The sequence below is a fragment of the Motacilla alba genome, chromosome 3 (assembly GCF_015832195.1).
Source record: "Motacilla alba alba isolate MOTALB_02 chromosome 3, Motacilla_alba_V1.0_pri, whole genome shotgun sequence".
NCBI classification, from domain to species: domain Eukaryota; kingdom Metazoa; phylum Chordata; class Aves; order Passeriformes; family Motacillidae; genus Motacilla; species Motacilla alba.
The window spans coordinates 36,214,836-36,335,121 of record NC_052018.1 but is presented as its reverse complement, the minus strand read 5'-3'; the positions used below and the strand labels follow the sequence as shown (position 1 = coordinate 36,335,121).

Sequence of the window (120,286 nt, the reverse complement as noted above, 5' to 3'; positions counted from 1 at the left end):
CAGTACTGTCCCTGTCAGTCACGCTTGCACAGGGAAATCAAAGCAGCATCTACCAGCTGTGACAGTATTCATTGTATGAGCAAGGAGCTCTTTTCCCCTTCCCTCCCTCATGGCCCCATCTCCCTATTTCATGTACAAATAAAGGTAAGACATACTCTTTACACTGACATCTGGATAAATTAGTTAATGTTTGCAGTGGGAGTATAGGTTAGCGCTCTCCCTGCTTCCCTGGTGAGAGTCTGCTGAGCTTCTGCAGAGATCTGTAGGGTTGAGGTTGGAGGTTGATTGAGACATTTACAAAACAGTTTTCCCTCAGTCAGGGCTCATTTTAATCTGGTTTATTTCAATCCAGAGTCAGCAATGGGGGGGAGCATGTGAGCATGAACCTTTCCAAAAGTCTGAAAATACAGAAGACTGAACTTGATGAGGGAACAGTAATAATACTTTCTTTGGGTGTTACAAAGAAACCTAAAGTAAAATTTAAGTGCAAACCATTTCCACTTAGCATTGGATGTAAAAACAATAGGCATTTTTCAATCAAATTATAGTCAAATCTACTCCCATTATAGGAATTTAGTTCATCAGAAATACTGTTCATCTCTCCTTTCTCCTTCCTCCACCCTCAGTATCTTTGTGTCTATTTGACTAGCAGAAAGCATACTAATTGGGTTCAGGAGCATTCATCTATGATACTTTGAGAAAATTAAGTTTTGATTAACTCTTCTACTCAGAACTTTCTCTAATGTGGGGAGACGATAACATTATCATATGAAATAGATCTGTATAAATGCCAAGTACGTAACACTGGAGGAACAGTATTTTGTTATTAAAACATACTTCAAAAGTTTCTGAACTAATTTAATCATCAATGCATGGGAAACTTTAATCCAAATAGTAAAAAAAATCCGTTTAAAAAGGTAAGATGATTCAACAGAAAAAGCTTGGAAGAAGAGTACAAATTTCCACAGATTGCTGTGGGTGCAGAAGGGAATGCTGAGTGTTTCTGTGGCCAGGAAATCAGTGCATTGAAGTGGGAGCAACTGGAGACCAGGCAACAATACACCTGGAGGACACCATACAGATGCTACAAGTTTTGTGGAGGAAGGGGCATGAAAGGCAACCAGGACTGATCGTACCTCATGTTTGGAAGAGGAAGGGAACACGTAGAGTAAAAGTGAGATGGCACTAGGAGTAGGGAACTTCAGTAGAAAGATGAGAGCAGAGCAGACATCATACTGAGAAAAGAGGCATTTACACAGGAAAAGTTGCTGAGCGGGGGAAGCAGAACAAGAGAAGGAGCAAGGGCTGGTGTGAGGGGTGAGGAGCTACCCTGGAGCCATGAGACTCAGGTGCACTGCTGAGAGAGAGGCCTGGCAGCAGTGAGGGAGGACCAAGAGCCAGCATGTTCATGATGAGGCCCTAAAAAGGCAGAGTTACAGTCAGGACATTTTTCTTCTAACAGCTATGCCATTCCTGAGCTCCAAAAGCTTGGGGTTACAGTTACATCCTTGGGCATGAGCACGTTCCCAGATCACTGGGAGTAGCAGAGTGAGTGTGAGACACATCTCTGCATCAGAGCACAGGAGCATGGAGACACTTTTGAGCCCTTTTTAGGTAAATCCATGTTCTATAAACCCATGTGCAGAGGCAATAGAGCTCCTTGTGACAGATTTTACTGTTGCAGCAGCTGGGTATGGCCTTGGCCTTCCTGCTGCCTGCCCTGGCTGCATGGCAAGGGCAGATTGGACTCTCAAGTTGGGGCATGTGGGGCCAGCGCATTACATGCTCCACTTTCCTCTTACCTCATATCCTGCCAATAGGAATACACACATTTTACCTGTGTATGTATTAATTTCAGATGAAGAACTGAGCAGACTCCAGGACTAGAGAGGTAAAAGGATAAATACCAGGCAGCTGTCTTTGCCAAATACTGTTCCGGTGAACTCCAGATTATGAAGCTTCATAAATGGGCCACAAACATGGCTATGTAGTATTTCTGATGAAGTAGACCAAGAGAAAAACAAGTCTGCTGAGAGGCCTGGCATTGCAGGAACAAGGGAACACATTCAGACTGGCACAGAAGGAGTGCAAAACCAGAAACATGTCTCTTTCCAGGGTAAACAAAAGCTCTGACTTATAATAAGGTAAGATAAGAATAGAAAAACAATCTTAGTTTGAATTCCTCCTGTCAGTTTGCTTGGTAGTCAGTCCTGTTTCATTGTATATTTTAGTACATATAATCTCCTTTGGTTCAGTTGATAGACTATTGTATGCAAGATCTTTTTAATGAAGAATTCTGGTTTGACAACATGGAGGTTTGAGACCCATGAAATAACTGCTTGGAAAGCACTAAGGAGCAAAACAAGTCTCTTTCCTCCATCAGGCAGTGAAAAAGATCTCTGAAAGGTTTTCTGGTCTTTAGGCTGTGGTCTTCCAGAATAATTTACTTTCTCCTACCATGGCAGTTTGTTCTTTTAACAGAAAAGATTTAGTATGTTACTCTTTGGCTGAGAAATCAATTGCATGAAATCGATGATAATTCTGCTGCCAGGTAATACTTATCCATGTGAGTCAGTGACTTGCTACTATTCTGCAAAAATAATCTACAGCAGGTAAATGCTGTAGTTTGAAGCAGCCATGGTTGGCTTTGTGCATTTCACCATTTGCTGCTTTCATCAAATCTGTGTGTTTTATCCCTGAAGCTAAGAGGAGCCTGTGCCAGCTGATGTAACCAGCAGCTGGCCTTTTGCTTCCTCTTACAAGCGTCAGGCAGAAAAACACAAACTCTTTTGGTTCTGGTGTCACAGCCAAGTCATTTTTCAAAAGTGCACGTAGCTAAATGAGGATGGTGACTTCCTGTTGCTGTGTCTGCTGCCCCCATTAGAAGTGGTGCTGGGCTCTCCCTCCATGTGGGATGAGCTTCCTGGTGCAGCCCCCCAGGCACAGCGGGAGCAGTGTGACTGCATTAGGGAAAAGGCTGCTGTTGCACCCTCCTTTCCAGCCCAATCTCCTCCAGCATTTGTAGCTGTAAAAGTACAAATTGGCTTTTTCCATTATGACCTTACAAGAGCGTTGCCCCATGGAGGTGAGCCAAGACATTTGGACACTGACAGGTTTGTGTGTGTTTCCCCACTGCACAGCTTTGGACCGCGTGGCTTGGTAATGCTCCTCAGTCCCCTGGACTGGGGCTGGATGCTTTAGAGGAGAAAGGCACAGGTGTCTGAAGGAGGTGCAAAATACCCCTCTTCCTTTCCCTCAAGGGCACCATTTTATCATCAAGGAAGGCAAGTTGATCCCAGGGGAACAGGGGAGTCTGTTTAGCTCCAGTGAGAGGTGAAGTGCATGGCTGGGTCATCCTGACTGGTGGAAATGGGCTGACAGTCTATCGGTAGCAGGCATGCAGGGACACAGGTCTGAAGCAAAGGGAGGTCACTTTCAGCTACAGTTTTGTAGTTACCAACTCCTGTGACTCTTCTGTCTTCAATTTACAGAAGCCACAGAGCCCTTGACACAGAGTAGCTGAGCAAGCGCTAAGGCCTTGTGGCTTGCGTATAATAACTGTTGTCCTTTTGAAATCTGTTTGTGTCACTGAGGCTTCTTGATGCTTCACAGAAAATTAGAGACATGCTCATTAAGATTTGGTCATGCTGGCCCAGAGCTGTGAAGGAACAGGGAGTGATCATGGGGCTTGCAGAAATGGAATGAGAACAGCAGCCTGTGACACTGGGACTCCTCACCCTACTGATGGAGAAAAGAGTTGAGCTTATGTACCTGTGTCTCTGTGGAGCACTGTGCAGCAGATACCAAATGCCTGCAACATCTGCTAATGATAGCTTCAAGGAGGAAAAAGATCAGCTTTCACTGATTATGAAATTCAAAATTTACTGCATTATGTAGCAGCTCCTGTTCAATCCATAGGCAAAATATTTTCTGAGTTTGTGGAGATTTGACAAAAATACCTATCCCACAAAGCCAGTTGTGAGCACAGAATGTTTCTGCTTTCACATACAGCTTCAGGAGGGAAAACAGAACAATTCCTGTACAGGCAGCTGGGTTATGAAAACTGACAGAGCATTGCCTGTGTGAAGAGAGTTTAAATGATGCACCAGGGACTGGTTAGTGTGTAATATGCAAATGCAAATCTATCCGTGAGGCATTACAACTACAAAATGTCTCACAATTATGCTCTTTTCTCGAGAAGTAATTTCTTACCACTGGTTCCTCCCCCCTCACAGCAGCAGGGCTTCATTTCCCGAGTGAACTGGTTCTAGTCCTTTATCCCCTCTCCACTGTGCTAAAGCAAATGGACTGACAGCTGAAGGGTTGTCACCTCTTGTGATGTACCTTAGAATCATAAAACTATTAAAGTGGGTTTTTTTAGGACCTCTCAGACCACCAAGTCCAGGTTTGTTGTGCTACAAAAAGCATGTGAGGATTCTTTGCTTGCTAGATGCTGGCCAGCTAGTCTGTGGGGTAAATGGTGATCAGCAATGGCAATGCAATGTCCAGATTATCCACACACACCATGTGCTCTTCAGTACAACAGTCAGCAGGCAGAATTCAGGAAGTCTTTTCTGCACTTTTCATAAACTGAATTTTTTCATCTTTGTTAGATGAGCCTTGAAAATAGCTTGCAGTACTCCGTGCAAATTGCTTCAGCCCAGAGACTGGAAGCGCTAAGACTCTTGTTTTCAAGTTCCTGGATAGATTCTAAATGGCAATGGAACTCAATTCACATTTAAAGAGTGCCTGTTGTTCATTAAAATAAATGGTATCAGAGTGTCACACCACCTCCCTTGTGCCCAGCTGCAGGTATTTTAGTGACAGAATTCATTGTGACATTCAGGCGGGTGATCAGCGCCACGATCCCGGCTAAAGGTGACCTACACCACAAGCTTGCATGTATTGTTCCAGGCCATGGGATGCCAGCTAAGCCATTTTGTATCACAAACCAGAAATTTTGTTTAGCAGATAAAATGGCAGGTTTTGTTTAGACTTTACTCCATGAAACACAGGTGATAATCTTGACAGAAAGTTACAGCACAGCAAAAAACTGGGTAAGCAACAACCAAAGTAACTTTCAGGTAGATGTGGTCCTCATGAAACCACAGGGGAGAGTGGGGTATTGTTTTTTCTTTTGTGGAGCAGAATGTCAGCATCAACCATGCCAAATGGAACACCAAGCCTAAACTTACAGATGCAGACCCCAGTTTGTGCCACCACAATTGTGGTGACAAGTCACACTATTCCAAGGGCTCACAAGGGTCAGGCAGCCACGTGTGTGTGCCCTTCCCCAGGGATACACATGCCCAAGGCTCAGCCTTGTGCTCTTTTTGATGGCAATGTGGAATTTTCTTTCAGTCCTTTACAGAGACACATTCATTGTGCTGGTGTTGAGTAAGGTGCAGAAAGATGGGACCAGCTGAAATGTAGGCAGATAATGGCTTTTGATACCTCCCTTTCAGGAGAAATATTTACAAATTACATGGGACAAGCACCTATCTGAAATGGCACTCAGTGAGCTCTCACATTCACATTTTGTAATTAAGGCATTTCTGCTGAAGTGTGAGATAAAAGCGACTCACTTCATTCTTGTTTGTGCTACCAGCCATGTTGGTGTCTCAAGTATCTGTTCACACACAGGTGATGATATTCCCCCTGATGCTGTTTAAAGACTCCAAGATATTTTCATGAAGTCGTGGAATAGCTGAGATTGGAAGACACCTCCTGAGACTGTCTAGTCCAACCTCTTCTGAGGATTGCATTTGTAATTTTTAAATTGCATATTAAAAATGAAAAAATGTCAGAAGAGGAACATTAAAGAGTTCTGTTTCTCATTAAAACAGGACAGCTAATGTACATACAATATGTTCAGTGGCAGCAATTAACTAGTCAACAAATCATCATCCAATATACCACAGTTACTTTCTAACATGTGAACAGCTGTTGTGCAGTGTCTCATGTGCACATACAGCACATATAGATTAAATCTGAAAGATAGCATCTATAGAAGCCCATTGTCAACGTCCATTGCACCGCAAAGTTCTACAAGCAGGTGGTCTTTTAGAGGTTTTTAATTGGAGTCACAAATGCATTCATTTGCAATAATGCTTAAAATAACATTCTGTGTTTCTGGAGTACCCTCCCTTCTGGGGTCACAAAGGTATTCACTGACATTGGATTATGCTCCTGCAAGGTGGTTCTTGTCCTGTTTTGCAAATGGGGATAAAAAGTCAGAGAAGTTGCTATTTGGAATGCTATTTCCATGGCAAAACCTACAGCTCTCTCTGCTGAGCCATGGTCCTGTGACAGAGTACAAGATTACCCTCCATGACAGCCCAAAATATTTTCCTGCATTTTCCCAGGGAGGCAAGGTCTGAAGTACCCACAAGTGCGTAAAACCTGGAGTAACCAGAAGATGATTTTTCAATAAAATATCTCCAATCTCGGCCTTATATTTAAAACAGTGTAATTTCCCACACAGGAACCCAGTCTCATTCCTTCATGTCTGTGATGCCTAAACCATTGCCACATCTGATGTTCCCTGAATGGCAACTCAAAGCTTTTGGTGGCTCGCAAAGTCTGCCAGTTTCTGTTTAGTCTGCTCAGTATTGAGGAAAAATCGATTGCTCCAGGTGTAGCAAGCTATCTAAAATCAAAACACAGTGATGCGAAGGCAAGACCTTCTGTAGCCATGTTTTGGACTAGGGCTTCAATGTCCTGAAGGAGGGAAGACTGTTACAACCAAGGTGGCTGTGATGGCTCCTGTTGAAGGGAAGATCAATCTAAGTTCAGGATGAGGTATCCAGGCAGGATCAGAGGCAGCTCCCAGACATTCTGTTGAGCTGGTCTAGCTTTTCTTGGTTCCTCCTCTATTCCTCTGGATAAAGAAGAATTCAGCTTTATGACATCCATGTGACTGGATATGGGGGTAGCGTTTTCTATTGCTGTAACTTCCTCAACACACAGGGCTCTGTTCCAAAATGCTGGTGGGCAGAAAGAATGATGTGTACACTGAGATCCAGGGAATAAGAATACTTGTTATAGCTAGGGCTGCATACCAACTTGTCATAATAAATGTTTGCCAAGACCATTGTTAATTCCCTAAACTTTCTGAAAATGAAAGAGAATATCAGCCCCAGCAAAATGTGATTGAAGTTAACTGCTTTGATGTTTCTTTGAGAAATTTTTGGGTAATTTCTCAGCCATGTCTATGCATACTGCAAAGTTAAATATTTGTTTCAGCTTCACTGAGTCGCAAATTTCTCTGATACCTCGGTTATAGATTTCATGGCACAGTTTTGTCACTCATTAAAAACAGGGCATAATTATGCTCCCTTTTGACATATTCCATGGGTCTGGCTTTGCCTCCATTTGCAAGTGAATCCTATTTATATGCTGTTTTCTGATTTACTTGAGCAGCTAATAATTCAAAGAGCATTTCTATATCTTTCCAAGAAAAAAATAATAGGAAAAAGGGGGTCCTGCTGTCAAGAGATTTTGAGGCAGTAGCTTTCTTTATTGCAGAAGGTTTTTTACTTGGCACTCTGTGCTGTAAATAGAACTGATAATAAGTCACGCCTGTGAAGTGGATTAAGTTTTGTTATAATAGAAAACAATGTCAGAAAGTTACAGGAGTAAGTCCTAAACTGACTGGAGAGATGAACACACCATTTCCTCCCCCTGTTCTCCCATGCAAGTGTTGCATGTGAGAAGAGGCTGTTTTGAAGTCCCTGAACCCTCTTGTGAAGCCTTTGATTTGCTGAATTTCTCATTGTTCTTCCTTTTGATTTGATAACCACATAAGAGGTTAAACTAGGACATTTGGTTGCCTCTGTGTAGCAGCCTGCATTTCAAAGGTAGATGGAAATAGACATTAGAAGGTGTTACTGTACCCGAGCTGTATCTTAATCAGCTTCATAAGTGGTTTTTCTCTCAAAGTCATCACAGAGAAAAGGAGATTTTATTGTTCTAGACATGAGTGTTCGTTAGGGCTGAGAGGGAAATGGTAAGACCCACAGCTCCCTTTGTAAGTTGCTCTGCCAACCTCTAGTAAGACATCTAACACCTCCTCTGCTGTGACAGAGCTGTCACTGGACAGAGGGGATTTGAATAGTGACTTGCCAGCCATTGTGCCTTAGAGACTGAGCTGGATAGATTTTTCACAAATGAGCAACTTCATAAGGAGTTTGATAGAAATTTTTTCCCCTAGTCTGTGTAATATCCTCCTTTGTAGCTTCCTGTGATTAAGAGAGGGTTTGGATGGAATCAAAACCCTTTTCTGAATCCATGTGGTCTCCAATGAAATGATTCAGTTAGTCTCTTCAGTCTCAACTGACTTGACTTTTCCAGAAAGTACAAGTCATCTCACTTCAGCTCCCCTCTGTGGGACTTCAGCTATCCAGAACCTGCAGAAAACTCATCTGGATCACTGTTTGTGTATCCACAGAGTCTTTACAACTTTTTCACATTGGCAGAAGATAGTGCTGTGTTGTTAAAATAATCTTTCCTTGTTGTCTTGCCACGGGATTCACTTTCTGGAAATGACATTGTTGGCAATGGGATGGTGGAACTTTGGAAAAGTCATTAACACAGCCTGCCCTTCCTGAAAAAGTATCCCTTTGCAAGCCATCTGCTCAGCCTGGAAAAGCTTTGTTCTGCTCGTAGGTCATCTGAGGATTTGAAAGGAAAGAACACAATCAAAATCATGCAGGCACATCACTTCATGCCAGGCTAACAACCAGCCTAGACCTGCCATCAAAGGTGCAGGAGCAGAGTCAAACTCAGAGCTCATGTAGGATGGCAATAAAGTCTGCTGCACAAGCAAACTTTGTCAGGAGCACCAATTGTCAGGTCAGTTCACAGGGAAGCACCAGTTGCTCAGAGGGGAAGAGCCAGCCCCTGTAACAGGCAGGTACAACAGACATAGGAAGCAGAGAAAAGTGGTTTTGGTATCATAAGATATGAAAGTTGGATTTGATACTGGAATTAAAAACAATTGTTGCAGCTGTGCCTTCGCCAATAAAAGATCATTTCTCTACAGATCTTCAGTGATGCAGCTCAGGAAGGTGATGTTGAGTGTGCAGGAAGCTGGGAGCACAGGCACCGGTGCTGTTCAGGAATACTGAGGGCTCAGCCCTCAATGGGGCTCATTTATCCTCTGGCACAGAAAGGTGGCACTCCTCATTAGCTGGGTCATTGCTGCTTGACCTTGTCCTGTTCTGAGAGTAGTGCAAAGTATTCCAACACTTTATTGTCTGCTTTTTGATCAGTGAAGAACTTTTTCCCACCTTGACTGGTATTTGAACTTAGCTTGTGCTGCTGGTTAGTAATTCCAGACATTTCAGAAAGAAATACTTAGCCGTAGACATATGTCACAGTCTGAAATTAAAGCTCAATTTAGTTTAATTGTCCTTGATTTTATCAAGCATTCAAAATGACTGACTGATTTCACATGCAGAAAATAAATAGAGAGAGCAGCACAGAAACATCTTTCTCTTTATGGTAGTGATTTTATAGAGTTTTCTGTATAAAATCCAAAACATCTTTTGGATTTTCTGACCTTTCAAAAGATCTTTTGTTTGTTCTGAACCTGATTAAATCTCTTCAATAAAGGCTACTTTGGTAGTGTAAGAGGCCAACATAATTTGTGCAAAAGCATGGAATAGTTTCTTAGCATGGTATGAACACGTCTTGGGGTGATGATAGTTTTTGTATTAGTTTGCTAATATTTCAATGTTCCCTGGACAGGCAGGTGATGCAGAGACCTGTGCAGCTCAGACAGGATTAATGGATCCAGCTCAGCCATTAATCTTGGCCTTTGAGTGAAAGTGACATCCTCCCACTTTCTCTAAAATCATGTGGCCACTTCAGACTGTTCTGGAAAGATTTTCCAGAGATAACCTGAATTCTGCAGTGTTATTCTGTTCACAGAAATTCTGCTGCTGCTGTTGTTGCTGCAGAACCCAAGAGTGAGGGGGATGAGAAAGCAAGAAGCTGGAGGAGGTAGTTGCAAGAACTGTTTTGGATTTTTGTTCTTTTATTAGTTTCTGATCTTGTGTCCAGGAGCCCCCATGGTGGCCTGGGACCCACTGACAGAAGCCATGCAGTGAAGATCTCTCAGTCTGCTCTGAGAAGGGAAGGAGGTAAAAACCAGTGGTGGATTGAAACGACATCACCTTCCACCACACTGTGTCAAGAGCAATGAGCACGTACACCCTGACTTGCAGCAATGGAGGGGGAGATGGCAGGTCCTGCTTCATGTACCAAGGCAAGTACTGAGCAGGCAGCAGGGAGTCTGTATTGTTTGGATGGATGTGGCTCCCTGCTGGAGTCTTCAGCCTCTTGGGTGCTCTGAAGCTGTCTGTAATATCAGTGGGAGGCCTATGTCCTACAGGAACCCAATTTACACACTCTAAATACTCCCTGGGCCAGACACCATCCTTTTGTTGCATCAGTGGCTGAGGTTTTTTAGCTGATTATGGCTCCAAGGCTACTAGAACCTTTTCAGCTTGCCCGGGGATCTTTAGGTCTTCTATCCTCCTTGTGTCCTAGCCCAGTCTCAGGCTCATTTGTGGGGTGTCTGACTGTCCCAGCTGTCCCAGCTGAGCCCTGCAGATAGGATGGGCATGCAGAGGGTGTCGTGCTTTCCAGAACTACCTGGCTCACTGCAATCTTTCAGAGCCGAGTCTGCTGCACAGCCCTTGCTGCATAACAGACTCGGCTCTTGCTCCAGTAGGACCTGAGGACTCTGGGAACAAGCAGAGGGAAGAAGCAGGCTCGTGGTACCCAAGCACTTCATGCAGCCCTGTTCTGGATGCTGTCCCTGCCCCGGGCTGCCCAGACTGAGGAGGGAGCAGGGCGCTCAGCATCCACGGCGGCAGCAGGCTGCCATCTGGGAGCCCTCCTTCTGCAGGGCCTCCTGGTCAGTTGGCCGAGTCTGGGCCATTACGTAATGGCAGTCGTGTCCAAGGGGACAGATGGCAGCTCTGCCAGCCGGGCAGCTCCTCTGACCCGCACGCTGCTCCGCCAGGGCTGGGGAAAAGGGCCAGGGGACGCGGCGCTTCCCCCCGCAGGCTGTCAATGGCAATGGCATTTGCTCGGGATCAACTGAGCTCCTTTACAGAGCCCAGAAAGTATTTTATTAGCTAGCTCTGGATAAGCTTTCTCTCCCAAATAGTTCCAGACAGGATGCTTTTTCACTTACTAAAGATCTGAGGATCGTGTCCTCCATTGTTGGAAACTGTCCTACTTCCTTTCATTCCTGAGGAGCTGTAACAGACTATACCAGTGGAGGATGTGTTTCCTTAGTTTCTTCTTAATGGTAGGAAGGAGGTGAAATTTTCTTGCTAGGAATTGATACCTTTTTTTTTTTTTTTTGATTCTTTTGTGTAAAGAGAAGGAAATAATGTAACACAAAATTTTTTAAAAGTTTGTAGTACATAAATTACCTCTTTTACCTTTCTTGTTTTTTATAGCTTTGACATAAGACATATGATTCAATTTGGATTAAAACAGAAATGAGCTCGTTTTGCTCCTACACATTTCTTTAAAAGCCTGCACATTCTGCTTTTGATATTTTCCTACCAGATCATTTCTGAAGGGAATACAGCTGCCTCTGGCTTTTAAAAAGTTTAGCTGCTGTTTTTGAAAACTTCAGAATTAATCTAATCCATTTTATGTGCACATATGTGTGTGTGCATGCATGGAAGTTTGTGTATGAAAAGCTAACATATACCAGTATATCTGTTTGGAGGTTTGTTGCCTTTTGTTTTGTTTTGGTGGGGTTTTTTGTGGTTTTGTGTTTGGTATTTTTTGTGTCTTCTTTTTAAATTTTGTGCACTATTTTCAGTCTCTTTTGTTTGAAACTTCTGGAAAACATTACAAAAAGGAAGTCTGTTAAAATTTCTTGCAGTCAGACCATCAATGAGTATAAGAGGCAGTGATCACAATTCTTTCCATACTGATGCATTTATTTAGATTTGTTCATAGACCAGAAATACCCCCTGGTACCCTTTGTTGTATGTCTTGCTTTGGATATCTCTAATTCCATTTGGGGGAAAAACAAAAAAGCAGCCAAACTGAATCCCCAACTCAAGCAAAGAGCAGCCATGCAGAATTCAGTGACAGGCCAGCCCAGTGAAATTCACCTTGTAGCTCATCCTTTAGCCATTCCCACCTTCCCTCTCTCCTTTGTCTCTCCAGTGATGTCCCATGCCAGATGAAGGGACAACCAGCCCTGTATCCTGGATCACGAGCTGTGAGCAAACAATCCAGCAGCCCTGTGACATCCAAAGCAAATCACCAGCACAAATGATGTTTTGAGGCACAGCATGCTGTCCATGTACCTCTGCAGTGCTTTCCAGCCGTGGGCAGAGGCCTGGGAGGGTAGGGATGGACCCCTGGGGGTGTTCCACGACCCTGCATCATGGAGACACACAGGCAGCCACCTTGGCAGCTGGCTGCACTCTCACTTCTGTGAGGCAGCCGCATCCCTCTTGCTGTTCATGTTCATGCGGTTTTGACTGGCTGCTTGCTTTACCCCAACAGCCTGAAAAGTGATTCTTTCCACTGATGGCACCACAAGACCTCCTGGCAAAGTGATTGGTGCTTCAGCAGAAGATTCATCTTTCCCCACGGCACAGAGACCCGTGTGACATGGTGCATCACAGCTGGAAATCAGATGCCAGCCTCCTTCAGACAAGCCAGCAGGCATGGATGCCAGTGGGCTCAGCTATGGCACAAAGTCTGCAGTGGAATTGCCACTCTTGGGAATGCTCAAGTTGCCCATGAGCAGCCTCAAAGTTTTTCTCCAAAGTCGCAGTAAGTGTGACTGAGCATTTCCCTGAAAATAAGTCATCTTTGCTCGTGGTAGAGCAGAGTGAGGTGCAGGCACAATCAGCAAACATCCATGTTTCTCTTGGCACGACTCTCCTGATCCCCAGGGCATCCAAGGCATCCAGTCTGCCTGTCAGTGTCTCAAGCTGAAATCCAGCCCTTGCTGCCAGACTGAAAACTGCTCAGGGAAGCAGGAGGGATTCACAAACCCCCTGTGCCTGTGATGGCCTTGGTCACTGTGAGGTGACCGTCTGGAGGCTTCCGCCCACACCCACCATATCCTGCTGATTCAGGGAAAGCTGACCTTTCACTGAGGGCTGTGAGGGTTTCTTCAGGCAAGGAAACAGAAATTTTACTTGACTTCCCTCCCCTTGCTATCCCCAACTACCATTTGGGGGAATATTATCCCTATGGTCACAGCCTTTTCTGATTTGGCAGCTTGCTATGATAAGGAATCAAGCTAGTGGCAGCAATGGGGCACAGCAGAGCCCAAAACATTTGTGGCCAAGGTGGCTTTCACGGTGCTCAAATGGCTTGGAAATTGTGCCATTAGGGAAAACTTCCCCGTTGCCTCTCCCCACAGCCCCCCTGGGTGCAATGCACGCTTTCTCACAATGGCCACACACCTAACCCAAGACCCCAGGCTGCCCCACAGAAACACCTTCCCCGAGCTGCTGCTGCTGCTGTGGCACAGACCTGTGTGTGCTAATGCAATGCAGGAGAGCCACGAAGCTCTCCTGTGTCAGCCCTAGGTACGAATTTAAATTAAAACTCATTTAACTCAGTGCTCTCTTCTGATTTATTGGCAGGCATTTCTCACTGTTTGAGCCTTGTTAAATTTCTAGCAAACACTTCACTTACCAGCTGTTCCTATTAAGTCAAAAAAGTGCTGCAGAGTGGGGTCATTGCTGCCTCACTTTTGGTGGCTCTCCTACACAGTCCCCACAGAGCTCTCTCGGGGAGGGAATTATACCCATCGCTCCGTGAGATGCCTTGCTAATGCCAGTGAAGCATTCTAGTTTTGGGCCTCTGTGTCCCCCAGTTCTCACATTTTTTTGTGCTATGAATCAACAAAACACCTCATAAGCTTCCTATCAACTGATGGGGCAGGGTAGTTTTCCACTTCAGGCCTTTCCTCTTGCCATTCCATCCTGCTTGCCGTGATCCAGTCAGTCATTTTCAGGTGGCTGCGGAGGCAACGTCTCAGGTCTGCAGTGCAGTTGCAAACATTAGTCATTTAGAAGTCAGACTTTGTTTCTGTACTTACAGATCTCAGTGAAGAAACTACAAAGTATTAGTGTTTTACATGCAAAAGAGGATAGCTTTAGCATCCAAGCACATCTCATACATGCAGTAAAGATGCCAGAGCTTTGAATTCTCCTTATTTATCACAGTATTGCTATTTTACATTTAGATTGTGTCTCCCTACTGAAGGATATCAGGGTAGCTCATAAACAACATACACACTTTAATAATACATCATGGAAACACAGCATCCTCTGGGGTGGACAGAAAAACCCAAGGAGAACTGAGTGCATAGCACGGAAAGAAACTTGTCTCAAAGCAGAAAGAGAAGTCACGACGCTTATGCAACACTCTTCGAACTATACTGCTGCGGAGAGGAAAAGAACCAAACAACACTGTTTTTTAAAGTTTTAATCAAAAAAACACTACATGGTGAACTCTGTGGAATTCAATTTATTGAGCTCTCAGGATCACAAGTTAGGTCAGCCTTGCCAGGAATTGATGCAGTTTGTAAGTAATCCAAACGCGAGGTGTCGGAGCACTGTTATATTTCCCTGATCTCTCGCCTCGCTCTATTGTTTATTCATGTGGCACTGTATAGCTGTGCTTGGGGCAGCAAAGACACTACTTCCTCCCCAGAAGCAGCAATTTGATCTAAAACTGGGAAAGCTTAGGATCTGAGGACCCTCCTTCCCACTCCAGGTGTGGAGTTAGTAACACACACTTGTTTCAAAGTGTGTGTTACTGATGTTAGGAAGCATCTTTGCTCTTCCAGCTGAATTGAGTGTGGCACGCAGGTGACAGTTCAGTGTCGAATCTGGGCCAGGACTTTTGGGAAGCCAAGTGCATGACTGCCATTCAGTGCTGAGAACAATGGAAAAGCTGGTCCTGACTTGCATTTGGAAAGGATCCTTCCACCAAAATAGGTGAGACTGTTCTAATCTTCATTCAGCAAAATCCTCTTACCAATTTGTTTCGAGTGAGATATTGGAAAACCTTGTTGAGCCCACACCAAGACCAGGGCTCTTTCTAGAATGTTCTTTCTGCTGTAAGAAATGCTGGATACATTGGAAGAATAGCTGGGAGCACTTTGTCTTTCTTTTAACCTGTTGATTGAAAAATGATCCCAAATGGACTTTTGCGAGTCTCTTACAGAAACCTGTACGCAAACGTCCAAATGGTAGAGAATAATAAAGAATTTAAAATTTAGACTCAAAATATTTAAGAACACAAAATAAAATCCTATCTGCAGTGCAGAAGGCATCATCCATCTCTGCCCTGTCAGCCATGGTTAGACTTTGTTAGCTCCCATTAAACTCTTTGCAGATCTGAACTTGTCATCCTCTTTGTAATTCTAGGCAAGTACCAAATTGGCTTAAAAATGTAGAAGCTGTCCTTATGTGTATGCACGCTTGCTTCTGCCTTCAGCTTTCAAGCATCTGAAGGCATCCATTAGATTAGTTATCATGTTAATAAGTAGATTTTAGAAATGCAACATATTCACAGCTCTCACTTGGACAAATCTCAAGTGAGTAGAGGCTTCAGTCTAGATATATCAGGGAACTGACCTCCATCCCCGAAAGTGTAACTTTGAGCTCATTTTATCTGCCACACAGAGAGAGGGGAATCTTAGTGCCCTGGTAGCAAGTAAAATTGAAAGGTATGTGGGAGATTAGAGATGGCTCTGTCTGATACTGAATTGCCATGCCTGGTGAGGAAAGGAGAGGGTGGTTATTGAAGGAGATATATTTTTCTGGGGAGCAAAAAAGCAAAAAGGGAGCAGCCCTTCTGGATCTTTCTCATGGTAGCAGAGGATTCTTGTCCCTGCTATTACACATCCCCCAGCCCAGGTTATGGGCCAGGTTGTCCATGCACAATGTGGAGACAGAGAGGACTATCTGCCAGGCATGTATGAGGAGCTGGGGGCTTTTTGTGGTGGTAAGGGAAGTGCTAGTTAAAAAAAATTAGCCATCAAACTGAAGGAATGGTGATTTCCCTGCTCCGGTGTGGAATCAGCCCTTCTTTGCATCCTGTTAAATCTCCTCTGCCAGAGATGACTCATCCCTGAGGTTCATAAAAATACTTCTGAAGAGCTGAGGTTTTTTTTTTTCTCTTTTCCTTTCTTTCTTTCTTTTTTTTTCTTTTTACTGTTGAAGTGGACTCATAGCACTGAATATATATTTACAAAATTATTCCCTAAGGATATTTCAGAATTGTGCTCTTTAATTCCATCATACTTTTAGCATAGATATAGGAATGTTTGTGACACAGGGGATACAGTGTCAGCAATGCGGATAAGAAACACACTTGCAAAACCTGAACTTATGTTCAGTATTTTTGGAGAAAGGACAGGAATCTCATTTTCTGTTGTGGTAACTTGGTAGACATAGGTTTATCTAGGTTACTTGCTTATTGTCAAAGAGAGGACTGATTGGTTAACCACTGCCTTATGTACACAAGACAGCTGGGTGGGGAGCATCTTCCTTTTCAGTATGGGGTCCTATTAGGGGGCACCAAAATCCTACAGTGAAAATAATGCCTTTTTCTCTTATGTGGAAAGAGATGCTGCAAGCCAGCATCATGAGCACTCCCCATGGTCCCTGGGGTAGTCTACCTGTTCTGCAAGGTGCTGTTATGTCACGGGTGAACCAGGGAGTGGAGAAATTTTCTCACTGAGCATTTTGTGTATTGCATTATCCATCAGGGCTGTGGTAGGGGAGCTGACCGTGAGTCTTGTGTGCAGGATGAGTCACAGCAGATTCAACCTGCTGCAGATGGGGGTACTCAAAAAGCCCTGGCCCCCAAGAGGCTCCAAGTGACAGCACAGGTGACAACCTAAGCAGTTTTCTTCCCTGAGAAAGTGAACAGCAACCAGTCAAGTGGCATCTTGGAATGAGTCATCGCTGTACTGAGCAGCATCATTATTTTGGGAATTAACTGACGGAAGCGTTTGCCCGTGTATTTTAAGGGCCTAACAATAAAATCTACACCATTATAACCAAACTTCACAGAGTTTGGCAGAGAACAGGCAAACTGTGAAGTTTCTATTTGCAAATGCCTTATTGATGTTATTCCAGTGCTTCTACCATTATCTCCTGCACATTCTCTATCCTTTCCTGCCACACATTTAGAAATAAATAAGCTCATCAGGCACATGTTCCATTTTATGAGAGCAGAGATGCGCACAAGAGCAGGAATGAATATGAATAGCCCATTTTTGGCACTACCCAAGCTTTGGAGCTGATTTGTATGACTCAGAAATAAATACTGTGCTAAAAGGGCTCCTCCATAAAAATATGGATGGTGAAAGTAATGGAGAAAGGAGGAAACATTTTTCTCAGAAAATGGCTGTCCGTGAGACAGCTTCATGAGACATGTGGCAAGTTTTGATGTGGGCCTGGTTTGCATGGCAGCACTTTGGGCTTGCTGACAGCTCTCTGCCCAGGGAGCCGTGCCACTGCTTCACACTGAACGAATGCCTTCAGAATGGAGAAAAAATAGACTTGTCTTTGAAGGGAACAAAGATGAAAGAGAGTCTATAAAATTCTCAGCAACTGAAAATAAATAATAACAAAAAAAACCATACAGAGATTTAATTTCCTTTCTGTTTTGGTTTTGTTTTGTTTTGTTTTTCTTAACACTTTCCCCATTTCACACTCTCAGTCTTAAATAAGGAGGTGGCCTTTAATACTGCATTTTCACACATGACAATAAAAAATTATTAGACTAGTTAGCATTAGACATGTACTGGGAATAACTGTAAGCCTAATAAGGCAAGGAACATTCCTAATATTTAGGGTTTTACCTGTGTCTGCTTTTTAGGAATGATTTTAAATGGAATTACTTCTCCTACCACGTAGGCCATAAGCTTGTGACATTGCTACCAAAACATGGAAAATAATCCATGCACTAGGGCTGGTGTAAAATGGGTGCCCAGAAGGCTGTCAGTTGTGCTGGATTGTCATTCCAAATGCATAAGAAAAATGGGCTTCTTATCCACTGCAGAATTTTGGTGCCCCACACTTTTTGGTAGAAGGGTTGTTAACACCCTGTAGAAGCCCATAGGCATATCTCTAGCCCTGTGGATCCTCACCATCTCCCCCAAAATACAGGCAGCTGTGGAGATCAGCTGGTTTTTGTTAATTCTTGGAGCTCATCAAAGAGTGAATACAAACTGAATCCATTTGTGAGAGATGGGAGACGCTTCTCTGCTGGACTATGACTGCTATTTTTGAGAGCAGCCCTGGGTTTGCAAGGCTGCCTCTGTCTAGATGCTAAGCCAGTCTACACAGTATCAGTTTATTCTATCAATTGTACACTAAAAATGATGTGTGGGATGCCCCAAAGAGATCTCAGAGGGATTGTACCTTCACAGGCCATGCCTTAAAATGTTCACTAGTGGCTATTTTGACCTTGTAGCAGAGTAGATCCAAGTGTGCCAAGCTGAGAGAGTCTTAAGATCCGTTCTTTTTAAGACAGATGCAAAATAAAATGTAGAAAAAGTTTCCTTTAAAACTGTCTTTATTAAATCACAGCCCTGAAGAGTCTTGGAAAGAAGAGAAGGCCTGAGTACTGCTTGGCCTGACTCTGTCCAAGCAAGGAGAGGAGGAAGGTTTTGGTCAGCTCTTTCCACAACTGGTTATCATTATCAACTGGTTGATAATGCTTTCTACTATTGGAGATTATTGAGACAGGGTTAAGAATTTTATTTGGTAAGTCTTTACTCCTTACTTTATTTTAGTGTGTTTTTTTCCTGGAAGATTAAACTAGAAAGCAGTGTTCCTACAGTGAATAGATACATCATAGGAACCAGATACCTGGTCAACCTTTGAAGTCCTGCTGCACAAATAAAACAAATCTTTGAGAGGAATAGTGTGGATTTTGCATCCAGCTGCCACACAGAAGGGAGCTGAGAAGTGGGCCTGGGTCTGACTGTGAAACAGCTGTGCCAAAACCCTGGATGGGGAGGAAGGGATCCACTGATTCTCTCAGGGCAGATGGGCAGGGGATGCCAGGTGTCAGGGGAGTGCTGGCTCTCAAAGAGCCCCAACAGGGAGGAAAGGAAGGATCTATCCTCAGGTCCTGGTCTGTCAAAAATGGATTTTCAGGACCTGACTTCTAAGCTATTGCTTGGTCTTAAGTGGATTAAACCAGAGGCTCCTGAAGGTTTAGAGAGCCCTTGCTCCATGGAGGAAAAATGCTCACTACAATTACTCATTTGTACATTGTGGCCAGAGAGTGAGTAAAAGGCACAGAGTGATTTTCCTGTAGTGGGCAGCAGGTTTGTGATGTACTTGTTATAAGTCTCTGGTCCCCCTATGAACCCAGGGTCAGTTTCGGAAGGAATTAATCTTTTGCACAGGGGTATCTATAGTGGCTTTAGGGAAGGCTTTATGGATCTGCAGATATCTCTGTGCCCGTGGTAAAACACCAAAATGTCCCCTTCCTCCTGAAGGGAAAAGAGCCCATGTTTGAGAGAAGATCCACTCCAGACTGCCCCAGACAATGCCACAGCCCTGCCATGGCACATCCTGGCACCGACAGCCCTGCCTGTCCCTGCCCACCCCGTGGGGCTTCCCCCACCTCTCCAGGCCCTGGACCCCATGTCACCCCTTGGCCACCAGCCCCTGTGCCATCAGCACTGCAGCGGGGCCAGTCTCCAGCTCCCCACCGCCCTGCCCTGCTGGCCATGGGCCCTCTGAGCCAAGCCCACCCCCAGGGGCCCATCCCAGCCTGAGAACTGGCTCCTGGTAACCAGTGAACACACTGCAGGTGATATCCCAAGTACAGGGTCCCCTGGCTACTTTCTGCCATCACAGTTCTCCTGCTGTGCTGAAATCTCCCAAGGCAGAGAAGAAATACCGGGCTAGGTTGGGAATGCCATCATCCATTACATTTTGAGCAAAAGACTTTTCTCTGAAAGCTGGTTGCTAATTTGAGACAAGTTGTTAATGAGGTGCAGACACCCTCAGCCAACTATCTTGTACCATTTTGCTCCCTGGAATTAAGTGTGGCATTCACTTCCAGCACCCCTGAAGGCAGTGTGCAGGGGTTTCGGGTTTAAGCATGCTGGGCTTGAACTAACAAGGCAGCAGCATTGCTACATCTGTTCCATCTGGAGCTGTAGGATACTGATTCATTTTTATTTTCCCCCAACAGTTTCAGCCACTGGAAATAAAGGGGTGCAAAGAACATCATCCATTGTCATTGTGGTTACAGAAAATCCTGGAAAAGTGACTGAGAGTACAGGTAGCTTTGAAAATCAGGAACCGAAACAAACAAAACCGTGCAACATTTATTAATAAATTTCAGTTAAGTCTCCCTGGTTTCAAGCCCAGTTGCACGATTTCTCTAGGGGAGGCAGGAGGAAAGTGAATTTATGACTGTTGAATGTTCGAGCCTGTCAGAATTGTATTGAGTACTACAAAAAAATGGATGGCTAGAAATAAATTTGGGTGTGAATAAGCTGTTTCCTCCACAGGTCTGGTTTACACTGGCAGCGTGTGCTTAACGGTTGACTGGAGAAAAAAAAATGTGACAGACAGGATGGTTTCTTACAAGCTCCTCAGGGAATTTAAACACAAGCTCCGTTCTTCTTCCCCTTAATTCACCCTCTGGTCACCGGCAAAATAATTCAGATTCAAGCTTTGGGTTTAGGAGAATTACCGGCAGAAGGGGAAGGGTTAATTTGTTTACTTGGGGTAGTTTTCTGTTTATTTTGTTTTACTTTTTTAAGCGCTGATGTGAATTATCCGTTTTGGCAAGTGAAAGAGAACAGTTGCATGTACTTGGTATTTTCTGTCACATACACTATTATTAGTAAGAAACACATTTCCTTTTGGGGCGCTAAGGACAAAAATAAGGCTGTTCACATCACCACCCCCCCTTATTAACTCTGTTAAAGCAATTGTGCTGGCATTTAAGAAAACTGGCAAATGCATTTGTTCAGCAGCAAATGTGATCCATTCAACGTTCTTTTCACATGAAGAAGAAAACAGGAGCTTTCAAGCGCAGGGAATATAATAGCCAAGCTTTGGTAATGATTTCTAATATCTTAAAGAGAGAAGAGGGGAAAGAGATCTCATTTATTTGTTTTGGTGTGAAGGAAAGGGAACAGCTCTATTATCCAAAACCTCCTCTGGAGCTTTCAGTGCTATTTGGTGCACATTTGCTCTCCACGTGTAGACAGATCTGCCCTCAGTGACGGCTCATTGGGCTGTGGCTTGGACTTTGTCTGCAGTATGGAGGGTATTGCTTTATCATCTAAGCACAAGGACAGGACTTGTCTCTGCAGCACAGAGTTTATCCACTTGTAGGGTAGGATACCTTTTCTAAGAATGAGCCCCATCATGATGCACAGATGCTGTTGAGCTCTTTTCTTTTGTCAACAGTGGTCTCATCAGTCATAACAGCATGGTGGGTCATCTTTCTGAATACCCAGGCAACTCAGATTATGGAGTGCTGAAATTTGCTTCCTTTCAAGGTGCTTTGCTCACTGGTATTGGCTTTAAATTTGGCCCAAATTAGGTTGGTTTGAAACTGCTGTGGTATTTTCCAACTCTATCGCACTTCCTTTTCCACTGGTACTGATTAAGCAGAATTCTTTGACTCTCCTGAACAGACTTCTGGTGCTCATCCCTCACTACTTGTCACTTGTCTCCATTTGTTGTGGAGAAAGTTGGTGGTTCTAAATCCAAGCAGGGATTTAATCTTGCCTCTCAGCATTGAGAGGAATGAAATGCAGTGGTGGAAAGTGCTATGGTAACTGATGTACAGGACACTTGTTTATTTTTTTTTTAAACCAAAAATGCCCAAGCAGCTGGTAGTGATAGCAAGCAAAATGCCTCTTTCTGGCTGATGAGGACAGAAAAGTCATACAGATAAGGCAAAGAGATAATTTTACTTTACACTTAGCAATGAGGTAGTTTTCCGTCTGTTTCAAGGACTTTGGTCTTCCTCCACCAGTCTTTAAATATATACTAAATAGCATTTAACAAGTGGCTTTTAAAATAGGGTGAACTTTTGCAAGGGGAGTATTTATAGAAGTAGCTATTTAGTTTGTTAGTAATTTTCAGTATTCATTTTGCTATTGCTGAATATACAGAACAGGATTATTCACCCACATTACCCAGCTGCTTCTGTTTGATAACACAATAAATACTGTGAGGTGTCTTTCCATTGTAATGACTGTGATGTCATGATTCATGTGATGTCACAGGTATGAAGAAGTGGGATCTGTGAGAAAGAGTTGGTTTTGAGACAGAAAATTCTGAAATATAATTGTCTTGCATTATTGGTGAAACGATAGATTAAAATGCAATTCAATTAAGGAATATTGCAAGAAATTCCTTTTCTGTGACACACTTGAAAAATGCTTCCTGATATTGGAGTTCACTAAAAAACGCAATAGTATCTTATTAAAAGAAGCTATGGTACTTTTCCAACTATTCTTTTCCTATGGATGAGACTTGGAGATGCCAGAAGCTTATAGAAGAAGGGGATATATTACAGTGTATTACAGTGCCTAGCAAAGAATGCGTTTGGGGGGTGGGGTTAGGATTTTTTCATTTAGCTTGCTGGCAGTTGCCAGCTGAACTGGATATGCACTTGCATTTAGAAGTTCTCTGACCTCTTCAACAGCTGGAACTTACAGAATTGTAAACTTGCCACACATTTGGATGAGATTTTTCTGGTGCTGAACCTCCATGGAACTACAATGAAGCCGTGCAAGGGAATGTTCAGAAATGTAAGTTTCAAGTCAAGTGTACAAACCATCATCACTAGATGCTTCAGTGAGTGTTTTGTGTAGAAGTCCTGTAACATGGTTTGAGTTGATCTAACCCAAAATGCTATTGGTTCTTCTCTTCAGAAGTCTACTGAGATAATGTACCATTTCTCTATCTCGGTAACGGGAAAAATCTCTTGAGCTGGACATGTGCATCACACAGCTGGCTCTGAACTCTGTGCTGGACAATAGGTAAACTTGCTTCTCTTTCATTTGCAGCTGAAGACTGGGATTATCGCTGCTCTGTGGCAATGTGCATCAGGTCAGCCTCCTTGGCCATCCATTGACCAGGCTCAGCTGGCATTTGGGACCCAGTACAGGGCAGAGACTATGCCAAGATCTTGCTGGTGGGCATCTCAATAACTTGCAAAGCAGCCTGTTCAGAGGCACACTTGAGGACTTAGCCTTCACCAATGCGGATGCTGCCTATCTCAACACCCAACAATTCGGTGTTTTGAGCTGATGCTTTACAGTCCGATTCTTTGGAATTCTGCTGTAATGCTCCAAATCTTATGTTTGGTAATCCCCAGCCTGCTAATACCCCAGTCCTGTTTCTGCAGGTGACATACATGTGTCATGTATGATTAACTAGTAATGATCTAAATGGTCTCCACTGACAACAACATCTACTTTTGTCTTTCTCCATTTGGTGGAGCAGCACATGAGCTGCTATACAAGAGAACGTCACTTCATACTAAGGGAAATATGCTGGGGGAAATCCATTTTGGATTTATGTTTAGAATATCTGCAGATGTCTGCTCAAGTTTTCCATTTCGTAAACTCTTGTAGTCAGGCTGAAAATGTAACTGCTGATGGGATCAATGGGCAAACTCACAGATATTTTGTCTCTTGGATCAAAAGAGTATGGACAGGGCAAAAAAAATACCAGGAAGTTTTTAACAGCAAAACTCAAATGCAGGAAGGCAGCTGTTAAAGATTTCCTGGTATTTTTAACTGAGGATTGTTCTCCAGCAAGGTCTCCATTAACACAATGTTCTCCAGTGCTATGGATCAACCAACTTGCTCCACCAGCGAGCTGACTTCCATTACATTGGCGTAACTGTGAATGCTAATAACTGAGAGGAGGTTGATACCTGAAAGGTATGTCTGGAGGTGGCAGCACTCACTCAATCTGAGCAAGAAACAATCGCTAAAAGCAAGAAGAAATTATGGCCTTGGAGAGTCTGCCAAGAACTGGCTAGGACAAGCTGTGATGTGCTTCAAACTCTCAGGCTAACCCCACACTGACCAGCTAGAGCTTGAGATGGCAGAGGGAGCCTGTCTCTGGGATACTCTGTGGCTCTGAGTGCCGGACAGGCGGCACACAACACCACAGGTGAGCTGCGGGAGGCCAGCATTTCTGGAATTACAGGGCAAAGAGAAGCACTGCCAGTGTTGAGTTTTCCAGTAAAATGGAAACAGGTAAGTGAGGAAAGTACAAAGTCAGCTTTAGGTCAGCTCTGCAGAGGAAAAGGAACACAATAGGCAGCTTTATTTTTCACAATAGCTGATCCTGAAGATGTTTTTAATCATTTTCTATCCACTCAGCCAAAGAAAGTTATCTGTGAAACTGCTACAAATATTTGAAAAGTGTTGCACTGCCCTTGAAATGAGCAGTATGTTTTTAAACTGATACTGTACAGAGAAGGTGAAAGCCTAACATAGTCTGTGATTGATCTAAGGTTTCCCAGTCAATCTTGTAATTTCAGGGATGGTAAAACAGCAGCTTGTTATCTGTAACAAAGAAACTTGTCCCAAACCCTTAAATTCCAAGACAGTAAGAGTGGGAAACAAAGAAGTACTACTGTGAAGATAATTAACCCTTGACAACAAAACAAAAATTTCTTGCACAAAGGACAGCTACCTAGCCCACACTGAAGCTTAGGGCAAATGTTAATACTCCCATAGTTGGCTTATAGACTATCTGAAATATCTTATCAGAAAAGAAAAAAGCAAGTACCTAAACCAAAGGCCACAAAAAACATGGAGCCATGGAGCTCCCTGAAGTATGGGAAAAGCACAAGGCATGACTAACAGCCAGTGACTGAAAAGAAACATCGAGGAGATGCAATGACTTTCTTGTCTTGCTGGGACATGCAGGTATCAGAAGTCATGAAAACAGAAAGAACATTTGGATGCCTTCTGTGGGACTCCTTTTTCTTCTAACCTTTATTTTCTCCTTCACACACGTGAGGGAGGGGAAGAAGTTTCTGGTGAACCTGTTTGCTTATCTGGTAGCATACCTGTTAAGTCCCAATGCCACAGGAGTTGCCTGGGTTGACGCTGCCCTTTAGTGGTGCCAGACATTTTTCTGGATGTGACTGTGATTTCTGAACACTGTCACTGCCCAAGTGTGAATGTAAATTATGTCAGCAGAGAATGGTGTCAGGTCCTGTTTGCTCAGAGCTGTTCTTCTCAATAGTGTTAGAGGAGATGCTAAATGGGTTGACCTGAAACCAAGTGCTGTACCAAGAATGTCCTAGACAGCCTGCTGGGAACAAGGGCACAGGCATTACACACAGTGTCACTGGCACAAAGAGGAATTTTCAGATGTACTGTCAGAAAAAGGATAAATTTTATTCCCACTGAGGGTTTATTAGAGATGGGTGTAAGAGTAAGTTATAAAATGTGAGAAATACTGTGAGAAGTACTGATGTTAATAGTTGGAGGTAATATGTATCAAGTGTTGAGTCCCTTTCAAGGGACACTATTACTGGAGTGGCTGTGGATCAAAACTAGTGAGAAGTGTTTGAGGACATCTTCCAAGAGATTGAGTGACATTTATCCTACTGCTCACTATTAGATGAAATGTTGAGAATCCCCTGGATTGTCAGTCCAGCAAAAGTTACCTTCAACTTCAGGTAAAAAAAAGGAATGGAAGAAAGGTGCATTGATCTAGTACTCGCTGCTGGGGTAAGAACAGGAGAAATAAGCCTTTTAGAAGAAAAAAAAAAAACAAACAAAACCCCTAAACTCCCCAGGAAACCCAAAGAAAATTGTATAGCAATATCAAGATCTGCTGAGATATAGCAGTGTTACCAAACCCCAGAAACAAAGAAGAGTGATCAGGTTCAGAGGAGCTCTTGACCCAATAGGTAGATTTAGCTCAAATAGCCTGCCTACAACTCTCTGAACTGAGAATGCTTCAAGTCCCTGTTTTTTCCAGTCCAAAAATGTAGGGGGGAAGAAGTAGTTTGATGACAGAAAAATGCTGGAGAACAGGACTGTTAAAATTGGAGTTTATAATCTCTGAATGTATGATTAGCATGCAAAACCAAACATATGCCACGATTTACAGCTCCCATCTTATCCAAGACTGTCTTGAACAGATGACATCCACACCAGGGACCAGAACTAAAGTGCTGATTCTGTGTTCTTGTGTACATGTTGGATTATTGTCAGAAAGAAATTAAACAGAATCAATCCTGGGGTTTTGTATTGCTCCCCTCCCAGGCTGTAACTCAGTAACTAGGCTGACCAAAGGATTTTCTGCCTGCCCTTCTGTCTCACTGGGCTGTGGCTGTGCTCCTGGCTGTGAAATGGCTCAGTGCCAGGATAAGCTGTGCAGAGCTCTCCTGCCCGGGGTGTGCAATGGCTTGGTGGTGGGATTCCTGTCCATGAATGCTGCAGAAGGTAGGTTCATAATCCTCAAGTCCTAGAGCACCTCTCCAGCCCAACAATCAGTATCTGTCCTCAAGGGAAAGCTAGGGTCAGAGGAACCTGCTAGTTCTAGGGGGGCAGTTGGAGAACTGGAGATTACTAGCAGTCTGAACACCCATTCTGTGAAAGAAGACTTGAACCCCATCATATGTGCAGCATGACTTGTGGCCAAAGGAAGAGTGAGGAAAGTGAAGAGTGAGCATCTTCATATGTAGTGGGGTGCAAGAGTTAGCTACTTCTGAGATTTACTGGATTATCTGGAAATGAAACAATATCTGGTACAAGGCAGAAATAGAGCTGAAACTGTTTGGAAAAATAACAAAATCCTGTTTGTTGTTTTTCTTTCTAAGAAAAGTCTGTTGTTTAGGGACAGTGATTCTCTAAACATATGATAGAGAAAATAGCATTCGGAAAGCAGTTGTATGCCCAAAATATCCATGCTTTAAAATGTAGTGATTTCATATACTGCTTTGGTTTGCATTGTTTGACAGAGGCATAAAGTTAGATTTGCTGGGTCCTTAGGTTACTTGTATGAACATTCCATTTGCAGGTACAGTTAAGCCCCAAATACATTTTAAGAATACACTCTTATGAATTTGGGCCAAGTTCTTAAATGCAAGACAGATTTGGAATAGCATGCATGACTGCCCAGGATCCCTAAGACACTGGATTACTCATGGTGTGAGATGTGCCCATACTGAGGGACTCTGAGCTTCTTAATCTCATCCATGTTCATTGTAACATTTCGATTTGCATGAATCCAAGAATGCAAAAGGAAAGTGGGACATGAAATGAACCTCTTCCAGCATCTTTATCAATGCAGTACATTTCTCCCAGCAGGCCAGACTGTGCCTAATCAGACAATGAAAGGCCAAGAGACTCACCAAGAGACTACAAATCCATTAATTTGGTATTGCTTGTGGGAAAAAGCTGGAAGCAATTGCAGGATTTGTTAAGCAAAAGGCTTGGCAAAGTCAATTGATTAGGGAGGATTCAGAGAAAGCTGTTCTTGCTGAGCTGCCAAGGTAAAAGGTCCAGGAAAATTTAAAGTGTCTTGTTGGCACCCTGTGAAACAGAATGGGTGCTGCCATGCAAGAAAAGCTGAAAAACTATATGAAGTTGTTGCTTTGTTTTTTTAAGAGAGGGCAAGTATCTGATATTTCACCAGAAATCCAGTCCATTGTCTCATTTAGCTGCATTAAATATCCACAGAGCCCAGTGCATACAAGGGACTGACAAATGCAACTGTTGTAATAAATACTCATTACAAGTGTTAGACTAAAGAATCTCTGTCAAGAGAAAACCTTTCCTAAGATGAAACTGTTTTTAAATAGGGAGAGTCTCACTCAGCAAGCACATAACTCAGTGTTTGTCCATTTTCTTGCTCCTGGCCCCCTGCACCAGCTGAAAACTCAAAACCAGGAGAGAGCCAATGCTTTCTACAGCACCCCAAATTAAAAGCTATCCTCAAACACTCCAGGATTTCAGAAGGAATGATGATGCATCTCTGAATAAAGTGGAATTGTGTCCAAATCTGCTAAAAATTGAATGGGGAGAAGGTATTACAGCAAGAATTTTCACACAGTCAGCAATCAAATGTAAGAAAAAAAATCTGTTATAGATGGCCTCCATTTCACAGATAATGAGGTAAAGAGACCCAGGTTAGGTGTCTGGAGAGAAAGAGCTGCTCCACAGCATCTTTCCAGAGACAGTGCAGAGACACGGGGACTAACTAAAGCCTGACTGCTGTGCTCTGCGAGGCAGCCAAGGGAAGAGGGTCTGTGTGACAAGAATGAGACACGCAGTGAGGTGCTTTGGAGTGCTTCTGAGCAGTGCAAGTTCCATCTGTGCTGAAGCTCACACAGAGCTGTGCCTCAGTGATCTTTTCCCCATGTGAAGGGAGCAGGCTGGAGTTGGCAAAATTCTGCCCAGGGAGAGATGGCCAGGCTGAGCCAGCGGTCAGTGACACCCCATGCACAGCTCAGAGGATGACAGGGGAACACCTGGCTGGGTTCAGAGGTGAAAGGACGCCGTGCAGGGGACCCAGACGTGAGCACAGAGCCCCTGCCCTGTCAGCTTGCCTGCTGGGGGAGGCCAGCCTGCGGCGCTGGGGCAGGGGGCTCAAGGGAGAGCAGAGCAGAGCAGAGCAGAGCACGGCTGCACTCTCACAGGACTGCCCTGCCGGGTCCCTGCCAGGCTGCCCGGCTGAGCAGGCAGGGAGGGAGCAGAGGAGCAGCTCATGGGACAGCAGTGCTCCCAGGGAAGCATGGGGCAGCAGCTGCAGAGCAGCAGGAGCAGCCACTCAGAAAAGCTGTTGCAAGGAATCCAGACACGTTGGGCTCTTTTTCTCCACAGTGACCTGGCCAAGACCCTGAGACCTGAAGAGACGGTGTCAGGTCTAAGTTGCCATCCTGTTCGTTGTTAGAAAAAACACTTAGGAAAATGAACTGTACTTCTCTGTAGTGTAATTCTTCGCCCATTCCCAATGGAAAGGGAGATGAAGTAAGGACTGATTTTTTATGTTTCGAGAAGTGCTTACATAAAAAGACTGGTTCCAAGGGAAAAAACCAAAAGATTTCTGACATACTTGTTCTTTGTAATAAGAATACAAAAATTGGTTGCTTCTTCAGGATTCTTTGCATTTTGCTTTATACAAACAGAACAAAGGGGCAATGACTGGGCTACTGAAAAAAACAAGTTTTGTTTCTCCCCATGGAGGAGAAGAAAGAAACTGAGAGAAGTTTGTCTCCCCTTGATAAAAAAGGCAACGTAACTTATATTCTGATCTGTGGGACTTGTAGTTCTGACAACAGAGAGGTCAGTTATAAAAACTCCTAAAACAAGCAAAATCATTACCATCCTTCCTTGGGGACGCCTATGAATCCCTCACATATTTATCAGTGGGAACAAAACTTGGGCATTTCTGTTCAGGCTAAGGTGGCACAACTACAGCTACCAGTGGTGGACTTCTGGCAAGATCCACGGACTGGTGATGCTGCCTGTGGGAGGTGGAGGAGAGGAGAAGAGATGCCCTCATGCTGAATGTGGTGTGTGAAGTGTGTGAGAGGCACGTGAAGTTCCCTGGTGGCTTCTAGCTGCCAGCCTGGATGCAGGTAGGGGGACAGGGCATGTCATCTCAAGGAAGGTAGCCTGTGCAAGAACTGTGATTGCTTGTCCCTCCTTGGCCTTTCTGAAAGGGAGGATTGGCCAAGACTAGCCGCTCACAGCCTGGAGAAATGTCTCTGGGGCCACCTCTCCCTGTCCATCAGGAGTGTGTCCTGCCCCTTTTCCCTCACAGGCACGGTTAATTATCTTTCAGCCAGTTTAATGAGCTGAATCACTTCACCTAGGGCAGACTGAGAGCAAGAGCTGATTTGAGAGAAGCAGCCAGACACACATCCAAATGCAGGCAGGGGAGAGACGAGGAGAGGAGCAGGGAAAGGGACTGCCCTTGAGCCATGCCAGTGAGCAGCTAGAATCTGCTTATCCCACCTTGGTAAACTCACCCAAAGCAGTGGGTAGCCAGTGCTTCAGCCCTGCTGGCTGCTGGGGCTGCCCCAGGCTAGGCTGGGGGACTCTCACCTTCTCACACTTCTCTAGTTGAAAATAGCTGCCTTCCCTGAAGCATATTCTGCTGCCTGTGTGCCATGTCAGGTTGTCAGAGGAAAAAACCCTGAAATCCCATGTCCCAGGAAACTAGACCAGTTTAGCCCATGTATCTACAGGCATGGGCTGGCCCGTGACCAAAACCACCTCAAATGTTTTCTGTGCGTTGGCATCTGCCCTTGGGTGCTGCTTACCTCTCTGAGGAAATCGCTGACATCTCCTCAAGAGGCAGAAGCATCACAATGGCATTCTAATTTCTGGTAACAGAGGTTTTGCACGTACTAAAAAAAGCCATACCATCATGGCTTACTTACAGGCTTGGGAGGAGGGTTTGGCAGGGATAAAATCTCTGCAAAAAGTCTTTTGGAAGCGACCCCTCCTCTTTGTGCTGCTGACAGTCTTGGCACTGTCCAGATCACGACTCTTGGCTGTAATCCAAGTTTCTCCTGGATGCACTTATTGAATCTCCTCCCTTTCTTTTCCCCAGCGTGTTTGGAAGACAAAGCCACACAATGGGGTTTAGTGAAAGAGTTTCTTATTTTACCCCAAGAGCTAGTTCCCGGGGGATGAAAAAGACATCCACACCCTTTAATTATGATTAGTTGCTGCCTTTCAGTTTTGAAGACCTAGCCTTGATGACACACTTTCTAGAGCTCAGGGGTGGGCTGTAATCAGTTCTGGTCAGGCCTCTTGGCAAATGCACCAGTGCAGTATCTCCTTGGAAGATTTTTTCCTCTTTGCAATTTGTCAGGAGTTGTGGACATACTTCCGCACCTTCTGTTGGCAGAGTGGTGCATATGTTTAGTATGAAGTATGTTTGTGTGATTATAGTAAGTTAATATATACCTACAAACCAAAGGTGTAATAAGATTAGTAAATTTTAAGGTGAAGTATCCTGTCTCAGTTTTGAGGAGAACATATTCCCTGGGAGTTTGTAAGGACCTGGCAGGCTCAATAAAGTGCCTTCAAAGTATGTGAATGAAATGGTGTCTGTATCTTGTACAAGAGAATCTATTTTTAGGCATGATGTTTTGACATTATCTCTGCACATTGATGCTTCATGGTTCCTGAAGAGAAACTTATCAATCTGTGATGACAATTATATGGAAAACCTCACAGGAAGCAAATTTTAAGAAAAGGGTGTATGGATTAGTGATTTGAGATGCAGCAAAGTATAGGGGAAGCAGCTAAGCTGGATCCTTGAAGAATGTGAATTATTTCAATATTAGCAGGATCACAGAGGACAGAGCCAGGATGATATTGCTCTTAACAAAAGTTGTCTGAATATATCCAATCAGCATGTTTGACACTGGCCAGGGGAAAGCTGTGAATGGAAAACTTGCTGTGCAGCTGGTTCAGTGCAGATCCTTTGTGGAGAAGACAACAGCTCCTCAGCTGGATGGATGGATGGGTGGAGGGAGGGATTCAATCTGTTCCCATAGCTCCAGGTGTGCCTGCTGTAACTCTCTCTAGAGGGAGAATATCTCTGTGTTGGGGCAATGTTAAAAATGGTTTTGGAGTCCCACATCCATATATAGCCAAACAATACTACTAGATAAAGGCGACTTGTCAAAGCACATTGCATTTTCACCTTCATAAGACCATTATTTCCAGCTGATCCTGTTTAAAATAAGAAATAAAAATCAATAAATCACAGATCCATGTAATCTATTCTTAAAATGTAATGGAGCCTCATCAGTAATGTCTGGTAATTTGCTATCAGCATGGTCAAGGACAGACAAATTACTTAATTACATGTAACAGTTATTCCGTAAAGACTTAGGAAAACACAGATAAACGTAACTAATCCCTCTTTATTTATTCCCTGCAAACAAAAGCCTAAGGGTTTCTGGAGAGGGAAAAAAAAAAAAAAAAAAAAAAAAGAAGGAGCTGTGCAATTAACATAATTAGGGACGGCTGTCGCTCAAACCCGCGCCACCGCCCCAAGCGCGGCCCGTGCAGTGCGGCGCTGCGGCCACCAGGCGGCGCCGTGCGCAGGCGGTGGCTCCGGGCGGCGCCGCTCCCGCTCCCGGGGCCGCTCCCGCTCCCGCTCCTGCTCCCGGGCCAGTCCCGCTCCCAGGGCTGCTCCCGCTCCCGCTCCCGGGGCCGCTCCCGGGCCGCTCCCGCTGCCGGCGCTCCGGCTCGCCTGTGCCGGGGAGCTGTAGCACAGGCAGGGTCATGGGTATTCAGAGGCGAAGGGTCAAAGGAGAACTGTGCCAACCTCATGGTCTGACTTGTAGAAGGCGCAAGGAAAGTTGCCCCGCGGTGCCCCCATTGCTCCTGGCCCCTTCAGCTGGCTGGCTGGATAGATGGAGTGGGAGCCAGCCAGTTCCCATAGCTCCATCCAGCTTTAGGTGTGCCTGTTGAAACTGTCTCCAGTGGGAGCACATCTGTGTGTTGGGGCAACCTTAAAAATCATCCTGGAGTCTCATATCCACAGTAGCTGCATGTTGAACATCCACTGCTTCGTGCCAAAACTATTTCTCTTTACTTGAGAATAAAATATGATTGCAATCAGGAGAGACAAAGCTCTAGATGACTTGGCATTTTTCTTCCTTGAGTGACTGCATTTCTCCAGGTGATGTCTTTCCTTTTAAAGAAAATCATCACAACAGCAATTTGTGGGATATAGGGTCTGTGCACTTCACATCAAAACAAGAGGAGTTTTCACTGTCCTGCTACCTGATCAGCAGTAAAAGATCATGCCACTGAAGTTACCTACACTTCATTCTGCAGCCATCTCTGGTTTGCATCTTGGCAACCTCACCTTTCCCCTGGGGCAGGATCTGGGATTACTGAAGGTACAACAGGTGACCCATGCTTTACATCATGCTCTCTCCATGGAAAAAAATGTCTTATGAGCAGTGGGTGGATGCTAGTTACTATCCAAATTCTGAAAGGATCTTCAGGTTGAAGGGAAGCTTGTGGAATGCCCAAGAGAGCCTTACCTTTGCTCAGTGAGGGAAGACTCCCAGCTCTCAGTCCTCTTCTTGGTTATGAACACAGATAACTCTTCCTTGGTGGACACACTCTTAAGTTCCCTTTACAGACTACAGAAACCAAAAACGGGAAAAAAAGAAAAAACAAAAACCAAAAAACAAGAAAAGTCAAAGCAGCCCCTCTGGAGAAAAAAACCGAGAACCAAACAAGAGACTATAATAAATTCTGACCAAAAGACAAAAAAGAATTCCCTTCCTAAAACACATGCAACACAAGAGATGAAGAAAAAGGCAGCCTGATTCTATTAACCAAGTATTAACACCCCTGGCTAAAGAAACCTGGCAAAAAGAAAGGATTAACATTTTCAATAAAGGGAACCAGATATTGCAGTGCTAATCATCAGCACACTCCACTGGCAGAAGAATAGACAATAATGTTCTTAATAGTGTGAAAGAAAACAGGAGGTACACAGGCAAAGAATCAGAGGTTGCTGCTGGTAAATGGCAAATAACTTGGTTAGAAAAACGCATCACAAATAGGGGAAGTCTCTGCAAGAAATGGTAACTTTGCAAATTGTCCCAGCATCTCTGCGTCTGGCTGAGCTGCCGTTCTGCTGGTGGGTGTCGTGGAAAGAGCTTTAGCACCAAGCATCGAGGCCATGTTTTGCATTGTGATTTTCTAGTCACCATTTTTTGAAAAATAGACCCTAAATGTCCTAAACATTGCATAATCTTGCAAAAAAAAAATACCAATTTACTGAGTAGCTCTGAAGTGTAATGCCTTGTGTTCTTGTGCTGCCTGTCATTACAGAGGCAGCCTGCCTGTTACGTTAAGGTGCATGTGGAAAGATGGGGAATTGTGTTGTGAGATTTAGTGTTAACAGCCACAGTCTCTTTACCACTTGCTTGAAGTAGATATTTAGCATTGGCCTCTAGAAGCTGAGCGGGACTGAGCCATTCCCATCCCTACAGAGCAGCTTGCCAGGTATTACAGGTAAGGAAATTCTAGGCAGGGATCTCAGCTCAGAAGGAGGGCTGAGGGTGCTGAGGAGAGTGGCTGAAGGCTTTAGGCTTCTTTCTGCTGCCAACCTTGTTAGCACTGCGTTTCTCTGTGATAGTCAGTGGGAACCAGACACTTTGGAAGTCTGGAGCTGTGTGCATGTTGTGCTGCTTGGGTGCTGTAGAGCTGATGTGGCTCTATGTGTGCATTAAGTTCAGTATCATACAGCGTGTGATCAAACATGTTTCTCCTTCCAAATGCCTCCTCAGAGAAGTGTAGTTCTTATCCATGCCGTGAAGAGAAAACTTGGGCTCAGATAAAACACATCATTTCTGGCTGCCACAGAACTGGAGCTATAGGTTATTTTTAACCTCTTTCATGAGGTGATAAAATACTGGGGATGGGGTTTTGCTCTTTCCCTGTTTTCATGCAACACTCCAGTACATCTGGGGCCTGCGAGTGCTACCATTATGTGACATGATTGAATATAGCCAAGAATTCTCTTGCTCTCTATCCTAAAACACCTGCAGAGCTAATTAACATTCACGTTGTACACAGGTAGCATTTTGTCCATTTTTGAGTGACTGTTCTTTGGAGAACAATGCCGATACGCACAATATTAGATTCCCCACATTTACAGACTCGAGGAGAAAAACTGTCCTCTCTTGAGACTTCCAGGGCATTTAAGCAGGCAGAATTTAATTACTGACAGCATATAAGGATGTTCTCTGAGCTTCTTGGAACAAGAACGAAGAAGCAGGACCAGGACCAGGAGCGCAGACAGCCCACATGTTTACTCAGAGGGCTGCTTCCCAAGTTTGCTGAATCATGAACATCTCTGACGCAGGGAATTCTCTCCCTGCTGCTTGTTTCAATCTGTGCCGTGTTAGGGTACAGAGCTCTGGTTTACAATGTGTTTTGATTTGGCTGGGGGTGAAAGGTTTTTGGTTTTAAGTATCTTTTATTTCCCCACTTAACCCATGCAGTGTCACAGAGTCCACTCTATCCTCAAAATTTCATTCCTGGATCCAGCATCTAAGGTTTCTCTGAAGTTTCCTCAGGGGCCCTGCAGTTCACAAGAACACTGTTACCAAGAGATTAAATGAATTAAAAATTGATGACTGTTCTGTACTGAATGTCTTGCAGTCAAGGATATTTAAACAGATAGCAGGGAGGATGGGGGGAAGATTGTTTGCCAGAGTATTTTTTCCTGTTTTTAAATAATAGTTTTATGGGGACAGGGAGGAGGATAAGGAAGTGTGGAGCAGGGGGAGTGTCTGCTGGTTCTGGGTAAGGAAATTCTTCTTATAAATGCAATATTGAGAAAAAATAGACTGCTCTAAGAAAAGCACTTTGCCTAAACGACACAGAAGACACTCAGAGAAGACTCAGAGAATTTTGCAAATTAATGTCATTTGAACCCAAAGCCTGTCTTGGCAGGGCTGGGCACTTTGATAAAGGATACTCCCCTGTGTGAGTTCCTTACAGCTTCTGGGGATGGAGTGGAACACAGCCAAGTGCCATGATGGTGGCCCACTGTGGCTGCTTCATAGAAGGGCAGAGTGCAAGGCAGAGTGAACAGAAGAGCCATTTTGCCCAATCCACCCAGCTTTAGAGTTAGTCAGGATTCAGTGCTGCTATAGTCCCTGTTGTCCATGGGCTCTTGCCTGTGCTATCTGATGGTTTTTTTAATACCATCTGGTGTGATGGTTCCTGGCATGGGAGCATGAGTGTGTGTGGCAGATGTTTGTGCCTCTGTTTTCCCCCGTGCTGCTGCTGGAGGTGGGTGGAGAAGTGACTGGCCCTGTGTCCTGGCCATTCTAAGAGAGTTGCTGCTCCAGGTCTGCTTTAAGTTAATGAGGCTGTTATGGTTCACGTGATACCATGTTCACAGTTCAGCTCTTTAAACCAAGACCAAAGTTTTAAAAAATGCTGGTGACCATGGTTCATTTGTCTTCAGATTTCCAGCTGGAGACAATTTTAAAAGAGATGCTCTTTACAGCAGCTGCTCTGAACCTGTTGGGCACCTTTAAAGGTATCATGATTTGAGTACTCCAAAGCATCTCTCTTTTCTAAGAATGATGCTTGATCTCCATCTGCACCCCTAACTTTTCCTCAGAACCTCAGAAGATGATGTACTGCACAGAAGGTAAAATGTTCATAGATGAGAACAATCTAATCCTCATGGATCAGATCTGCTAGCAGACAGGGGTATAAACTGGCTTATGTGCACCATCTCTCTGCCTTTATTCCACATGAAACAACAATAATTTTTGGCATCATTCCAGTCTGGATTGGTGACTGAGTGGCCTTCTTCCCTGTCCTTACCTGCATAAAAATAATGGCCCTGTGTCAGTGTCAGAAGTAGCACAGAACTGGTCAAGCAGAAGAGGATATTTTGTGTGCTGTGAATTTTCATGCCTCAAGACACATCAGTTATGAATATGAGATTAGAGTTCAAATTCAGAAACACAGACAGGTGGAACAAACTCCATAGTTCACTGGGTAAAATCCACAAATCCTCTGAGCAAACTGCTACAGGCTCTCCATGTGTGCTTGGAGAGGGAGGGACAGAACAGGAAACAGTGAAGGAGAGCACCAAAGAACACCTTGTTTACCATGTTTGGAATATAAGTTCAAACAAATGACAAAACTTGTGACCTCCAGTCTTGGTTGAGAGACGAATGAATGCTCAGTTGGTACTCAGAATAAAGCAGCATTAGACCCTTCCTTGTATAATTCAACATATTGGCAAACTCATTAAAATGAATGGTCTCAGTGACCACTCAAGTTGTATTTTCCTTCTTTCTTTAGAAACTGTTAATTTCCTCAGAATTTAAAAACCATTTCATTCTGAAAAGTAGCTATTACACATTCATGTGAGCGAATATTTTTATGGACCATCTTTAGTTGTATTAAAACCACAGTCATTCAGATTTCAAAATGTAATTGACCCAGTTAAAGTACAACAGTTGTAAATTTATTTTTCATTCTAGTTTTACCCCATGAAATGAGCCTGTTTTCTTTGGAGAAGAATGAAGAAGGAAAACCTCAAATACATGGGTATAATTGTCATCATTAAAAGCTGGCTGAAAAGACTTTATCCTGTGGGGTCTACTCTCTGTCTCTCTGAGGTAAGTTCCCATGTATTTTTAATGGAAAACTTATTGCCAATCAAACCTGTATGCTTGCAGTGATACATGAAAGTGGATGTTCTGTACTGTTTCATCGTGCTGGGTCTCCTGGGAAGAGCAGCTCATTACGGCGTCAACTGTCCCTGCCCTTTGGAAAAGGCCCCACCAAGGTCATATCAAGAGGTGATGGATAAAGGCAAGCTTTAACCCCTGACCTTGACTTTCCTGGTGCTGAGTGTTAATAAATCTACATTTAGGGGTAGATGTTTTCTCCCAGCTGCTTTCTGTTTGGCAAAGGGGGTGACATGCTGTCGCACAACAGGTTGCATTTCCTAGGGCAATGCTGTGTGTCCCCAGCATGGAGCCCCACACACCCACCACGGAAGGATGGCTGAGAACAGGGCTTAGGTGTGTGGTGGGGCTCAAGCCACATGATGGTCTGAGATGTCTGCATATATGGGCTCTCTCATTTTCACAAGGGAGTACTTTGGTACCACAAAAACAGCGAGGTTTCTGTTCTTTCTGCTGGAGCCTAGGTGGGGGGGGAAATGTTTACCCATGTCATTGTCTTCAGAGTGGTGTTTGAGGTGACCTTCAAGGTGTTTGAGCAGCTAAAGACCTTCAAGGTGTTTGAGCAGCTAAAACTTTTTAAAAAGAGGTCCCCTCCCTATCACACCCATGGGAAACCAGCATTGATGAATACCAGGAGGAAACAATTCCTTTGAAAGGTTTAAAAACTACAGGGATATCAAGAGCACTCTTCAGCTCTCTTTTTCAGCAGATTCTTGCCAGGTGACCAGAAAGCTTTTCCCAAAGTTGTTCAGTGCCATAGCTTTACATGTCCAGGAAGGAGCAACTCAACTGAAGGAGAGGCCTCTGTCCTCTTGTCTGCCTTTCTTTCTCTGTTCCTCTGCTTAATTTTCTCCAAATGCTCAGTCTTTCCTTTTCTTTTTCCTTCCCAATCTCATCCCATTTTCCTCAGCTCTCTTCAGTGAACAGCAGCAGGCTCACTCCATCCTCTGCATAATTTTTTGTAGGAGCTGTAATGCTTCTGGCTCTTATGTTTCCCAATAGGGAAAAGGGCCATTTGGGGCACACCTCAACACAGATTAGAGAATGAGAAAATTAATGTCCTGGGCTGATGCAGTGTGCTTCCGAACACTTGGTTTCTTTTCTGATGAGAAGTATTGCCTTAAAACTTCCAGTGCATGAAAGCTGCCTGTGATAAGTGAGGTGGAAAAATTAGCTCCTGCATAGAGCTACTCTCAATGGCTCTGGGCATTTAAGTGCTGTCATCTTCCAGGGAAGTTAAATTGTTCTGTTGCCTGTGTCCAATTAGTCCTATAATCAACTTAGCAGAATGCGGAGTAGGAGTGGCTGAGATAGGGTATAGTCATTTTGTCAGAGGATGTATTCAGATTGATCCCAAATCGGGGCAAGGACCCACAAGGGGATCTTGGAACAAAGGGCAGAGATTATGCTGAGCTACTTGGAGCCTTTACAAAACTGGAGGAGAGGGAGGGGGGAGTGCTTTCTGCGCACTGGAGAAGAAATCCAGAAATGTCAGAATTACCAAGCCCAGAAGTTAATGACACAAATGTTTGGTTTTTATTAATTCAATGTAAACATTCAAGATTGCTGTAAAAAATTAGCAGCCAGCAATAGCAATGAGAGGTCAGCTTTAGAAGTACCAGGGTGAGCAGGTAATTGCAATTGGCTCTAGTATTGCTCCCTCTTGGCCTTTCTAGGCAGCAAGTCTTTGTCCCGTGACTCTGCAATTTGTTTAAACTCCTCTACTGCCAGAAATTCATTTGGCTGTATCTTTTTGGGTTTCTGATTCTACACAGGATAAATAGCTGGAATGGAATCTTTATCTCTTCTAAGCCTCACAGTTTGTGCAAACATGTTAGAGGAAGAATTCACAGCCTTGTACTTTGGAAAAGTGAGATCTTTCTGCACAGCTTCTTTGAAGTGGGTACCAGACCAACATTTGCTTATGTGATTGGCCAAAGTGACAGCTGATGCCAGAACAGTTTGATGTGGCACAACCCTTTTGCTTCCAGGGCAGGCTCTCTGAGATATTGCTGCTCTGTCTTTGCATAAATATTTCTGACAAATGCCCATTTGCTCCTTGGATGAGTTCTCTCAAGCCCTGGCATATAGTGCAGAGGTCAAAACAAAGGCCAAAACAAAACATACATGAGTATGTCAGCAATCCATAATCCAGAGATCAAGAAAGGCCAAGAAGGAAATAGAAAGGCCTTCCTCCAAGGAGGCAACTGAAATTGCAGTATATTTTTCTTAGCTTTCAGAGTAATCTGTAGAGCCAGGAGGAAGAAAACAAGATGAAGTGGGAATAAATAGAACAAAAATTGCCCTTCTGGTGGCAGATGATATAATAGTGTACCATTAGGTATACACCCAAATTGTGGGCTGCCATTCAGTGGCATCTTGATGGGCTGGAGAGCTGAGTGGAGAGAAACCTAATAAGGTTCAAGAAGGGCAAGTGTAGGGTCCTGCATGTGGGGAGGAATAACCCCAAGTACCAGTACAGGCTGTGGGCTGACCTGCTGGAGAGCAGCTCTGCTGAGAAGGACCTGGGAGTCTTGGTGGATGGCAACCATGAGCTGGCAGTGTGTCCTTGTAGCCAGAAGGTCCAGTAGGATCCTGGGGTGCATCAGGAAGAGAGTGGCCAGCAGATCAAGAGAGGTGATCCTCCCCCCTCTGCTTAGCCCTGGTGAGCCCACATGTGGAGTGCTGTGTCCAGTTCTGGACTCCTCAGTACAAGGAAGACAAGGAGATACTGGAGAGGGCCCAGCAGAGCCACAAAGATGATTTGGGGTCTGGAGCATCTCTCTCGTGAGGAGAGCCTGCAGGAGCTGGGCCTGTTTAGTCCGGAGAAGAGAAGGCTGAGAGGGGCCCTCATCAATTCATACAAACATCTCAAAGGTGAGTGCCAGGAGGAGGGTGCCAGACTCTTTTCAGTGATGCCCAATGACAGGATGAGGAGCAATGGCCATAAATTAAAACACACAAAGTTCCACCTCAATATGAGGAAGAACTCTTTTACATTGAGGGTGGCACAGCCCTGGAACAGGCTGCCCAGGGAGGTCATTGATATCCCTCTCTGGAGATATTCCAAACCTACTTGGATGTGTCCCAGTCTAGCCTGCTCTAGGTGACCCTACCTTGGCATAGATGTCGAATTGGATGATCTCCAGAGGTTCCTTCCAGCCCTAATGATTCTGTGATTCTGTGATCAGGTCTTGAGGCATTCCTGACCTAGTTGGGCACTGTGATGGTTGTGTAGTGTTGTCAGTAAAGGCTCATCCAACTCAAGTATGAAGTCTTATGCTTTTGACCAGGCAGTAATCTCTCATCCTGTATTCTGCTTCTTTGTGATCTCTTCCCTTGAGCTCTGTTGATTTTCAAGGAAGAGGTGTTTTTTTCATGCCCTTCTACATCTGTCTCATGTTTCCTCTTCTCCTCATTTATGCCTCTGTTGTGGGTGCTCAGATTTTGGTGCAATTGGTCCTACGGCTGTGCTGGCCTGCTACTGTGTAGTGCGTCAAGCTTTGGGGTCAGGGCATCATCCCCAGTCTCTCTTCTGCTGTCATGGATAATGAAAAGCTTGTGCCCCTGCAACTGCATATTAAAGGGATATCATTTTAGGAGCAGGTATTAGCTCAGAGTTTCATATCCAAAGCATCTACTTGATGGATTTGTCTACATTCAGGAACTTCCTGTCATCCCCAGTTTCATCCTATTTGATACAGATGTCCTGCTGAGTGACAAGTGGTGTGAGCTTACTGCAGCAACAGAAGGTGAGGGGAGTAGTTATTTTTAATGCCCTAGGGGCACCCTTTGTCCAGATTACTCCTTTGTCCTCACTCCATATTGCTGTCCTTTAAGGTTCAAAAGTTGCCATGTGTCCTCAGCATGGCTACAGGAGAGGAGAAATAAAAGAATTCGTTTCTCTCCCCTAACTGTACTGAAGCCAAACAAACTTGGTACTTTTTTTGCTGACAGCATTTAATGTTTTCCTCCTGGTAGACTGCCAAGCAAAATCTTTACAGAAAAAAGCATGGTGATAGAAAAAGGCCAGAGCAGGAGCTGTCTCTGTCTCCCAGGTCAGGGAAAGGTCAATGCACATTAAATGAATATTGCTGGTGCTTCTGTTGCAACAAGGCCCAAGCAGTTCAAAGCCAGGCTGCATCATCTGTGGCTGAAAATAATTTGCAGTGCTGCTTCCTGAGCAGCAGATTGGCTTCCCATTACACAGGCTAATGAGAAAGTGTCACAAGTGGTCTCAGTAATAATCTGCAGCAGACACCCTCCTGCCCCTCTCAGCACACTTGCAGAGATTTTGATAAGAGAGAAAGAGAGAGAGAGAGAAAGAGAGAGAGAGAGAGAGAGAGAGAGAAAGAAAGAAATAAAGAAAAAGAAAGAAAGAAAGAAAGAAAGAAAGAAAGAAAGAAAGAAAGAAAGAAAGAAAGAAAGAAAGAAAGAAAGAAAGAAAGAAAAACATATTCTCACAGTGTGTTCTTTTGTATGCTCAGCCTGAATCTGCAATTCAAAGCAATGGGATCAAGAGAGCTGGAAGCGAGAGGTCCGTGTGCTTACATCACCACCCGACTGCAGTTCCACTAAAGCCCTCAGCAAAGCAGAGCTGTTGGCTCCTAAGGGCAGAGTATGGCATATGTCTGGCATCACCTGATTGCACAGTGGCATTTCAGGATTTCCCAGGTAAAACTATCTATTTTTGAGACTTAGCTTTTTCCAACGCCTCCACTCCACTTCTCCCTGTACAGTCTTGTACCTAGCTGCTAACAATAGAGCAAATGGCCTCTGATCCCTGCAGTGTCATGCCAGTTTGGAGCAAAAGCTCAGAATCTGGGTCAGGGCAGAAATGAAAAGATGCTGACCATGAATCAGTGCTCACCACTGAGCCTCCCAGTTAAGATACAGTGAGGGGAGGCACCTGACCTTCTGAATGCAACAGCATGGGGATTCTTACTGGGCTGGTGTGTTAACAACAATACTAAGCTGTTACATCACAAACTCTTCTTGGCTATGCAATACATCTCTTTTTGCATTTGGATAGCTGAGGAGGCAGTGCAGTGCCCTCTGCCCCTTAATCCACTTTTGTTTCCAGCACTGCTCCAGGGAGGAACAGCAACAGCCTTTGTAATATATTGCCATGATGCTGGCAGGTCAAAAAGCACCTCATGATCATAAACCACCTCTTTCCAGGCTAAGGCCAAGGTTTGCAAAGATTGATTCTCCTGCTTTGCATGCTTCCAGGGGCCCTCACTAATTGCACTCTGTTACTCATAGACCATTGCATTAACTCTGGCTTTCTAAAAGGCCCCACCATAAACACTGCAGACATAAAAGCAGCAGAATGTACCACAACCTTGGAACACAAGTATTCCTTCTCTAATTTATTTCTGGCCCACTATGGTGTATTGAACATCATGTTGCAGAGGTTATGAGAGTAAGAAGGTCCTCACTGCTGCCTTCTGGGTCAAGACAAACCTTGGGGGAGGACGTGAAACAAGCATTATTTCTTTTTCCCTAAGAAAATGCAGGCACGGTACAGTTTTCCCAAATTAAGGGTGGGATGGGCAGTGGACAAAAAGGGCAACAAGCAAGGAACAGACCAAGAAGCATGTGAGAGACAAAGGAGGCCTAACAGGGAAGCAGACTTACTGCCAAACCTTAGTGGGCTATTTTTGGCTCATGAAGGCACTGAAAGTTGAAAAAGGACTGGAGGAATGTGCCTACCTATCCAGGACCCAGTGGATAGAAGAAAAGTTGTTTACCAGCCTTTCTAGTTCATCTTTTTCAGTCACTTTACATAAATTTTCCCCATTGAAATAAATTACCTATCTTTAAGTTATTAGGGATATGTTTTACTAAGACCTGATTCTACGAGAGTCTGGGATACTCTCGTGTCTTCTGTGTGATGGATCCAGCTGGAAGAGAGTGGAGATCAGAAGGTCTGCCTCAAGTCTCTGGTCTGTTTTGGACACTGGCAAATGTGGTGTGTTCAGTAGGGGGGGTGTTTGCTATTATCAGCATCACTTGAATAAAGAGAATACCCTCCCACAGGCATGATGCCCTACATATGCTCACGGGGCTTCAGGGCTGCTTGTAAACTTAGGTCTCCAGTCCCTTGAATATATTTCTGGACCACCACTGCAGTGCCATTTAAATGTTTCACCTGGGACCTTTTCTGTGGTGTCACAGCTCAGTTACTCACTGGTTCTTGGGCAGGTCTCACTCTAGTGAGGAGCCAGAAGCTTTCAGCTGAGACTGAAGGAAGCCCTGGGCCTGCATACCAATTTTTCTGCAACCATGAAACCAGTCACGGTTTCTGAGCCCAGAAAGCCAAAGCAGAGGATTCTTTATGTTTAATCCTCACCGGAAGTCACAGAATATCCAATGGAACCTATGATAAATTACAGACTTTAGATGGAAGACCAAAAAGGTGCATTCTTATCACTGTGCACTTACCCTTTTCAGTGTATGCCTGATTTGGACTCACTATTTCTTCCAAAAAGTAGCTTCTAACCCAAGATATGGCATGGGTCAGGCTCTGTTCTCCAGAGTAAGTGATTACCATTATAAAGTTGAAAGGTTACTAAAAAAGTAAGAGTGAAAAATTTCTGTGAAGATTTTCTTGGCCATTGGTAAAACGTTTGCTTTAATTGACTGTTTCAGAAACAGGCCAGTCTAGCAACATAAGGCTAGCTACCATCACTTCTGCTTTCTGCAACAGATACTTGTACTGCAGCATTGTGAGAATTTAAAAAGGGGGGAAAGGGGCAGAGAGGAAACAAGACAGATATTCAAAGAGAGAACAGAATTAAGTGAGTCCCATCTGGTCACCTGAGTTCAGAGTTATCTTCCTCCCTGTCCCCATAAAACTATTATTTAAAATCAGGAAAAAATACTCTGGCAAACAATCTTCTACTTATCCTCCTTCAAATATCAGGTTTGATATTTTGAAGACATTATACATAGGAATTCTATGCATTAATACATATTTACATTTAATTCTGATTAGAGATGGGTGTTTCCCACATTCTATTAGATTGTAAGACGACATAACAAGATTGTGAGAGCTGTGCCTGACTTTTCATGGGGTTTTATAAGGCTGGGTTAACCAGGAGACCCATGAATTTTGACCTAGCATTTGGGAAGCAGCCACTCAACTAATCTGTGCTACTATGTTGCTTAACCTCGAATCTTAAAAGAGACATTGAAACCCATCATAAAGCCCCAGGACTGACAGTCAGGACATGTTACAGACAGGAACACCCCTGTGGTCTAAACTGTCAAAATACTAACCATGAATAATAGGAAGGGAAGGTTGAAGGGAGGACAGGTAGTATCTTTCAGGGAGCAACAACACTTACAGGTTAATCCGTCTCTGCAGGTTAATCCATCTCTGTGGTCTCCTTGTCATTTAAAGTTCTCCCGCCACATCATGAGAATGGGGAGCCACAACTGCACAGAAACAGAAAATATTTCAGCCTCTGGGGTTCTGCCTGATCTGTGTGACTGCCATTAAATGTAAACTGTCCTTTAACAGGCATCTTCAAGAGAAAACTACTGTGTGGGAGAGAGGGAGCTGAGACCTCCCTGGCTTGCCTTCTGGTGCTTTCTCTCTTTCAACAGTGCAGATGTTACTTTCCAGTCGGGTTTAAGAGAGAATCCCTACTGTTGAGAAGATTAAGGGATTAAACAGAAAGGGCTCCATTGCAAGAATTTCACTTCCAGCTGGTGCTCAGTTGGGATAGAAAGTTTTCTGAGATAGGGAGATACAGATATGTTGTGCATACAGATATATTTGGCTCCTCTGATTAATTCAATGTTAATACAGTATCACATTTTCCCTTTGGAGAAAATTAGAGTAAGATAGTGCCACATGCTGTCAGTCTTTAGAGGAAATCTGTAGGGACAATTGAAGTCCTGAAATTATTGTTTTCAGGCTTTTAGTTTAGACTCATGAACCTCCTCCCTGCTCCATGTAATTTTAACATTTTTTCTTTTCGTTTTATCACAAGTGTCAAAATTACAAATCTGTGACTGGATAGAGTAGGTGAACTGTGAATTTTTCTCTCTTTTGCTGGGTTAAGCCCTACCTTTCAAGCTATTTTATACATAAAGACATTCAGCTGCCTCTGATCTTCGTGAGCTTTCTCTTGGTTTCTTTAGAATACAAAAGTGGAGGGCTCAAGCAATCCAAAGCCAATTGAAGTGAATGGTCTGTAAAGATTAGAATGCCTCTTTCTTACCATGCCTTTTTTGGGGGCAGAGAGTGTGGCACAGAAGACTGGGTGTATTGGGGAGGAAGAACTGTACCCAGCCTTTCCTCTTTGTCAGGTGTTACAGGATTGCTAATGCACTTTAAAGGTGGTTTGAACTTAAAAAACTCGGCTAAAATACAGAAACACATCTCATTTTGTATTATGCTGAATAGGCACCCTGTGCAGTTAAGAAGGGCGTAAGAACAAACCATGAGGTGGATTGACTGATCCCTGATACATGGGAACACGTGCAACCCATTGCTGGCTTTTTGGAGCAGCATTTTCTTCCCATATTCCTTGCTCTACATTATTTCTACAATGTTCCTTCTTTGGATTTACCTTTTTCCCTTCTTTCCACTTTCTTTCTAGAGGGTCTGATCAAGGAGGCCTGTTAAGGACATTGCCATGTTCCAGTTCCAGTTTAAACAATGTTATTACTGTGGACACACCAATAACCTAATCAACCTTCTTCCTCCATCAGGCTCACAATCCCCCTATGGTTGTTTTACCTCATAAATGTGATTTTCTGGGATAGGAAATTTCAGAATTGCAAAGTTTGGCTGCAAATGGAACAGAATGAATTCCCATCCTTTCCAAGTGCCTCGAAGGGGAATTATAAAGGCTGGTGCAGTCTGTTCTGAATTACTTATATGATTACAGGGGCAGTAGTCAGGACAAGGAGAAAAGATATCACATATTCTCTGTACAAGTCACTCATATTTTATAATCATTAACCCTTTATTCCATAATTGAAAAAGAAATCACTGGGACAGTAATTTCTTCCTATTTTCCTGGTAACCACAACAAAGCCCTTACAGAGTCAAGGTACATGGGTTCATATGATTTGAACTGGGCATGATTTAAACCAAGAAAAGGAGGGAAATTCTCAATTCTCCACTGGACCTTTTACATCTAAGGTTTTACTTTTGATTTTGTTTGTTTGATTGATAGTTTTGGGGGTTTTAAATGAAAATTAGCAGAATTGCAATGCCTTTAATACTTGTTTGTTTGTTGGTAATGGTATCATGCTGTTGTGGACAGCAGCAGGGTGAGTTCTTCAGGGACCCGTAGATTCATTCTTCCCCGACCCCACCCATTACAGCTGTCAAGCAGTAAATGAACTGGTTCCTCATGTTAGTTCAGCGTTGGCTTGTGACCTATATTTTCCAGGGTGCTTTATCTGCCTCCTTACCAGCACTGTGAGTCACCCAGCACTGCTCCTGTGGCTCCCTCTGTGCAGCCCTGGGGCCGCCACAGCCCCCGGCCAGCTGGAGGGTCCCAGCTGGTGTGCTGCCACCACAGCCCTGCTGGGCTCCACCTGCCCCAGAGCACAGGGCTTGTCACTCAGGGGGGACTGACACCAGCTATTAGTCGTGATGGACACACACTTGACTAGTTCTGATAGTGGTATTTTCTTTCAGGCTGTGACATTATTTGAACAGATCACCTTTGTTTAGCACCCACCATGCTCTCATTTGTCAACCAGTTGTCTTGAAACAATGTGACTGTACAAAGTTCCCAAATATGTCTATGTTTGAAGCAAGTTCTCTGTTTTTCAGTTCTTCAGGTGCCACTATCAGTCTAAACACCTTTGTGAAAATACAGCCTGGAAATAATTAATTCCCTGCTTGAGCACTCAAGAGGGTTTTCTTTGTTGCTCCTAACTGCTGGGAGCATGTTGAGCTGCAGCTCAGTCAGAGTTCTGACTGTTGCCTACCTTTTATGACACCTACTTTGGTTAAATGAAGTTTCTGGAGGGGACAAAGCAATGTGGATTAGAGAGGATAAACTGGGCAGACCCCTGTGTAGGGTATCTTCTTGATCTCTGGAAAATTGCCCACATTTTTCTCATTCATTTCAAACGCTAATGGGCAAACAAGCAAGCTTCAGAGCTAAGTTGCAGCAGCTGCCAGGGTAGGCAAGTTGGAACCATGTAGAAGTGCAGTATTGCCTACATAGAGTCATAGAGTCATCAAGGCAGGAAGAGACCTTTAGGATCATGTGGTCCAACCATCCAGCCAGCACTGCCACTGTAACCCCTGAACCCGTAAACCACATGACCTAGAGCTAGATCCAGATGCCTCCTCAACAGCTCCACCACCACCCTGGCAATCTATTCCAACATCTGACCACCCTAACAGTGAAAAATATTTTCCTAATGTCTAATCTGAACATCTCCTGTCTCAAGGCCATTCCCTTTAGTCCAGTTGCTGCAGTCATGGCAGAAGAGACCAGCCCCAAAAACCTCCTGTTAGGGAGTAGCAGAGAGCAATGAGGTCCCCCTGAGCCTCTTCTTCTTGGAACTTGTAGCGGTTTCAGTTTGAGACCAGGCAGAAACATCAATTTCGTGTAGTGTTTTTAGTTTGCATATCTGAGATTTCGTGAATTTTGAGATTTCTCGACCAATGCATCAAAGAGTGTGGTGGGTTCAGTGCTGGCTAATCACCAGTGCACTCACTTCTTGCTGTGAGGTAGGATTAGGAGAAAGGCAAAGCGGGCTCAAAACTTTAAAAGGGTATAAAGAAAAATTTATTAACACTAACTATAAGAAAGAGTAACAAGAATCAGAACAAAATCTTCAGAACACTCCTCCTCCCCCCACAACCTTTTCTTTCTTACTGACAATGTAAAGAAACAAAACTTAAAACCATGACAGAACTAAACCACCCCAGCTCCCTCAGCTGTTCCTCAAAAGACATGTTTTCCAGACCTCTCATGAGCCTTGCTGCCCTTTGCTGGACGGGTCCAGATGTAGAGCTCAGCGCCCGTCAGTGCATGTCTGTGGAGTGCTGAAATACAGCTCTGCCAGTAGTAAGGTGGAAGATGGAAGCAGTCAGAGAATTGCCTGCCAGTGAGTACACTATGTATATTGTGATGCCACAGCTCAGGAAAGAAACAGCTAACAACCCTTTCAGTAGCACAAAAACAAGATAACATTTTGTTACAGTACATCGTGTGTATCAGCAATCACAAACTCAAAGGAGTATTGTGGATCTGCAGAATGGAAACCAGCTAAAGGTATCACAATACAATTTCATTCTCAGGCAGGCAATTATTTTCTCACTTTTTAGAAAAATAATGCTTTTGAATGTATCGGCAAGCTGAAAATGAAACATGTTTTCAATATTAGAGAGGACAAATTCCTGGTCAAATTGGAAATCTTAAGCTACTCCCACCCCTCTTCTCCCCAAGCACTCGCCATTCCTTTCAAGTCCAGTAGGAATTTTTTTTCCCTGTTAACTGCTAGAGGGCTGCTAGGGGCTACCTGCAGCAAGTCAAAGCAGGACTGCCACCAGCAATAAATTAGATAATCTCTGGCTTTGTTTGGGTGTATTTAGAGATTTTTTGTGGCTTTACTATTAACTACCAGATGTTTCTGTACTGTGCTGGGGATGGATTCCCATAGAGGTGGGCTCGCTTCCTACAAATACAGAGAATAGCATATTCTGGTGGCTTTTACTATGCCTGCTCAGTATGGCTCAGTAAAATGTTAACAGTACACGTGCACACATCAGCAGAGATGATGAACTGTCCATTAAAGTATCTCACCAGATCTTAAAACTACTGGACATCAAGAATATCTGTATTTGTGGTTCCACACCACACCTGAGAGCAGTGCTCTACAGAATTATCAAAGAATCTAATTAGTGTAATGAATTTTGATTCTGTCCAGAAGCTGTAACAAATCAGTTTGCTGAGCCAGTATCTCCTGAGGTGTATGCAGGCCCATAGTAATTCCTGGTGAAATTAGAGGAGGAAGAAAAGGGGCATTGTAGAAAAATAAACTTGCATGCTGAAATGTACACTGCATGGAGAAACTGAGCTTTGTTATTTTACTCAGCAGGACCACGTGGTGATAAAGTGGGATTGCTCTGGCATTTCAGACTTGCTGTTCTGTGTTGTAACATGGTCCTCAAAATGTCAGAGCCTTGAGGAAGTGATGGACTGGTTTCTTAGCAGGAGCAAATCCCCAGAGCTATCCTGGATATGCTGATTTGCACCATGCAGAGATTCTGTCACACTTTTAGACCACAAAGAAAATAATTAGGGGAACTAAGTTTATTAAATTTTAATAAAACCTTTGCTTTTGTAAAACTTACATATTTCCTTATCTTTACTTATAAAAGGGTGCATTTATGTAGAGAATGGTTGGACTTTGTTAACCCCTTTGCACAAAACAGCACAAGCCCCTACATGGCTGTGTGTGATTGTTACATTAACACATCTCTATGGTTACACCACAGAAACCTTTAAGTGTGAATGCATTTTTTCTTTTAAGTACCAAGATGTTCCTGATGGAAAAAAAAATGACCTCTTCTTGGCTCCTGAGATAGAGTCAGGGATGTGATTAATGCTGACTGTATTCCACTGTTTTTCCCTGAAGACTAGCTATTAATATTTTCCAGTGATGTATGTCCTTTCACTTAACCACAAATGGGTGGTCAGCAAGGTATCTCAGCCCATATTTTGTCTTAAAAAATCACTTTCACTGTACCATCATACATATGGCCTTTGACTTAATATCCATGGACTGATCCCTTCCAAAAATGCATGAATGAACACCTCATCCCATCTTACTTTTTTCCTCAGTTATCTGCTGTTTAAAGCAGATCCAATAGCCTGTGAAATGGTGGGTATTTCTAGATTTGGTATATTACTGAGTTAACTCATAGTGGCAAGCTGCTGAAAAGCTTTTCTCATCTGTTACTTCTAGCTCATTGATGTACAGCCTGGTGAAGTCAGTTTGATTTGGCTTTATTTTGGGTTCTATCAGTTGTATCATTGGATTGGCCTAACAAAATAGCTGATACTTTCAGAAAGATGCACCTTTCATTTTCTTTTAAGCAAGCATATTAATAGAGAAGAAAGGTATCCAAGATCCAAAGCCGTGTTTTGTTAGACAGATGTGCACAAATAAACAGAACAGTCCCCTGAAACAAATTGAACCACAAGAACAGAGCAGCAGAACAAACCAAGGTACTGATGGGTGAGACAAATGAAATAAAAGGCTTGAAAGCAAAATGGGTTAGTAGAAGTTTCCTCACTCTTCACTCTGTCCAGCAACTTTCAGTTTTTTCTCAAGATCCATGAATTTCTTATGGTCCTCTCTAGATTCTTATGAAGGTCTCCTTTCTTCTACAAGTACAAACCTTTGCTTCCTGCTACAGGTAGTTCTTGTTGTCCACCCAGACATTTCTTTGTCTGCCCTGTGGTGCTGCCCACTCTGTGCTCATGGTCTCTGCCATGCTGCGTTGCTGCCAAGGAAGAGCAGTTTCCTTCCTGTGGCTTTTCCAGCCTCTCTTTGCTGCTGCCCACTATCACAACCTCCTTAGCAGAATATTCTGTCCTCATCCCAGGCACCATCCTGCTCAATGCTGTAGGAACATGCTATGGGAAGAAACTTTTGGCATTGGGCATGTTAAAAGCATGGGTTTGTAGCAATTTACCTTTGTTTTCTCCCCAATATTCATTATAACAACCTTGGCTTCTCTTTAAATTTGATTGCAAGATTCACAGGAGGGGGGAAACCAGCAGGTAACTAACACCCTGCACAGATGAGATCTGCCCTTTGCCAGACATCCTGGGGATGTTTTCAGAAGAGATCAGGGAAGTAAGGGGACAATGGAAGCAGCTGTGAGGTCGGTTTTGTGTGCAAAGGGTTCTACAGGAGTGGGACCTGGAGTGTTGGCACAAGCAGTCTTGTGGCTTCAGAAGTTATTGTCTGCCAGGGCATTTTCTGTCTCAGCTTTCTCACTTGATATTTAAGCTTTTATATGACCTCCAAATCTGGATTACAATTTCTTCAGATGCAGTGTCAAATCATTTTGTCTTATTACTGACCTTCTGTGTCCTTTCTGCTCATCCATTCCTTATTCTGTGTCCTGGTGCCCAGAAATCGAAGTGTCCTTTTAGAGTCAATTTTACAATGTATATTCTTTAAAAAATTATGTTTTATGATTTACAATCATTTACATGCATTTTTTGAGCCCTGCAGTGATTGGACCCTCTTGGCACTAGCAGATTTAAATCAAGAGCATGCTTGCCTATGAATTAGTGTCTAGTCCTCTAATCATATCCCAAACACCCCAGTTCAGTTCTTTAGACTATTCGGTGAGACTAAGTTTGCTGTTTTCCTTCATGCAAACACGTGATAGAATATAGAAACCAGTGAGCATGCCCCTGGGACCTGGGACTCTGCGTTTCATCAGGGCTTCAAGCAAATCTCACAGCCAAACCCACAAACTATCAGAGGCACAGAGTCATGTATAGATGCTTCTCCCCTTCAAGAGACTCTTTTTGCTCTGAAAAGCTGAGCACAGCTGTTGTACATGTCATTTCTAAAACTGCCTCTCCACCTCTTGGTAAGCGACCATTTTGACAGAAATGTCAGTATTTCGGCCTTTGAGTAATTTTGATGAAAGAAAGAGTAAAAAAGTGTCCTTCTTTCTAAAGAGCTAACAGCCTGTGGTGTTCCTCACTCAGAAAATTTTCTTGAAAGTGCCTGTCCCCCAAAGACAAATAATGAATGCTCCTGTTGCCAGGAGGCAATTGATATATTCATGTGGAGGGCTTAATAAATTAAAGCACAGTGGTCAGCTTCCCAGAAAAATGTCACAGAAGGGCAGGTGTCAGGGAGAAACTATAGTAACATGGGAGGCAGGTACAGAGAATTAGCAAATTCCAGACAAATCAATTCCTGCTGCAGTTTACCATCCTAAAATTGCATGAAAATGAAGGAGAGCTGAAAACCTAAGATGCTTTTGCAGCAAATAAATAAGTAAGCTTTTGGAAGACCTATATTGTTTAATGAACATGGTCTGAGTAGATGAAGGCAAATATTTCATTCAATTGTGGGTTATTTCTTTGTGTTGCAAGACATGGGACTTATGGAAATTATCTTATTAATTTATTGGGGTATTTTTTGCCTATGATTATTTTCTTGCAGTGTCTGCAGCCTTCCAGAGTCTGCACAAAGTGCACGTGAGCCAGGAAAATTAAGGTAGTTGTAAGCAAGTTTTCATCTAGACACTATGATGATACCAATGATCATATAAATCTGCCAGCTCACTCATTGATGTGAAATGGTAAAAAATAAATAAGACTTATTTTTAACTTAGTTCACTTCAGATGGTCATAATTGAATGAGTATAAATATTAGAGATGAGGATGTTTTTCCTAAATATTGCCCAGAGCATCATATTGATTTCAAAGGATGGCTGCTTACTAAAATCAGTAATTCTGCCAAACAAAATCAGAGACAGCCTCAAGGAACAACAATGATATTTGGATTTATGTGTTCAAAGAACCCTAGATTTAGGTTTCTATCCATCTTAGTAAATTTTAGAGGTATTTAAAAACTACAGCTAAAATTGAGGTGGCTGGATTTAGGCCCTTTAAGATTGCTGCTGAATTTTGAACTGGTTTCTTTAGAGTTTTTTTGGGGCTTTTTTATCTGCAAAGACCCAGCAGAGCTGATTTAATCTCTAATGGCAAAAGCAAGGCAGAGCATTCCTTCTGTTGCTTTCGGATTCGTAATGTCATCTGCTGCATCAGAAGAAACGTAAATCCTTAAATTTAGATGTCTGGAGCACAGTTGAGCTATTCCTGTCTTACTCTGGCATCTGAAATAGTTTGTGGTGTGAGCACCCTGGACTGATGTCTGCTTCCTAATGTATCCAATGCTAGACACCTTGTGCTCTCTCTGTTAGCAATCCTTTAGGAGGTTTTTTAGTGCTTGGTGCCCTGTGGGCAGGCAAGACTGTGTGTAAGATCACAGAAAGTAGATTTGGCCAAGGTTTTTAGAGAAAATGCAAATATTTTAGGGTTGTTGAGTAACATTTTATGTCGCAATGAAAAAGACAAGCTATGTTTACCCTTTAGAAATAACAGATGGTTATTGTAGGATGTGGGGAGAAGAAACACAGGGGAACGGGTCCTTTTCAATGGGGATTTTAGCATACGTGGAAATTAAAAATATGGGGGTATGGAGGTGAAAAGATAAGTTCTAAGGAGGCAACACGGTCATACATGGCATATTATTCTGCAGATGAATTCTCAGTTTGGTGCCATGTCCTTTCATGTTTCCTTTTGAACACCCAGCCTGGACTTAAAAACAGATGCAGGAACATATGCCAGTCTTGTTTCTTGGGTGTCTTTAGATGCTAAATTGCATTCCAAGAAGCTTAAACTACCTGAAGTCCCATCTTGAGAATAAACTTTCCTGGGAAAGGAGTTGTAGTGATAGCTACAGGGTTGTTCTGTGGTGATAGTGGGAAGTGACTGACTTGTTGGCAAAAGAGAAAGGGTTGAGACACAAGGAAGTGTCTTGAGGTATCATTCATTAGAGGAAACATGGGAAATTTTGGAATTCCTGTTCAGAGGCTTAGACCTACCATGTAAACATTAGGAAAATTCCATTAATACACTGAAGTTCTCTATGAATAGTTTGATTCCTACTTCATGAAGCTGTCAAGGTTTCCAAATCCCAGGCCACTTATCTCCACTAGAAACAGGGCTTCCTTGCTCTGCTTTCTCATAACAGAGCAGATGCCAGTCTAGGTCGCTGCTGGGGCAAGAAAGCTCTCAGGGAGTCCAAACTTGGTGCAGGCACAACCCTAATGGCTACAAGGTGTGTTACAGGATACAGGAAACAGGGCCCATTTCTTCTGCTCACTCAAGCGTTAATTCTCTTCAATGAGAAATTAAAAGAATAAGATCTGTGTGAACAGGGGAATACAAGTTGAAATGGGGTTGACCCACTTTCTTTCTTTTCTTATGCAGCACCTCCTAAATCATGCCAGGGAAGATGGATTATACTTTCAGTCATGAGATAAACCTGTAAACTAGTTCTTGTCTGCAGCACTTGTGTATTATAGATCTTGTGTCTCCTGAAAGATGAATAATTACAGTCCCTGGGGACACCCTCTTTCAAAAATGCAGTCATCATGGATTCTGCAGTGTGGGATAGCTGTGTGGGCAATGATGATAAAACAAACAACCTTCTTGTCCCCAACAGGTATGAAAGTGAAATAGGAAGACAAGACAGCTCTCATTAGATTAATGAGCAAGGCTTCCAATTTCTGGATGAGTTTCTGTTTCCTTTGCTTTGATGAAATAAATACTACTTGATAAGGACAACCAAGTACCATCAAATCAAACTGTTTCATTAACCAATTGCATACATCCTGTTTTAAAGCAGACTTCTCCCAAAACAATGTTCTATGGATAGAATGGATCCTTTAGAATAAATTGACTGGATTTTCTTTGTCTCTTTTCCTGTTTGGCAATCTGTCTTCATTGAAAACTTGGTGAATCAGATAACAAAACCTAATGAGTTGTGCATCATAAATCTGTAATGCATCTCATGGATGAATTCTTCCATGTGCATGTGCCATTTACCCTATATTTAGAATGTTGGGCCCACTCATTATCCAAGTGCTACACGAAGAAGAGTTTATAAGAATTCTTCTCAAGCATATGCTCTGAATATAACACACAGAGGTGCTACATAGGGTCTCTTTTCAGGAACCTTTTTGAAGTGTATATTGTAAAGAACATAGTGCAGAAGACACAGCCATTGTTATGAAGGAAATGAACTTTCCAAGTTGAAGCATCTTCAGGGGTAGAAGGAGAGTTCATCGTTACCATGCATGCAAAAATCACTAAGTGATACTTCTCTGTCTGCCTCTGTTCAGTGCCACTGAACCAGGTAGTTAGCATAGCTGGTACAGCTGTACTCTTGCTTTGCTCCCCTTCGTGGTACTAAAAGACATAATGGTCACAGAGACCCAGCTACCCTGTCACCAAGAGATGCAGAATACAGTCAAGCTTAAATTGCCTTCACCGACCAACAATACTTGCCATCATGCTCCATTTTACGAAGAATCAGACATTGCTTCATCGATGCATTGGCCTAGGATTGATCTGGGTAGAACAAAAGAGACAGGATTTAATAACTATGCAAGTTAAAATGACCTTTCCAGAAAGGTGACAACAGCTCAAGTGCATAGAGACACAGCGCTTGAAATCTTTGCACACATGCAAGGAAAGCTCACCATTTTGCCTCTGGCATTTGGGCTCAAAGTAGGAAAAGGACCAGAGATGTCTTCAGCTACCTCATTAAGTGAAAGCACAGCTACTCTCCCAGGAGAAGAGTAGGGTGTTTGTCACTCTCCAGCTTAAATGACATATTTCAAAGCCACTGTTGTTCGCTTCCAACAATGCCTCAACCTTGAAAAGAGTTTCTGTGCGGAGAAACTTGAAACAGTAAAGCATCTTCTAGCTCAAGGAGACAAATGATTATCAGCATTTACAAAGATTTGTGCTCAGACACAATAGGATACAATTCAGGGTGTACATGTATATTTTTATTACTGCTTGTATTATTGCCACCACCAGTACTTTTGTTGTTGTCATGATGAAAGCCAACACAAAAGGCCTGTGAATATGCTCCTTGATATACAGTACCTTGTCTCTCCAGAATGACAATGATTATACAGAAATGGAAGGGAAAACAGCACAATGCAGTAAAGTCCCAGCATTTAAGTGCCATCAGTCCTTAAGGAGTGACTCTGGGGCCCATCCAAAAAACCAGGGTGTATTGATTAGACATGGGACACATACCTGTTAAAGCTTCAAACACAGAAACCAAATAAGGTCTTATCCAATTTTTATCGTGTTATACAATACAAAATTGCCTGAACAAGCACTAATAGACTATATTTGAACTGATCATTGCACCCTCTTTATCTACACCCGCATTTAAAATTCATATCAATATCACTTTAGGTCAGAATCAATAGCAAAACTCCAAGCTCTTTCAGCTTGTCCTAGTATAAAGACTAGCTCTAAAAAAAAATCTAAACCTTTTCATTATTTCTCTTAGGTCACAAAATCCTAGTTTAAGACAATTAAACCCTAATGTTATCTCAAGTGCCAGCATTGACTTGAGGTGGTGATGGTTTTTCTCCCAGTGTCTCTGGCCATGGTACATTTCCTGGTAGTAAGCTGTCCCATATTGTTTTAGAAAATATCATTTAACCATTCAATATTTTGCTGGTCGACATTGTGTCATGAAGCAGTGTTCTGTCAAGCAGTTTGAAAAGGGCAATAGCTTGCAGAGTGCAGACCAAAAAAAAATCACCAACAAACAAAGAAAAGAAAAAGATTAATTTGAAGTAAAAAAAGAATGTGCAAAATCCCCAAAATTCCGGAGATTTCATCTTGTTTCTCACAGTCAGTCATAAAAGAAGTCCAAGAATGGACAAGTTTAGAACCTGACAGGTTGCTGCATAGTTGCTCTAGAAAAAGACTTACCTAAATATGTACAGCCTTCTGTAGTCCAAGTCAAGAGTGAAGACACCTCCATTCCACCCTGCTCCCCACAGCCCCTCCGTGTTCCCAGGGTGGGGATCCCACAGGAGAAGTGACCTTCAGCTGGTATCAGATGGAGACAAGGGAGAAAAAGTGTCAATAAATAGTGGGCTAGCATGCATCCAGATTTTTACATGTTTGAGGGGCATTTCTGCTACAATGGGTGTGATGACATTAACTAAAGGAAGGAAAAGGGATCGTGTAAGAGTTCCCTATGATGTGTGTGAGACAGGAGAAATGGCTTCAGAAATTCCTGTGAGCTGAGAAACCATGTCCAGTTCCCATTATTATGGTGACTCTTCCAAGAGCTGAAATACAAAAGCTGCTGGCAGAGCTGTGGGAGTGAGCCAGAGTGGCCGTCAGAGAAGAGAGCAGCAGGAGGAGAGAGGGAGCAGATAATAGAAATAGGTCACTCCATCAGATCAGATCAGATCAGTCTAAATCAGGCCTCACACCTTGTCGGAAGTTAATAGTCTCAGACTGAGAGGCAAGGTTACAGCATGATGGGAAAAGCAACCCACCAGCCTCCTCCAGAAGACTGCAATTTGCTCGAGCTGTAGATATATTTTACCAATTATTTATTGCAACTCTACCTTGTCAGAGTGGTTTTTTTTTTTTCCCTTAAGTGAGAATAGTGCTTATCAGCAATTTGATCCCTGTTTGCAATGGATTAAGTTCTTCAAGCATGACAAAGTGCACTATAGCTTTCCTAGATTTTCTGGGGTGCACTTTCCTAAAATTTGCCCTTTGTATCTGTAGCTGCCAACTGAGTCTTGGTAGGGGGGGATACACACCTCTAGTTTTAGAGGCTACCAGCTTTGCATGCACTCATCTGTTATTAGTGGAAAATTTTGCCCTTAGGTTTATCAAACTTGAGAAGAATTGTAACCATTCACAAGTCAGGAAATACTATTGACCTTCTCTGCATATCCTGGGTTGACAAGGTCATGATGGAATAGGCCAGTGAAGGCGGTCTCACCAGGGCCATTCCTCCACTGACCATGTCCAAAAGAAGAGGCTCAATCTTTTTCTTTCAGCAAACTCTCAAGGTCATAGTTTTGCAGCGTCCCTCGCAAAAATGATGTTCTGTCCTAAGTATTTAGCTCCTAGATTTCCCTTATGGCTGACTACCTTCCTTGCTTAGTAGGATGCAGTAGGAGAGGGTGGTGCCTAGGCCTTGCAAGGGAGACTCCAACTTCAGTCAGTCTCAGAACTTCTATACCAGTCATGGTGGTCTTACAGTCTCAGCCCACCACTTTAATTTTCAATATTTTTTTGAGAGCTCATATTTAAGGAAATAGGAAGGGGTGGAATATCTATGTGGTTATACCGGCTTCTGACCATCACACCAGATGTAACATGCCCTGCAATATAGGTGATTAATTGTTATATAAAATGATGGAGAGAGAGGAAAAGAGGGGGAGAAACATTGCTAGTACTAAACTTGTGGATTCAGGAATTTGCAGGATGAGGACAAGAGTTGAAGGGAAGTGTCCCCAGGAAGGGATATTCTCACATTTCTGTGTTCTGCTGTTCATATGGCTTTATTCAGTTTTCGACAAAATACTGGTTTCTGTTCTTGATGTAGCTGCTGTTGAATTCCATCCTACCCTGCAGGCATTGCCTTCATCTCTGAAGCAAGCATGCCTGAGCCTGTCTGGGTGTGGGAGGACACTTGCCTCCTAACATATTTTACCAAAATCAGGTGCTGACCTGTAGCAATAAAACAGAATCCCAGATACTACTTTTTCAAGCATGGCCTTTGCCTTATCACACTGCTCCTCCTTGCCCATCCTATTCTGGCATGCAAGGTAGGGAGGTGCTTGTACAGTCTCTAATATTTTAAAATACATCAGAAATACTGTATAGCAATAGAAGAAGATACATATGCGTTTGTGTGTGTGTGTCTGTGTGTGTGTGCACCCATCACCCTTGCCTACCAGATTAAATATACATGAGGGTCGCTCAAGTGTTTATCAGTTCTTTCCGCTGGCTGAGCTTGCAAAAATGCTCTTATTGGGTTGAGTTGTGTGCTTTGGAGGTAAAGGACATAAATGTTTTGACTGCATCCTGCATGCATATATTCATCCTGAGTATAGCTACACCAATTATTTTACCATCGGAACTCACTCAGCTGAAGAGTTCTCTTATTTGTATTAGCATCTAGTCCGGGGAATGAATTTTCTTTGACTCTATTTTGATACAGTCCAGTAAAGGAAGAGGTTAGGGTGGTAAACATGGCACAAACTGTACATGTGCTCAGGTCTGCAGAAAGATGTGCAGGGAAATGAGTGAATAACACCACCCCAGGGAGCTGCAGGGAGCATTAATTCATGTGCTCTTCTGCGGGCTGCTGCTGATCGTATCCCCTGTGGAAATACTCCAGGTCACTGAAGAGGTGAGCCCTTATCGCTTCCCCAGAGCACGGCAGTCGCTTTGCATCTCCCTGCTCCAGATGGGGCAAGTCAGAAAAGTCTTGGAAAGGATGTAACTGTCAGGAGCACCAACCTGGTGGCAGTTGAGTTATTACAGGAAAATGGAGTACAAGCCTTGCAATGAGCCCAGTAAAAGCCAAAGGGGAGCATCATTAAAAGGTGCATTGTTACAGACACTTTACAGAGTGGTGCTCCCTGGAGGGGAGAAGAGCCCTAACCAAAGCTCTCTCTTTCTTGCCTAAGATGGATTGGCAAGGAGACGAACTCTATAAAAAGTTAGAGCCAAGATTAATAGCAAAAGTACAGTTAGTAACTTCACAGAGCATATCCACAAGATAATTTATGACAGCAAAGGAAGGAAGGGTATGTACCGTGGTGTTTGTGTAAAAGAAGGGCAGTTCTGCAAAACAAGCTTATAAATACAAAAAATGAAAAATGAGGACATTTTTGCATTTCCATAGTTGAGGAGATTTGAAGGCACAACTAATTCTCTTTTTTTTTTTTTTTTTTTTTTTTTTACAGAGACAGCTCTCTTCATTAACTCTTCACAAGAGTTGGTTGCCCCTACAAGAAGATTTAAGATTTTTTAGAATTTTTTTTTTTTAGTTGCTTTCCTAGGAATAGAGTCACTCACACCTCAGTGGCATCAGCTTGTTGTTTGATATGTGTAAGCAACTGGGAGCCAAAAGTGGACCTATGTCACTTTGATTTTTCTCTTGGGCAGTTGAGAGACCAACTGACACCAAACCAGGATACAAAATCATTCACAGACCAGGGCATTTAGAACTAGAAGGTTTATATATTGGCGAAATTGCTGATCACTTCTTCACTCTTCAGTGCCTGCTTTACCTTTGATGGCAGCCTGTAACATCCTTCTAAATAAGAGGCACTAGATGGGTTGATTCAGGCCTCTAGGTTTGCTTGGAACAAGTCTAGTGGCTTTCCCTCAGTGTCTCAGGAGTATTTAAGTTCACCTCTCCAGGACCAGAACAGCCTCAGGTAAGCTTCTCCTCATCATGCTCATTCAGCCATGCAGCTTTGAGTGGGGAAGAGCAGAGCAATTTCCCTTGCTAACACCTGTCATTTCCCTGGACTTCAGAGAACAGGGATCTGTTCAGGGATCTGCTCCATAGAGCACTGTGGGATAAAGCCTTTGAGGGAAGAAGGGCCCAAGAGAGCTGGTTGATATTCAAGAATCACCTCCTCCTCCAAGCTCAGGAGATGCATCCCAACAAGGAGAAGAAAGTCAGACAAAAATGCCAGGAGATGAGCATGGATGAAATATTTGCTCCTAAACAAACTCAAACACAAAACAGGAAGCAAGGACAGGTAGCCTGAGAGGAAAATAAGAAATTGCTCAAATAGCCAGGTATCAAGTTATGAAAGCTAAAACCCTGATAGAATTGAATCTGGCAAGGGATGTCAAGAGCAACAAGAAAAGCTTCTATAGGTGCATCAGTGATAAAAGAAAGAGTAGGGAAAATGTTATGAAAAATTTTTTTACTCAGAGGGTGTAGCACTAGAACAGGTTGCTCAGGGAAGTTGTGGATGCTCCACCCCTGGAAGGGATGGCCAGGCTAGATGGGCCTTCAGCGACTCAATCTAGTGAATGTCATCCCTGCCCATGGGAGGAGGGTTTGAAACTGGGTGATCTTTGAAGTCTCTTCAAAACCTTCCCATTCTATGATTTCATTATTCAGTCCGTGACCTGATCAGATCCATCCATGAGTCGCAAATGAACTGGTGGAGGAAGTTGCTGAGTCACAGTCCGTCATATTTGAGAAGTCATGGGAGTCTGGTGAAGTTCATCTGACAGGAAAAGAAGAAATCTAACTCCCATTTTTAAAAAGGGAAAAAAGCCTCAAGTGTCACCATCACTGAACCAGAGTGTGGAGGATGCAGGGCTGCTTTTAAGTCACTAAGAACAAGGTATGTGATGGAGTGGCAGTGGGCACTACTCTATGTAAACATTGGTTCAGTTTAATAGCAGGGAACTAACTAACTGGAAGGCTGCACAGTGCCTCCAGATTAGCAATTAGCATGGTAGGGGTCATGACAAAACAGCCAGAGTTGGAAGGATGCTATTTTCACAGTCCAGCTATATATTTCTTTTGCCAAGGCCAGGAGTAAAAAGATCCCAAGCATGCTGGACATTAAAAAGCAAGTTCCTTGAAAGACATGTTCACTAAGCTGTCAGGGAGCTGTTAGCAGGGAAAGAATAGGCAGATAGACAGACTCCCACAGGGGCCTGAAGAAGCAGAGCATGCCTCTATACTAGAAAGAGGTCAGAGGAGCAGCTAACCCTGGAACTGTGACAAATCCTACGTCTCAATCTCTTCTACACACTGACTTTTCCGTCCCTCTAATCCTCTTTGTCACCTGTCCCCAGGCCTCTATTATTCTTACCATATCTCTTTTTCAATCTGAAATAACCAGAATGGAACAAAGGTCTTCAATTTATATAATGGAACAAAAATAATACTAAAAATTCTCCCCGACAAAGTCTGAGATAACGACCAGCATAAAATAGCAAAGTTTTCAATAAGCTGTCTGGACATTTGTTTTTTCTAAATGGTTACAGTTAATTCAGAACCCAGCAATGCATATGGGTAGTTCAAATGGTATCTTTCAGTGTGCATTACCTTGCAGTTGTTCTCTGCCATCTCAATGCCATTTCTCCTCATTGATTATCAGAGGAGGTACCACTACAGCAGCTGAAGTTTTTCAACAGGGTATAAAGAGATGGCTATTCTGGGAGTAACAAGGCAGAGGTCTAGAGAAACAGGAGTATTGGACTCTTAGGAAAGCACTAGGTGCAGCTTATGTAGGAAAATTTAAACAGAAATATTTAAATTTCGCAGTGTTGATATTTTTGCTGTGTTCACCACCCTCTCCTATTCCCACTCCGGGCAGGCTCACTGTGACTGAAACACAACAGCGTGCATAGACAAGGAGTGACAGTGCCACTGCCAAGGCTTCTGACTTCATCTAAGTTAGAGAAGTTGCAGCTTCTGCTATTCCTTGGTTCCCAACCCTGAAAGTGTTGGGAGTGGCATCTGTCAGCTGCAGAAGAGAGCCTTTATCATGAGCCAGAGATGGCTGTGGGAAAGCTGGGGCAATACAACTGTGATAAGTCACATGCTGCTCTTGGACCAAGCAGGGTGATGGGACAGATCTCCTCCCTGCAGTCACCTAATGGAAGTGGCTGCTGGTTTTCCTTCCTTACGGGCTTGATCCTGTCTCCACTGGGAACAGGAAGACTCTAATTTTCCCTTTTCTGTGTCCTCCCACCTTCTTTCTTCCACTGATGTTGCTAAGATATTGACTTCTGCCTCTGATGCTTGCTGTTTGAGGCTGGTGTGCCTGCTACTGGGTAACAGTGGTAACAAGGGACCTTTTCTTCTCCCTTGTTCCTCTCCCTTGCTCCACCCTCAGACTCCTTCTCCACTTCTGCATTCATTTTCAAGCCCATGCTTCTTCCTATGCTCTTCCTCCCAGCTATGTCAGAAAAAGGGAAAATACGTAATATGCAGAAAAAGTCCAAACTATTGACATTGCTGCTAATTTCAGCAGTGACTCTTTTTCAGGCTCACGCTGTGAGAGACAACTTTTATTGCCCATTATAAAACAATATCTCCTAATATGGGGGGTGCAGTGCTCTGTGCTGCCAATAAGAGGGCATTTAGCCTGGAAATTTGTGCGTGTAATTTATTGTCAAGCATGCCCCGTGCACACACACACAGGTAATGATGGTGTTAGCCGTCTGACAAATTACAGGGCCTTGCACATTTGACCTCCTCCCCTGCCCTGTGTGCGGTATCGCATCTCCCAGGGGGTTCATCCTGACATCCCACCTCGGAGCAGCTTCCAGCTGCTGCCATTTTGGATATCCTGCCTATTTATTTCTTTCCAAAGATCCTCCCCGCTCTCACCCCTGGGGTTATTCTGTTTTCACTGCTGCTGTATGCAGGGCTCAGTTTTGTGCCAAGCCTTTCTTAAGGATCAAATACCTTATAATTTTATAATTTTAGTGATTAGAACTGTGAACTTTATAACAGTGGTGGAAGGGAGAACATCAAAGACTTCCGCCAAGATCTTTAGCTTTTGTCTTTAGCCCTGAGTATTCTCCAAATAGCAGACTTCAAAGCTGAGACCTTTTCTTAGGTACAGGAAAGTTATTCCAGACATTTTATGAATCACTTTGGATTAATTAGGTTTAATTTTTTTTCCTTCCAGTCTGTGTACAGTTCACCTTACAGTAACTAAAGCTTGAGAAGTACAGAGAATGCAAAATGGTCCCAATAAAGTTTTAAAAGTGTTTCCAAGCATTACCAAAGTAGTTTTGTTTTAAAATATTCAGTGTATAGTGTCTGATTCAGCGTATCTTTTCTCCTGGATTTTAGTAAAAGTTAAGTACTTAACTGTTGAATAGTAATAGATTAAAGCACATATTTAAACACTTTGCTGAATACAGTCCATACAAAATACATGATGTTGTATTGCAAGGTTTTTTCTTCACCCATTCAAGGATGAAAGGACACATTCACTAGTGGCCTTGGCACTAAAGAAGGCATTTAACATTCAGATGGGTAAACAATTTATGTTACACTATCCAATGTCCTCATGCTGTCCTTCTAGTCTGTTTGTTTATTTGAACATCTTTATCATAGCACTCAGTAAAATGCTTAATTAGACATGTTTGTATAGTAACATGATAGTAAATAATCTCAAATTACAGGGCTATGTTTTCAAAATTTCTTACATAAAAGATGCTTGCTTACTAGAGCATGTTAGTAGGAGTCAATCCTTGACATGTATTCTAATTGGTATTTTGTGATTTTAATGACTAAATTTTGATAAACATCAGTGATAGTCCTGCTTCTCTGCCTCAGATTGTTTGGTTTTTATTCTGACCATTCGCAGGCTTCTTTTCACTTGCTCCAACTTCCTTCATTTCTGTTTGGTTCAAGAAGAATCACATCCCATTCTCCCTTGCCTGCAAAGTAAAGGCTTCCCTTTGCTCTTCTGAACCTGCACATGGCAATTATAATCAGTAATGAAAAGTCAGCAAATAACAATTTAAATTGTTGCTTTTCAGTAGAATGAATGCTGGATCCTCTCGAGCAAGCAGGGCTGGTGATGAGCCTGTCAGTCAGGAACTCTCATGCTTGGCAGGCTGATTTACCTGTCTGATGTTCCTGCTCGTTCTCCATCATAAAATAAAAACACTTCACTTGTCAAACATCTTCCTTTTCTGGGATGCGTCTTGCACGCACACTGCTTGTCCATTTGAAACTCGGCTGTGCCTCTAGCAGTCAATCTGACAGCTCAGCCAGACTCTGTCCTAAAGAGATTTCCCAGTAGCCCACTGAAACATCTCAAAAACCTGGAGCCTGCACAATGAAAATATTTTTTTATGCATTATTTTTCTTAACAGAGAGTTAACTCCTTGCAAAACAGAACAGGACTTTTGAGCTCTTTAAGACAGGTAAAAAATTAGTCTTCTAGACACTGAACTATCCAGGCAAATCTTTAATGTCTCACTCCTGTAACAGCTGGTCTTGAGTAAGCAAATCTAGAGATGTGCTAATGGTGGATCTGGCCACACAGGCTCTGTGGATGAGGTTGCTCCTCAGTGACTCTAACTTTGGGATAACTCTTCAGACCATACTGCCTTACTGTTTCCTGACTGCAGCCATCAGCATTTCTCCTTGGCTCAGCTCTAAAGCTGATAGCCAAGCCTTGCTCTATGGCCAGGATGGTCAGCCCAGGCTCCTGCCCCAAAGACAGGTGCCTCAGTAGTTCTTCTCTCATCCATCCTTTAGGCAGCAAGAAGGGAAGTGCATACAGAGAGGCTCAGCTTATACCTGTTCTTTCTAATTCAGAGGGTTTTTTTTCAGACTTTGCACAAAATCACAAAACATGCTGAGTTGGAAGGGACCCACAAAAATCATCAAGTCCAACTCCCGGTCCTGTACAGCATCATGCCCAAGAATGATGCCCTGTGCCCGAAAGTATTATCCAAGCACATCCTGAGCTCTGTTGGGCTTGGTGCTGTGATCACTTACCTGAGGACCATGTTCCAGTGACCAAACACCTTCTGGGTAAAGAACCTTTTCCTGCTATTAAGCCTAAATGTCCCTGGACACAACGTCAGGCTGTTACCTTGAGTCCGTGAACCATTTACCCCCTCACATAGGGTTAGGGTTATGCCTAGGGTTACGATTCCAAAAAGCACAAAGGCCAGAGCTCCAGGCATGCTGCAGCTGCAAAAGGCATACCAAGGGGAACACAGAACTGCCAAAACATGGCTTCCTCCTAACCATTCTGCAATGAACCAGTCTTAGCTGAAGGCTGCTTTTACTGTTTTGCCTAGGATTAGGGTTACACCTAGGGTTAGGGTTATGCTTAGGATTAGGGTTCTGAAAACCACAAAGCCCAGAGCTCCAAGCGCACTGCAGCTGCAAAAGGCATGCCAAGGGAAACACAGAACTGCCAAAATATGGTTCCCTGCCCACATTTCTCCTTTGAACCAGCCTTGGTCGCAGGCTGCTTTTACTGCTCTGCTTCGGGGTAAGGTTATGCCTAGGGTTAGAGTTCTGAAAACCACAAAGCCCAGAGCTCCAGGCACACTGAAGCTGCAAAAGGCATGCCAAGGGGAACACAGGACTGCCAAAACATGGTTCCCACCCATCATTTCTACTCGGCAGCAACCTCACCTCATTGCGCCTTTTACTCACTCATCTAGGCTTGGGTTATGCCTAGGGTAAGGGTTACGCCTAGGCTTAGGGTTCTGAAAACCACAAAGCCCAGAGATCCAGGCACACTGCAGCTGCAAAAGGCGTGCCAAGGGGAACACAGAACTTAGCATGCTGCAGATTGCCTCGAGCTCTGGGCTTTGTGGTTTTCAGAACCCTAACCCTAGGCAGAGCAGTAAAAGCAGTCTCAGGCTAAGGCTGGTTCAAAGGAGAAAGCTGTGGAGGAAACCATATTTTGGCAGTTTTGTATTCCCCTTAGCATTCGTTTTGCAGCTGCAGTGGCTTGGAGCTCTGGGCTTTGTGGTTTCCAGAACCCTAACTCTAGGCGTAACCCTAACTCTCGGTGAGTGAGTAAAAGGTGCATGAGGTGAGGCAGGTGCCAATCTGAAAGGTGGGCAGGGAGCCATGTTGTGTCAGTTTTGTGTTTCCCTTGGCATGCCTTTTGCAGCTGCAGTGTCCTTGGAGCTCTGGGCTTTGTGGTTTTTAGAATCCTAACCCTAGGCATAACCTTAACCCTAGGCATTACCCTAACCTGGCTCCCTCTGAACCTTTCTCCTTGGAACCAGCCTCAACTCTATGCATCTTTTACTCCCTCACCTAGGTTTAGGGTTATGCCTAGGGTGTGGGTTTCACCTAGGGTTAGAGTTCTGAAAACCACAAAGCCCAGAGCTCCAGGCAATCTGCAGCTGCAAAAGGCATGCCAAGGGGAACACAGGACTGCTAAAACATGGTTTCCTTCCCTGCTTTCTTCTTTGAACCTACCTGAGCTAATTAGTTCACCACAGATATGGGATCTGTGCCTCTGCCTCTTCTTCCCCTCATTAGGAAGTGCTAGACTGCTATGAGGCCTCCCCTCTGTCTCCTTTTCTCCAGGATGAACCAACCAATTGGCCTCAGCTGCTCTTCATACAGCTTCACCTGTTGACCCTTCATCATCTGTGTGGTTCTGCTTTGGATGCTCTGTAATAATGTCTTTCTTGCATTTTGGCACCCTGAACTGCACCTAGCACTTGAGGTGAAGCTGCCCCAGTGCAGAGCAGAGCGGGACAGTCCCCTCCCTGCCTGGCTGGCCATGCTGTGCCTGGTGTCCCCCGGGAAAGGGCTGGCCCTCCTGGCTGCCAGGGCACTGCGGGCTCATGTTCAACTTTCCATTGACCAAGAATGCCAAGTCCCTTTCTGTGGCTCTTCTTTCCAGCATTTCAATCCCTGCTCTGTCTGTACATCCAGGGTTGCCCCATCCCATGTGCCGAGTTTGGCACTTGGTGAACTTCATGTGGTTTGTGATTGCCCAGTCCTCTAATTTGTCTCTTTGCAGAGCCTCGTGGCCTTTGAGGGAGTCAACAGTTCCTTCCAGTTTTGTATCATCTGTGAATTTGCTTCGAATTCCTTCCAGTCCTGCATCCAAGACATTCATGAAGGTGTTGAAGAGCACAGGGACAGAGAACCATCATCCACCCCAGTCACTTATCTTGGGAAAACAGTACCTAGTGCTTTTTAAGGAGAACTCCCAGTTCTGGGGACAAATTGTTTATTGAGAGAGCTTCTTTCCAACCCTGAGTTGCCAGTGATTGACTTCTGCTCTGAAGCCTCAGAGTTTTTACCAGTACCGTTAGGATTTTGGGGAAACATGGGCCATAGGACCAGATCTGTAAGACTAGAGTTTGCCCAGTTTGGTACAGCTGAAGCTGCAAAAACCAGACCACATCCAAGAAGCTTGGGGAATGTTAATTATTAATCCAATTGCTAAATTTTACATCTTGTCCCTACTGTAAGGATAAAGAGTGACCAAACTGCAGTATGGTCAGAGTTTCTAGTGTACACTGTCCTTTCCCCTAGCAGGTTGGTCTTCTGTCGTTCCTTAAGCTCTGCAGATCTTCCAACTGGTCCCTCCCTGCCGCTGCCCCAGCTGAAGTTCTCAGTGAGAAACTGGTTTTGCTCAGGAATCTGGAAAACATTTTAAGGCCTGAGGTTCCTGCCATGTAAATGAAGGTGTGTTACACATCTTGTACTGAAAAATGACCACTGTTCAATTAATCAGACAGTTATTCATCTCACACTGTAACTGTAGCATGTAAGCCACTCATCATCTCCAGGTGTGTTGAATGAAACAATCTCATATTGAAGAATTTATCAGCATTATAGCTGGATGCAACAATTTTGGCAAAGATTTTCCAGCATGGGATTTTACAATGTATATTTCTTCCTATGACTTGCAGTGAGAAAACAACCTTAATAACTTAAACAACCATGGTTTTCATCCATTCCATCCCAGGTAGTTTATACCTGGGAAAGAGAAACAGGGTAAATTAAGTGATTTTTCCATGTTCATCTGGGAGGACAGTTGGAAAACTGAATTGAAATCCAGTGTTCAATTCATCAGCTCATACTGTGTGCCATATTGCCCACAATGGAGACTCCCAATGTACATAAACTGTGGTGCAAAAGGGAGCACAAGACTGATTTCAGGAGATGATGTGATGCTTCTCAAGCTCAAGGCTGATGGAGTAACAGGAAAAGCTAACTGTAGAGCAAAGTTAGCTTCTCCTGTTATCTCCGAGGAGACTGAAAACAACCATTGACAATATGAAGCTACCTCTTTCTGTGGCCAAATGATGCTCAAATTAGCAGTTGGTTAATATTTAATATAACATATGTTTTAGCATTACAGTAGTGTATCAGGACAAAAGGCATCACTGTTTTGATAAGTGATTGAACTTTCAGCAGCAGAGAGGGAAGGCAGAGGGAGATTTATCGGATTGGCACACACTATGGCCCGAAATTTTAATTTCCTTTTTTTTTGTCTACAATTATATTAAAGACAAACCAGATGACTCTTATGTTGGCTGAAGACCTTAGCTTATGATTACTCATTTGAAAGCTTTTGCAGCTTAACAAATTACCACCCATCTGGTAAGCCATCCTATCTAGCCCCATGTGCGCTCTTAGCCATCCTGATTTTGTGAATTAAAGCACATCAGCATCAGTGGGCTGGCCTGTCCCCCAGAGGTGCTAATGCCTTGTGTTTGGAAGGGTGACAGCACCCTTTGGCCAGGTGGTAGGAGCACACAGCCATCTGCTGAACTTCTGAAACATGTGGCAGAAAGGACTGGGAGTTATTGTCAAATCTCCACCTTCTGCAAGACAGATCCTGTGGGGTAAGGAAATGACAGGAGCTGCAATCACAAAGCTTTCTGGGATCTGACCCAGCAGTACCTCTGGCACACACCTACAGTCTGTCCCACATGTCCAAGCCTGATAAATCACACCAAAGGCAAATAATAATGGCCAGCTGTTTGGTTCGTAGGACAACAAATGCTTTTCTTACCCATTTCACATACTTAATTGTTTTGAGATGGCCTCTAATTTGCAGATTGTACCTTGAGTCAGCCTGTATGTACGGTGCCTGATGGAATCGATTCCCCACATTAATGAGAAGGGGCAGTGCCTGGTGCTCTTGTAGCCTGTGCTTTCGGACTGACTGGCAAACATCAGAGAATGGCAGGACGGGGTGACAGTGGCGTTGAAGACATTGATCTGAGCAACGTCTCTCAGAGAATTGTGCCATTTTCTGCTGTAGACACAATCAAATATGCCAAATGGCTGCTAAAATGTAAATGTTAGCAGTCAAGGTCACCTTCCAAGGGATACCAAACAGTGTGCCCCAGGCAGGCCCCATTAGTGGCAGCACTGACAGCATTCCTACCGCCATCTCCTCCCCCAGTTCTTTGCTCCGTGCTGAGAAATATTCCAGAGGCAAAAGTCTTTTCCATCTGATGCTAAAAAGCTGCTCCCGTTCCCACCCAGCCGAGGCTCAAGTTTAATAAAAATCCTCATTAGTTGTCATCTAAATATGCAGGAAGTCCATGCCAAGTATTGCAGCTGTTAGGGAAAGCCAAAGCAGGTTCTAATTAAAGATGGGGCCAGAACAAAACCTTCGGTCACAAGCCTATACTTCATGAAAACTGGGATCCAAGCTCTGAATGCCATTGATCAGAATGATCTCTTCACTCAAAGCCCTGGGTGCTACCCAGGGTGGAGTTTCTCTGGCTTCTTCATTTTAATTATGGGATGGGAACCTTTAATTAATACAACATGACAGTGAAAATATAATCAGTTGTGTGGCCCCTGTTGTTTGTTCACATGTTAATTTTGCATGCTTTTTTTTTTTTTTTAACACGCTTGTTTTTTAATTTTGTGCAGTTATGCATGAAAGCCACTAGCAGCAGCAACCAAGTGTTCCACAAGGAGCCCAGAGGAACAGGGTGTTAATAAGTGCTGAGTTTGGCTCCTGAGGAGGCACAGAGATGCTTGGAGATTGTATAAAACAAACAAGGTAGCTGAGTTTTTCTGCTAACATGATCATTAGGGAAGGACTGAAAATCAATGATATCTTTTATTTCTGCCTTTATGTTTCAGGGTCAACAATGCACTGAGATATGTCGGATCAACAACACACATTTTTGCCATATAATTTTCCCATGGTTAGCTCTAGTAAAAGTGATTCATTTTTTTAAAGAAAATCTCCATTCTGCAGCAAAGATAAACTGTTAAATGGCTGTGAGGCCTGGAGTACAAAAGAGAAATCCTGAATCTGAAACTGTGTGGCCAAGGATGCTCATCTTCCTTGCAACTTAAAATGCAGAGTTGCTCCCTGTTTAAAATTCATTTCTTACTGTGCTTTTGTAATGAGGTGTTCCACCTGCACCACAGCTTCCTTTCTGTCCAGGAGAGTTCTTGGGTTGCAAAATCCTGTGACTTTGGGCAGTGGAGATGCTGATAGCAAAAACTGAAACTGGAGCTTGAACACATGATCACATTCCCACAAAGTCCCACACAGGTTCATGTTAGCACCTTGCTATTGACAAAATACCATCTTGCTAAAACATATTTTTCTATTGACCCTATGAGTTTTGGACATGCTGAAAGTATTTTCATTGAACTTCATGAAAATTTCAGCAGAAATAATACTTCTCAGCTGATTTTCCTAGCTAGTAGCACATAAAAAGCTCCAAGGAATCCATGCAAACCTTAAAAGTTGCTTTTCAGAATGGCATCTGTGTTACACAGTGAAGAAGTAATAAAAAAATTTTAATGTTCCAATGGTCAGAAAAAATAATTTTCTTTTTTTTTTTGGAAGCAATATTTTTCCATGAACCACCTGGCAACTCTTGGTCATGGAATTAGGAGCAGGTTACAGTGGATGTGACCACAGCCACAGCTGCAGCTCCTGATCTCCCATTTCCATCGGTTTGTGTGACAGTGTTTGTGTGAATCTCTGTGACAAGCTCTAGTCAACCACATGCACATAGAGCTATTGCAGCACAAAGCACTGGGGCTACTGCTAATGGTAATTGTGTGATGTTGGTAGCAGACTAGAACAACAACCTTTAAAAAGCAGCTGAGAGCTAAAAATCAGAGTTGATGAACAAATTAATATTTCCTTCAGTTGTGTGAGACTCCTGTGAAGATTTACATAATTAATCTTCAGCAACAAAACATTTATAATGCATTTTAATAATATGGGAGATAGACAGGTCATATTAATTACTATCTTGCTTCCTGGTTTTAAAAGCCATTGTTTCCAAGCTCTTAGTTTAGAAGTGAATAGCTTGTATCAGCTTGAAGACAGCAAGTGTGCAGATGATTAATGCCTGAGTGCTTGGCACTAACTGGGGATCTGTGAGAGGGTTCCAGGCCCTTGCACTGCCACAGGCTCTACACATGACTAGGGGGAGAAAGTGGCTTTGGACACAGTTCTGCATTACTGCTATCCCAGCAACTAATCTCTGTTACCCCAGTTTCAGGTTCCGTCACATCCCTCCTACAAATATATACTAATTTTGGGGCTCTGTTCTAAAATGCATGTGTAAAACTGTGTGTGGTTTGCAGTTTTTCATAGAGCTTTTTTTTTTTTGTTTGATTGTTGGTTTGGTTTCTTCTAAAGAAACTCACTTGAATTCTTCTTTTGTTGTTAAATCTTATTGTGTCACAATCTGCTGAAGAGATGGTGGCTTCTTGTGGAAGGAAGCTGGAGGGGGATTCTTGGTCATTGTGAAGAACTTGTTGCCAGCCTAACTATATGAAGGCTTTTGTAACTCTCCCATGCAAGGCAAGTGTAGAGGAAGGATTTCAAGGACAAAAATAAGGCATTTTTTTACACCTGTTTGGGGACATGCCGTTTGAAACTCCAGGTATTATCATGGAGGAGAATATGGTATGAAAGAAAATGGGCTTGTCTGAGATTCAAAGGGGGCAGCAGAGATGAGAGCCATGGGCAAATGGGAGACAGAAATCATCTTCTAAGTGTTAAAAAGAAAATGACAGCACAGGGACAAGCAATATCTTTACACAACAGAGAAAAGGCAGCCAGTGGAGGGATTCACAATGAGAGGTGACATGAGCAAACAGAAAGCTACAAAAATGATTTTTGCAGTGGTGCTCAGAGGAATACTGGCAAGGCAAGATTGTGTTAGTGCTGAAGTAAAGGATGCAGCAAGAACTGAGACCCCAGTTAATGAGCTCCTGGTTGAGGCTTTTATTGTGTAACTGGATAAGAAAGTTAGATTTTATTTTTACTTAAAAAAAAGGTGAAATTTAAGCTAGAGGATGAGTGTGAGAAGCTAAAGAGAAGCTCACACACAGACTCAATGATCACAGACAGAGTTCGATGCAAGGTAACAGTGTTATCCAATGGCTTAAGAAAGAACCAGCAGGAAAGACCGGGCTTTGACAGGAAGAGCTCTGTTGCAGCCTGGCATAACTTGCTGACATCTCCTCATGAATTGCTAACCAAGTAGATATTTTAGTTTGGATGAGACCTTTTTTATGCAGAGAGCAGATTCAGTGGTTGAGGAAAGTCAGTCAGGGAGTGGTGTTTGCAGAACAGACAAAATTAGAGGATTGCAGGAAAGAGAATGGCAGATCCATAGAAATAAAAAGAAGGAGAAGATTTGGTCATGATGCAGGTGGCTGTATGGAAAATTGGGATGGCTGGGGCTGCCCTGGGGCAGGGATGTATGTGCCAGAGATGCTTGATTCCAGCTGGGCTGGAAGTAAAGTCAGAGACAGAGTGGAGCTACTGCTTTTGAGGAAGGGCCCCAAAACATCAAGGTAAAATGGGATGTATAGCAGGACAGAAGGTCTGGGTCATGCCAGTGAAATACCACTTTAAATTACTATATCTTATGAGCTAAGAGAAAGAAGAGCATACTTGCTCTCTAGCTCTCGTAAACTGGCATTGTTCACTTTCTAGTTGTGTGTAAGCCAAGCTTCTCATAATGGTGACTCAAACTTGAAACCACCACTATCTTTAAGAAGACTAGGAGATAAAACCTATTTATAGCCGTGGACTCTCCCACCAGGCCGTACAACTAGGGCTTTCAAGGGAAATAAGAGGTGGCTGGCTTCTGTGAGTCAGTTTGTTTGATCTTACCTGAGTAACTCTGCAGAGTGCATGCTGTAGCAATGATTGCGTGCCTTTGTATCCTGTGCTACCTTGGAATCTCTGCATCAGCACAAAGAAGAGCAGATTTTCACCCTGTGAGAACTGGTATCCTGGCATCAGGCTGAATTAAAATGCTCTTGGGAATAGGTTTTGCTGCAGTCATTTGAGACTAGTGACTGAAAAGGAGGGGGGGAAAAATCAAATAGGGATTTCGATAAATAGAATTTCAGATCTTGCATAATACCATTCAATGGCAACAGCAGGTGTTTGACAGTACTGTGAACTTCCTCAGAATGGGATCCTGCCAACATGGCTGTGATTCAGTGCAATGATTCAATGACTGCAGGACGGTATCCTGCCAACCAGCCTTCCAGCAGAAAACTGTTCACCCCACTGCAAACACTGCCAGTCCATTAGCATTTTAGATTTAGTCTCTCTGCATGTCAGTAGAAAAAAATGCATCCCCTCCAGGTAATGGAAGGAGGAAGGGGGGGACAAAAATTCCCTTTTCTCCCAGGGACTAAAAGGCAAAATTATTAGCTGCAATGTTATCTCTGAGGAGGAACATGGGATATGTTTTTTTTTAAGCTCAGAGTTTAAAAAAAAAAGTCTTCCTTTTATTCTTTAGCCCTACTTTTCCTTCCACCTCCAACCAGGAGCCTTGTCAAGAGATTCTCATCAGCTTCCACTTCTGCCTTCTAAACTGTGCAGAAATACTTCCAACATGCTGAGATAAGCAAAAAACCTCAAGGACCTGTCATTAGCATTTCCTGTTACAGATATTTTATCGCCTGCTACCCTGCAGCACCAATGCCCTCCCAATGCCCACACACCGAGCCTCCCATGCTCCTGCAGCCCTGGAGCCCCTGTCATGCCCCTGACAGGAGCATTCCCATGTGCATGGCTCCTGGTGTAGGTACAGAGGGGAACAAGGCTCACTCAGCTGTCACCCTCCAGCCATGCACCAGCCTGTGGCCAAGGCACATTACATGAAACTTCTTTCAAGTAAACCCATGGTTAGGGGGGCAGCATGGAGGGAACACACACAGTTTGTCTCAGCTCTCCTCTCACTCTATTTTTCTATTGTGTAGCAGAAGCAAAAGTGAGAGTGGAGCTGAGAAGCAATTCGTGATGCTGCTACTGTGATCTTTGTTGCAGCACAATGTTCTCATCCTTGCCCAGCTCTTTTAAACCTGCTGTAATATGAATAATGATATATTCAGCTTAAAGAGACTTTGTTAAATACTTTGCCTTTATCACAGGTGCTGTGTAAACTTCGGGGAACAAAACGGACTCTTTGAGAAGTGATTAGAGCAGGAGGGAAGGGTTTAGTGGTTTAAAGCCACATTTGCAATAATTAGGCTCCCTGGAGTGATAGGTTCAACTCCTAGCAGGGTTGACTCAGCCCTTCATCCCTCTAAGGTAGATTAAATGATTTTCTGTAGTAGGGTCTTTTGGACAAGACCTTAAAAATGCACAGGCACATGAGTTTTCTCTTTTTACTGCAAGGATGAATTTTAAAGATTTATAAATCAGAGATTCAGGTTATTTTACATAAATCTAGCTGTCTGCCCAAGCACTATTTGCCAAAACCTGTCTTCGCCATTGCAATGGCCATGTAGGTCTGTTCACCAGCCTCCTTCACGGAGGGGCTCTTTTGTGGTGAAACATGTAATGTAGGAAGGGACACAGTTTGGGACTAAGCAATGAAGTTTGGATGTGTCCTGTAACTAAAAACAACCACCAGCCTCTAGATTTTAGTTAACTCTTTAAAAATTAGTATTTTTTACTACATAGTGCTCTTCTCTAACTTGAAGGTGGCTAACCCAGTCATGAGTCAAAGCAGAGCATGGGCTATTTTAGTACCATAGGCTGAAGGAGAGTTAATTCTGTCTTCTTTAAAAAAAAAAAAAATAGGAAAATTTTTTTTTTCCTAAGGTAATTACTGTTACACGAGGAAGGATGGGAGGTATGACTTTTCATCTCATTTTTTTGGTCTGCTTAGGAAGCCAAGCTCATTGTCTCTGGGAGCAGCTCAAGACAAATGCTCAGAGTAAGTCCTTGGGAGTCACCTTCAGAGAAGGGAAAAGATGATAAATCATGGAATTATTTAGGCTGGAAAAGACCTTTAAGGTCATTGAGCCCAACCATTAACCCAGCACCCTCAAGTCTTTCAGTAAACCATAGCCCTAAATTCTAATTGGGTTTTGGCCCCCTTTTTTTTTTTTTTTTTTTTTTTTTTTGTCCCTGCACAACCTCATGCAACATCCTTCTAGTCCTCCTAAGTTGTTCCTCCTTCTTCCAAAGGTAATTTTCTTCTTTCATGTCAACCAAAGCTCTCTGTTCAGCCAGGCTGGTCTTCCCCACAAGCTTGTCTTTTGGCCCAGGGAAGTGGTCTGCTTCTGCACCTCTAAGATTTCCTTCTTGAAGAATGTCCTGCTCTCCTGGACTCCTTTGTCCCTTTGTATTGCCTCTCAAGGGACTCTCAACCAGGCTCCTAAACAGGCCAATGTCTGTCCCCTGGAAGTCCAAGCTAGCAGTTCTGCTGATCCTCCTTATTTCCCCAACAGTCTCTGTCATTTCATGATTGCCTTCCCTAGTTGCCTCACTCACCAGTTGTGCCAGGAACCTTTTAGACTGCTTCCTTTGTGCTGTTTCATATTTTCAGCATACATCTGATAAGTTGAAGTCCCCTGTGAGATCAAGGGCCAGTGATTGTGAGACTTTTCCTAGCTTCTCACAGAATATTTAATCTAATTTGTCAGGATCATGCCAGCACTGGAGCAGCTTACCCCGCAACTGAAGAAAAGGCCATTTCAATCTTACATCCGAGGGCTTCCCTTGGTGCAGACAGAATCACATAGCCAAAGAATATGACTGTGCAGAGAGAGATTGTGAAAGAAACACAAAGAAGGCTTCTTGTAGCAAAGGGTGTTGGTAGGGGAGAAGGCAGGTGGAGAAAGGTGCAGAACAGGAAAGGAAAAAGGTTTACAGGACTGTTCACTGAGCTGTAGATATCTCAGGGAAGAACTGGCTGAGGAAATAAAATTATGTGAGACAACACAGAAAACAACCATGCAAAGATGGAGAAAAGGTGAGGGAGAGGACAGGTGCCAAAGACACAGAAATTACTAGGAAAAAAAAGCAGTTTTCCATCTCTGATTTTGCTTTCCTGATGGGGAAGGAGTGCAGTGGAAATGCAGGCTGTGCTTGTTGATGAGCTCTCCCTGAGCTCCTGTCCTCTTGAATTTCTCCATGGCCTGGAGATGCAGAGACCTTAGACCAGGCTGGCACTTTATTTGCCCATCCCAGGTGCTCTATACATAACTCTTTTCCAACAAAGATAACTGACTCTCATGCAGTCAATACAGGGGAAAATGAGGAGAGGGCTGCAAGTATGGCTGAATAGCAGTCGAGTACAGCTAGCTAATTGCAGCTTCATGTCATCGCTTTCATAGCCGCTATCATAACTGTATATATTTCCAGCTCAATTCGTCTATCTTTTCCGGCCTCCTGTCTTTGCAGCTGCCTCCTCTTCTCTCCTTCCTGATGGCTGCAAATCTCTGCTTATCACCCGTTTTCATGCTGTGTTTTGTCTGTCTCTTTGTGTTCATCCCTGCTCTGGTTTCTTGTCTGCATGTGGCAGTTTCTTATTTCTTGGATGTTGTGAGAGACTTTAGTATGAACTACTTGCTTCAGTTAACATGTATGACCTTTTGCCTTATTTTGTTTTTCTGGATGATTTAATTTTACACATGTTTACACTAAGGACTAGTTTTGCAACTAAAGTGGTCAGTATGGATGGGCAACTGCTATGTGACTCAGTATTAAAACAATTATTTATTTATCAAATTTCTTTTTGTATGAATGTATCCATCCACTGCATTAATTTTTCATGCAAGCTCATCTTGAAAAAAACATTCCCTCCTCTCAGAAAGGATTTGAACTCTTTAGGGAATTCCCCCAAATTCTCGTGTTTTTTTCTTTAATTGAACCCCACCGTGTAAGAAGAGCTCTGTCTACAATATTGATTGCAGGAAAACATGCAGACCTGTCAATCTCTCTTTTCCCAAGGCAAAACTCTCCTATTGTCTTTTTCTGCCAGGGTATAATCTTCACAAAGACAGACTTCAAACAGTTAAGCTTCTTCCCATTGTATTGGGACTATATGTAGTGCTCCATTTTACATTAACATTTAACAGGTTTCAAGCTTCAGTGATAAACTAGAAATGTTTTTCCTTCATGACAACAGTTTGACAGTTTTAAAAAATGGATATAAAATGGAAAATTACCCTACAGAGGAAAGATCCCTTTCTCTTCATAACTCAGGCTGAGACATGGCATGAATGGAATAACACACTTATTATATTCTGAACACTGAACGTAAAATGCATTGCCTCCCTCTATTCCGCTTGATTTGATAATCTAGTACAATTTAGGTCCCTAATAAATTAAATTGTTCGGAAACTTGGTTCACTGCCTAAACTCTGTGCAAGGCTGTGCTGTTTAATGATGCCTTACTTTCTTTCAGTGTTTTATCTTCGGGATAAATAACTCAGCCTAATAAACCCTGTGATCTGCAAGGTTAATTGACACCCACAGTAATTCCCAGCTTGTGCACAGCACCCATATTTGTCTGTCTTTTCCAGAGTCCTGTCACATCACCTAATCTGTGCAGCTCACCAGCCAGGTTGCCTGCATTGCCATGAGCCCTAATCATTGCAAACATCACTTTTGCCCCTGAACAGCCAGGAGGTCCACACAGGCAGAATTCTTGAATTGTTTCCTTTCCCCCAAGTGGTTATCATGCTAGTTGATTTCCAGGAAAATCCTAGGACAACTGGGACTAGACTGACACAACAACAACAACAACAACAACAACAACAACAACAATGGTGAAAAAAGCAGAATGAAAAAATATTATGAAGATCCACAAATATATTATCTGGGGGATTTATTCACAGGTGATGCGTCCAGCTGTACAGCAGGATGAATGTATTCTTATTAATTATTAAATTGCTCAGATGGTCCTCCTCCCCAAACCTGACATTTATTGAAAAAAAGTAATTGAAAAGGATTTGTCCAGTTCCACTCCCTGTGTTTGAGTGTTATATAACAGACTACTCCAGCCCTCTGCTCCCTCTCTCTCTCTCTCTGCTTTCAGGCTAACACACAGTTTATTGGGTATCAATAAAACATAAGAATTACTCCTGGTATAACAATAGCACCTCTTTGCAACCTTCAGCCTGCTTAGCTCCCAGGAATAGCGTGCTAATGAGGGTGTGCAGTGTTTTGGACAGATGCTAGAGTGTTATGCTGGGCTGATAACTGCATCTCTTGGATCCAACGCTGTGCTGGGATGACTCATGCTTTTTACTAATTTATAGGAGCAGTCTTCCTTGAAATCCCAATGTAAATATTATTGCCCCGTTCTCTGTGAGTGACTACAGCCTTGAAGTCAACAAAAGTAATGGGCATTCTGTGGCGTAACGAGTCACCAACATATTCCCTTTAACTCCTGGAAGAATTTTGGGCTGTGTTGCTTTCGTTTAATTTTTTTTTTTCCCCAGGGGCTGTATGAACACAAGGACCACATAGCCTGAAGAGGAGCACAGGGTAGTCCTCAAAGCAACACAAAAAGGCTGAACCTGAGTTTTGTAAAGAGGGAGGCTGAAGCTGTATCACAAGCCAGATGGTTTGGACTCATGTCATTCTCTAACTTTAAATCAAGGTTCATTTTCTGTATGTGTTTCCTTTAGAAAAGAGTCCCCAAACAGAATGGTGTCCTGTTCACACCTGTCAGGAGTGAGGAAATGAGGGTTTTAAAAGTCAGGCAGAGCTCAGTATGCTGACTTTTCTATTCTGTCTGAAGAGGTGTTTGCAAGTGTCTCTGTCTTCCTGGCTTGTATTGTTTTTTATGTCCCTGTGATTACCCTGCGTAATCAAGGGTGTTCATGCACTGATATGCCAAGACAAAAATATCAGAGAGCCTGTTGTAATTTCTAAAGGCATTGGGCAAACCTGAGTGTGAAGACATGGTTCATATCTTCTCTCACTGACATGCAGTGCTTTAGCTGAGCACAAAGCCAGATTTCCTAATTGTGTAAGCAAAGCCATTTTCTCAGTCTGTTTCAAGCACCTTTGCTTGTAGATCAGTGAGTGCTGCTGTCCCCAGTTTGACATCCCCACTCAAGCTCAGTCTTGCAGGACAGAATGGGACAGCTCACCTAGTCATGGCCCTCTCCACTGACTCTAAAAGGAAGGCAAATGACAAGCTCAGACCATATGCCAGTCTTTAGGCAATTGAAAATAGATTGGAAGATCCCCCAAACTGGAACCGATGAGCAGTGAGCTGTCAGCAATATGAAGCTGAGATGTAAAATCTGAAAGTCCCACATCCCATTGCTATCATTAATATCACAAACTGTGACAAATCTGTATGTGCTGTCAGTAGTTTTATGAGGTAAACAGGAATCTCTTTTCCCCCGTGTCTTGTAAGACAGCCATTTCAGACAGATCCCCTTCCCTCAGATACTCCAGGCAACATTATGACTGCAAGCTTGCTATCAGAGAGGCTCTACTCTTCCACAACCTGTGTTAAGGTTGCTTCAGGCTTTTGACTGATTTTAATTCTATTTATTTTTCCTTTCCCCAGCATGTTCTGAGCTGCAGTGGGGCTGGCACCAGCTCCAGAAGTCAAAATGTTAAAAGTCTGAAGTAGGTTGGGAAGGACTGACTCATGGCAAAGCAAAGAAGAATGAAAGTGGGATGCAAAGCATCTTCCACTTGCTACTCAAGATCATCTCTGCTGGGTTTACTTATCTTCTGAAAACTAGTCATGTGCTGGAGGACATTCCCCTAGGAGCTGCCTGGTCCTGACAGGCTAACTATCCCAGCATGTATATGGCAATTTAGGGCAGAAGCTCTAAGATCCTGGATTCAGTCTGATTCAGGCTGAATAGCTCTCTTCTCATGGTGCAAGTGCAGCCTTGCTCTGTGGTCAATCACAGCTACTCACTTGAAGCTGGCTGCAGTTTGTCGATAGATAAAGTACTTGTAGTCTATATACAGAATGTGTGATTTGCACAAGAAATAGAAACAGTATTTCCCTGTGTAAAAATCTCACCCGATTTAAAGGTATTGTCATGACCAAAATCACAGTTAGATTATTACTGCCATCTGAAAGTAGGTTTTGAGGAAGTAATATTATGCATCTGTCTTTAGGAAGTGTTGCTGAAGCTTCCTCTTTGGGAAACTCTTTCTGATGCACGCAATTACAAACAGCCCTCTTATATTTACCACGCTCCTTCTCTACAAAAACTCCCAGCAAACAAACCTCAGCAGAGAAACCCCTGCTCAAACAGCATTTTGAAACAGTGCCTCAAGGTTTCAGTAACCCTGTTGATCTCATGTGGATTGTACCCTGGTGTTTGAGGGGGACCACGTGCTGTGAAGATGCCCCAGGGCAGACAGAGGTAACAGCCGAGGTGCATAGTCTTGTGTTACATATCTATCTAGCTGACATGTTTGTATGTCAAAGCTGCCATGACTTCTGAAAATCAGCTTATTATTCCCTTTGAAAGTGCATTTGCCTGTCATCGGGACCTGTGTGCTGATCAAAATTTCAAAGTCACCAGAGGTCTCACAATCCCCACTAATGATGAATGGGACAAATGAATACACACTGAAAAAACCTGAACTACTGTCCCTGGGTTTTTGGTTGGTTTTTTTTGGACGTGCTGTTCACACATAATTCTCTCTAAAGGTGGTATGGACTTGTGAATGCTCAGCTTCCACAAAAGCAATGGGTGAAGAAGGTGGTAAAATGAGAGTCTGTACTGGAAAGGGGGAGGAAGGAAATGCAGAAAATGAGAAGGACTGCTATGCTGGGGAATATACCATAATGCATGTAATTGCTTGGGCCTTGATTTAAAAAGAAATCTGTTTTCAAAGTAAAAAAATGAGATTTTTATGTTTTGACTGACCAAAGCCTTGATGCTGTTCCACAGCATGAGAGAAGCATCCTTCCTCAGAAAGACATCAGCAGTCCCAAGTGGCTATTTCTGCTTTTGTAGTGAGAGAGAAAATGGTTAGAGAAAGAAAGAAAATGAAATGCCTCTGACAAGGAAACAATGTGCCAGAAGCAACTCCTTTAAATACAGGAAGGCAAAAAGATAGAACTTGATTCATTCTCCATCTGTTTTGTGTTTGTTTGTTGGGGCTTTTTATCATCCAGTATTTTACCTTGTATTTATTTCTTTTTCCTCTTCAAATATTGTGCATTACAGTAAGAAATCATAAAACTGTAGGGGATAGAGATGCAAGAAGCCTATTAGATCATCTGCTCCACTGCTCTTGGCCAGCAGAGAATTGCTCCCTATGGTACATTTTCTAATGTTTTGTCCAGCCTCGTAAAAATTTTGAGTGACCAGGCTTCCACCAGATCCCCCAGCAGCTTTTCTACAGTTGAGTACATCTTGAAAGATTTTCCTGCTACTCAGCCTATGGTTTCATGTTGCTAGTTTCACCCCATTTGGCACTTCTGTTTCTATGTAGTAGTCTAAAGTGTTACCTCCCCTTTGGCATTCCTGTCTTCTGAATCTCTACCTGCTTAGCATGGAGTCACAGAAAAACAGGGCTGAAAGGACCTTTGTTCATACACACAGAGCTTTTAAATCTGCTTTGCAAGGCTGTCTGTCTAGATTCCTGGTATTTTTTTATTGTTTTCTCTCCTTTTACAAATTTGTCCATGCACAGCAACTCCCCCAACTGGGTGTATTATTCCAGATGCATTTGCATTAAAATGATGTAGAAAATAGATCTCTATTGCCTTTGATTCAAATATCAAGGGAACTTCACCCTAAAATTGCATCAGCATTTTTGCAGCCAAACTGTAATGTGCACTTATGTTCAATTGGCCACCCACTCTCATTGCAAAGTGTTTCAGTATTCCTGCTAGCAGTTTGCCATTGACTACAAGTGTTTTGGAGGATTTTGCCTCAGGTAAATTTTTCATGCTTACAAGTGGAAACTCATCTTGTTATTCTCTCTTGCAATGTCCCCAGACTCAGTAGGTCACTCTGTGTTATTTCCATATTCTGACTCACCTTTCAGGTCCTCCCAGGCCAGGGTCATCTGTGAGAGCCCTTTGTGTACAGCTCATATTTCCTATATTATTAATAAGGACACTAAATCACAGTGTTTCTGACACAAACAATGTCATTGTGTTTTTGGTTTTTTTTACTAGATGACTTTAATGCATTGCCTAGTGCTTTCTCCCTTCCCTATGCATCTTTTGCTTTCCAGTTCAGATTCTTCTTTCTCCTGGAACTGTGACACTGCCCTTTGTACCTATTTTCTCTTTTCTCCATTATGCTTTTTTTTCTGAGAATTTGTTGTTGTTGTTACTGTCTTTCATGTTTCCTGGGCATATTATTTACAGCTGTATTTTAGTAAAACAGAATTAGAAGCAATGTTCTGGATCACTGAATCCAGATCTCAATTATTTCCGAGAGCTATTCCATGAAATCCCTTTAAAATATTAATTGAGTTTCAGTTTGATGAAACTGTAAAACCAATGAAGTTTTCTGCACCTTCTTTTTCTACTACACAGCCACTCTCCAGCTATCCTACTTGGAGAGTTAAAATCCTTTTTCAGAATTCCAGACTGAATTTGCTTATGACCAGTTTTTATCTCTTGTCCTCGTGACAGTGTAGTCCCGGAGCTTCGTTAGCTCTTGCTCCTCTCTACTGCTTTCCCTTTCCCACCTCCAGCACATTTATGGGTGGAAATCAGATTCTGTCTCAGCAATTGCTGAGTTTATACATGCCAAACTCTGCCATAAGCTGACCGATAAAAAGCAGTGTAAAAACAGCTGGATTAAAAATACCAAACTTGCAGGAAGTGGTACAAATTTTTTTGTGAAAACATCATGTTGTTATAACTGTAAGCACTGAATTTATGGTTCATTACCATATTATATATATATATATATATATATTTACATATTTACATATTTACATACATATATATATAACTTCTTTAGACTTCACTTTTGTAGCTGTTTCCATTTCCTGGATGTTCCTGCCAGTTCTTCATTTGCCTGGTGTAGTTTTAAGCTGCCTTCTGAAACATGAATAATTACAGTTGAATGCAAAAGCCCAGATTAAGTCTCCAAAACAGCTGTGTTCAGGTATCAAGTGGAAATAGCTAAATAGCTCAACTGGCCTATTTACCTATGGAAATATCATAGCTATGGTCAACTGACTGTAGCAAACTTCAACTCACAGCTGGTTTATTTTTAAGAGAACAAACTCATAAGTCATGCTCTTGCACCTCTTTCTGTTTCTGTTCATCTAGCCCATGAGTTAACACAACCCTTCCACTCCTTTGGAAGTCTGACTCGGTCGTCATTCCTAGGGTGAAGCCTCCCAACTTCTAGTATTCCTTCCTGTTGCTCCTGACTTACTGAATTTCATGTTTTTCCCAGTGTTCATATTATTCTGGAGTTCAGTGCCTTTGTGCAGCTCCAGTTCATGACCATCTCAAATCCAGAAAGCTTCTTTCACAAGGGGTCCCAGACTTCCTTTGTGGCTGGAAGTCCATTGGCCATAAGCAACAGTGTTGGGGTCTACCTGGTAAAGGGCAACTTTTGGGGTTTCTGCATACATTTTTTTTGAACTCTAATTTTTTTTTTCCTAAAGCTTCTGTTCACCTTATCTACACAGTTATCACGTCCAAGGCTGGTTGTGCAATGTGACACTGTCATTTCCCCATTTTACTATAGGATTAATTGTGTTATGACCCTATTACAGAACAGTAGTCAATCTCCTGTTATATATGTGTGCTGTTTAAACATGCCATTTGATTATTTGATACAATCGGAGATTTTTGTATCCTCTCCAAATCATTTGTTGCTTTTAGTACAATTTTACGAAGTGTGTTTGTAAAATAAAAACTCCTTTGTAAGCAGTATAAAATTTCATATAAAACAAAGTGCTGTTTTCCCTTTAAAGTATGCCACAGAACCAGCTACATTACTTCTTCGATAAACTTTGTTGTACAGCAAGGAAAAATGTTAACATTGATAAATAGTTAATAATTTGTACCCATTTTAGTAGATGTCCATGAGGACTGGACAGGAAAAAAAAGCTAGCAGTACCATTTTCTATTATATAACCACGTCAATTTCGCCAAATTCCAGTCTGAACACCAAAAGTAGCTCTGATATCAGACTATCCTCTTTTGAACTCTCCTGTTTTTTGGAATTAAACATCAATGTTTCTAGTTTTAAGGCATTGTGTTCCTTTGAATTGTTTATTTGTGCTTTCTATTTTATATTGTAACAACATTTATGAGAAATAAAATAAAAATGAAGTATCATTGCTGAAATGTATTTTGAGCAACTTAAATCTTCAAAAAGTTTTTGTGAAGAATTCTGAAGCGTAAGGGTTTCATGGTGAAAACTTGCATGAAGACCTTAAAAATTTACATTAATCAGAATTTCTTTTCTCTGCACAGCTTCAATCTCAGCATAAAAATGCTCAAAAATTCAGCACAACCTACTGTAGCTAGTAGTCCTGGATTGGTTTCTTATCGAGGACTTGAAGATCTAGAAAATAATATTGAAGATTTTTCTGCCTGTCTGTCTAGACAGATGTAGTTTTTCTGCCCAAGGATTTGTATAGATTATGCAGACACACACCCCATCCTGCAGGTGGTTCTCTACAGAGATGAGATGTTTCTTTTCCTAAGATGAGCTGTCAACATGTTTATCTGTAATAGCATCAGTAACAAGCTCAGAAAAAAAGAATGAGTAAAACTTGTCTGGTGTCAGGAATACACATTGTACAGCCTAATTCCTGGCTGTGATTCCAACTGCCTCTTTTGCAAGAGAGTTGTCTTTGTCTTCATTTTCACCTTTACCTCATCAATTCATGCATCGGGTTCTAGAAATTACAGTTTTTAATATCCAGCCCTCAAGTGTTTCTGTGGAGAAAACTATTTGTTGAAGGCCTTAATGATGAAAAGAAATCTAAAGCACAACTGATGTAAGATGTTTTTGAGCCACATAACAAAACCAGTGAGGTTAAAAAACAGAAAGAAAATACAATTGGACTTAAGAAGCAATTCTTTTGAGTCCTCACCTGTTCTTTGCCTGAAAAACAAGCAAGAAATATTAAGTATATATAAGTACCTAGCTCTCCTTTAAACAAAAGCTGTGAAGAAAAGCTTTTCAAATGTCTTTATTCCCTGTTTTCTTCTCTTTTACTTTTTTTTGCCTCTCTTCTAATGTGCTCTCTGGTGTTACAAAAAAAAAAAAAAAACCAAACAAAAAAGCTTCTCGTCCTTTTATCTTTTGTTCTATTTCACCTTGACATCAAGTTACAGTGAACTAATTTGATCATTCTCATTTAGCAGTGACATCTGTAAACATCAAAACCCTAGTGTTATTGTTACTAGGTGGTTTTTTTACATCAGAACAGAATCTTCCCTCTGTACATTGGGGGTCCACCCTGACCAACCAAAGGGTACCCCACCAGGACAGCCATTAGCTGGGGGCATCAAGTTGTCTCACCAACCTCTTCCTAGGAGGTCAGAGCCCACCGCTGTGGTCAAGAGCAAACCAAGACAAATCCCATCATCTTTCTCTGCCTCTGTTTCCCCCTCCACTCTCTCCCTTCTTTATCCTGCATCTCCATTCCAGCAGGGGGCATCTTGTATGGTTTGTTTGTATTTTGCCTGTCCTGGTGGGCTCTGAGCTCACTTGGGCTCATGGACCTCTAATGACCTGACTAGATGTTCCCAGCTCCTCAGATGCTTTTTCCCTCTTGAAAACTGAAGGGAAAAAAAAAACCAAAAAAATAAAAACAAACAAAACCAAACAAACAAACAAAAAAAAAACCCAAAAAAACCCCAAAAAACAGTGAAAGGAATTGGCTGGAATCTCTGCTTTGACTTTCCTCTCCTCCTCCCTGCTGGATAGATATCTCTCTTGGACAGAAGCAGGCTCTGAGTAATGGGGACCATAGTTCAGATGATTTGTAAATGTCTTACAGTGACAAGTTTGACTTATATCTCAAGTTCTTCTTGTTCTTTCCCTCACACAGCTGCTCTGTGCCTGCAGACTAGCAAGGCCTCCTAAACATGTCTTGCAGCACCAAAACCAGCCCACATAGATAAGGTCTCCAACATTTGCCTGATCCAGGTCACTGCACAAAGACATGCCAGCCTGCCAGGCTCATTTGTTATTTCGGAAATGACCCTCCATGGTTTCTGCACTGCTAATTGGCCATGATCCATTTCGTGTTTTATGCATTCATCTTTTTCTTCTGCTGCCTGGCCCAAGAGATGCCAAGTGCATGCACAGTATGTTGAACTTGGACTTAATGTGAAGAGTATTAGACAGAGATTTGGATTAGGTTTGAGATCAGGATCTCTTTGTGATAATCTCTGCAATTGTTCTTACCAAATCATCTTACTGCCTACAGTGATGACATTTCTGGAATGAAATGCAGGAAGAAAATATATACAACTCCAGGCAACAGAGTTCCATCAGAGATGGCTTTGGCCCAAGGACTTATGCAAAACAGATTTGTAATGTTGCAAATTTGTATTTTTCCTTTCTGTTTCAAGGAGGAAAAAAGCAACAGTTGATACTGCCATGAAGTTGCAAGCCTGAAAGATGGAGGAGTGGAAATTTCAGTGTCTTTAACAATGCTAACCCAAGTCTGTGGACCTGTGAACCATATTTGCAATCAAATGCTTGTGAAATACATTGCAGTGGGCTAAATATTGTAAGTCCAACACAGGAAAGTTCCTGCTAAAATCAATGAGAATTTTTTTTTCTTAATCAGGTTTATGGGATTGGGTACTGCTTGAAAAACTACTATTCTTCATCTCTAAAGATCCTCCCTGATGGGCTCCTCTTCTTTACCTGCTGCTCTTCGTTACATCTATGAGATCACTGTGCTACCTGGATGATGACATGCTGTGTGTATGACTGAGAGAGACTGGGACTCAACAGTGGAGCTGTAAAGCCTAGCTGGGCTCTTGTGACTGCACAAGTAAGAGGCTGTGCATGTGCCTGAACATGGCCTGCACATCATCTCCATTCCCAGACCTGCCACTCCATTGTCAGCCTCTGATGATAATACAGGCATCTCAGGCAGAAACTGCTGCCTCTAATTTTAAAAGAAATTCTGGGTCTGACTTCAGGTTTATTCTGAGATAAAAGTAGAAATGCTCAAACATTTTGTCTTGTACTTGCTTCGCCTGTCCAATCAAACAGAAATTATTACTGTAGTATTTGTATGGCTGCCTCAGAAGCCAAAATCCTTATTAACTCACTTTGTTGCTAAAATTAAGAAAGCAAATCTATCAAACAGCCTTTTATACCCTCCAGGTCCATTGTGTCTCTAGTTTAGCAAGAAAAAAAAGGAACAAGAGGGTAGACAATATTCTAATGGGCAAAGAAACTACCCTTTGTACAAGTGGCTTTTAGGCCTGAGCATATGCATTTGACATACTCATTTTTTTAAACTGTTTATGTTCATGGATCTCTCCTCTGTGGCTGACATGTGTGTATTGGAATCAGTTCTGTCTTATCATCATTGCCATGGTTACCTTATCATCATTATTGTATGTATGTGTTGCTATATTACTATTGCAGATGTCTTACCAAAATTCCCTAAAGCAAAATTATTCCAGAACTTACCCTGTACACATCTCTAACTGCTAAGCATTGATATATTTTATAATCTGTTTCCCAGCTAAAACAAAGATGGCTTAAACTTCTCTGCTGAAATAAAGCTGTTTGCCCTTTCTGGGTAGAGAACAAATTACTCCATGCATCATCTTCAGCTTAAGTCAATTCCTTACATCAAATGCAAAAAAAACCCCTCCTACTTAACTGAGCCTCTCAGCAGCCTGATTTACCTTTATTTCCACTACTACATTGCTAAAAATCACAGGATTATTGATATCTGCAGCAAGGAAGGCATGTCAGCATCTGAAATGAGGCTGTCATGAGATAGCAAACACAGAGATCGTTATAGCAGGGTAGGACACATCTCAAAGCTCAAGACTGAGAAGAGTTTGAGTTTGGGATGAAAAAATCTTTGCTGGGGGCACCATGCTACAGGGCCACAAAAATTATCCTATGAAGAGAGGCTGAGAGAGGTGGAATTGTTCAGCCTGGAAAAGAGAAGCCTCCAGGGAGATCTTACTGTGGCCTTTCAATACTTAAAAAGAGCTTGTAAGAAGGATAGGGAAAGACTTTACAGTAGGGCCTGCAGCAATAGGACAAGGAGTAATGTTTTTAAACAAAAAGAGGGTAGATTCAGACTATACACAAGGAAGAAATTTTTTGTGATGAAGGCAGTGAAACAATGGAACAGGTTGACCAGAGAGCCTGTAGATGCCTCATTCCTGGAAACACCTCAGTACAGACAGGATGGAGCTCTGAGCAACCTGGTGTAGTTGAAGACATCCCTGCTTATTGCGTGGGGGGTTGGACTAGGTGACCTTTAAAGATGCCTTCTGACCCAAACCCTTCTATGATTCAATGATTCTATGAAGTCCTTCAGAACAGAATTGGGAAAGCCCAGATGCTAATACCTGGTTTTAATCCAAATTATATATTAACTTCTAATGGACAAATGAATGTAGAACTCTTATTCTAAAGAGTTACTGTAACTTAGCTTAGCACTAACTACCACATTTCCCATCCCATTTATCTTTATTATAAGGAGCAATCCTTACTACATACACAGGCAGAGGCTTGGAATATGTTATGATAATGAATGCCATTATGAGGGTAGAGTACAGTGGTGTGAAGAAAGTGATTCACCACTGGGAAAATACAAACAAATAAATTTATTGGATGATACATTGCCTCGATGCACGACTCTAGGTTTATAAACAAGGGGTTATATATTTTCCCACAACTATAATCTAATATTACCAAACTGGGGAATACCAAATAGAGATAAAATATTTATAATAATTCCAGTGATAAGAGAAATGAAATCTTAAAGAAATACAAGTAAATAGCAGAACCTCTAATAAGAGAGGACATGATAGTACTAATTTAGCAGTGAAATTTTTCTTCTGAAGATAAGGATGACTGGCAATTTGTAAGTGCAGCTAACTGACCGTCTTCTAAAGTGGAAGTGGAAACTAGGAAACAAGGTCATGATTTTTAACCAAAGGCAAATAAGACAACACTTGCATTATCACGTGTTCATATTGCATGTCACTACCCAGACCTTACAGTGATCCCATCATCCCACTATACCTGCAGTTATGGGGCCTGGAAAGAGCTACAATTATGTGGTAAAATTGTCATAGCACTGCAGGGATATTGCTCTATCCTCTGCTGACATCCAGGAAGTTTTCACTGAATGTTTATTATAGCCATTGCAGCTTTAAGATACCTCAGGGGTTCTGATTTGCCAGGAAGGCCCAGCTGAATGACTGGTAATTTGGGAATATCTTGGCATTGGAAGAAGGTTATCATTTCAGGATCGCAGAGGCAGCGGGGCTCTTGCTGCCAGCCAGTTTATCCTGGAGCATCACTGAAGGGCTGAGGGTGCAGGGGTAGAATTCTCCCAGCAGAGACAGCCCTTTAGCTCTAAACAATGAAATTCCTTAGGCAGCAGTCATTTTTCTATCTTTACCATCCATCTGGGAAATGTGGATTGTGTTCATTATACCAAACAACTTTCCAGGGTCCATGCTCTCTAGAAAGCTGCATTGACGTTCAGGCTGGGTTGCCCCCTCCCTGTAGCAGAAGCTGGAATGAGATGCTTTTGCTTCTCCAGGATTCACTGGAGTGAGTCCAGAAGAGGGACACAAAGATGCTTCCCAGATGCACTCCAGTCTGTCAAAGTCTCTTGTGTAATGGGGAGCCCAGACCTGAACTTAGCACTCCAGACATCTCACCAGGGCTACACAGAGAGGAAGGATCACCTCCCTCATCACGCTGGCAGTGTTCTTTGCAATGGGACTACTGTGCAGATCCCCTCCTTTTCCAGCCAGGCTGAAGCACCCACAAGACAAACTGGTGACTAACATGCGGCCTGTCCTGGTTGTTTAGCAAAACACAGTTTGTCACCTGAATTGAAGAGCTCTGGTGAATCCCACAACAAAATAATTGAGTTAAATGCAAATTACTTCATCATTTATGACGTTTCAACAATGCCTGTGCTCTTATAAACTAATTGAAATTTTAAAAACCCTGGCTTTTCTTGGGTGCTATTGGGCTTTTCTGCTTTGCACCGTCTGCATGCAGAGTCTTGTGTGATTACTCAGACCCTGCACATGTGGGGAAGCTTTATGAGCTTTGAGATCAGCTCCAGATGGTAGCTTGGTGCTCTCTTTTTCCCAACACCCATGGGATGCCTGGCTAGCAGGAAGTGGATGCAGCCCAAGGCAGCACAGGGCAGAAGAGGAGAAGCAGGTTTCTCAGCAGGGCTGTGGCCAGAGCTGGCTGTGACAGACCCTCAGGGATGGGCTAGCGGAGAGGCATGAAGTTCTTACAAAATGTCGACTGGCCCATGCCTGAAAATTACTCAAGAGGGCTTGCTTATTATGCAAGCCTCAAGAGGGCTTGTTAATTATTATGTTTATTATGGTAAGATGCTCTAGGACAGCTTGGTGTGAAATGAGCTCATTTGTTAAAAGTGACCTTAAAATGTGAAATGCAGAGCCTGGCTCTCATCTTGGCACCTTCTCCAATCAATAACATCAGGGAGACATGAGAGGCCATCTCAGAATTGCAATGTGCTGCATCAGCATCAATGAGGTGGGAATTAGTCTGAGGTTCACAAACATTTGGGACTTGTTTTTTAATGACCTTTGTCTTCACAAAATTATTCATTATACTTATTTAGCTTATCTCCACTTGGTCCTTCCAGGAGTAGGTATTCTGCGAAAAGGAAGGAATGGAAATTTACCTAAAATGCTGCTGGGAATCTAGAATTATGGCTGTTCATTTGAGTGGAAAAAATAAAAATGTTGCTCATCTCTATTAAAAGATATGAAGAGAAAAATAATTTTGCAGACTAGGGTTTCACTTTAAAGAACAACTTTTTGGCTGAAAATAGCTGATGTTTTCACCCAAAAAGTTGCCAGGCTTTGTTGCCTGATGTTTCATGGCTAATATTTCATGGCTGATATTTCATGGTCCTGCTGTGCCTGTACCACCGAGTCCTGAAGGCTCACAGAGGTTTAACCCATGGCTGCAGCTCCTCAAGATGGCCAGCCTTGGCAGCAGCTTAGCATGGCATGTTGGAGCTGTGTTCTGTTCAGGTCTTACTTTCTCATTAAAAATTTAGGTAGCTCTATTTTGCTCCATCTTAAACAAGGCAGTGACCCTGAGTTTTCTGGCAAATCTCCAGATGTGGCCTTCTGTAGGAAAAAATTTGGGTCCTTCTTGTATTCATTAAAAAATAAAGGAGAAAAACCCTTATCATCAAGGCTAGTGGCATTTGTCAGCTCCATTTTGCTTAGCTCAGCTGAATTACTGTCTGCCAAATGGGCAAACTTGAAAGATACATTTTCCCCATCTCCTTCAAAAGTCCTGTGTCATTAGAGATGCTTAAAAATTGCAGATAGAGAAAGATCATCTTGGCTCTCCACTTTGACCCCTTAGCTTTACAGAATTCCTTATTATGTTATTTTCACTGTTGCCTTTTCTAACATGGCCATACATATCCAGAGCTTTTTGTGCAGACAAATGGTCTTTCTACACTATTGCCTACTTAGCCCTATTAACTTATTATTGAATTTAACTTTCCAGTTTTTGCTTTCACTTTTCTAACTTCCAGAAAAAGCTGTTCCTAAAGCTATAGATGAAATACAGGAACTGCTGGCAAAGCAACAGAGACAGGGTGGAATGCTTAGGGCAACTTCTACCCTGGTTGGTTAAGCAGAACTTCCATTGACATCCTGAAACAGATGAGGTCCTGATAAAAACAGTCATGATTGACTGTTGTGCTATCTGGCTGCATTCTAGACTTTTAAATGAATTTGAAAGCAGCCAGGCATCTAATCTTTTTCAATGGAACAGCCAAGACAGAAAGGAATTTTGCTATGCAGTTTTGGGACTAACAGTGTGCAGTGAACAAATCCTGATCAAGCATGGTGTAATACCCATGTCCTTGTAGGAGAAATCTATATTACCTGTAGGACATATTCATATTACCCACCATTGCCCACCTAAAAGCTTAACAAGTACTTTACATTCCTGTAGGAGGTATGGAAGATGTGTGGGATGGACAAGCGTATGGAAGTATCCATTTCTGCCTGGTAGCAAAAGAAGATATCCAGGAAAACTAGGATAGAAATGGCACTTGTCTTTTCAGGGCAAATCTGGGAGCACTGGATCCCAGCACAAATTTAATTTTTGTCAAGAGAAAGAAGCACAGCTCAAGGTTGTTTGCTTTTGATAGAAACATCCAGGTATTTGAGGTTCTCCTAAATCAGCGCTTGAAATCAGTAATATCTTGTGGCAGTCATGGTCAGGAGTTGAACATGTAGGTGAGGAATAGGAGAATCCTGTACAATGACACCAGTTTGATCACTTGGTGTCATTGAGCTGTGAATAAGATTGAATTTTGTGAACTCCACAGTACTTCAGCTGCTCTACACCTGTCTTAACCACCTCACATCTTGTTTCACTCCCTCTGCACAAGGTACGGAGTTTCTGCCACCATGTGCCAAGTCTCCATTTCTTCATACTGAGTCACTGGGGGATAAGGACACAAATATACATTCAAATATACATTCAGATACTTCTTCCTTTATCCTCTGAAGGCCTAATCCAGAGGTGATTGATAGCAGTGGAGGAAGTAACTGCATCAGACCTTGATTCGAGAGTGACTCTGCAGAAGAACCTGGGGGCCACACATCTGTGCAGGACACATATCTGTGACACCAAAAGAATAAGTCCCATTATCTGTCATCTTGGACTCCACAGACATGATTTTTCTTCCAGCAAAATGTTAAATTCTCCAAGTAAGAAAAATCCTTTCACCACATCTTTGCATCTAAATCCATTTGTTAAAGGATTCATTTTAAAGCCAGAGAGAACTATTATTCTCTGACCTCTTATTTTGAAGAGAATACACAAGGTAGATTAAAGTGTTATTATTGCTTGATCAAACAATGTACTTGAATGTTTGTTGGGAAAAAGGTTTTGCAAAATACAGAAAAGTGTCTTTTCATAACAGTGTCAGACCTCTTGATGAATTACAGAATGTCACCCAACTGGACATGTTGGGCTCTGTGATTCCTCTTGCTCAAACCACGAATTGTGTCTGCATACATTGTGTAGGCTCAATATTTCCCCGTAATATAGGCACGTGGAAAAGAAAAAATGAACCAAAATGAAACAAAACAAGCAAAGAAGACACATTTGTACTGCCTATGAGAGCAATCAGGACCACAATTATCTAGTGCAATTCTCTTCAGATACCTAAATAAAAGGTAAATTTGTTTTTTGAATAAAATTTGTTTGTGCATATGAAAACAAAACATGCCCTTGTATGTCTCAGAAGACTAAATAGAGAGAGAGCAGAAAATGTACAGAATGGGGTGAAAGAGGGCACCCCTGTGCATGACATTCTCTTCAGCAGATTCACTAAGGTTTCCTGGCCACTGTCAGCCAAGCTCCAATGGGATTTGCCTTATTTGACTGAGAGTTCTGCAAATTAGCAAAGGTTAATTGTACACTGGAGCTGAGCACCCACGGGTCTCAGTATGAAGAGAAGAAAAGCCCTTCCAGAGGCTGGTTAATGCATTCCAAGGTAGGAGTATAAACAACTGAAAGGATCACAGTCAATGTTACCCCACCGATCATTACAGAAAGTCTGCGATATGGACAGGAGATGTTTCCCCACTTCAGAGCCAGTTGTTTGAGGCATCCCAACACCTTTAAGCCATATCCTTAGCCATGGAAAGCCTAAGAGCTCAAGTCAGATTTCAAAGGATTTGGTATACGAATAATAGGGAATTTGGAGCTAAAGCATGATTAAGAGCCCTAGATGGGGCTGCAATGTGGGGGTAACTTCAGACAGACTTTATTACCTTGCTAGCTGGATATATCCTTGGTTAATTCCTGCAGCTTGTATTTGCACTTTGCTGTGTCTTTTATCAGTATGTGATCAGATATTTCTTTGAAGCACCTTTTTTATTTAGGCACACAGGAAGCGTTCTCCTCCAGCAAAATTTGAAACCTCTTTTTTCAGCCAGAATACTGCCCAAAGAGGTTGCCTGACTTGTAGCCTTGGCCCCAGGCCATGCAGCAGTTTGCTCCACCTGCTATTTCTAGACTCTAACTTCTTAAAGGATTTCTTGTCATCTTTTTACCTCTGACTCACAGCCCCAAAGTAGGCTCTCAAATATTTGCATTAAAACCCACACGCTATGTGTCCTGATCTTCACATGAGCCCATAACTACTGCTGAGTAAAGGAGCACTTACTCAAACTCCTCATGGAAAACTGCTGCTTTTTCCAGTGGTTTCAGTAAGGTTTTGGAGTTAGGTAAGCTCCCTAAAAACCACTCAAACTTACTCATAACAGTAAAATACCAAATTCTTTTCTGAACCTTACCGACTTTTTAGTGTCAGCAAAGTTTCTGCGTGTGTAAGACTTTTGTGTAATGAACCATGCCAGCATGTAATATTAATTTTGTGGCCCTTCAACCTCTTCCATCCAACCCTTCCTTTGTTTGTCATGCTTACCTGTCCTGTGATGCTTAAACATAGAAAGAAATCTCCTTAGGTCAGGGACCTGCCAATCAGTTAAAGTCTCTAAAGTGCAACCCACTTTTAACAGGTCTGTATTAATAATGAATCACATTTGCTTTCTAGATGTGCAAACACTTACTGGAGTTTTCTCTCCTGTGTGTCAGAGGGGGCAGGGACTCACTGTATCAAAGAGCAAAAATGTCCAGCCACATTGCCACTAAGACGGCAGTGTCAGCTGCTGTAGCCCAGCTGGGACAGGAAGGACAAGACCAACCTCCTGTCTACTAGCAGCAAACTTTTGATCATAGAAGTCCCTCCACAGCTTCAGGCAAACCAAGGCATTAAAACGGGCATAGAGCCCAGCATGTCCAATTTTACTGTGGTGGTACTTAGAGACTGAAGTTTCACTACATCAAAGGGAAGTCAGACAGTTATCAGCATGGATGTTTTTCCTGAGGTAAGACAACCCCTATTCCTTCCCCTTTCCTTGTAGAATTTAAAGAACTCAGGCAAGAACTCACTTCAAAGACAAGTAGGTGAGGAAACAGAGGAAATATTGACTTTTAAAGTAACTTCTTTCCTCTATAGGATTAGGGAAGTTGGGTAGGTAGTCACCTTGTCTTCCTCATAATTTTCCTCTTCTCCTGAGCATTGAATATTTTTCTCCTGATTTCATCTCCTATCCCAACACACAATCCATCAGTCTCCTCAGAGGATAGTCCCCTGACATGGCAAACACAGGGGGAAGGAAGAGGCCAAGTAAAATTAGCCCCACAGGCCTCCCTGCAAGGTGGTTTGAGGTACCCTTGCCCTTCCTCTTTATCACCGTGCCCCAGTGCACTCCCAGCTCCAGTGCAAGTGATGGGCGGGTGGTCAAGACACAGCCAGACCAGGATAGGGTCCCCAGGGGACAGGGCTGAGTGGGTTCATGTTTCCACCATGAAGGAAAAACATGAGGGATACATAGCTCAACGTGGTTACATCTGGGAAATGTACTCTGATGGCAGCAATATTTTCCATTGACATTATTAAGAACCACAGCAGACTCCTGCTCTGCTCATTGTGTTTGCTGGCATTTCCACTGGCATTTCCATTTCTGTTGCATTCTGAGACTACCTTGTCTATTCATGTTTAGGACACAGCCAGTACCTGTCTTGCCAGTTACCCATTCTCTATAACAGATTCTGCTTTTAGTCTAGCTCAAGTGATTTGTATTTCATGATAACCCCATAATTTTTGGAATTTAGCAGCTATCTTCTCTTTGAGTCACAATTTTCTGCCTGCTATGGGTCGGTCTCCCATGATCCCAGAGTGCTGCCTTGGGTAGCCCAGGTGGGCAGCTGGTCCTGTGGGTGGACAAATTTCCAAAAGCAATAAGGCAGGCAAGCACTTGCAATGAGTCCACTATGATCTTTGGACATCCCAGCTTCGAGTATTGTAATTCCTCCAGCCATCAGCTATCTTCAGAGGCTTGACATCCTGCCTACTGCCAGCAGTCCTCCTGTCTCTCCTCATGCTGCTGGCCCTACAGCATGGGAGCTGCTGGAAGCAGCAATTTCATGAAAATTGAAGAAGTCACCATGGGATTTTAGTCAGACATTAGATGCTGCCTGGTTGCAGCTCAGCAGACTCTCACCTGCATTTCAGCACTGTCACATCTCCTTTTGCATTGGCCACCATTGTGTACAGTTTCTACAGTGTGTACAAGAGCACGCTGTGAGCAGGAGATAAACTCTTGGTCCACACATGTGTTTGCTATAGCTTTAGGAATCACCCCACTGTGAACTGACAAGAGATTTAAAAAATGAACATCAAATATAAAGATGTGAAAACTGCCATCTGATCCAGAAAGGAAGGTTTAAGCTCTCCCTGCTCTTTCAGCCCCTGAAACAGCCTGAAAATCGACTGACCTTGCACTGTATGGATGTTTGTTAACAAACAGAGGTTTTGCTGGCCCAGGGAGGGAAGGGAGCTCTTGAGTATTGTTTCTCAGCCTCAGCCAGGAAGATCAATGTCTGTCCTCACCTTCCAGAAGTACAAACCCAGTACTGTTAGTAACTGCACCTCAGCTGATGGTAGCTGCTCTGACAAAACACTCTGGGTAATATTTTTCATATTATTTTCCTTCTCATACATCCCAAGAGCATATTTGCCTTTTCTTAATTATGGCTTTTCATTAACTACTCATCTTTATTTCTTCATGACTGATTGCCCCAGGTTCTTTCCCTGCACTACTCTTGTCCACTCATGGATAACCAGTTTTGTATTTGCATCTGTAATTCTCTTAACTGTGCTGAGCCTATACTTGTCATATTTCATTCTTTCCTGACAGCCCCTCTAATTCATCCAGGTCATCACACTAGATCCTAGATTATTAATTACTGTCCCAGAGTGTTGGGTCATCACTGTACTTATATTTCTTCCACTCCTTTCTATATGTTTCTCTTAAATATCTTAAGAAGCACCAGGACTCTGTGAAACCCAGCCCCTGGGCAGGAACGGGACATGGGGAAGGCAGAGGCAGTAAGTGATTTTAAGAGACAAGAGATTCAATCAGACATTAAGGTTAGTGAAACCACTTCCACAGAGGTAGGATACAGGCATATCACCAAGAGATACAGCAAGCTAAATATGCAAAGAGGTGGTAAAGGGTGCTCATCAGCACTGTTCTGACCCTTCCATAAAAATATACTTCATTGACTTGACAAGAGCAAAAGTGCCAAAAAGCTTCCAGTTGTGAAAGGTAGGTCTGGTCAGCCTCGGGGCTGTGCAGTGCCAGCAGGTCCCAAACCACAGAGCCAGGGATGTGTTTTGGTGGTGTGATGAGCCCTGTCCCTCTGGTGGGGGGGACACAGCCCGGCTCACCCCACAGAGTAAGTGAAGGGTGGGACAAAGCAGCGCTCCTGTGGGAGAGGAGAGGCTGGGCCAGGGAGTGGCAGTGGCAGCTCCCAGTGAAATGCTCTCAGCCTGCCTGGTGTTCAGCCACAGCCCCCACTCTGCACTTAGCCCTGCTACAGTCGTTGCAGGCAGCTGTCACTGCTGCTCTCTCCTTTGCTTAATATCCCTCTTTGGCTTTTATGTGAAGCTGAACTGACCACCCAAGGCCTTCTGACTCTCTGCCCTTTGCTGCGAGCAGCTCTTTTACTGTGTAAAGCCCTTTCTTGTTGCATAAATTTTCTGTAAGGGTCATGCAAGAGCAACCACAAGACAGACCCAGGAAAACATGGTTTGTGAATTTGAGGGACAATATGGAGAAAATTGCAGTCAGTTGGCACAACTTAGGAAGGTGATTAGTGAAAAAAAAAAAAAGCCCTATGGTGCAAAAAGATTAAGATAGACAAGAAGCAGAAAAGCAGGAGACACATTACTGTCCTCAGAGCATTCTGAGTGCATGCACCCCCGTTACCCAGTTGTTCAAGCTATCAAGCTCAGACCCTCCCATCCCAGCGGCATCAGCTGGGAACTGAATCACTGCAAAAGAGCTGAGAATATTTCTTCAGCACGAGCAGGTCTTCTCTGACCTAAGCATTGACACCAAACCCAGCCAAAAGCAGCCAACAAACAGGTGTGAAGAGGTCTCCTAAAGCCATCTGCATCCACTCTCCCAAAGCTTGCTAGAGCAAGATTGGAGCTTCCCTTACCTTGCTCAGGATTGTGAGAAGTGTTGAGGCATGTGAGAAGTGTTGAGGTTTCCTGTCACCCCGGGCATTGCTGCAGAGGTCACATATCAGAGATGCACTGGAAATGGGGGTCTAAGTGCTGCCTCTGCTTGTGCGGCAGCACTTTAGGAGATGGTGTGGAATGGTGCTGAATAAAGAGCACTCCTTTACACCGGGCAGGAGAGTGATGCCTGAGGTGGAGGGAGACACAGGTTAGTGCTACAAAAGGGAGCAGTTTGCTGTGCACTGAATGTTTTTTGGTGCTGGAGTTCACAACACCTGATTGGGACCTTCCCAGCCACCTCAGGGCAGTGGTGGCTGAACTTACCTGACGGCTCCACTGAGTGTCCAAAAAAATCAGAGCCTCTCTCCATTGTTTCCATTGTTCATGCTGTGCTGTGACAGTACCTGAAAGGCTGAGCCAGGTGGTGCTGTATGGCCTGGCACAAACACTGAGTCAGAGACATTTGTCACTTGGAGGAGCTGATGCAAGACCCACCACGTTGGTCATCACTGGGGCTGCTGTCTCTGCAGAGGAACCAGAGCCAAAACTCTGATTCATCTTCTGAGCTCTACGTGAACGCTCAGCTTCAAACACACGCTTGACTCTTACACAAACCATCTGAGAGAAATCAGGCTGTGAAATTTTCCCCGTCCTCCACTTCGCAAGAAGAAACATTCTGGTTAGTTGGGTCTCCATGACTAGAAATAGACCTGTTCTTTCCTGACTGAAGGAGAGAGGGAGATACAAGACAGACCTATTTGCTGCCTGGCAAACTTCATATTCAACCTGTTCCTTTCACACCGATACAGGAACTGTACATGTATGCTCCTGCCTCTTTATGAAAGATATGGTTAGGTCCTTATCTGCCTTACTGAGACTTTCCTGTCTCTTGGAACAGAGTAAGATACTCCTGTTCGCCATGGAGACCATCCCCCATCTCATCTTTTAAGACAAGGTCCTCCTGCATGCAGCAGCAAGAAAACTTCTCCATCCTGTGGAGTGCCTGGGGTCCCAGGGGCCATCATTCTGCTCTGCTCCTAGTCACTTCTCCAGGGCAGCCCCTGGACAGCGTAAAACATGGCACTGCCCTCTCTGTGGGGATCACAGGCTTGCACCAGGGCTGTGGTGCTGGGGTGCATCTGTGTCTCAACAGAGGTTTGTCTCATTCATCCACCTGATAGTGGAGCTGCACATATTGATCCAAGGTGCAGGGCTGACTTCCTTTGGCAAGTTCATGTCCTCACCCTATGCCTCAGTTTACCCTTCCATTACATGGGGTGATCACACCTGCCTGCCTGCAGACTGGCAAATGTTATCTCTCACGCTTCAGATGGGAGATATTGAAAATGTCAGCTCTAATAATTTATATGTCACAAGTTGAAAACACAGTTTCAAGTGTACTCACCAGGAAAAGTGGTATTTGGGGAGTCAGGAAGAGCTGGCCATCCCTGCTGCATTGCTGTGCTCCTTCCCTTCCCATTGCAGTGATGCAACTGAAGGTAAAACTTGGCAAGGGGAATTTAATAGTGAATTAAAATGTAGGAGGCAAGGGAAAGAGGCTGATGTTGCAGCACAGCTAATATGCAATACCCAGACCTACCTGGGCTGGGGGATAATGAGTTGTCAGGATTATATGTGGCAGCAGAATGGCTTGTTTTGAAGTGGAATTATTGAACTGATTATGGGCAAGTTCTTGTATCTACATCCTGCAAATAAATAGTGCAAATAATGAGCAGCAAACAAGGCAAGACACAAACCAAGCCAGGAGAACAAGGAGACAAAGTATTATCTGTCAGAGAGAGACACAAATTGAAAAAAGGGAGTCATTAAGAAAAGGAGATAAATCTGGGGAGGGGGAAGAGTGACAAGGAAGAGAGACACAGTGTTGCTGTAAAATGGGAAGCACTCATTTTTAATGGTATATATCCCCAGTGAATATCATGAAGATACCTGGCTGCTTTGGTATATCTGAGACTGTATGTATCATGCCATGACACTGCTGTATGCACCTTTCCTGGTCTGTGTGTGCTGCTGCAAGCCTGGTGCATCCCTGTGAGTGATGAACTACTTTCATCAGTTCGCACTAAATGCTGAGAATTAGTTGAGCTATAAGCCATATTTCATGTTAGGTTACAGGGGAAAACAGTAGGAGATAGGATTTATGCTCTCTGTATAAATGAACTTCATAAGCTTTTCTTCACAAGGGAAAAAGAAATTGTGTCTGATAAAGTTCTGCACAAAAAAAAAAAAAAACCCAAAGAATTTAAAAAAATAACATTTCTAAAGTGGGAAAAAAACAACTTTTGTTATCACTGGTGATTAATTGAATTGATGTGTAACTGTTGTTCCAGAGCAGTGGAGATTAGAAACAGTGACAGACTATGCCCTAGTGGTCCCAATTCTGCTATTACCTGAAATTACAGTCCAAAGCAGACTGACAAGTGTGCCCCACAAATTCATAAAAATTCAAGAGCCACTCTCACCAGTCTACTTTTGATAAATTCTTCTTGATTCAGTAACCTTTCTTAATGGAATTTCTCTCTCTCTTCCTCTCTTTTCTTTTACCTTTTTTTTTCCACTTCGGTCCACACATTTATTATTATCCCTCCCACTCTCCTCCGTGGGAGTGCAGACCTCTGACTAAACATCCATGTTGTAATCTGTACAGGAATTTACTGATGGTGCATGACAGAAGGGACTTAAAGAAAATTATGCATTTCTCAGGTCTACCCTAGGGCACACAAATCAAAGTCTCCCCTGAACACTATATAGTAAAACTGAAAGTAGCTACACTTTATATGGAAATTAGATGATCCTAGGATATAACACAACTAAACATATATCAAAACACAGTGACAATGAAGGTGGAAACTACTTTTTCTTTACTGAGGATATAAACCACTATTTTGTTTTATTTGTCCTAAAATATGCCTTTTTCTTTGGGGATGAGAAAAAATCCCACTAGGAACATGCATTCACTGGACAGGTTCTAAAACTCGTGATTCTTTTTTTCATTTTTATTTTGCTTTTAGACCACTTTTATTTTTTACTGCCTTAGAGAAGATATTTAGAATAGTTCATACAGTAACAAACACCTTGATCTCCTATGGACTGAATCAGAAAGGGAAGGGCTTAATCAGGGGGCAGGGAGTAATATCTCATGGTACTTTTAGGGCAAGGGACCATATCTAATTTTGCTTTCTTTTTCTCTAGGTTCTTGCATGTTTTATAACAAAACCGAAACATAAAGCGTAGCAATGTGATATCTTGGACATAAAGCCTGCTGTTTTCCCTCACAGTAGCTCCTTCCTGGGGGATGAGCCATTAACAGCAGAGCCCCTCCAGCTGCTGTTGTTGATGGCTGTGCAAAAGCAGCTGCCACATGCAGGCTCATTGCAGCTGGGACATAGATCGTACAACATCTGGGTTTGTGTCACTTCCCTCCAGGGCTTCGGCACACCTTTCATGTTCCATTTTTTTTAATGAAATAGGGAGTGGGAGCTGGAGAGATCCACGTATGATTTATGCACTGGAACAAGGCAAAGAGGGACGGAGAATGTTCAATGCCAAAACCAAACAGAAAAGCAGAATAGATAAAAGGAAGATTGTGTTTATTCCACTAGTACTCCCGGATCAGCATTTGAAGAATTAACTTTCTGCATTCTTTTGTATTGTCATTTTATAGCATGAAAAATCAGCTCATTTCAAGGCAGCATAAGAAAAAAGGAGATGACAAAGTTCAGCAACCCTTGGGGCTCCCAGTTTTGATGAGCTAATAGATTAACACAAGTGCTTTCCCACTTCCATGGGTGTGTGGGATCAGATTGCATCTTGCTGCGCATCTCGACAGAGTGCAGTGATACAAGTCATCTCATCCATGAAGGGAACATGACACCAAAACAGAAACAGGAAAGAAGAAATAGCCAGAACACAAGCATGATAACTGAGCAGATATGAGTTCAGGCTCCTATTCTGTGACAGCCTTTCTACCTATAAATCTGTTCGTTTTTCCATGCCTCATTTATATATTCATAAATTCAAGATGAAACTAGTTTTCTGTCTCACAGGTCCACTATGAAAGGTAAATGATATTAAATATTGTAACCTACTTTACTGCTGTGATACCAAAGTCTATTTAAGATACTATTACCAAAAAGGAGGGATATTTTATAGACAGTTTCCCTTTGTGTCAGAGGAGACCAGACGGTGATGTCAGACTTCCAAAGGCCAATATGACACTGGAAGAAAGCATTTATGATTTCCTCCAAAATATGTACAGAAGTGGAAATCCACTGAGGGCACAACTGGAACAAATAATTCACTGGGACTTCATTATCTATCTGCCTGCTACTTGCATATATCATGGAAATATATTTCCACGTGATGCAGGTGAGTGTCTCCGTGCTGGGGATCTGAAGGCAAGGGATTATCCCTCTTTACTCATGAGACCACATTGGTTATTGCTCCTTGATACATAGGAAAGGCACTGGTAAATGGAAACAAATTCGGAGTGCCAGCAAAATGCTTAGGGGCACTGTGCCCATGAGGATGTGCTGAGGGACCTTACTTTCTCAGCCTAGAGAAGAGGCAACTTTGGGGGCACTTAGGAGCCACCTATCACTGTGAGGAGGACATTATGACACATTCTAGAGTTCCTCCCCACCTGAATGACTCCACCAGTCAAAATATCTCTATCTTTGCAGACAGTAAAGAAGGAAAGGCACAGTCATCTTCTGCAGAAAGGTATATTTGTTTATGTTTAAAGAGATAGCATATGTAGGTATAACAATTGGAAAAAGCCCTGTCCCTACACTGTATCATGTAAGTATCTGAGGGCATAGAATAAGACCTGTTTAATGCCTGGGTCATATTTTTCAGAGGCTGATATCTTTGAATTTATTTTACATTGCAGATGAGATGTTTCCCCTTCAGTACACATTTTAACAGACATCACAGGTGCCACTGAGAAACTGTTTTCCTACTGTATTTTCAGTCTTTCAGTTTTGAACAATACATTAGTGTCCTAGTGAAGAGAGAAAAATAGCTCAGAGTTAAAAATGCCCCTATTTACTGCAGTGCCTTAATACTGCTGGCATTAGAATGTTATTGTTCACACAAGCAATGGTGTTAAGGAAGTCGAGGTAATAAAACAGAAATCAGAGATGATGCTTCAGCTAATGAGAAGGCAAATACCACTGCGAGTGGTACCACTGCAAGTCCCTGGCTGTCCCTCCTGTCTCCCAACCAGCTGTGTGCAGATGTATCTGCTGGGTTGAGGAAGAAGTTTTTCTGCATGGGAAAGGGAAAGAACAGTGCATGGTCATCCTGGGGTGACCAGCCTGTACAAACCCGCTTGACCTCAACTCTGGCAGCAGTGCATGGTTTTCTGCAGTCCCCTACCTTCTACTGCCAGCTTCCCTAGCTCCACCAGGAGCATTAGGATTGTTATGACACACAAAGTCATAAGGTCCTGGTTTCTTTATGGCTTTAAGCAGGAATGCTAACTCCAACATTATGGCAATTCCTTTCACAGGCACCGTGCCCACTGCACACAACCAGCACTGGTTTTGGGTATGTCCCTTACCCCTCGGGGGCTCCTCATGCCTCCCCCTGCTTATCTCTGTCTCACTAGTGCCGCTGACAGGAGGGGAGGATTCACCCATGAATCTCCAGGCAGAGGCACATAAAGGGCTGTTATTTATCACCTCTTTTCGTGTGAAAAAGGCAGTGCGGCAGTGCGGGCAAAATCCCAGCTCAGCACTTGAAGGATCACTGATGAGGATCACTGATGCTATCCTGCATCTCTATCAGCTGCAAACGCTTCCAGGTCCTGCAGGATAAAACCATACAAGGGCTGTGCTTACAGTGTTCATTGTGCAGGCCAGGCACAGCTAGGCACTATATCATCCTCCCGGAAAATGGCCAGGACAGCAGCTCCGACATCAGCTACCTTGTTGAACAGCGCTCTGTAATACAGCAGATGAAATTCAATTGCTTCCCAAAGAGCAAAGCAGATGCCTTCACCATCATGACCTGTCACATGAAGAGTTATAAGTCATGAGCATGAGAAAGATTCAGCTCTCCTGCTTGGCCAACAAAATAAAACACTTGCTATTTCTTGGGAAAGTAAGAGTGTCGTTCTGGGACAGCAGAGCCATAGCGGCTGCTCAGAGAGAGAGCGGCTGTCACACAGCTTCTCTGCTGGCACTGCAGTGCCAGCAGGACTCTCCTCCCTTGAGCATATATTTGAGGAGTGTGTGGTGCTTGCCAGCTTAATCGCAGCTGTTGGTACGGAGAAGATTGATGGGAGGGCAGGTAAGTTCACCGGGAAACATGACCAGTTTTCTTTGGAAAGCAGTCCTTTGCTATAGGAGGGGAAATTATAGCAAGAACAATGAGTAGAAGAGAATCCTGGACAAACTTGCAACAGGAATATGGCAGCCACCTGAACGAGAAATGGGAAAAGAGATCAGGCAGAGAGGAGAGCAATAAAGTTTGAGAAGATGTGTGGGTTTGCTTAAGGTAAGCAAGGAAAGATGAAGGAGATATAAAGTGGAATGTAGAATTTAGCTAGCAGCTGGGTGGCAATCAGGAAGCCTGTAGTGGGTCTGGGAGGGGAAATAGAGTGAAGAAAAAGACAAAAATAGAGGGCAGGCGGAAACAGAAATGAAGATGCTGCTGAACCGAGTTTGCACAGGCTCTTGTGATGATGATTACCTGAGTGCCTATGCGCTGTGCTCCCTAACTCCTCCAGGCTGGGAGCAGAGCACAGATGCCCACATTGGCCCTGCATGAATCCTGCACAGCTCTGCAGGAATTACAGGCTGTGCAGCATATCTTCCTGGCCTCAGATTTGCACCTCCCCAGTAAGTCCTGCTTACATATTGGCAGCCATGTGCTGTAGAGCCCAGGAGCCACTATCCAAAAGGCAATTATTTACTTAATGTTCATAAATTAATATCCAGCTCCTGGAGTCATCTGGCTCTGGTAAAATGCTGTCTCTCTCTTTTCCTTTTCCTTTTTTTTTTTTTTTTCCTCCCCAGTGCACACGAGATAGTGTGGAGCTGTTGATGTGTTTAGTACAAGTTTATCTTGAACACATCTGCTTATGCCAAGGGAATAGTATGAACTCCCAGTGACCTGTAGAGCCTGCATTCCTAATTAGCTGAGAAATATTCCATAATCAGGGTATTGCCATTTCAATGGAGTCTATAGATAGAAAGGTCGTGTTCTTGTCTGGGGTCACAAATAATCACTTCTGACTATATAGTTTCATTCTGACCTAGAGTTAACCAGGTGCAAAGCTGGTAAGCAGCAGGACAAGATTACACTGTCTCACAGAGTACATCTACCCCGGGGGCTTGCCTTATGTTTTTCAGTCACATTTTTTTCTTCCAACCTCTAACAAACATGTACAAACCCTTCAAGCATGAGCGAGTAACTGCTTTGAAACAATGCCGGGTTTTATGGCTGCTTTGCTGCAGGCCATCAGCCCCAAGAAGGTGCAACAAGCAAAAAAGCTGAGAATGTGCCCTCCAGCGACACTCACAGGACCCGCAGCACCTCCCAGCCCTTCTTGCCACTCACTCTCCATTGGCCTCCTGCCCACCTGTGTGTTGGGGTTTTTTTGTTATTTTATTTTATTTGCCCCCTGACTTTTTTTATTCTCCAGAGCAGCGTTCAGTTTCTGGAACCATCCAGCCTCCTCCATCCACTGCACTCTTCACCATAGTAAGGAGGCAGAAACTGATCTCTCTAAGGGTGTCCACCACGTGGACCCTCTCCACCACAGCAAGAGTTTGGGGAGGAGTAACTCCAGCACGGGGAACCATTCCCAGGTTGCTTCAAGCTACCGACTGTCATGGAAGCATTTCAGTTTGGATTTTGGCAATGCTGATTCCTCTTCAGAGGAAGAGCCTGGCTATCTCTGGTTTAAATACCCTATGAGTATGTTCTGTGGTACAAATACAGACACAAATGTACTCAGAGGGGTGGGGGAAAAGTGAAGGTGATACACCACGACATGCCAGTGGAATATACCATAACTCACTGGAAAGCATGTGAAGGAGAAAAATACACAGATGGCAACAGACAGTAACAGAGCTGCTCACCCAGACTGCAGGCTGATCTGAAGGGGCTAATACCCTGCCTCATCCTTCCATCTCTCCCAACCTTCTCTCTGACTAGGCAATCTGTCACTGCAGATCTCTACCCTGAAGGACATCAAAAACTGCAAATCTCTGTACCTATGCCTTGTTCCTTCCCCCAGCTGAGTTGTTTCAGGCACAAATGTAGGTTAGAACATTTCTCATATGGCTACACATACATTTGTGTCTGGAGAAACTCACTCCACTGATTTTATGCCTTTGCTAGAGGGTTTCTCCCTACCTTCAGAACATCTATTTCACAGCAGGGACTGAGAATTGGATTAAGTTTGTGTGATGGATCTGTGTGGCTTCTCTACAAAGCAGGCACATAAACCTGAAGGCAGGGCATCTTCAGTTGTAAGAATGGACTCCCAGACTGGAAAGCAGTGGCACAAAAACCACCAGGAAATGTCCACCCAACACAAGAATAGTTCCCAGGAACCTGTGTGTTGTTGCTGTGGAAATAATAATTACAGTTCAATTAACATTTGAAGATCAGTGTTTTCTTTTTGCTAGCAGTCAGGCTTCCTGGTGTTACCTGCAGGAATTCTGCTGTGGATTAATAAATAAGGTGACACGATCTCATACAGATAGGTTTTTGCCCATCCTCCTCTCAGCTACATGTAGTCCAAACTCTGTGAAATCCTCCTGGAAGCCCTTGAGAAATGTTCTTGCTCACTTCCAAAAAATATAAAATTTATTCTTAAAAAAAAAAAAAAAAAAGAAAAAGAAAAAAGGAAGCATTGGCTGGTGAAATAAGTTACACTGTAAAAAATCCCATTGGCAACCTCTGGGAAATTCACAGTGACTGTTCCTTTGTCCAGGGTCAGTGTCTCTTGGGCATGTCCCCTTGCAGGCTGCATATGTTTGTGGATACTCACTGTTGTAATTGTTGTTTTGTTTGCACAGGGAAATAGTGTCAACATTCCATTTTTTGGGTTGTCTACAGGACAGTGAAACTGATGGCTGACTTAGTTCCTTCAGGAGTAGTATTCAAATAGTGATTACTGGAGCTGAATAATTCAGAAAGTTTTCAGATAGTCTTTGCTTATGTCCTGATCTTCCCAAGAAAATGCTCATACTTCATTTTTTTGCTTGCACAGTCACAGAGAGTTAAATGGGAGCATGACAGCACATTGAAAGCTATGCCTATCATAAATCACCTTTCTGCATCAGGCCCTCAATCACTGTGTGTTAATAGATATTTGATGGGCAAAAAACAAGCAAATAAGTTTGCTTTGGCCACATCTAAATTCCTTTTGTTTTCAGTGATAGTTTGGAAAAGAGACCTTTGGTAACAAAATAACAACAACAAAAAAAGGCAAGAGCAAACAGTTTTTAAAGCCATATAGGGAAGTTCTTCTGAAAACCCAGTTGTATGCTTGCATAAACAAGGATTCAGCTGAGGTATCTGCGCAGTGTTCCTGTCAGGAAACAGCAGTGATGCATATGATTTATCAAAGCACCAGCCACTACATGCCGTGGATATTTGCTCTCAGACCACAGTGTTAAAGATTAGAAAAGGTATCTGTTGAATTCATTTGAATAGCAAATAGACTGGGGAATCACAATCTGTTCTCAGCTATTCAATGGATGAAAAAAGTAATTTATTGAATATATTAGTCTCTCAATTCTAGCAATTATTAGAGCAGAGTTAAGATCTGAAGACAGTAATTTCAGGTTTTATATATAATTTCTACAAGCAACTGATAAGTGATGTTAGTGCATGTAGTTCCTGGCTTCTAGCTCAGTCACAAGTAGTTCGTAACAAATCCTCCCCACTCCCTGTTCGGAGGCTGGCTGACAGTGCCCTCAGCCAAGCACTGGTGTAAGGATTTCTAAGATCAAAGCATGGGTTAGCTACATTATTCTTGTGGAATTAGATTTTTGACCCCTGTTCGTAACTCACAAATTACAGTTATGAAACTTAGTCACCTACAACGCTTGCAAATGAATTTCAACAACCAATTGAACAGCTGAGCTAATCCATATTAGTACACAGGGAAAGGAATCTTGGACATTTGCATTTTGCATAAAAGCAGGACTGAAAGTACTTCAAGGACAACTGGTAGGATAAAAGCACTTTGGGGAGAGGAAAGACACTAGAGTTGTCAGCATCTGGTATTTCCAGGACCAGTGTTCAAATTTTGCATAATTTGCTCAGAAATTAAAGCAGGTTTTCCAACCCTCTTATCTGAGAGCTTTTCTCCCAAGTGTCCATCCTCTTGGCAGCCTCTGCATGGAGACAACAAGCTCCCAGTCATCCTTCCCTTAGAAGTAATTTCATCAACTCAAGTCAGAAGCAGCTGAATGCCTACAGAAGAATCTGGAAAACCAGCATTACATGTGGAAAGAAGAGGAGAGAGCACCAAAGAGATGGCAGATTGCCATTTTGTACTCACCCAATTAATATGCTCCTTCCTCCATTTGCTCTCTTGGTCTTTCCAGTCTCCATAATGCCTGGTGAACAGATCGAGGGGTGGAGCTGAACTGGTGACTGTCACCTTATAACATCTCTCCTATAAACACATAGTACTAGCACAGGCAGAAGGCACTGTCGTGCTGATCATCATCCTCTGAGTCAGCCATTTACAACCACCTTCTCCAGGCTGTCATCTTGCCACTACAAATTCAAAATCTGAGTCAGAACCCAATTTAAACTGCTATAATTAACAGTCCCAATTTAACCAAACCTAGCAGTTTGTCATGTTGTATTCTCTGCATACATCTGAGCATCTTGCATTTGGGCTACTTTGTTCCCTGCTCATCCCCTTCTGCTGCCAAGCAGCTCAGGTCCAAAGAGCACCAGTGGGATTAGGCTCCCATCAGGGTAAAGTCTAACAGCAGCCAAACTATAAAATTCAGCCACGTTGGATTTGTTTTGCTTGTTAAAAAGCAAAGCACCAAATGTCATGGAATGGGTGCTGCTGTGCGCTAATCTATAAATACTGATGAGTCAAAAGGGAGTGAAGTTCTGCAAGAGATTTGTCAGTGAAAAAGAGTTATTGTATAATGGAGTGGCCCACTGCAATGAGGCAGCTCTGGGGCAGAGAGCCCAGGCTGGCGAGGAAAAAGCCTGGGTGCTGCATAAGGGAAAGATGGGTGGAAGCCATCTTGCTTACTGGTGAGCCCCAGGAAACTTGGACCAGCCAAGTTTTCTACGTGGAAGATAATGGTTTATTAAACAAACTAAAAAGGAGTACTATTCCCCTTGTTACTCCTGTTACTAACAAATATTTCACTCTGAAGAGGGCCTCTGGTCACTGTGGATAGTTTAGAGTGTCCCTTCACTTTAAGGGAATTCCCTGCTTTATTTTCAGGGGATTGTGAATAGGTGACTTACAGATTAATTCAGGTTTTTGCAGCCACAGGTGATGCCAAAACTGTGGGTGTAAACATAATTCTGAAAAATGTGTCTTTTTAAGATTTAGGGAAGACTTTTTCCCTCTACCTTCTCTCTATTGCTTCCTTTCCTTCCTCTCACCATCCAGTTTGAATGACTTATTTGGTCTTTGCATTTTGGTGTTGTTTATTTTTGCAGTGCTGCCTGGAGGCCACCACTAAGAGGTTCTGGCTCTTGAGCCACGTGCAACTGAAGAACCATCCACTGCCCATACGTGTTTACAATCTGCATGTGACGTGAATGGACTAACAGAGCTTGTTTATACATAATTCATACAGCAGATCAGCAGGCAAGCTGGAATAAACTCCATGTCTCCAAATCTGATTTAAGTAACTTATGCCCTAAACTGCACCCACTCTGCTGTCTCAGTACTTTGCTGTGATCCTGCACCATCCTGTGGCTTCTCATGGATGCCCCCTGTGTGTAACATTCTGTGAACACATCCAGTTGAGCCCATTTCAATGGATTGTTTTTTTATCATACTTATACCTTGCTCTACTTCCTTACTGAAATACCCACATGTCAGAAATCACAGGCATTTTTTAAGTCATTAAGAAACCCATGACTCCCATGCTGGCTACGTCATACCCTTGCATTTAGGTGCCGATGAATATGTGGTCTTCTCATGATGTCTTCATCATTATTTGAGCTTCTGTTTCTACAGTGATATACTTATCACTGTATAAATGATCATTATATGTCTTGGGGGAAAAAAGATAAATATATTTTTGACAGTACTTTTTAAATGTCTACAACTTTACATTTCCACACTGCCTCAGGAAAGTGCACAGTGCTCTCCCAATCAAACTGTTCTGCACTAGCTATTATGGAATGTATGCATAAACATAATGGACATAGAATATTATAGGTATTACAGGTCTGAATATGTGCTTGTATCTACAGAAAAATCCAATGGAGTTCTCATTTATACTCACAGTGACCAAATTGAGAAATAAAAAAATCTTGCTTCATCCTCCATATTTTTATTTCAGTGAATTATTTTTATTGATGTTGCAAGTCTTAATTTTAAATTCAGTTTTGATGAAAAAAGTAGCTGATCTTTTGCCTGTTATTATACAAAATATATTTCTATCAAGTAGAAGGAAATACAATTTGTAAAAGGATCAATTCCATAATGATTACAGTGGAGAAATATATTCTCTAACATAATTTGTTAAATGGAGGAATTTCATATGAAATAGTAGATTTCCAAATTTATACAAATAACACCAGATGGTGAGCAGCTAGTTTTAATTAAATTAGGTTTGATAATTATAGCTGTTTAATTTTTAGGTTTGACTCAGATTAGAAAGAATGTATTATTTCCCTGTAAAATTATTTTTAGTTTTCTTCCAAGATTGTGGACATTGCATTATTCACCATGGCCTGGAGCAGCAGAGAACTCTGGTCAACTTTCTAGCAGCTGAATTTGGCCAGCCATGGTTTTGCTTCAGCAATCCAGAGGATGCAGCATGTTGGGACCCCCTGACGGGAGTCAGAGGGAATTCTGCCAATGGGAGAAGGAGGCAGTTTCTCCACACCTGAACATGTTTTCACAGGTCAATCTGTTGACTCCAGCACTTCATTTCAGCTGCTTTTCAGCAAAGGAAGACGTCTGATGAGAACGATGCCTTTGTGCTTGCCACGTGCATTTCTGCACTGTGACTGCAGCGATCCATTTGCACACGCGCGTGCCTGCACTCCCTGCAGTTTGTGGCCTGCAGCATTCCCTCTGGGACGACCCTGCAAAGGCTACAGCTTGTTCAGCCACACACAGCGGCAAAGTGATGAGCCCTGGCACTGGTACCCTGCTCTGGCACACCCTTTTCCATCACTACTGCTTTCCAGAAGTTCCTCTGCTCTTGTCCCAGCCTTGAGCTCACGAGGTCTCAGTGACTCCACTGAGCCATGGAAATATGCTTAAAGCTGCAAATGTGTCCAAGCCCTTTTCAGAATGTGGATAGAGTCCAAAGCCTATCTTGCAGGACCAGCTCTCTGCCAATCAATGTTCACAATCCCACGAGAATCACCTCCTGTCTTTGGAACAAGCTGAGTATGATCAGGATCCATATAATCAAGTCTGTTCCATTTACAGGTCTGGCAGTTGCAGCCACAAGCCCAAATGAACGCTTTCATCAACTTTGCAGGTCACAACTGCAAAAAGGGACCTGGCTGCAGTGATGTCTGTGAACGCTCAGCTTCTCCCCAGCAGCAGGATGGTGCAGGTTGAAAGATCCAGCTGAGAACAACTGTGGGGTGTTTGCTTAGTGGATGGTGTGATGCTCAGGGGAAAAAGCACTCCGTCAGTGTGACTGAGTTCATGGCACACTTCTCATTTTCTTGAGCTGTTAATCCGTCTCCTGAAGTCTGTACACTAGAAAAAAGAGGTGGGTGCGAAACAAAGAGGTTTGAGTCATTGTACCATCACAGTGCAAAGGCACTTGGAATATGGTAATTGTAATTGAAAACTATAATTGTAATTGAACATATAATTGAGAACTTCAATGTTGCAGTTAAAAGATGTGTTCAGGATCTGTCTATAACTCGTGGAAATCTTCAAATGCTTGTAACTTCAAGCACAATTTCAGGCTGGAAGAAGCCAGCCCAAGGGCTTACTCTCCATTTCAGATGACATTAAGAAACTTACAAGTTTCCTTAAATCCTCCCCCCACTTCAGCTTTCTTAGAGCTCTCTCTTGGACTGGCACACAGGCAAGGTGGTGCTGTCCTGCCTCCTCTCTCTAAAGTCCTTTTTCTTTTATCTCAGTTTTCTCTCAGCATGGTTCTTCTTCCATTATCTGCCTAGTGCAAATCCTGTCTCCTGCTCTGCTTTCTCTTTTTGTGTGTGCTGAAAGGCAGCCTCCCTGAATTTGGATGATATTGATTATGCAAATCAGCACTTCTCCTCTAGATTGCTTTTTCTTTGTGAACTGGGAGCATAATTTGCAGTCTTCTACCTGATAATTGTGAGGATAATTTGAGCTGTCTCTTTGTGGAGTCATCAGTGACTGTTTTAATTTCCATATGTGAGCAGTGCTCTTCTATTTTTAATTTTTTTTTTCTAATCCTACCTCCTTCTGAACTACTGGATTGATTCTGCTGTTCATAACAGCATCACCTGAAGTCTATTTTGGAGTTTCCGCTGCCAGCAAGATTGAAATTTATCTACAATGTGGCAGGTTTTTCAACATTTCCAGAAAGCATATAATCCCATAACTATCAGCCTGACAATAAAGTTGTCTATCTGTAATGGAAAATTGAGGACTCATGGTCATGTTTTTCACTGCAAAAATGTTTCAAAATGAAGTAAAACAATACCATTTTTGTTGTGAATAGCACATGTATTTCATCAACTTGAAAACCAATAGGTTTGAAAATAAAAATAATGAGAGGTTCATGACATATTCTTGTATTCAGCATTGAACACAACCCACTTACAAAGTGCCATGTAGCACATTTCACAGCAAATGAGATTTAAGTAATCTATTCACATGGGTTTCTAAAGGACAGAAGGAAAAATAGAATAGCCTATAACTGGCCATTGTCTCAGGAAAGGTGACCAATGCTTTATTATACCATTTTTTAAAAAGCACCACAAGCAGCTTCCTCCTCCCTGGTTCACAGGATATTGGTATTGGCTGAGCACTAAAAATATGCTGAAGGTTTTAAAAGATACAAGTAAAGAGGAACACTGAGCTGAGGCAGAGACCCAAAGGCACCTCCCTTTGGTGTCAGCGGTCCTCTGGAGTTGGCTCCCTGGGCATCCAAAGGCTTCACAGAGCACAGAGGCAGGACATCTCTGCAGTGCCTCGGGCAGGACTGGTGATAATATGACAACAACTGCCTCTTCATCTTCCAATTTCCTATCAGATGCTTCAAGCCTGACCTCACACAAAATCCATGTAAGATATGGCTGTGTTTGAACTAGTTTCTTTGGGACTGAGTTTCACTAGGAATTGCACCGTTAAGAAAAAAAAAAAAAAAAAAAAGAGAGAGAAAAATCTCCAAAGCTGCAGCAAAACCAAAAAAACCTCTCTCAAATTCCTCCACAAGAAAAAAAAATACTTAAAGGTTTTATTTTTATAAACCAACCATATCCCCTTCTATTTTAGATAATAAAATATTATCAAATGCTACATTAATTTCTCTATGTGAAAAATAGTTTGGAGGAAGTATGTTCTATTCCAAATATGTCCAAAAAGGGTCACATCTGACCCAATCAATTTGTTTTTTAAAATTTCTGCCTGCAAGAGAAATGTCACGGTAATTAGTACATTTTCATTAAATAGTTCCCTTTGGACAAACTGGCATTTTCTAACAGGAAAATATTCTGTTAGAAAATTTCAGATCAATTCTACTATTAACAGAATGCTCAGTTGCACCTGCAAATAAAGTCACACATCTGGGCTCTGTTGAAATCAGTCATGATTCTGTCAGAGGCTTCAAAGAGACAGGAATTACAAATGTGGAGGCACGTGTGTATGAATATATGTATCTGTATCATTTATGTTTATCATCTATCTTTTACATATCTATACCTAGATAATTATAGATCTTGCTATATGTACACCAGGAAAATGACTGGTCTAACAGATGGGAGTCCTGCAGGAAGCCCTAAGAAGAGCCAGTGTTGCAGGAGAAGAGAGGCAAAGGCATATGTTTTTTGGTAGCTTGAATTACCAGAGAGCTAATCCCCAGGAAGGGGGTATATTTGACCTTCTGCAGCATGGGGAAACTTAACCTTTAATATTTCTCAATCAACACATTCCAGGGGAAACTTTCTGTTTCATTGCAGTATTAAAAAACCGTAGGGATATCTGCATTTTTAGCAAGCTGTAGGATCTAGAGGGTTGGATTTTTTCAGCACCAGTCACAAAATTTGTCAGTGCTGTACTAGCTGAACAGTCAGTCAAATGAGACTCTTTTACTTCTTGAAATGTGGCCAGTTTCCCAAATTTAAATAAAGTGGCCAAAGATGTTTATTTTCATTCTTGGTTAGCTGGTAAATGGTTTGAATGTGATATTAAGCATCATTAGCAACTGTTGAAAGGTGAAATGATTGAAATGAATAAGAAATGCTACATTTCAAAATGTATGGGGCTGTATTGCTCCCATGAGAACTCCCTGATAGATTTAGGGTGTGGAGAGTCAATCCTTTATCATCATGCCTTCCTGCTTCTTAAATATTTTGACATCCAATTGGACACTGAAGTATAATGCTGAAATATACCATACAATAAATAATTTAGTAGTAGAGACTTGTATCCTCATAGGAAAAATTTCAAAAGATGGTGAAATTGTTTGAATGGTAAGATTAGGGGAAAAAAGCTGTGAATGACCCTTCAGAACACATTTTCAATGCATGCACAGTAGCACTAAAACTTGCAGATGAAAATACAATAGGCTAAAAAATAGGCTAGCAGAATTTCAACTCATGCACAATAGTACTAAAAAATACAAATTAAATACAGTAGGCTAAAAATATATGTACACCCTCTCTGTTAGCAGTGCATAAGAACACACGTCTCTGTGTCTGTGTGTGTGAGTGCATGTCTGGGCACACATGAATGGAGATATGAAGCAAGGGCATCTGTTTTCTTTGACATCTATACAGAAATATCTTTCCCCACTAGTTCTGCTTTTGAAAAGTCTGTAATTTTCTTTGTCTTCTTTCAGCCTGGTACAAAAATCCTCTGAGATTCATTGTCTCTCATGACCTTAATTCTGTTAAACATGCCTAGATACCGCAGCAATCTATGGGTTAAAGTATGGTATACCACACACATCCAGGGAATGGAAGCTTTAACTTCAAATACTCCTGCTTTTGTGTATTTATGTCAGAGCTCCAGCACTGCCCTTTCAGTGAGGAAAGAGGGAGATTATGGGCTCGTTATCTGGCCAGTAGTGTCAGTACTTCAAAAAATATGGGTTTCTCAAGATAGTAGGTTCTGTATATGCTGAGTATCTGTCTATCTATCCCTCAGCCTTCACTCTAAGGAATGTACACATGCATGTGTAAATGAGTATGTACATGACTATACACAAATATACATATGTAATTATACATTATGGTAATTAGAGTAACTGTACACAAAGCTGAAAAAATGCTTTGTCCTGGTTGCCACATTCTTCAGATTCATACTGGAAGCCTGTAGATTTATTTCATCAGCATATCAGACAGAATTAGCAAATGAGGCTTCAAAATGTTGGGCTAATTACCAAAGCAGAATCAGAAAGGTTAAAAAATGTTAATGTGCATCATTAGGGCAGTACAACCTATTGAGTGTCAACTGATGAGAATTTATTGTGGGAGCTCAGACAGGCACATACCACGAGTGTAAGAGGAATTAAAGTGTATGAGAGTGCACTTCTGTGTCCAGTACTCCTGATAATGTTCTCACATGCTCACAGTAATAACTCTGCATTTGATTTTAATTGTTTAGCTGCCTGGACTGTGATCTCTCCCTATCAAGCACTTAGATTACTTAAACTCACCACTGAGGTATCTGGGTACTCACGGTGTCATCCATTGATACGGTTAGAACTCCATGAATGTTTGCCAGACTTCTCTCATCCCCAAGACCATGCTCTTGGGATCACAGGCATACGGGAGGGTCTCTGTGCAACCTGCACTGGGAGATGAAAGAGCAAACCTTGCTAATGCACCTGCACTCCCTCTACCTGGCTACGGGAAGGAGTATGGTGTTTTTGTTATAAAAGACTTTGCTGCTTGTGTTAGAAATGGCAGGGAAGTAGCCTGAGGGATATGCTTGTGTGTTGTGCTAACAACATATGTTAGATCTATGCCAACATCCTCCTCACTTCTCTCCCAGGTGCCTTAACTAGAGCTGAGACAGGGAGGCTGGTGGTACCTGCTCCAAGGGGAGAAGAGGTAAATGCTGGAAACATCTTTCAGGAACAGAGAACATGAGCTATGTGTCACGCATTTGTTTGGTTTCAGAGCTAGCGGTAAATCCAGACCCCCGGTAGGACCTAATTACCTCCCATCTGAACACTAACTCACAGGCTAAATGCTGTCGAGGCGAGATGGGGACTCATTTCCAAGAACACAGGCACAAACACATTTTTATTGGCCATAGAAAATGGTAGTGCGTGTGCCAATATAGCATGGATGTCTGACTCAGAACATAAAGTGCAGGTGCCAGCAGCAAGAAGATGCTGCTAAGAACTAGCAGCTCTGTGGGACTGCAAAGTATCAGCTGTCTGGGGAGACCAGAACTGGGAAAAAGAGACACTGATGATTGAAAACACTTTTTTTTTTTGCCATCTCCACAGGTCCCCTTGAGCTCTTCACCCTTCAGTTGGATCACAGAACCATGGCAGTGGGAGTGATGGGGTTGCCCCTTCTGAGATGGATCAAAAAATTTTGACCTCCTCTTCCTCAGGGAAACTTGCAACTACAGAGACTCTTCATCCACATGGGAGAGGAGTGAGAGGGCAGTGTTAGATAAATGCAGAAATTCCTCTTTTCCTCACGGGATGTTCCTGGCAATGGATAAGACCTCGTGGCTTGGCTTGCCCTCATCCCTGGAGTCTCCTTTAGGAAGTAATCTTCGGAGAAGAGAAACAACAGCATTACTATATTTTGTACAGTGCCTTGCACAGTGTATCCCTGATGTGACTGGGCTTTTGGGCACATCAGACCTACAGGTAATAACTACAAACAGTAACTGTCTCTGAGGATAGGAGTGGGAAAGGAAATTGTCTTTGGATAAAAATAGTTCCTTTTGATTGTGTATTTTCTGCTGTCTCTTTGCCTTCAGGCAATGCAAGACAGCTTGAGGAGCAGGGAATTTTATCCCCTAGGCGATGTTTTATTGTTCTCTACCTTAAAGTCAGTCAATATTTGTAATTATCTGTCCATGCCACAGGTAACTGCAGGACTTTTTTGGGGGAAAAAAGAATGAAGATGGCAGCACAATTTCTGACAAGATTTGGAGAAAAGATAACAAAAAGCAGGCTAGTGGGTTTAAATCCCCTGCACAGATCTCAAAGACTTTCTTGTTTTATACAAGTCCTTTGTACCTTATTATTATGTTTACTATGCAAAACCTATGTAGGTGCAAGTGTACGTCTTTCTGTGTGTATGTACTCACATATGACCACATTTGCTTATTTGCATATGTGTATGAATACATGCAGCATGTGTAGGCAGCAAGAAGATAAAGGAACAAGATTGACAAGACCAAAATTTGATCCTCCTTCAGCCTGCTGGGTTTTTCTAAGTATGTGTGCTGGGGCAGGAGAAAGAATCCCCTTTTGGGCTGAAAGATGCAGAGAGACTGAGGCTGCAGGAGGCTAGAAACCCCAACTCAACAGCCTGGTGCTGAAGAGTTAACTCAGCAGACTGGGTTTTCTGTTAACACAGTCATGCTGCTGACAAGCATCGGCAGTATGGTCGTCCTCTCCTTCCTGGCACCCAACGTGAGCCAGCAGAAACTTGCCTGGAGATGAGTGTCTCGAACTCTGCACGCAGCATCCTGACGGCCTGCATCCCTTGCCAGCTATCAGTGACAGAGCTGACATGGAGAGGCAAGAGAGGGCACAGCTGGCATCCAAAACCCTGCCATCAGCACGCCTGCATCTGCTGGATCTGTTGTGAGCAGTTCACCCAGCTGGGACTTTAATACGGCTGCATCCCTCCTTTTGAAAAGTGGTATTTTTCCCCCTTGATAATAGAGATGCGAAAAAAAGAACAAACACCAAATTAAATGTTTTTAGGGTAGCACATGTGTGTGAAATTTTAGGCCTGTTGACCTTGGCAGGGTCTCCATAAAAAAATTAGTTCAAAATTAGCAGCATTTGTTTTTCTGAAAGGCCGTCAGCCACGAAGGCGAAGGCAGGCAGAGGGAGAAGCAGCCTGCTGATACAGGGCCCCATCCTGAAGATCCTGCCTGTGATCCTGCTGTGCTCCACAGGTCTGGGTGGGGAGTGCTTGGTGGGTTGTGGTGAAATGAGGGGGTGGATGTGTGGCACAGTCATTCCTACGCTTCACAGTTCCTCAAGTGCAGCTGCCATCAGTGGGCGTTTATAGCACCAGGCACCCCACACCCAAACCTGCAAACTGCTGCAGGAGCTCACAGGTGCTGACAGCTCTTGTCACCTCCCGGGAACTGCTCAGATCCACACAGGACTGGCCACACACACACCACTCACACATGGCACCTTGCCTGTCAGCTCCTGACACCGTCTGCACTCTGACAGATTTATTTTTTTTCATGGATGGACAGACAGCTCTCGACCCAGCAGATTCCTTTTCTTTCTTACATGGCCTTTGTATTTTAGTGGAAAGCCTTAAATAGCATTTCTGTAATCATGCTTTTCTGCTGACCCATATTCTCACACAGGTTCACCCAGCTGCTCCAGGTTCAGCTTATTAAATCCTTCCTGGGTAGCTGGGAAAGCAGAATAAGTTATCCAGGAGGAGAACCAGGCGTTAGGAGCAGGGGAGACAAATGTAAGGGACGTCCCTCTTCCTGGCAGTGCTGCAGCTGAGCCCATGCACGGTTTCTCTTCTGCTGATTCCTGCAAACTGGAGCCTCACACCGGCAGGAACCTGGGTGCTGATTTGAAGGTTGCGTGCTCTGCTAGAGATAGGCAAATGCTTAGGACTGGTGATGACTTATGAACCCTGATGCAGGATTTTGAGGTGTTTGGCTCTTGGGGTCTAGTCCAGAGCCAGAGAAAAGTGCTGAGTTCTTTGCACCTCTGAATAAAATCCATCTGGGGTATACCCTTCTTCCTGCCTTCTCTCTTGCACCATATC

General features: G+C 42.9%; 1 long non-coding RNA gene across 2 annotated transcripts; it reads right to left on the bottom strand.

Moving 5' to 3' along the window:
* Window positions 1–31,729: 31,729 nt before the first annotated feature.
* LOC119699873 lies at window positions 31,730–109,600 on the bottom strand. 2 transcript variants are annotated; one of them, XR_005256571.1, is made up of 5 exons: window positions 109,500–109,600; window positions 56,841–56,960; window positions 44,631–44,721; window positions 33,082–33,183; window positions 31,730–32,723 (listed from the first exon to the last, which is right to left on the bottom strand). It is a non-coding gene; the product is annotated as an uncharacterized LOC119699873 (long non-coding RNA). The 2 variants fall into 2 exon arrangements; XR_005256572.1 differs by lacking the exon at window positions 44,631–44,721.
* Window positions 109,601–120,286: the final 10,686 nt, after the last annotated feature.